At 38.3% G+C, this 140,000-nt stretch overlaps 1 protein-coding gene across 2 annotated transcripts; it reads left to right on the top strand.

Annotated features, from left to right (window-relative positions):
- Window positions 1-62,044: 62,044 nt before the first annotated feature.
- On the top strand, window positions 62,045-131,604 carry NCBP3 (nuclear cap binding subunit 3; the record flags this gene model as incomplete). Of its 2 annotated transcripts, none has more annotated exon segments than XM_053706304.1 (10): window positions 62,045-62,326; window positions 64,426-64,491; window positions 66,252-66,357; window positions 68,008-68,133; window positions 72,173-72,298; window positions 76,057-76,160; window positions 97,007-97,115; window positions 100,163-100,211; window positions 100,512-100,615; window positions 131,334-131,604. In XM_053706304.1, coding segments are annotated over 10 exon segments (1,193 nt in total), but the record flags the coding sequence as incomplete, so codon positions are not given.
- Between the last annotated feature and the right edge of the window lie 8,396 nt (window positions 131,605-140,000).

Below are 140,000 nucleotides of genomic sequence, written 5' to 3'. Positions count from 1 at the left end.
CCTTTTTTTTTTTTACCCAATGAACAATAATTATGTAGATGGTAGAATAACAAAGATCAGAGTCCAAAATTACATTTCTCTATTAAATAAATGGCTTAATAGATTTTACTTCTGGATTTACAGAATTAATAAAACTAGACCATGCTAAAGAGACAAATCTCTACATTGAGGAAAGACCTGGACTTTGTAGTTTGATACGAGTTGGCTGGTTTAGAGCGTTTGTTAAATTACTGATGCAAGAAGTTCAGTAATGGAGTGCATCCATGACAGTCTCAAAAGTAGTGCAGTATGTAACTAGTTTGTTTAAGGGAATCTAGGAGAGACCCCCCCAAAAGGTGGCGCACCTCCTATATAGTGACAAAAATATGTGTATGTATATCTCGCAGAAATAGTATTCAACTGCTGTGGCACCAAAGTGTCCAGCCTTAGGGGGCGCTATATATACAAAAATATAGTGTGTGGATTGATGTATCTCAACCAAACTGTACTGTGTTGTGATTAATAAAAGTATTTTGTGCAAGAAATCTTAAAATGGACTTATATATAGAAATATAATAGGTGGAGTACATTCGGACAGTTGTGTACACAAATAGATACAATGTACAATTATAATTAACAGTTCTGTACAATTATAATCACCAGTTATATGGTAGACCTTGGCTGTATCTTTAGAATAACTCTTTAAAGACCAAGTCCAAGTTAACAGGATTGTCCTGATGTATTGGTCAATGATTATGTTCCTGTGGATGTGAGTAGCTCCTCTTGTGGATAATCGACAAAGAACCATGATCTGTGAAAGGATCACAAAGAAAGAGGTCGCCTCCTAGTGCAACACTGATATGGTGGATAAAGAAGTTTCAATCTGAAATAATACTCACGTCATTAAGCACATTGGGTGCTGCTCCTTTTGTGAGTATTATTTCAGATTGAATCTGCTTTATCCATCATTATATCAGTGTTGCACTAGGAGGCGACCTCTTTCTTTGTGATCCTTTCACAGATCTTGGTTCTATATCTCGCAGAATAAGTCTACCAAAGAGTGTTGGAAAACACAAATTGTTCAAAATATTATGCACAAAAATAGCAAAAACAATTGGTGCTACTGAAGTGCACAATAAAGTGTTTGAATACACAAAATGGGTAAAAATATACAATAGTGCTACTAAAGTGCACTAGTGAGTTACATGTACAGCACAATTCAGTCCATAATAATTGTGCCAGCAGTGGATATAGAGATTTCAAAGTTGTGCTGTCTTTAAGGTAGCTCCACTTTGGTAAAACGATGTAGATTCACCTCTGTAAAATCAATAGAAAGACAAGGGGCGCCTCATAGTGAACTTCATGTATGTTAAGGAGAAAGAGTAATAGTAAATAGAGTGCAAACGGGCAGGCTGACGCTCACAGTTGTCAGCTCACTGGGTACTCTGCAGTATCTGCATTTTCAGGAACAGCTGCTTCCAAGTTGTTTGGATAAGCAGTAGTCAGCTCAGCCCTGAAAATGGATCGCCCAAATGGCAAACAGGGTTTCCAGGGGCCCATGACCAGGCAGTGATAACGGTCAAAACCCGGAGAAAGGTACAGACACCTCTGTGGAGATAGTATGACTAAAAAAGGGCTTTATTGTTGCAACGCATTTCTCAAACTAAACTGGTCGTTTCTTCAGGCTAAACAAATGTATTTAGCCTGAAGAAACGACCACTGTTTAGGTCGAGAAACGCGTTTCAACAAAGCCATTTTTTATTCATACTATCTCCACGGAGGTATCTGTACCTTTCTCTGTTTTTTTACCGTTATCACTGCCTTTAGTGGTTAAATACATCTAGCGTGCAGGAGAGCTGCATAGTGCCCCGCCAAAGACAATCAGAAATACTTTAGAGAACATCCTGGAGTCATTTGATGATCATCAAACTACTTTAGAAGTCATTTGCACATCGTCAGACGACATCAGGCTTGAAAAAGTCATCAGCTAAGGTAAACAATTATTGATGATCACTTCAGAATGATTAGCAGATTACCTTACTGATTACTTCACAAGCATGAACAGCCAATTAATGACTCTAGAGTCATCTTATTTAAATATTTAGGCCATTCTGATGACTAGTTTGGATTATCCTATTTGACTAGGGCAGGCCGCACGAATAGGAGGCTTAGCACGGAAGAGTCTAGAGCCTACATTAAAAGAGAGTATTTTAACAGGCCCTGGGATCGCCACGCTAAGCCTCATATTAGCACGCCGGCCTCAGAGCTCTGAAGAAGGGTTGGTATTAGCGCAGCTCACCAGCGAGCTATAGAGGTAAGTATAATGCTACAGGTTAACTTTACCTGTAGCAAAGGAACATTTAACAAAAACAAATGTAAATGTTCCATGAATATTCAGTATTCATTTTAAAACAAGCCAAATAGTGCAACAGATGAATATTTGTTTCCTAAGATTTGGACAAACCACAGTTTTTTGCTGTTATTTTTTTGCTGCTTTCACGATTTAGAGAGCGCATGCAATTTTAAACAATTTCCCAATCTGCTACTATTTAACTTTGTGTAACACTGAAATAAACATTGTTGCAAACTCTGCTGCTGCGTGCTCACTTCTGAGATCCTATGAGCCTGCCTAGGCTTACTCTCCAACAAAGGATACAAAGAGAACAAAGCAAACTTGATAATAGAAGTTTAATTTTACTTTATTGTCCCTTTAATCTCCCACTGCCAAGCAGAACGTGCCTGGTGATTTGTTGTTTTATGTGCACATGCTGTTCCATATTATCTTGTGCATGGAGTAAACACAATATTTATGCAATAATAAAATGCTATTATGCCCCTCTGAAGAAAACCAAGTTAAATTTGGCCAGTTTCCTGTTTTTTTGTTTTGTTCTTTTCGGTAAAAAAAAGAGTGCATGTGTAGTTTGACTACCACTGATTTTTCTCTATGGGCCTAATGACATAAATCTCTCCGCTCAGATGAGATGATCTAAAACGTTTCTAAAAAGGCAGATTTTGCTATACTTCTCCAAAGGGTGTTCTCTGCATTTCTGTAGGTGAGGAGATGTGTGCCAAATGCGATCAAATAAAAAAAATTGTTCACTTTTTCTCAATTTTTTTCACAAACTTTAGGTTTCTCACTACAATTATTTACAAACAACTTGTGCAATTATGGCACAAATGGTTGTAAATGCTTCTCTGGGATCCCCTTTGTTCAGAAATAGCAGACATATATGGCTTTGGCTTTGCTTTTTGTTAATTAGAAGGCTGCTAAATGCCACTGCGCACCACACGTGTATTATGCCCAGCAGTGAAGGGGTTAATTAGGGAGCTTCTAGGGTTAATTTTAGCTTTAGTGTTGTAGACAACCCCAAGTATTGATCTAGGCCCATTTTGGTATATTTCATGCCACCATTTCACCGCCAAATGCGATCAAATAAAAAAAAAGTTAAATTTTTCACAATTTTAGGTTTCTCACTGAAATTATTTACAAACAGCTTGTCCAATTATTACACAAATGGTTGCAAATGCTTCTCTGGGATCCCCTTACTTCAGAAATAGCAGACATATATGGCATTGGCGTTGCTTTTTGGTAATTGGAAGGCCGCTAAATGCCGCTGCGCACCACACGTGTATTATGCCCAGCAGTGAAGGGGTTAATTAGAGAGCTTGTAGGGTGTTTGTAGGGTTAATTTTAGCTTTAGTGTAGTGTAGTAGACAACCCCAAAGTATTGATCTAGGCTCATTTTGGTATATTTCATGCCACCATTTCACTGCCAAATGCGATCAAATAAAAAAAATTGTTCACTTTTTCACAAACCTTTTCACAAACTAGGTTTCTCACTGAAATTATTTACAAACAGCTTGTGCAATTATGGCACAAATGGTTGTAAATGCTTCTCTGGGATCCCCTTTGTTCAGAAATAGCAGACATATATGATTTTGGCATTGCTTTTTGGTAATTACAAGGCCGCTAAATGCCGCTGCGCATCACACATGTATTATGTCTAGCAGTGAAGGAGTTAATTAGGTAGCTTGTAGGGTTAATTTTAGCTTTAGTGTAGAGATCAGCCTCCCACCTGACACATCACACCCCCTGATCCCTCCCAAACAGCTCCCTTCCCTTCCCCACCCCACAATTGTCCCAGACATCTTAAGTACTGGCAGAAAGTCTGCCAGTACTAAAATAAAAGGTATCTTTGATTTTTTTTTAATTATTTGTAGGATCCCCCTTAGCCCCCAACCTCCCTGATCCCCCCTCAACAGCTCTCTAGCCCTTCCCCTCTGCCTTATTGGGGGCCATCCACGATCCCGCTCCCCTCCACATCACTGGGCCCATCGATGGCCGCCACCTGGCTCCCACCCACCAACGATACCAGCGATCGATGTCCGGTGCAGAGAGGGCCACAGAGTGGCTCTCACTGTATCGGATGGCCAAGGACTGTTATTGCAGGATACACTGCAATAACCGGAAAGCGTCTGGAAGCGATCATGATCGCTTCCACCGCTTTCCCAGACTGATGACGTGCAGGGTACGTCCTCGGTCGTTAACTGTATTTTTTTTGAGGACGTACCCTGCATGTCGTCGGCCATTAAGGGTTTAAACATAAATAAAAATAATAAAACATAAAAACCATAAAACAGCTTACACATATTTCTTAGCTTTAAAGTGTAATTAGTCATGACAAAGCCTAAAAGACTATATAGGACAAAATTACTAGGGCCAACCCTGCAACATAAGATTTTAGCAGTATTCATATGTAATTTGTACAATCTGACATTTAATTGTATATATATTTTTATATATATATATATATATATATATATATATATATATATATATATATATATATATATATACATACACACACACACACACACATACACTGTGTAAATGTGTGCGTGTGTATATATATATATATATATATATATATATATACACACACACACACACACACACACACAAACACTCTGTGTAAATGTGTGCATATATATATATATATATATATATATATATATATATAGCAGGCTCAGAAGGCACTCTGCGTTTTTCAATTATAACTTTTTGTTAAGATAACGTTTTCGGGATCACCCCCATCTTCAGACTGACATACAACAAACCATTACCTTGTATATATACTCTCCCCTGATCCCGCACCATAGCGGTATCACGGCGGCGTCCTAGCTCAACCGCATGCGCAAAGGTCCGTATGGTATCATTGACCGACCAAAAAAAAAAAAAACCACAATGTGCAAACTAAAAAGGCTCAGCAACTTGCACCAATCACAGCTAAGGGATATTCACTGACTATTTGCTAGCGCTATAATAAATATCAGCACACAAGCGGTATTGAGCCTGCACACAGAACAAAATTTGGAGGGAACATTGCTCAAGAACCACTGCCAAATGTGCATTGGTGCAGTGCGTTGTGCTGTAGGTTTGGCTAACTGTTTGCAACATTAAAGGGACAGCAAAGTTAAAATTAAACTTTCATGGTTCAGGGAGCATGAAAGTTTGATAATTTCTATTATCAAATGTACTTCATTCTTTGGTAGCCATTGTTTGAGAGCATACCTAGGTATTCTTAGGAGTAACGGTGTGCTACTGGCAGCTCTCTGGTGATTGGTAGAAACACGTGTCTCGTCATTGGCTTACCAGATGTGTTCAGCTAGCTCCTAGCAGTGCATTGCTGCTCCTGAGCCTACCTAGGTTTATTTTCAACAAAGGATTCCAAGAGAATAAAGGAAATTTGATAATAGAAGTGAACTGCCATAACTGAATAACGACAGTTTTATATTGACTTTTTATCAACTTTAAAAACTCAGGAAATGTACTTTAAAGTTGTCAGCATTTCCAGTAACTAAGGATGCCTGCACAACAGGTTTCAAATAATCTCATCTAAAGTTACAAGCAACTGAAGAGTGAAGAACAGAGTTTGATGGAATGTTCTAATATTAGACTTACAGTTGTACTGTACATATGTAACACAAATATATAGGTAAAGTTAGGTGACTCAGCTTCCTTTATTTTAGGATTTACCACCACGAATATAGCTAGGTAAGGGAATAAGACATTTACACAAGCATTGAAGCCAGGTTTTATGTAACTAGAGAAGAATTTTCAGATTGTAAACAAGATTACAAGAACATAGGCTTATATTTTTCTTTAATTTTCGTTTAAGTGCTTTGATTACCAATTTAACCCCTTAAGGATTGGGAATTTGACTGAAAAACTTGCCCAAAAGACCAGATATTTTTTTGCTATCACTCCACTTAAAGTATTGTTTTTTGTTTTTTTTAAAGGGACAGTTTACTCAAAAAATATCTCCCCTTTAATTTGTGCCCAATGATCCACTTTACCTGCTAGAGTGTATTAAATTATTTACAAATATTTCCATTAACCTTATATTGGCATTTGAATTAGTTTATTTAGCCTCTGGTATCCCCACCCATCCTGAAAGTTTTTGGCCACAAGGCCAAGCTGTATTAACACAGCCAGTAGAAGAAATTGCACTCCCAGTGGGATATAGAAGAGAAAAGGTAATAAAATGTTAATTTTCCATTGTTCTCTCCAAGTATTGGTGATTGGTTTATGGACAGATATAAGATAAAGAAGCAGGTATATGTACACAATGGGATAAAGTAATGAGAACTGATTATACCTACAAGCTCAACCCATTTTATTAGGTTGTGGCTTCAAAACACAAAATCAGCTAATTCATATACACAAATAAGCCTTAAAAAAGCAAATCTCATACATTTTATACTCTGCAGCTGGTAAAAAAAAAGTAATTGGAAACACATTAATGGAAAAACTATTTTATAGTATACTGTCCCTTTAAGTACCTATCAAAACAATATTTTTTTTTTTAGCATGCAATACAAGGTATTGATCTAGGCCAATTTTGTTATATTTCATGCCACTGTTTCGCCGACAAATGCGATCATATTCATTTTTTTTCAAACTTTGGGTATCTCACTGAAATTATTTACACACAACTACTGCAGTCATAAGACAAATGGTTGTAAAAGTTTCTCTGTGATTCCTTTTGTTCAGAAATACCAGACATGCATGATTTGCCATTGTTTTTTTGTAATTAGAAGGCTGCTAATTGCAGCTGCGCAACACACTTCTGAATTCCCGGGCAGTGAAGGGGATAGTAAGGTAGCTTGTAAGGTTAATTTTAGCTGTAATGTAGAGATTACACTCCAACCTGACACCTTCCAACCCTTATTTCTTCCAAACAGCTTTCTAACCTTCCCTCACCTCTGCCAGTAAGCAGTGTAGGGATTATAGATTTTTTTTATTTTTATTTCTGGATTGTAACTAACCCTACTCACCTGCCACCTACTTGATCCCACCACTCCACCAGCTCTCTAACCCTCCCCCTCACTAGATGCCACCAGCTTAAGTACTGTCAGCTGTCTGCCAGTACCTAGTTTTTAATTTATTTTTTATATTTTTTTTTTTTAAATTCTGTAGTGTAGTGGTCTTCCCCCCCCCCCACCCAATTGTCACTAAGACCCCTTTTCTATAGTGCAGAGTCCCATCACTCCCATTTCTTTTCTGTAGCGTAGGGCCCCTCCCATTCTCTCCCACTTGCGCTGCTGGGCTGCCCACGCGCGTCCCACCTCTCCTCTTACACCGACCGCAGGCCACAACCGACATTGTTACAGACTGTGTCACTGTCTGTAAAGATCTGACAATCTACCTTCATATGGCAACGGGAGCACGGTTATCGCTCCCTTACCATATGAAGGTAGATTCCTTGTTGTTTATTTCTTTTTTGAGACATAAGTAGCTCTTGCATTTTAATTCAGTTTCTTTGCAATCTATGTATTATATTAATATTCAACGGTTTTATTTATTTTGCAGTATTTGCATTTTCATTTTGCCATTTATTCATTCTGCTATTGTTTAATTGTACTATTTTCTTCTTTATTCCCTTACATGTTGTTTAATTTATTTTAGTAATTGTTTTAATTTTCCCCATTTAATATAGTTTCTTTCTCCTTGACCCACATAAAACTGCGTTGTTAATATGATTTATGCTCTTTAATTTTATATTATGGTTTTTTTTTGTCTGATCAATTGAGCTAATCTATTCTGGTTTAACTTTTATTGTTAGAAATCTTTTGTTAGGCAATTCCTGTAAACCTTATTTTATCTGTTGACAAAAATGCCGGGTTCAATCAGGTATCTGGTAATATGTTAGTTTTGTTATGGTTTGGCAAAATTATTAGCTTACCTGGTTCTTGTCAGCTACACTGAGAATTTAAAAGAACTAACGTTTCTGTTTCTCTCTTAAGCATACAAGCTATTGCAAATAAAACAATTTAATGAATGTTTTTATTATTTCTAAGTTGATGATCATTAAATCATTGTAATAATAAATGTTTATTGTTTTGCTTTATTCAAATATTGTATATTATTTCCAATTGATAATCTTTTAATAAACTATTTCTGTTTATTGATCTGGTTTCAGTTTAATTGATAGGCATATCAGAACTAAAAGGATTTAGAATAATATTTGAGTTGCTTATACAGCCCTGTCACAAAGTTGGTAACCTCTGTTTCAAGTATTATATTGCATATACAGAATTATACAGTGATTTCACAATATTTGTGTCCTCCTACTACATAATACACGTTGTGGGTACCCTACTGAAATACTAAAGGATACTATTCATAACAATCTTTTAATTTACTCGTTAATGTATAAATTATACATAATAGGCCGAAGGGAGAAGAAGAAAAAAAGTAACAAAAATGATGAGAATGTGAAAAAACGTATTCATAAAATATATGTGAAAGTATTCACCAATGTGTGTGAAATATTACTCACATGTCGAAAAGAAAAATAAATAAATAAAATTGACAAATATGAGAACATGAAAAATGTATTTATGCAATATATGAAAAGTGTTACTAATATGAGTGAAATATTACAAATAATACTCATAGGTGGAGAAAAAAATAAAGTGTCAAATATAATGAGAATGATGAAAATTCATAGAATGTGTAAAAATATTAATCTTGCAGAAAAAACAATTCTGCAAAAAATGTGGAAAAAAGGATTACAAAATTGTGAGAAAATGTTAATCACACATAATTAAATATATATATATATATATATATACAGTGTGTGTATATATATATATACATACAGTACTATATATATTATTTTAATTATCCAAAAAAATTAATAAAATGTCTAAAAGAGGGAGGTTTCCTTGACATCCATCTCTGTCATATTCTTTCTACCTATCAGTACAGCTGTTCATATAAATCTTTCAATTGACCTGTATTCTTCTGTACACTCGAGAAATACTTGAGACAATCCCTATAATTTTAGATATCCAATGCATGATCTTGCACCAAAAAGCTTTTACTTTTGGACAATGTTCTCTTGAAGACCATTTGGCAATCAAATAAGGAGTTTATTGATTATCTTCTTTTGTTAATCTCTTCCATTCATAGACAATGAGACTTTCCATACCCTTTTAACACTCTTGTATATTATTTTAATATCAGGAACTCTTACCAAATGTCTACTTCAAAAATTCAATAGATTACCAGAGTCCTGCCTGATTTAATCTATTACTAGGCATTTATAATCTGAATTGTTGAAGGCTCCTATATTGAGTCATTATCAAGTATTAGTTGCTGTAAATAATGTCCCACTTATAAGTATGCATAAAAATATTTATTATGTAGATTGGCAAAACATAGTATATGCCTAGATATTGGATCTACAAAAAGAATACAGGTCAATAATGCCAGCTTGTTCCCATTCAAAGAATGGATGATATTTGAAACTTGCTGGGAAGTGGTGGTTGCCTATTAAAGGAAGGAAAAATGTATCTTATATTGCAAAATATTAGCGATTACCCTTCATGCATACAATATATCTTTATATAATACATTTTGCAATAAACTATGTGGGATCTTCTTAATTGAGGCATGATGGAGGGCTGCTAAAGTAAAAGGTTTAACTAGGTATTTTCCTAAATTTACAGGGAAGAAGTGTTCAGTACGCAGAAACCAGTTATATATATATATAACATTTATTTTTTTTGCTTAATATTGTGTAGTTATATATTTCTATATTAGGAAGTTGTAATCCACCTTTCAAATTAGGGAGACAGTTTTGTTTGCTTTATTCTAGCTTTAATAATAAATAATAAATAAATCATCTGCATAGGCAACTTCTCTACCTTGCCCAATAATGAGCCCTTTATTCACTTGTCTTAGAGCAATTACAAAAAAGGCTCTAAAGCTAAATTAAAAAGTATTGGGAATATCAGACAGCCTTGTCTTGTTCTTCTTTATAATTGGAATGATAGTGATAATTGACGGATAATCATTTTTTCCCTAGGCTTAGAGTACATTATATTAAGTACATTTATAAAATTCCCTAAAAAATCCAAAGAGAGCAAAGTCAAACTGTGATCCTTTTCCACTCCTTCAAAGGCCTTTTTAGCATCTGAGACTAGTAAAAAAGCCTTTAGCAGAGAGGATATGTTTTTCTCATTTGTCTATTTCATAGTAAAAACAAAATGTATTCTTACCTGATTCATTATTTTCTTTTGGAATGATGATGGTCTACAGTCCTCCATAACATATGGGTTATATTTCCCGCCACTAGGAGGAGGTCAAGAAACCATATCAGAGCTTAAAATCCCTCCCATCTCTCTGTTAGTTTAACGTATAGCCGAGTAGAGAATAGGAAACATTTAGGTAGGAAAGAAAGCAGGGTCTGTAGAAGTATCATTAGAACTGTTTCCCATCATCATTCCAAAAGAAAATAATTTATCAGGTAAGCATAAATGTTGTTTTCTTTCATAAAATGATGATGGTCCATAGTCCTCCATAACATATGGGATTAATACCCAAGCAGATGTTACGGAAAGGGTGGGACAATTTTTCTGGCAGTTTTTATTTAGCCGACACTGCAGCCTGAAGGGCTTTCCTGCCAAAAGCTGTTTGCGAAAGAGCAAAAACATCAAAGTGATAAGATCTGAAAAAAATATGCATAGAAGAACATGTTGCAGCTTTGCAAAACTGCTCCAAAGATGTATCATTTTTTTAAAAACCCACAATGTTGCAACTGCTCTTGTAGAAAGAGCTGTAATAAGCTTAGGAGGCAACTTGCCCACCAACAAGACAGCCTTGAGAATCACATGTTTGAGCCAAGAGGCCAATGCTACCTTAGTAGCTTTCTGAATCTTACAAGTCCCAGAGTAGTGAACAAATAAACTAGAAGTTTGTATGAAATCTTTAGTAGCTTGGAGATAGAAAAACTTTCTGGTCTTGTAATCCAGACAGTTTAACTGAGACAAATCTGAGTAATCTCACTTCCACTGATGTAGTATAGAAAGTTTAAAAGGATGCAAGTAAAACCTTGCAAAATGGATGGTGTCTGAAGCTGCAATGATCAGGCCTATAACTTCCATGTTCATAGCGCTGCGGAATCTGTTGGCTCTCTACAAATAACCGATAATAATAATAATAATAATAATAATGTTCTGAGCCTGGAGGAAAACCTGGAGATCTGTACATGCTTTTTTTTTTTTCTTTTTTTTTTTTTTATATATAGTAACTTTTTATTTGGTTTTACAAACATAAGTAACAATTGGGGACACGCAGGTCCCTTGCTCTAATAGGTACAAACAAGGTATTTGGACACGCAGGTCCGAAATAGATGAGCACACATACTGAAAGGGTACAATTAATAGGGCCTATGAGTACCCCGGAAAGGGAAAACATGAGATAAATGTTCCCATAAGCACATATATGAATAGTATTATATGGAACCATAATTCCCCATCCATGGAACACACAAGTTAGGTCCAGTCAATGAGGAAGCTTATACTTCCGTGATATCAAAGGGTTTATGGCGAAAATAGTTCGCCTAATTTGAGCCCTGGAGTGGGCTCTGTATGTAGGGGGGGGGGAGGTGAACGTACACATAATATCTATTGTAAGTAAACATAGAGGCGATTAGCCATTACACAATATAATAAATAAAATGAAGTGTTGCGTGGTCTGGGCTTAATATAAATCTCATAACTTTCTTTATGGTATAATATGATGTAATATAACGGGCCCTAGACTCCTATGGGTTACATGAAACTAGTCACCTGCAGGACTGAAAACCCACCTATCATGCTATGTGGTCTTGTTGCACAACCTCACCAGATTGAGTAGGTAAAGCTTGCATATATCCTGTGGGAGTAAGTTATCTCACAGACAATACATCAAAACAGGATACCTGTGTTAGTGAAATGCAATTCCCCTCATAACACTTTATCTCGCTATATAAGAAGAATTTATATCAATTGATCTTAGGTTGTCACCTTCAAGGTTTAAGCTTCCTTTATGTGTACTCCCTCAAGGCCCTGGCCACTGGTCCAGAAGGAGAAACACAAATTATGAAAGGATAGTCTTGAACAATAATGAGATAATAATGATACACATAAGCACAGTAGTAAATTGTAATTGTCCTTGTCAGGGGCCCCCTCTAACCCCCAGACAGGACAGACACGAAAAATGGCTTGTCATTATCATTAGAGGCCTCATATCAGTGACCCAAGATCAATACAATTGTAAGGTAGCTGCTAGGGCATCTGTTTCCCGGACACTTATGTAGATGTCTCTCCTGAGGCTCCCCACTAACACACAGGTGAGGTATAAAGTCAAGATGTCCGCAGCCACTATTATATTAACACTCAGCAAGCTATATGGTAAAAGCAAACAGTAGGCTAAATTAACGTTGAAGTCCCACAGCATAAATATCATACATTAAGGTAATGGGATGTCCCAGGCTATAGAGTTAAGTATGAGATAAACCTAGTGTTAGACCCTTGGTATAAGAGAGCCATAACATGCAACATATATTATTAGTGTGTATACATTGTGAAATAGAGCCAAAATAAAACACTCAGGCCTAGATTTGGAGTTTGGCGTTAGCCGTGAAAACCAGCGTTAGAGGCTCCTAACGCTGGTTTTAGGCTACCTCCGGTATTTGGAGTCACTCAAAATAGGGTCTAACGCTCACTTTTCAGCTGCGACTTTTCCATACCGCAGATCCCCTTACGTAAATTGCGTATCCTATCTTTTCAATGGGATTTTTCTAACTCCGGTATTTAGAGTCGTGTCTGAAGTGAGCGTTAGACATCTAACGACAAAACTCCAGCCACAGGAAAAAAGTCAGTAGTTAAGAGCTTTCTGGGCTAACGCCGGTTTATAAAGCTCTTAACTACTGTACTCTAAAGTACACTAACACTCATAAACTACCTATGTACCCCTAAACCGAGGTCCCCCCACATCGCCGACACTCTATTAAATATTTTTAACCCCTAATCTGCCGACCGCCACCTACGTTATCCTTATGTACCCCTAATCTGCTGCCCCTAACACCGCCGACCCCTATATTATATTTATTAACCACTAATCTGCCCCCCACAACGTCGCCGCCAGCTACCTACACTTATTAACCCCTAATCTGCCGACCGCAAAGCGCCGCCACCTACGTTATCCTTATGTACCCCTAATCTGCTGCCCCTAACACCGCCGACCCCTATATTATATTTATTAACCCCTAATCTGCCCCCCTCAACGTCGCCTCCACCTGCCTACACTTATTAACCCCTAATCTGCCGACCGGACCTGAGCGCTACTATAATAAAGTTATTAACCCCTAATCCGCCTCACTAACCCTATAATAAATAGTATTAACCCCTAATCTGCCCTCCCTAACATCGCCGACACCTAACTTCAATTATTAACCCCTAATCTGCCGACTGGAGCTCACAGCTATTCTAATAAATGTATTAACCCCTAAAGCTAAGTCTAACCCTAACACTAACACCCCCCTAAGTTAAATATAATTTACATCTAACGAAATTAATTATCTCTTATTAAATAAATTATTCCTATTTAAAGCTAAATACTTACCTGTAAAATAAATCCTAATATAGCTACAATATAAATTATAATTATATTATAGCTATTTTAGGATTAATATTTATTTTACAGGCAACTTTGTAATTATTTTAACCAGGTACAATAGCTATTAAATAGTTAAGAACTATTTAATAGTTACCTAGTTAAAATAATTACAAAATTACCTGTAAAATAAATCCTAACCTAAGTTACAATTAACACTATACTATCATTAAATTAATTAAATAAAATACCTACAATTACCTACAATTAAACCTAACACTACACTATCAATAAATAAATTAAATACAATTCCTACAAATAACTACAATGAAATAAACTAACTAAAGTACAAAAAATAAAAAAGAACTAAGTTACAAAAAATAAAAAAATATTTACAAACATAAGAAAAATATTACAACAATTTTAAACTAATTACACATACTCTAAGCCCCCTAATAAAATAACAAAGACCCCCAAAATAAAAAATGCCCTACCCTATTCTAAATTACTAAAGTTCAAAGCTCTTTTACCTTACCAGCCCTGAACAGGGCCCTTTGCGGGGCATGCCCCAAGAAGTTCAGCTCTTTTGCCTGTAAAAAAAAACATACAATACCCCCCCCCAACATTACAACCCACCACCCACATACCCCTAATCTAACCCAAACCCCCCTTAAATAAACCTAACACTAAGCCCCTGAAGATCATCCTACCTTGTCTTCACCTCACCAGGTATCACCGATCCGTCCTGGCTCCAAAATCTTCATCCAACCCAAGCGGGGGCTGGCGATCAATCATCCGGTGGCTGAAGAGGTCCAGAAGAGTCTTCATCCTATCCGGGAAGAAGAGGCGATCCGGACCGGCAACCATCTTGATCCAAGCGGCATCTTCTATCTTCATCCGATGACGACCGGCTCCATCCTGAAGACCTCCACCGCGGACCCATCTTCTTCCGGCGATGTCCAACTGAAGAATGACGGTTCCTTTAAGGGACGTCATCCAAGATGGCGTCCCTCGAATTCCGATTGGCTGATAGGATTCTATCAGCCAATCGGAATTAAGGTAGGAATATTCTGATTGGCTGATGGAATCAGCCAATCAGAATCAAGTTCAATCCGATTGGCTGATCCAATCAGCCAATCAGATTGAGCTCGCATTCTATTGGCTGATCGGAACAGCCAATAGAATGCGAGCTCAATCTGATTGGCTGATTGGATCAACCAATCGGATTGAACTTGATTCTGATTGGCTGATTCCATCAGCCAATCAGAATATTCCTACCTTAATTCCGATTGGCTGATAGAATCCTATCAGCCAATCGGAATTCGAGGGACGCCATCTTGGATGACGTCATTTAAAGGAACCGTCATTCGTCGTTCAGTCGTCGGCCAGGATGGATGTTCCGCGTTGGAGGTCTTCAGGATCCTGCCGCTCCGCTCCGGATGGATGACCATAGAAGATCCCGCTTGGATGAAGACTTCAATCGGATGGAAGACCTCTTCTGCCCCGCTTGGATGAAGATTTCAGCCGGATCATGGACCTCTTCAGCCCCCCGCTTGGGCTTGGATCAGGACATCGGAGGAGCTCTTCTGGATCGATCGGTGAACCTGGTATGGTGAAGACAAGGTAGGAAGATCTTCAGGGGCTTAGTGTTAGGTTTATTTAAGGGGGGTTTGGGTTAGATTAGGGGTATGTGGGTGGTGGGTTGTAATGTTGGGGGGGGGGTATTGTATGTTTTTTTTTACAGGCAAATGAGCTGAACTTCTTGGGGCATGCCCCGCAAAGGGCCCTGTTCAGGGCTGGTAAGGTAAAAGAGCTTTGAACTTTAGTAATTTAGAATAGGGTAGGGCATTTTTTTATTTTGGGGGGCTTTGTTATTTTATTAGGGGGCTTAGAGTAGGTGTAATTAGTTTAAAATTGTTGTAATATTTTTCTTATGTTTGTAAATATTTTTTTATTTTTTGTAACTTAGTTCTTTTTTATTTTTTGTACTTTAGATAGTTTATTTCATTGTAGTTATTTGTAGCTATTGTATTTAATTTATTTATTGATAGTGTAGTGTTAGGTTTAATTGTAGATAATTATAGGTATTTTATTTAATTAATTTATTGCTAGTGTAGTGTTCGGTTTAATTGTAACTTAGGTTAGGATTTATTTTACAGGTAATTTTGTAATTATTTTAACTATTTTAGCTATTAAATAGTTCTTAACTATTTAATAGCTATTGTATCTGGTTAAAATAAATACAAAGTTACCTGTAAAATAAATATTAATCCTAAAATAGCTATAATATAATTATAATTTATATTGTAGCTATATTAGGATTTATTTTACAGGTAAGTATTTAGCTTTAAATAGGAATCATTTATTTAATAAGAGTTAATTAATTTCGTTAGATTAAAATTATATTTAATTTAGGGGGGTGTTAGTGTTAGGGTTAGACTTAGCTTTAGGGGTTAATACATTTATTAGAATAGCGGTGAGCTCCAGTCGGCAGATTAGGGGTTAATAATTGAAGTTAGGTGTCGGCGATGTTAGGGAGGGCAGATTAGGGGTTAATACTGTTTATTATAGGGTTAGTGAGGCGGATTAGGGGTTAATAACTTTATTATAGTAGCGCTCAGGTCCGGTCGGCAGATTAGGGGTTAATAAGTGTAGGCAGGTGGAGGCGACGTTGTGGGGGGCAGATTAGGGGTTAATAAATATAATATAGGGGTCGGCGATGTTAGGGCAGCAGATTAGGGGTACATAGGGATAATGTAAGTAGCGGCGGTTTACAGAGCGGCAGATTAGGGGTTAATAATAATATGCAGGGGGCAGCGATAGCGGGGGCGGCCGATTAGGGGTTAATAAGTGTAAGGTTAGGGGTCTTTAGACTCGGGGTACATGTTAGAGTGTTAGGTGCAGACGTAGGAAGTGTTTCCGCATAGCAAACAATGGGGCTGCGTTAGGAGCTGAACGCGGCTTTTTTGCAGGTGTTAGGTTTTTTTTCAGCTCAAACAGCTCCATTGTTTCCTATGGGGGAATCGTGCACGAGCACGTTTTTGAGGCTGGCCGCTTGCGTAAGCAACTCTGGTATCGAGAGTTGAAGCTGCGTTAAAAATGCTCTACGCTCCTTTTTTGGAGCCTAACGCAGCCTTTATGTGGACTCTCAATACCAGAGTTATTTTTATGGTGTGGCCAGAAAAAAGCCAGCGTTAGCTACGCGGGTCGTTACCGACAAAACTCCAAATCTAGGCCTCACTGTGGATATAGGATTTTTCTGACCCATCCTCTAACATACAATTGCAATGTAAATGCCAGCAGACTCATCTCTAACTGTGTCTGTAAGCAGAGCATAATATAATCAGGAATATAATACAAGTAGAAATGCGAGTGAATGCTGTCAATAAAATAAGGGGTTCTGTGTTACACATAAAGCAGTCCAGTATCAGGCTCTCAGAGCAATAGCTATTAGTATAAAGAAGCGTCTCAGATTATAATCATGAGTTCTATTTACCACCAAGTCAATGTCCAAGACCGTTTCCTGAATCAGGCAGGTTAGCAAAGGCAGCAAACATCGAGTCAGTGTTTATCCAATTCCTAGCCTGTCTACTGCCGGCCAAAATTCTCTTTGTCGCACCGGAAGATCTACAGTTCCGACATCATCCCCTTGTATAAGGGCCTTTGCAGAGCAACAGACCATCAGAGTGAAACTGCCCAGGATCGTAGCGGAGTCAGGACATCCCGCGCCTTTCAGCGATGACATAGGAGCTAAGTTCCCAATCTGTCGGTCTATATGGCAGGCCGGACAAGACACGGGCCTGGTAGGCAAGACTTCATCCACCTCCTGAGTGGCCAAGGTGCGGCTCTTTCGACTAGCCCGTATGTCGACCCTTCGGTCCCAGGATCCCCACTCTCAGGGGTCAAAGGCTGCAATGCGATGTGGCTCAGGTTAGGAGGCGACATATCGGGCTCTGTCTCGGTCGTCTGTTCCACAGGAGGTTGGTTAGTGATTGGGCTCTTGGAGTGTGCCGCACACTTCGCTGACAAAATGGGTGGATGAGCTGTGATTGCAAACAGCACAGCTCTGATATCATTATGGAGTTGTTCAAAATGCTGCGACACAGCGAGTTGTATTGTGCGCTCCCACTTCGTAATGGCCTCCATGTTGTATCTCTTTGGCCTGGAAGTTTGTATTCTAGATCGTCTCAAACTGCTTTCCCTTTTACTCAGAATAAAGCCCAATGAGGTTAGGTATAGTTAGGGACTAGTTAGGGATCCAAATATTAGGTCATTATTCCCCAAAAGGATGATTTAAATCTCTCTCTTAACGGAGCTCACAGAATACACGTCTTTCCTCACTGGATCTGTAGCTTATCCTGTACATGCTTTTTGTAGCATCCCTCTGTGGTTCTCGGTAAGGGAAAGGTGCATAGATACCAAGTATATTACCACTCCCAGGAACTTCACTATTGTGTTTGGGGACAGAGAGCTCTTTGGAAGGTTGATGTTCCATCTGTGAATCTTAAAAAGCTGAATCACTGCTTTTGTATGCCGAGAAGCCAGGAGAAAAGGAGCCTGAATGAATATGTCATCAAGCAAGGAGCTTCTGAGATCCCTCTTGTTATATAGTTGAGAACAGAGTTTCCAAAACCTTGGTGCAGATTCTTGGTGCTGTCACTAGACCAAAAGGAAGAGCTACAAACTGATGATGTTTTTCCCAAAATGCAAACTTGAGAGATTTGTGATGTTGTCTGTGAATGGGCATATGCAGATAAGCATCTTTCAGACTTATTGTGGTCATATATTGACCTATCTTTCTTTGGAAATTGCACAATTACTCCTATGTGTTCCAGGTCGTGAACACACTGAAGAAACATTGACGTTTGCACTGGATGTTTGGAAACATGGGACAGAAGTAACCTTCTTCGAGGTAGCTCAATTCGAAAGCCTAGTCTGTATCCTTCTGAGATTATGTTTAATACCCAGGGGACTTGAACTTGAACCAGGCCTGCTGAAACAGGCTTAACATGCTCCCAAACCTAAATGACTCTGGAATAGGGGTGCACCTTCATGTGGACTTGGACCAAGTTGATAAAGATTTCTTGGACTGTTTCTGTTCCAAAAACCTTCTGACTTCCAGAATGACTTGGTGAATTTTTTGAGACAAAGACGAGGACTTCTGTGAGCTAGTATAGATAGAGCCACATTCTTGCATTTAAATTGACAATATTCATAAATGCCTTGCAAATTAAAGAATTTCCAGCTTTAATCACCATCAATCCTGTACTACACCACAAAGTAATCGCTCAGGAAATGCTAACAGCTGGCTAGAAGAGAAAACCCACTTGTAAACACACCTTCCTGAGATAGGACTCCAGCTTCCTATCCATGGGATCCTTAAGAGGTACTGTCTTCTAAACTAATCTTGGTTCTTTTTGCCAGAGTAGATATGGCATTGTCTACCTTCGGAATAGTTTCCCAGACCTCTGAATGAGCAGTAGGAACAGGAGGAATTTTGGAGATGGGACAAACGGAATACCTGTTTTTTCCCACTCCTTAGAAATAACCTGAAAAATGGCTTCAAGAACTGGAAAAACATCCACCAGTCAGCCAACTCCAATTCGTTAGTAAGTTGCAGAACTCTTCTTCATGGAAGAAACCATACTTCCCAGAGTGATACACTTGCGCTTACTTGAGACGTCATCACCCTCAACACCACCTTATTTTGAGAATGAAGATTGTGCTTAATATCAGGAGAAAAATCCAAACTTCCTCCATGAGATGTATATACTGAGAGGGGAAGCATGTACTACAGGTTGAGAGTTGGTAATTCCCTCTGCATAACTCTGCTATAATTGTACTGGAGAACAAACTTGAACAATGTTGTTGATGCCTGCTCTAGGAGGAAGGACTAATATCTGTAGATCCTTCCTCTGAAGGAATAGACTGATTAAGCGGAGTAGGGACAGTTCTGGATTGCTCTATATTATATGCCTAGGAGACGTAGTCATTTAAAGTAAGTAGGCACTAATCTTTTATAAAATGTCTGTTCAAGAATTTATCTTGACAAAATATGTAAATATATGCAGATACTCAATATATTGGCACAGAAATAGCAGATATATACGTTATGGTTTAACTAAAACACACAATAGCAGGTATTAGTTATGAAACAATTTAGACACACTGCCTTAACTATATGGCCAACATTACTGAAATCTATGTAGTTATACACATTAACACTGCATTAAATATATGCCCAACATTATTTAAATATGTCAGTATATAGCAGGGTTATAATATAATTTATTTAATAATTATTCTTTAAAATAACCTCCAATTAAAATGCATATATGAAACAATTACAATCAATTTTTATTCCTAAATTCTTTAGATTAGTTAAAATTTATAAACACATTGAATTATATTTATAGAAACCAGCTTATGAATCAAATGATACACACTTATGCTGTTACAATATTCTATACAAAGAAATACCAGAGTATGGATTGTTAACTTTCAGACAAATATAATTAAGCTACTTAGCTCACAAATGATTCTATATAACTCCAATTAAAAACATCAGAAATTGTATATATTATTAATACAAACAGCCAACTTCTATGCCAATTTATCTGAGCTGAAATAAACTCTGTTTTAGCTATAATTAAGGCAAATTCTAAGATATATAGCTGAAAATACTTAATGCAAACCAGAGAGATTTACTTACAATAATACGCCTGACTTAGAAATATGAAATACAAAGGACCTTTATCTAGCAAATAAATTATTTAGCAATAATGACTAGTTAAACTACACAGAACTATGAAGCTTAAAATACCAATTGTGCTCTTTACGTTTACCAGCTTCAATTAGACTGTAGCAACAATGAATGTATTTGCTTTAAAATATTAAGTTATAGTCACTGCCATACGTTACCACATAATGTGATATTTGTCTTGAATCCTTATAAATAACAAGTGTCACCACGTAACAACTTTATTTACTTGGAAACACCAAGGTAGAACATAGGAAACAGTACACTGTTATTACCACTTTTTACTGCTTGTCAATTTTTGTACTTCCATCCAGAAATGGAATGGATATTGAAATAAACATTGTTAAGTAATCTATTTTAGCTAAGACCCTGCCTCTTTTAGTTGGCACTTGGATATATAATTTTAAAATTGAGACGTTACCACATAACCAATTGAGTGTCTCAGCTTTCTCTAATAAGTCACATTTCACCTCATAAATTAAAAGAGGTATTTTTGCAAGATGGATGAAAGTTAGGCCCAGATTTGCTTTATAGAGACTGGATTCCAAGGCAACAGTTTGTCAGTCAAAAATTCAGCAGCCAAAGACTCTTTCTTTTCTCTTGTATGAGGCTATATCACGTGATATACCCCACACATTTTTATTCTAATCATCTGTGAAATTGGGGTGCGCACTTACTGAAACTTGTCTGATAGGCCCTTACCAATGCTTGTCCCTGAGCAACCATTAATGGAGCTGAGCATTGATTGGTTATTTTGATTTGCATATGTTCTAATAGTCAATTAGTTTGGCTGTCATACCATTTCTGAACTATTGGTGGCAGCAGATAACCAGAAATGCATTCTCACTATCAATACTGCTACAGTTTAATATAGATTCATATATATTTTTAAAATGTATATTTAGTGTATTCACTATTTCTTGCCTCAGCATACAATTATGTCCAATTTGTATAGGATTACTTAATATTATTTAATCTGGGCATTTCATCAATATTAAACATGATACACTTCCCACAATACAAAGTAATTCTTATACATTTAAAATATATGGGTATTTAAAAGGATTTAAATACTTTTAGCATGGATCTAATTAATATCTCAGTTATCACCTTAATATCACATACATACCTTGAGATCAGCAGATGTCATTTCACATAATTATATTTATATTGGACTACTTTCCCATATCAATATAAATATTGCATATCTGTATATCTCTTGCTGAGTGTATAAAAACATTTGATGTTATTTATCGTATTCATTTAGCAGACATTCACATTTAATATTATACAAACAGACAATTTCATATCCATTTATTCATACCTATTATTTAATAGTCTGAGGTACATATTTAATGTTTGAAAACTATATATATGATTTGTCTTAAATCCTTAAGACTTCTATGTTTTCAAAAATACATAGGTTAAGACATGTTGAAATCTTGATTCTTAGGTTTTCAACTTCCCATATTACCCTTCTTAGACATAGACAATCTCCCAGATTCATGTGTTCATATTTAATATGTTGTCTGAATATATATATATATATATATATATTCATTTGAGTATCTTAAACTACATGAAAATTAGTGTTATGTTAGGTGCAAGTATTTGATATCCTTAACTGCAGGACCACTCAGTCTCACACCAAACCTTTAGGTTCATTAGATGTAATCAAGAACCTAGTTTTTGCTCATAGATCTGAGGGTCACTGCTGCATGGATGCAGAGTGAAAGAAATGAGATTTAAAGGTATATTATCCCGATTGCAATAGCAGTTTGCAATATGCAGATAATTATAGAGAGAGGAGGAAATGAGATTTAAAGGTATATTATCCCGATTGCAATAGCAGTTTGCAATATGCAGATAATTATAGAGATAGTAGATAAAGAAAGGTAAATATAGATTAAGTGTTAGTAGGTGAATGTCAGCCTCAAATAACACAGGTTGCAACCAGGAGGTGTTTCTATATAAATTAAGCAGGAGAGCTCTATAACAGGTTATATTGTTTTTAGTTTACAGGCAGTCCTTAGATAGTCTATAACGTTGTTAGTAATCATGTAAACAGCAGGCAGTCCTTCACAACCAACAGTATGATATTTGATAAGGCACATAGAATATTAAGCACAGTTCGTCAAGCTGAATCGATAGATATTACAAGCAATCAGATTGTTAAAGGTAGCTGTATTTGCATAAGCGTCACACTGTAAAACATGCAGGAAAGTCCTTTAAAGTAGTAAGTGAATTAAGGTATAATACGTTACCACCTTCAGAGAGTAAGAAATAGTAACGGTTACCGCAGCTTCAAGGTGAGTTGCTATTAAGCACAGGAGTTGGTTGTTTGCAGCCAGAGTGAGAGAGAGCTCCAGAGACTTACGGTGACGTCAGACGCCGATACACGGCTTCAATGTATAAGCCGGGAGAAACAGATTTAACAAGTAAAGATACTTTGAGGATTCCGGTCAAAACAAGGAAACCTGAAATATGACGATCCAAAGTTGAAAAGCACACAGCAATTGTAGTTACTAATAGTAAATTCCTTGGTTAGGAATATCAGCAAGGTGTCTTCGTTGTTGCTCAGCTTATAGCTAAGTGAATACAAATTACCAAGCATAGGTAGACTGGAGGAGGGGCCTTATATAGGAATGTGAATACCTGAACATCCTGATTTAAAGGGACAGGAACATAACAGGACGCCCCCCTAAAAAGAGCCGCTCCGCGGATCAAGGCTTGGGTCGGTCGGGATGTCTTCGATGGAAAATTGAAAGAAGACGGGGTGCCGACAAATTAGAGTATGGTTCCCAGGAGTCCTCATCAGCCCCAAAACCTTTCCATCGTACCAGGTACTGGAGTTGATTGCGGTATAAACGAGAGTCCAAAATAGAATCCACTTCATACTCAACATCATCCACAACTGGAGGGTTAGTCAAAGAAGGATGAGGGGGATCCCTTGTCGGAGAGAAAGGTTTCAGGAGGGACACATGGAATGTAGGATGTATCCTGAGAGAGGGAGGCAGCTGAAGAGTCACAGCATTTGGATTAACAACCTTAACTATGTCATAGGGACCTATGAAGAGACTTCCAAGCTTTTTACTTGGAATACAGAGTTTCAGGTGTTTTGTACTTAGCCAAACCTTATCCCCAGGTTTATAAGGAGGGGGTTTTGAGCGTCTTAAATCATAATGATGTTTCTGTGAAGCTTGAGCTTCTTGTAAGGTTGTTTTGAGAACAGAAAAACCCTCAGCAATCGTATTAACTGTCTGATCAACCGTAGGTAGCAAGGAATCGGTTCTGTGGAAAAGATGATATGAAGGGTGGAAACCATAATTAATATAGAATGGCGAAGTTTTTGTGGATGCGTTGGTCATGTTATTATGTGCAAATTCTGCAGTAGGCAGCAGAGCGAACCAGTTATCCTGTTGGTTGGTACAATAGCATCTCAGATACTGTTCAAGAGACTGGTTAGTCCTTTCGCACTGACCATTAGTCTGGGGATGATAAGCAGTACTTAATCTCCTAGTAATCTTGAGAATAGAACATAACTGAGTCCAGAACTTAGAGGTGAATTGAGATCCTCTATCAGACGTGATGGAGTCGGGTAGTCCATGTAACTTTACAACATGATTCAAGAACAGTATGGCTGTTTCGGATGCGGTTGGTAAACCCATATGTGGGATGAAGTGTGCCATTTTAGAAAACAGATCAACAATGACTAGAATTGTGTTATGGTTAGAGGATGGGGGTAGCTCCACTATATAGTCCATTGCTATGTCCTTCCAGGGTCTTTCAGGAACTGGTAATGAAAGTAGAAGTCCATAAGGACGAGTTCTAGTATGTTTGCAAGTAGCGCAGACAGAACAGGATCGAATGTAAGAAGAGACAGAACTTTTCATATTGGGCCACCAATAGTCTCTTTGAAGTATGCGTAGTGTTTTATGAAGTCCAGGATGTCCTGAAAGGAGAGAATCATGTGCAGAATGCATCAATTCATTACGTAGAGGTTCTGGAATGTATATCTGGTTTCCATGGTAATACAGATTACTACTGTGTTTTTGTAGATCTGCTAATGGGAGTTTTGGATCTGCTCTCTGATACTCTTTTATAGAGGTTTCAGTGATTGAAGTCAATCCAATGAACTTATTTTGTGGAATGATAGAATCTGGAGGTATATAATGTTGAGGTTTTGGATCCTTCCTTGAAAGCGCATCTGCTTTTGTATTTTTGGAACCTGGGCGGTAAGTGATGGTAAAATCAAATCTTGAAAAGAAGAGGCTCCATCTAACTTGTCTAGATGTTAACGTTTTGCTGGTTTTTAAATATTCAAGGTTTCTATGATCCGTAAATATAAGAATAGTATGTTTAGTACCCTCAAGGAGGTGTCTCCAAAACTCTAGTGCTGATTTTATAGCGAGAAGCTCTTTTTCACCAATAGCATAATTTAGTTCGGCTGAGCTCATTACCCTAGAGTAATATGATATTGGATGTAGTGCTTCCTTGGGTGAAACTCTTTGTGAGAGTACAGCTCCAAGAGCGTACTCAGAAGCATCAACCTCAAGCGTGTACTGTAAACTGGGATCTGGGAATTTGAGTATCGGTGCTGTTACAAACCTCTCCTTTAATATTTTAAATGCGTTCTCAGCATGTATATTCCAAGAGAAACCAGGTTTTTTCTGAGTTAATTTAGTCAAGGGTCTAGCAATCTCAGAAAAGCCCTTGATAAACTTCCTATAGAAGTTTGCAAACCCAAGAAATCTCTGAACATCTTTTTTTGTACGGGGGGTGCTCCAGTTAGTAATAGCTTCCACTTTGTTTGCTTCCATGGCGATACCAGAAGGGGAAACCTGGTATTCCTAAGAAGGAGATAGTAGTGGTATTAAAAATGCATTTCTCTAACTTGGCATAGAGATGGTGTGTACGAAGTCTGGACAAAACAAGCTTGACATGGGTGTGATGGTTTGTTATATTGTCAGAATAGATTAAAATGTCATCTAAATAAATGACCATACAGACATCAAGTAAGTCATGAAATACGTCATTTATAAAACACTGGAACGTTGCAGGAGCGTTGCACAGCCCAAAAGGCATTACTGTATATTCATACAGTCCATAGCGTGTGCGGAAAGCTGTTAGCCACTCATCGCCTTTCCTCATTCTTATCAAGTTATAAGCTCCTCTAAGATCTAATTTTGTGTAAATTTTAGCTCCTTGCAACCGTTCTATAAGTTCAGGGATAAGTGGGAGTGGGTACCTGTTTTTCTTGGTACATTTGTTAAGTTGTCTGTAGTCGATAATAGGACGAAGTGATCCGTCCTTATTTTTAACAAAAAACATTGCAGCACCCGCTGGAGAGGTGGAAGGTCTTATAAAACCTTTCTTAAGGTTATCCTCTAAGTACTGTTTCAAATGAACCAATTCAGGTTCTGACATAGGGTATATATGACCAAAGGGAATGGAACTGCCCGGTAGTAAGTCTATAGGACAGTCATATGACCTATGGGGGGGTAAGTTCTGAGCTTCTACTTTGTCAAACACATCAGAATATTCTTTATAACATTCAGGTAAAACATGATCAGTCATACAACACACAGAAGCTTTGGGAAAACAGACTTCCTTACAGTAAGTGGAATTAAAATTCACAACACCTTGCTTCCAAGAAATATCAGGATCATGCTTTATCAACCAATTGATACCAAAAATTAACGGGTATAAACTAGAGGGCAAAATGTCAAATGTACATGTCTCAGTATGGCCCTTCTGTGTGATAACTTGTAAGGGTGTAGTGTGATGGGTGATAGGCCCCGTATTCATAAGAAAACCATCAACCAATCTTATGGCTTGTGCACTATCTTTTTTTTATTGTGGGTATTTTATGTTTTGTTACAAATGCTTGGTCAATGAAATTCCCAGATGCACCAGAGTCAATAACGGCCTGGGTTTTTGTCTTCTGTAGACGCCACTGCAAAAGAACAGAAATTGGTAAATGAGTGGTAAGCGCAGACAATTTATTAAGGCAATTTTGGTGTTGAAGATTCTTACCCCTCTTCTGTCTGATAAGCACAGGACAGTCTCTAACAGCATGGTCCTTTGCTGCGCAATATAAACACAAGTTATGTAGCTTCCTTCTGGCTTTTTCCTCTGGTTTTAGAGGACCCCTCATTACAGCAACTTCCATAGGTTCATCATTTGATTTAGATGGTGCAGTGACCACAGGATGGTATGCCGGGATTTTCTTGACAACAGGATCAGATAGTGCCCTTTCAGATCTACGTTCTCTTATCCTTCTATCAACAGTGATACATAAGGTCATAAGATTCTCTAAATCCACAGGAACTGCACCACGGGCTAATTCATCTTTTAATGTTTCAGAAAGACCTGTTCTGAACTGATTTCTCAGAGCAGGTTCATTCCATTGGGTGTCTGGTGCCCATCTTTTAAAGTCCGTGATATATTCTTCTACTGCTCTTTTACCTTGTCGTAGGTTCCTAAGAGCAGTCTCAGCAGTATTCTGCTTATGATGGTCTTCATATAATAGGGACATGGCAGAGAAGAAGGCATCTAAGGAGTCCAATATGGGGTCATTGTTCTCATAGAAGGCGTTAGCCCATGATTTAGCCTCTCCTCTGAGATATGAGATGACCGTTAGAACTTTGACTCGATCAGATGCATAGGTTCGGGGTTTTAAAGAAAAGTACAAAGTACAGGAGTTTTTAAATTCTCTAAACTGAGTCCTGTCACCAAAGAATTTTTCAGGTGGAGATACAATTGGTTCAGGTGTTAAATCAATAGGAGCAGGTTTATCAGATAAATGCACATTAATAAACTTCCTAATGTGATCATTTTCAATTTTAATTTCTCTGAGGCCTTGTAGCATATGGTCCATGCTTTGTGCAAGGGAACCAACACGGTTTGTAAGTTCACTAATATCCATGCTGTAGGATATATGTTAGGCTTGGTAATATGTTATGTTAGGTGCAAGTATTTGATATCCTTAACTGCAGGACCACTCAGTCTCACACCAAACCTTTAGGTTCATTAGATGTAATCAAGAACCTAGTTTTTGCTCATAGATCTGCATGGATGCAGAGTGAAAGAAATGAGATTTAAAGGTATATTATCCCGATTGCAATAGCAGTTTGCAATATGCAGATAATTATAGAGAGAGGAGGAAATGAGATTTAAAGGTATATTATCCCGATTGCAATAGCAGTTTGCAATATGCAGATAATTATAGAGATAGTAGATAAAGAAAGGTAAATATAGATTAAGTGTTAGTAGGTGAATGTCAGCCTCAAATAACACAGGTTGCAACCAGGAGGTGTTTCTATATAAATTAAGCAGGAGAGCTCTATAACAGGTTATATTGTTTTTAGTTTACAGGCAGTCCTTAGATAGTCTATAACGTTGTTAGTAATCATGTAAACAGCAGGCAGTCCTTCACAACCAACAGTATGATATTTGATAAGGCACATAGAATATTAAGCACAGTTCGTCAAGCTGAATCGATAGATATTACAAGCAATCAGATTGTTAAAGGTAGCTGTATTTGCATAAGTGTCACACTGTAAAACATGCAGGAAAGTCCTTTAAAGTAGTAAGTGAATTAAGGTATAATACGTTACCACCTTCAGAGAGTAAGAAATAGTAACGGTTACCGCAGCTTCAAGGTGAGTTGCTATTAAGCACAGGAGTTGGTTGTTTGCAGCCAGAGTGAGAGAGAGCTCCAGAGACTTACGGTGACGTCAGACGCCGATACACGGCTTCAATGTATAAGCCGGGAGAAACAGATTTAACAAGTAAAGATACTTTGAGGATTCCGGTCAAAACAAGGAAACCTGAAATATGACGATCCAAAGTTGAAAAGCACACAGCAATTGTAGTTACTAATAGTAAATTCCTTGGTTAGGAATATCAGCAAGGTGTCTTCGTTGTTGCTCAGCTTATAGCTAAGTGAATACAAATTACCAAGCATAGGTAGACTGGAGGAGGGGCCTTATATAGGAATGTGAATACCTGAACATCCTGATTTAAAGGGACAGGAACATAACAATTAGGCACAATTTCTTTATCTGAGATCTAGTTTCCCATGTCATACAGAGACTTGAAACGTCAGCTCATCTGGAAAATGTATATTGGGGGCTTAGAATGGGACAATTTATCACCTATATGCTAAGGGCTATTTCCTCTGAGTATGTTTGCACATTCCACTATTTTTACAGAAGGAGCGACTGTTTTTTCAGATAGGGAAAAAATCTTTACACAGGCCTCCTTTGAAATGAATAATTGGGACATTCTGGCTTGTAATGTGTATTCTAGTCACAGCAGGTGGTCTGTATCATCCTGAGATTTTACAGATGTGAGTTCCTTTGTTCTCAGATGTTCTGTTAATCAGGAAAAAGTGGGATTGGGGGCATAAAGAGACATTCATATCAAATTAGATTTTTGCTAAAATGAAATATTAGATTCTATGATGAATCTGTAGTATATTTAAGGTTACTTCACAGATACCCTGACATAATTCCCCTTTCCAATTTTAAATAGATGTGGGACACATGTATTTAAATTGGCTTAAAGTCAGTGGTACTTGATGAGTGTATTGACAGTATACATCATAGACAGTCTTCTATGAAGAGAGTCTGTTATTTTTGAGCCCTTGTGCTCATTAAACTACAATATTTCTTTAGTGCATTTAGGGATATGAAACTTCATTCTCCCTTTATGACTTGTAGTTGGGACCTAGGGTGGAACGCTCGCAACTGATTAATATGGACCCATTTATCCATAAAAGTATCATTTTTAGGTATCCTAATTTTATAGGCAACTGGAGATATTTTGTCAGTAACGACATAAGGACCCTTCCATGATGGAAGACATTTCTTCTCCTTAACCTGATCTCTTCCAAAATTATAAAGATAAACTTTATCATTAATTGCATATTCCTTTTGGACGTTTTGAGATCATAATAGGTTTTAGTGGCAGTTGCAGCCTTCTCTAAGTTCCTTTGAGCAAATGCAAATGCATATTGCAGGTGCTTCCTTAAAGGGACACTGTACCCACATTTTTTCTTTTGTAATTCAGAAAGAGCATGCAATTTTAAGCAACTTTCTAATTTACTCCTATTATCAATTTCATGGCATTACCATCCCCCTTTTCTGCAATGGCTCTCTATGCATTGGCGCGGTGGGTTGGAACTGTGGAGAGATTAAACAACCTTGACAGAAGGTTTGAACATCCTTCAACATGTGCGGCCAAAATGTGTAGTCATGTAATATTTCATACGTTAATTTGGCACCACGATGATCAGATGTGGGAGCATCATGGGCATGTTGAAGCATGAGACCTCTGAACTTTATAGGTACCACCCATTGCTGGATGCCAGTTTTGGAGGTTCTAATTAACAAACCATCCTGTAACTTGAATTGCGATTTAGATTTCATTAAGATTCTAAGATCTTCCTTGCCAATACCGTCTTCTTTTGAGATGGGGTTGTTTTCAGGATCTTCAATGTGTTTATAGAAGATGCCTATAATGAGGTCTTCTTTTTGACTAGTGATCAGGTCCTCGCTAGGAGAATCCTGACTCCATTGTACCAGGTTAGGCTCACTTAGTTGTTTAGCCTGGTTTCTGGTAATGGCTTCTACCTGAATTGCACCCATTAAGTGGTCGATATTAAAGAGTTCCCCAGTTATGGCTCCTTGTTTGGCTAATGAATCCGCAAGATCATTGCCTTCCTTATCAGGACCTAGAATCCCGGAATGACCCTTGGTCTTTTTCCAGTGTATGGTTAAATCATTGGATACCACCATATTATCAATCTTGCAGAACAACTTACCATGGTTGACTGGTTAGTTGTTAGTTTTCTGCATGCCATTTCTTTTCCAAGTTGGCAGGTATTCAACAAAACGGTCACGCACGTAATTTGAGTCAATAATGTTCACAAATTCATGAATACCGTGTTCAACAGCCATCTCAATGGTTTTTAGAACAGCAGTTTGTTCTGCGACTTGACTGGATCTTGGTCCAATTTTGAAACCTACATAAATATATGTGAATCCATTTGCCCAAGTTATACCAATGCCGGCGACTAATCTGTGCTCATCTTCAATAGTGGCATGGTAAGAACAACCATCAACATATACCCAAGGTAATGTTTGACACTGGTCCTCATTGTATATTTTATATGGGTAAAGCAATTGTTCCTCCAGGAAATCTTCCCCATGATCCTTAGCAGTACAGTCGTGGAGCTCAGCAAGCCCCTGTGTGACTGGATTCTTTTTATTTTACTTATAGCGAATTTCTAAAGGCCAGCCTTGTAAGGAAAGAGTCCAAGCTGTTTTGTGGCTATTAGACAATATTCCATCTCTTATTCTCTCACTTTGCAGATATAGCAAAGGCTGGTGGGACGTTTCTACAATAAATTTCTCGCCCTGTATATAGCTGCGGAAATTTTGTAGAGCCCATACAGTAGATAAGAGGGCTTTTTCACAATTGCTAAATTTTATTTCTACTGGGGATAGAGTTTTGCTCGCATAAGCAATGACTTTGCTTAAATTATCATGCTTTTGGTATAAAACAGCACTCATGCTTATATTGGTGTAACCTGTCTCTAAGTAGAAAGGTTTACCCCCTTCAGGGTACGCTAAGCAAGGTGCTTGAGTGAGTTTCCTCTTTAACTCTTTGATGGCTGTCTTTTGAACCTCACTCCAGTGCCATTTCACATCCTTCTTTAGAAGAAGTAGCAGCGGTTGAGCTAATTCTGCATAATTATCAATACATTTGCGAGAATAATTCATCATACCCAGGAATGATCTTAATTCCTTTAAGTTAGTTGGGTTCTTAGAATTTATTATAGCTTCCAAGAAGTTTACACGAGAGCGGCACCATTGAGCTTTTTGTAAGGATAATTTGAAAACTGCCCTTTTAAGTTGGCTGAGGACGTGTTTAAGCTCTGTGATGTGTTTTTCAAAGTCTGTGCTTTTGATTAAAACATCATCAACATAAGATAAGGTCCCCCTTTCCAGTGCATCAGGCATAGCCTTATGCATGAACACATCAAATTCATGTCCAGAATTTATGTATCCAAACGGGAGTCTTTGGAATGCATACTGGACCTTTTGGAACAAGAATGCAAGCTTATACTGGTCCTCTTCATGTACCTTTATGGTCCAATATCCCTGTGCACAATCAATGGCAGTGAATATTTTGGATCCCTGCATCTGTGCTAGGCACTGGTCAATATATGGCACAGGCCAGCCAGACATGTACACTTGTTTGTTTAGCGGTCTTAAGTCAGCACACAAATGCCATTGTCCATTGGACTTAAGAACACCTAGAATAGGATTGTTGTAAGAGCTATGCACCTTTCTGATAATACCTCTTTCTTCCAAGTTCCTTATGATTTCTGCAAGAGAATCATATGAGGCTAAAGAGAGTATGTATTGTTTAACAAAGACATGTGGTGCATTGGGATCTGTTTGGATTCTTGCAATGTGGAAGTCTGTAGTCCCACAGTCATAAGAATCCCTAGCAAAAAAATCCTTGTACTCCATCAGGGGTTCTCGTAGCTGTCGGCGTTCATCATCACTGGAATAGCCATAAGCTAAAGAGATTTGCTCTTTGACTATTTGCTGAAATCCTGGAAAGATTTCAGGCTGTCCTATCTCATATGCTTCTTCCAACATAGTGGTGAGATATCCCCTTGATTATAATTTACATTGACCCATGACTCAGGTTATTAGGGTATTCATGATCTTTGATCGGCTGATCTAATACTAGAAAGGCTTCTTCAATTTACAGATGCCTTCCTCTGAGCTGAAGGGCTAAATAGACTGAATTGTAAATAGTCCCTTTGGCATAGATGCAAATGATTGTTCTATTAATTGTTCTTCAGTTAAGTATCCTTCAGGTATTAGCCCAATTACATTATTCTGGAATCCAAAAGTGTAATAACTTGATTCCAGCGCATATCCTATGGTAGTTCCCTTGGATAAGGTGATATCCTGTGGGGTCATGTTATGTACAATAACATGTATTGGAATAGTTCCAATATTTACCATAGGAGCATGGGTCATTGCTATACCCAGATTTTGCATTCTATGGGAGAGGCAAATTAGTGTTTCAGAAGTTTTTAATTTCTGACCTCTTTTAACCTGTAATGGTAAGAGGAATTTATCAGCCCCAGCAGGGATTACAACATCGTTAGACACCTGCATATTCACAGCATATGGCAATTGCTGGTTTGATATCAGGGCCGCATTTTCATCCTGAATTACTTCAGGGTCCCCCTTTAATCTTCTACAGAGGCAAAAGTTAATTAAATCTATTTGTATGGCATATCTATGTAAGAGATCATTGCCAATATATATTTGATTTTGAGGAGTATTTAAAACTAAAAACAGGTGCTTTGCTGATTTATTACCTATATGGATAAATAATAAATATTTAGCTGTGACATTATAGCTTTTAGACCTGTCATCCAGGCCATGGACACAGTGGTCTTGGGGGAAAAGTTATTTAATCACTTTAGGTTCAGCAATCTGTGCTAATAAACCTTTGCTTATATAGCTAGCTTCCTGTTTTAAGTTTAATTTAGCATACTTGTGGCTAGATTACGAGTTGTGCGTTAAGGTAAAAAAGCAGCGTTAACAGGTACTAACGCTGCTTTTTTACGCCCGCTGCTATTACGAGTCTTGCAGGTATAGGTGTACCACACACTTTTTTGGCCTTACTACAAATCAATTTACGTAAATTTCGTAAAAGCTATTTTCTATGGGACTTCCATTGCGCCGGTATAACGGTTTTCCTGGGAAGCCAAAAAGTGAGCGGTACAGCCTCTACCGCCTAATTATTTTAAAGTCAGTAGTTATGAGTTTTACACTACAAAGCTGTAGCATAAAACTCATAACTAAAGTGCTAAAAAGTACATTAACACCCATAAACTACCTATTAACCCCTAAACCAAGGCCCTCCCGCATCGCAAACACTAAAAGAAAATTATTAACCCCTAATCTGCTGCTCCGGACATCACCGCCACTAGAATAAACATATTAACCTCTAAACCGCTCCACTCCTGCCTCGCAAACACTAGTTAAATATTATTAACCCCTAATCTGCTGCCCCCAACATTGCCGCCACATTATACTTATTAACCCCTAATCTTCTGCTCCAGACATCGCCGCCACCTACATTATACCTATTAACCCCTAATCTGCTGCCCCAACATCGCCGACACCTACCTAAATTTATTAACCCCTAATCTGCCGTCCCCAACATCGCCGCCACTATTCTAAATTTATTAACCCTTTAAACCAAGTCTAACCCTAACCCTAACACTCCCTAACTTAAATATAATTTAAATAAATCTAAATACAAATTACTATCATTACCTACATTATTCCTATTTAAAACTAAATACTTACCTATAAAATAAACCCTAAGCTAGCTACAATATAACTAATAGTTACATTGTAGCTAGCTTAGGGTTTATTTTTATTTTACAGGCAAGTTTGTATTTATTTTAACTAGGTAGAATAGTTACTAAATACTTATTAACTATTTAATAACTACCTAGCTAAAATAAATTATTATTTATAAAATATTTTACTAGGAAAGATACATTGAGATTTATCTCGTTTTCAAGTATGTCCTGGGAACACAAAACATTGCATTGATACAATGGGTACAATAAAATACAAAAACAATACACAACACAATATGTGCACATAAATATAATATAGAACAGGTAGGAAATATATAATCAACCATGACAGGTGCATTCTGTTTTGAGATATGTAGAGAGGGATCTCTTAAAGGATATTAGGCATGGGGAAGGTTTGAAAGTGTGCGGGAGGTCGTTCCATAATTGTGGTGCTCTGTAGGATAAGGAGGATCGAGCTGCTTTCTTTTTGTAATGAGGCAAGCTAAATAATGTGCTGGTACTGGATCGGAGGTTATAGGAGGTGGGAATAACCGGTGAGAGCATTCTGCTAGGGTAGGGTGGGAGCTTCCCAGAAAGGCTTTTAAACACAAGGCAGGAAAGATGGAAGGTGCGTCTGGATTCCAGCGACAGCCAGTTTAGTTCTTTTAGCATGTCACAATGGTGGGTCCTGTAGTTACATTGTAGCACAAAGCGGCAGAACGAGTTATACAATGTTAAGGTGAGTTTGCGGTGCAGTTGCATATACTACATCCCCATAATCTACGATTGGCATCAGCATTTGCTGTACAATCTTTTCCTTTACAGTAGGGCTGAGGCAGGATTTGTTTCTGTACAGGGCACCTATTTTTGGATAAAGTTTAGATGCCAGTTTTTCTATATGGAGGCCAAAAGATAGATTGGGGTCTAACAACATACCCAAGTATTTAAAAGAGTGGACTGCGGTCAGTGTGCAATTTTTATTTTGTTTTGATGCATAGATGGGAATTTTGTAGTTTGTGTAGTTTAGGTCCCGTTCCAAAGATCATTGTGAGAGTTGTGTCAGTGTTTAGGAAGAGTTTGTTTTTTGAGATCCATTTTTCTACCTCTGTGAACTGGTCTTGGAGCACTGCTTCAAGCTGTGGCAGATCGGAATTGTTTGCATAGATTACCGTGTCATCTGTATACATGTGTACAGTTGAGGATTTGCAGACATTAGGCAGATCATTTATAAATAATGTGAATAGCAGGGGGCCGAGAATGGAACCTTGCCAGCCACTTCAAAAACAAAATTGACTCCATCAGAAGTGAAATCAGCTCTCAACATACTTCCAATCTCCCACCCCCTCAAAAGCTCACGATCACCCAAAACCCAAATATCCAAAAATGCAGCTCTTTTGCCCCTGTTAATGAGGATGAAGTTTCTGACCTTATACTGTCCTCCCACCTCACTACCTGTCCCCTCGACCCCATCCCCTCACAGCTACTCCCCTCCCTCTCTTCTACCCTCATCCCCATACTCACACACATTTTCAACCTCTCCCTCGGCACTGGTATATTTCCCTCATCTCTAAAACATGCACTGGTCACACCTATCCTCAAAAAACCTTCCATTGGTCCAACCTCCCCTTCCAATTACCGCCCTATTTCCCTACTCCCTCTTGCCTCAAAGCTCCTCGAAAAGCTAGTTTACGCACGTCTATCCCATTTCCTTACACTAAACTCTCTTCTTGACCCACTGCAATCTGGATTTCGTTCCCATCACTCTACAGAGACAGCAATTGTCAAGGTTACCAATGACCTACTTACAGCAAAATCCAAAGGCCACTTCTCTCTGCTTATCCTCCTTGACCTGTCTGCAGCCTTTGACACTGTTGACCACCCTCTTCTGCTCCAAACCCTCCAATCCTTCGGCATCTGTGACACAGCTCTCTTGTGGTTCTCTTCCTATCTGACTAACCGTACATTTAGTGTAGCCTTCTCCAGAACATCCTCTGCCCCATTACCACTTTCTGTTGGGGTACCTCAAGGCTCCGTCCTTGGTCCCCTTCTCTTTTCAATCTACACATCATCACTAGGTTCCTTAATAAAGTCCCATGGGTTTCAATACCATTCGTATGCCGATGACACCCAAATCTACCTCTCTGCACCAGACCTACCTCCTTCCTTACTAACCTGTGTCACTGTCTTTCTCACATCTCATCTTGGATGTCCTCTCACTACCTTAAGCTAAATTTCTCCAAAACTGAACTCCTTATTTTTCCCCCTTCTTCCAATGTCTCCACCCCCAAAATTTCTATAACTGTTGATAATTCCATCATTACCCCTACCCCGCACGCCCGATGTCTTGGGGTCACACTTGACTCAGATCTTTCCTTCACTCCTCACATTCAGTCCTTGGCTAAAGCCTGCCGCTTCCACCTTAAAAACATTGCTAAAATTAGACATTTCCTTACAGAAGATACAACCAAGATTTTAATCTACTCTCTCATCCTTTCCCGCCTCGACTACTGCAATTCCGTCCTCTCTGGTCTACCTAGCTTCCGCATGGCTCCTTTACAATCCATTATGAATGCCTCTGCTAGGCTCATCTTCCTTACTCTTCGCTCTTCATCTGCTGCACCTCTCTGCCAATCCCTTCACTGGCTTCCTCTTGCCTCTAGGATTAAACATAAAATCCTCACCCTGACATATAAAGCTCTCAACTGCACTGCTCCCCCCTACATCTCAGAACTTGTCTCTAGATACTCTCCCTCCCTTCGATCAGCTCAGGATCTCCTCCTCTCCTCCTCTCTTGTTACTTCCTCACATTCACGTTTACAGGACTTCTCCAGACTGGCCCCCATCTTGTGGAATTCCCTGCCTCGCTCCATAAGACTCTCCCCTAGTTTTAACAGCTTCAAGCACTCCCTAAAAACTCTACTATTCAGGGATGCATACAACCAACACTAACCTTTCCTAACGCCATTGCTTTCCCCTTGAACCCCTTAGATTGTAAGCCTATGGGCCCAGCTGTTTACAGATCGCTTCATAAGAGCCGACTACAACAGTGAAACTCTTGGCAGGGCCCTCTACCCACTTGACCCCTACAAAGCTATCCTGTACACCGACTATGTTTACAGCACTGTGGAATCTGTTGGCGCTCTACAAATACCTGATAATAATAATTATATCACCTCTAAGGACCGCTTTGGCCGTTTCCCAAAAAACAGCTGGTGTGTTTATGTGTGATCTGTTATTCGCCACAAAGTCATCCCACTGTCTTGTTAGATACATATGAAAGTCAGGAGATTTTATGAGGTGATTTGGGAAGCGAAATACCCGCTTGTTAGTTGGTTGAGGAGATTGTAAAAGAGTCAAAGAGATAGGGGCATGGTCTGAGATGGTAATATTAGTAATCTTAGCATCTGTAATCAGTAGCTCCAGGGAGCTAGAAGGAAAAGATCAATTCGAGATAGCGTGTTGTGTGCCCGAGAGGCACAAGTATAATCCCTTCCTGTGGGGTTACGTCTCCGCCATATATCTTGCACTCCCAGTGAGTTGTAAGGGGTGCCAAACACCTTAAGGGGGAATACCGTCATGCCTCTATTAGATTTGACAGGGGCAAAGCTAGTCGGATCTCTGAATCTATCTAAAGCTGGATTGAAGTCCCCAGCAATAACAAGTTCGGTGTCTAAAAATTTAGCCAGAGAGGCAGTAAGTGTGCACCAAAATGTGGGCGCTCTTTGATTAGGGCCATAAACATTACACAAAGTGTACCAATCACCCTGCCATTTTAGCTTAACAATAATAAATCTTCCTTCGGGGTCCACTATTTGTTCATCTATTTGGTATTCTAGGTCTTTACGGATAAGGATAACCACCCCTCTACTGGAGTTGTTATAGGGAGCACTAAGAACCTCTGAGATCCATCTAACTTTTAGTTTGTCATGTTCAAGGGCATTAAGGTGAGTCTCCTGTAGGAGCATGATATGGGCTTGGGATTTCCTTAGGTGCGTCAGGATAGTTTTCCTTTTAATGGGAGAATTAATCCCCCTCACATTCCAGGACAAGATCTTTACCACCATCTAAGGTTTTGTGGGAGTGGATTCAGATAATAAGATAAATAGCATTTATGTGCCATCATAGAAGGGAGTGCAGAGAGACTTCTGCTCCGATGCCTTTCACTGATGTTGAAATTACAGCCCATAACCAATCACAGCATTAAATACAATAACCAGAACAAAAAAAATCACAAAAACAGTAAACAGTGCATAATCATCACAACACAGTATTATACAATACCAGGCCATATTGCAATCTTCTTGTATCCACATTTAAAGTTCTTTGTTTGAGGATCTATGTCCTGACCAATGGTCAGAAAAGATCAGTCATCTGGCGAGTTCAGCCAGGGGAGTCCCTCTGGGGTGGAGAAGAGTAAGCAGGTGGGTCAGTTTCCTGATCCAGAAAATCTTGAGCATCTCTGGGCGAATCAAAGAACTTAAATCCCTGTGAGGTGCGGAGTTTTAGGCGAGCCAGGAACAACAGGATAGCTTGGCATTTTTCTTTATGCAGTGAGCTACACAGAGGGGCAGAGATGGTGAGTGTGCGGCACCTTAGCACTGTGGTAAGTGACAGGTGACTCCTGTCTCTGTCGCAGCCGCGACTCTCTTTGGATACTTCCAACGCTGATGCTTATCGGTGGGGGAGCCGATGTCTCTGGCTCCTTGCTTGTAGATGTCTGGACAGGACAGTGACCCCTCCTGTCAAGGAATTATAGCTTTTTAGGCAAAATTAGGAGCAGTTTTGGGGTTTTGAAGCCACAAGGACGGAGCTCCCTTTCCCTGCGACTGCTCTCTGTGCCCGCCCACCAGAAGTCCTTGAAAAAGACACTTTTAATGACGTATGAATGAGTCAATGGACTTACCAGAACCCTGCAAAGGCAGGTCTGTGTCAGTGCTGGATCCCTCCGAGTCTGTCACAATAACTAGATCTATTAATGATATAAATAAATATTATTTATATTATTTATTTATTTATTTATAGGTACAACAGATTTAAATATACATATCTGGTATTCAAAAATAACATTATTCTAAACTATTTAAAAAAATATCTTTGGAAATGTGAAGATTAGACCACTAATATGAAAGATAATTTTATTATTTCATCAAGGTCATCAATGGAATTCGATCTCTGAATCGTGATTCTTCTTTTTAAATACAATTGAAATAGAATTAGGGGATACATGTTAATATAGATCAATGTGAATGGATTAGGCAATGTTATGTCCAAATTTGTAAGACAAAAGTAAAGTATAATGAGACATACCAGAATGGGACAAACCCGGGCTAGAGATTTCAGCACCAACATCCATCTCTGTAAAATATTAAATCAGGATTGGATATCATTAATACAAATCAGAACTTTGACACAATTAATCATACATTGTTTTTCAAATTGACATAGTTAAACATTTTAATTCTTCACGTGAGTTCATGGTTTTCAAAAATGTATTTATAAATAAAGAGATCATGTATATTTAGTTTCAAGTTTTTATGTTGTTGACTGTCCCTTTAAGTCATTTTATGTCTTCTATGATACCAACAGGTATCAGAGAACTGACAAAAATGGCTACGTGTAATGGTCTTTTATATGGGGAAGTAAACATGAGATGCACCATGGGACATGTTATCTGTACATCTGATTGGATAAAATACTATTATTTTGTAAGCATGTCTGTGAGGCCATACTGACTCAAGTTATGTTTGTGTGATGATCTCTGATATGCCATTACTTAATGGTTCATGGATTCATATCTTTGTAACTTCCATACACATACCTCCTGGGGGTGCTGTTACTACATTTGGCATGTAGAATAATTTTGAATTTATGAGAATGGTATGCATATACAGTATTTGTGACACATATATAATATATGGAATCCATTAAATCTTAATATATTTTGTTGACATTTGAACTAGATTGTATTTTTAATCTCGATAGTAAATATAATCCAGTCACATTAGTAAATGTTTATGACAAATTTCAAAGTTTTATATTGATCAAGTTCTTTAATAAAAGTTTACAAATATTTTAGATTCTAAAAAGTAAACATTGTATGTATTCATTGTTTATTAAATAAATATTGTGACTCTTTGTGAAGTATTGACAGTGCTCTATTAAATGTATTTACAATCCCAACAATGCACATTGATTGTGTGCTAGTGGGTGAAATTAGATTTGACTTTACATAGATGCGAATCTCATGTTGAAAGATAAGTTTACCAAGCTATATTTCCAAAATGGTGAAATGCGTCATTTGTATTTCTAATGGACGTTACTTTGAGAAAAATAAAGGGAATTTTTGTTATGGAAATTCAAGGTTTCTGTTCCTTAATTATAAAAATCAAATAGAGCATGTATTTGTCTGAAATGCTTCAATATAATTTTTTTTCACAGTGTCTTTATTGTTAAGGAGCAGATATGCAATAGTGTGAAGTATCTAAAGACATCTGGCTAACCATTGCAACTATGCATTGTTGTACACCCACAAAAAAGTAGATATCTCTCAGTCATGCTTTGCTGCTCATAAGCCTATGCATATACGGCTAGATTTAGAGTTTTGTCGGTAACGACCCGAAAAGCTAACGCCGGCTTTTTTCTGGCCGCACCATAAAAATAACTCTGGTATTGAGAGTCCACATAAAGGCTGCGTTAGGCTCCAAAAAAGGAGCGTAGAGCATATTTAACGCAGCTTCAACTCTCGATACCAGAGTTGCTTACGGACGCGGCCAGCCTAAAAAACGTGCTCGTGCACGATTCCCCCATAGGAAACAATGGTGCTGTTTGAGCTGAAAAAAACACCTGCAAAAAAGCAGCGCAAAAAAGCCAATCGGATTGAACTTGATTCTGATTGGCTGATTCCATCAGCCAATCAGAATATTCCTACCTTAATTCCGATTGGCTGATAGAATCCTATCAGCCAATCGGAATTCGAGGGACGCCATCTTGGATGACATCATTTAAAGGAACCGTCATTCGTCGTTCAGTCGTCGGCCAGGATGGATGTTCCGCGTCGGAGGTCTTCAGGATCCTGCCGCTCTGCTCCGGATGGATGACCATAGAAGATCCCGCTTGGATGAAGACTTCAATCGGATGGAAGACCTCTTCTGCCCCGCTTGGATGAAGACTTCAGCCGGATCATGGACCTCTTCAGCCCCCCGCTTGGGCTTGGATCAGGACATCGGAGGAGCTCTTCTGGATCGATAGGTGAACCTGGTATGGTGAAGATAAGGTAGGAAGATCTTCAGGGGCTTAGTGTTAGGTTTATTTAAGGGGGTTTGGGTTAGATTAGGGGTATGTGGGTGGTGGGTTGTAATGTTGGGGGGGTATTGTATGTTTTTTTTTACAGGCAAAAGAGCTGAACTTCTTGGGGTATGCCCCGCAAAGGGCCCTGTTCAGGGCTGGTAAGGTAAAAGAGCTTTGAACTTTAGTAATTTAGAATAGGGTAGGGCATTTTTTTTATTTTGGGGGGCTTTGTTATTTTATTAGGGGGCTTAGAGTAGGTGTAATTAGTTTAAAATTGTTGTAATATTTTTCTTATGTTTGTAAATATTTTTTTATTTTTTGTAACTTAGTTCTTTTTTATTTTTTGTACTTTAGATAGTTTATTTCATTGTAGTTATTTGTAGGTATTGTATTTAATTTATTTATTGATAGTGTAGTGTTAGGTTTAATTGTAGATAATTATAGGTATTTTATTTAATTAATTTATTGATAGTGTAGTGTTAGGTTTAATTGTAACTTAGGTTAGGATTTATTTTACAGGTAATTTTGTAATTAGTTTAACTATTTTAGCTATTAAATAGTTCTTAACTATTTAATAGCTATTGTACCTGGTTAAAATAAATACAAAGTTACCTGTAAAATAAATATTAATCCTAAAATAGCTATAATATAATTATAATTTATATTGTAGCTATATTAGGATTTATTTTACAGGTAAGTATTTAGCTTTAAATAGGAATAATTTATTTAATAAGTTAATTAATTTCGTTAGATTAAAATTATATTTAATTTATGGGGGTGTTAGTGTTAGGGTTAGACTAAGCTTTAGGGGTTAATACATTTATTAGAATAGCGGTGAGCTCCAGTCGGCAGATTAGGGGTTAATAATTGAAGTTAGGTGTCGGCGATGTTAGGGAGGGCAGATTAGGGGTTAATACTATTTATTATAGGGTTAGTGAGGCGGATTAGGGGTTAATAACTTTATAATAATAGCGGTGCGGTCCGCTCGGCAGATTAGGGGTTAATAAGTGTAGGCAGGTGGAGGCGACGTTGAGGGGGGCAGATTAGGGGTTAATAAATATAATATAGGGGTCGGCGGTGTTAGGGGCAGCAGATTAGGGGTACATAAGTATAACGTAGGTGGCGGCGCTTTGCGGTCGGCAGATTAGGGGTTAATTATTGTAGGTAGCTGGCTGCGACGTTGTGGGGGGCAGGTTAGGGGTTAATAAATATAATATAGGGGTCGGCGGTGTTAGGGGCAGCAGATTAGGGGTACATAAGTATAACGTAGGTGGCGGTCGGCAGATTAGGGGTTAAAAAAATTTAATCGAGTGGCGGCGATGTGGGGGGACCTCGGTTTAGGGGTACATAGGTAGTTTATGGGTGTTAGTGTACTTTAGAGTACAGTAGTTAAGAGCTTTATGAACCGGCGTTAGCCCAGAAAGCTCTTAACTACTGACTTTTTTCCTGCGGCTGGAGTTTTGTCGTTAGATGTCTAACGCTCACTTCAGACACGACTCTAAATACCGGAGTTAGAAAAATCCCATTGAAAAGATAGGATACGCAATTTACGTAAGGGGATCTGCGGTATGGAAAAGTCGCGGCTGAAAAGTGAGCGTTAGACCCTTTTTTTAATGACTCCAAATACCGGAGGTAGCCTAAAACCAGCGTTAGGAGCCTCTAACGCTGGTTTTCACGGCTACCGCCCAACTTTAAATCTAGGCCATAGTTTGTGCAAACTTAGGATAACATGAGAATGAACCATATGTGCTTATTAAAGTCCATTGTATTTTAGATTCAAATCTGCTCTGTCTGAATCATGGAAGATTAACTTATTGTTGCATTTCCCTTTCACTACAAATGAAATAGCCATCACAAGCTTTTAACTAAAACTAAATAGTTCACATAATAGCCAATATTCTAATAGTAAATATGCAATGTCAAATTTTCAAAATAAATATACAGTCATGTCTAAATATGATAATATATTTAAATCGATGACTGTATACCCCGTGAAAGGTTATATACATTTAAAGGGACAGTAAACCATAAATATATTTTTTTTTAAAGGGACATGAAACACAATATTTCTCTTTCATGATTCTGATAGAGAAAACAATTTTAAACAACTTTCCAATTTACTTATATAATTTAATTTGCTTCCTTCTCTTGTTATGCTTTGATGAAAGGTTTATCTAAGCAAACTCAGGAGCAACAGAGAACCAAGGTTCTAGCTGTTGATTGGTGGTTACATATATATTGATTGTGATTGACTCACCCATGTGTTCATTTAGAAACCATTAGGACATTGCTGATCCTTCAACAAATGATAACAAGAGAATGAAACAGATTAGATGCAAGTAAATTAGAAAGTTGTTTAAAATGGTATCCTCTATCTGAATCATGATTGAAAATATTTTGGTTTCATGTCCCTTTAATACCCATTCCACCTTTTGTCATACTCGATCTTGTTATATGAATATACATTTGACCTGTGTGAGGACGTTGTATGTAAAGTGTCCACTTATCTCCCTCCTTTGATGAAGCTTTTTAATGATTCAGTGCAGACTCTTAAAGGGACAGTATACTTTAATATTTGGATCACTTAATGTGTTTACAATTCCTTATTATTTCCTTATTATTTTACTAGCAGCAGAGTATAATGTATAATATTAAATATTTCCTGTTTGTTTATGAATTATTATTTTGAAGCCACAACAAAATATATTTTTCTTAGCTTGGATAGATAATCTGATCTCTTAACTTTATCCCATTGTTTACATATACATACTTCTTATATCTGCAAAACAATCAACCTAAAACATTTTTTCTTTCTATTACCTTATATATTGTCTGCCCCACTGGGAGTGAAATATCTTATAATGTCTGTGTTTAATAGGTGGAGATACCATAGGAGAAATAAACTATTTGAAAATAAAAATGAAGGGTAACAGAAATACTTGTACACTATTGTATACACTTCAGCAGGAAAAAAGGATAACTGTGAGAAATTATATGTTGAAATATCTATGAGTTAACTGTCCCTTCAAATGGCTCCACTAGAGTGAAAAGTCATCAATATGGCATGCAATAACTAGCTCTGACTAAATGTGAAAGTAAACTTAGGTATCATGTTTTCTTTAAAGATCATTTAATCTACCTAGGTTACCTTGCAAATAATGATAACATAACTAAGCTATATTTATTGTTAGAATATGTTAAACTTTATAAAAATATAATATTAGAATGTGACTATATAAATTAAACTACACTGTCACTTTAATCTAACAAGTTCACCCTACACATTTCTTAAAAGTGACATGACCAAGGTTGTTATGTAGACTTTATACTGCATAGCCTCGTCATTAATATTTTATGATTTGTACATCTCTAAATCACACAACCAAAAATTAGATGGCTGTATCTAACTCCACCTTCACTTTTGTAAGATACAAGAGTTTAACACTTATTATCTGCTTGAGCTGTGTTGATAATTAAATAAAAGTGCATCTGTATTATATTTAATATCAGGCATGTGCTTGTAAAATAGAAACTTTAACAAACAGTAATGGGACTAATAATTTGTTTACATGTCCTAATATTCGAAGGAAGTATTTCTTATTATCTTACTTTGATAGACAATATGAATATATATATATATATATATATATATATATATATATATATATATATATATATATATATATATATATATATATATATAAAAGATGTATTTAAATAAATAAAATAATATACAGCGAGATTACGAGTTTTGCGTTACGAGCTGTGCTGTGCTAACGAGCAGTTTTTTCTCACCGTTCACTTACATGCATTGCTGGTATTACAGGTTTTTACAAACCCAGCATTAAAAGGCAAGAAGTGAGCGTAGAGCAAAATTGAGCTCCATACCGCACTCCAATACCAGCGCTGCTTAAGTCAGCGGTGAGCTGGTCGTACGTGCTTGTTTACAATTCCCCATAGACATAAATGGGGAGGGCCGGCTGAGAAAAAGTCTAACACCTGCCAAAAAGCAGCGTAAATCTCAGTAAAGCAGCCCCATTGATTCCTTTGGGGAAACTAAAGTTATGTTTACAACTAACACCCTAACATGAACCCCGAGTCTAAACACCCCTAATCTTACACTTATTAACCCCTAATCTGCTGCCCCCGACATCGCCGACACCTACATTATTCTTATTAACCCCTAATCTGCCGCCCCCAATGTTGCCGTAACCTACCTACACTTATTATCCCCTAATCTGCCGCCCCCAATGTCGCCGCCACTATATTAAATTTATTAACCCCTAAACCTAAGTCTAACCCTAACCCTAACACCCCCTAATTGAAATATAATTTAAATAAATCTAAATAAAATTACTATCATTAACTACATTATTCCTATTTAAAACTAAATACTTACCTATAAAATAAACCCTAAGCTAGATACAATATAACTAATAGTTACATTGTAGCTAGCTTAGGGTTTATTTTTATTTTACATGCAAGTTTGTATTTATTTTAACTAGGTAGAATAGTTATTAAATAGTTATTAACTATTTAATAACTACCTAGCTAAAATAAATACCAATTTACCTGTAAAATAAAACCTAACCTAAGTTACACTAACACCTAACACTACACTATAATTAAATAAATTACCTACATTAAATACAATTAAATAAATTAAATTAGCTAAATTACCCAAAAAAACAAACACTAAATTACAGAAAATAAAAACAAATTACAGATCTTTAAACTAATTACACCTAATCTAATAACCCTATGAAAATAAAAAAATCCCCCCCAAAATAAAAAAAAACCCTAGCCTAAACTAAACTACCAATAGCCCTTAAAAAGGGCCTTTTGCAGGGCATTGCCCCAAAGTAATCAGCTCTTTTTCCTGTAAAAAAAAATACAAACATCCCCCCAACAGTAAAATCCACCACCCACACAACCAACCCCCCAAATAAAATATTAACTAAAAAAACCTAAGCTCCCCATTGCCCTGAAAAGGGCATTTGGATGGGCATTGCCCTTAAAAGGGCATTTAGCTCTTTTGCAGGCCCAAAGCCCTAACCTAAAAAATAAACCCACCCAATACACCCTTAAAAAAATCCTAACACTAACCCCCGAAGATTCACTTACCGGGAGAAGTCTTCATCCAAGCGGCAAGATATCCTCAACGAAGCCGGCAGAAGTGGTCCTCCAGACGGGCAGAAGTCTTCATCCAGATGGCATCTTCTATCTTCATCCTTCCGGCACGGAGCGGGTCCATCTTCAAGACATCCGACGCGGAGCATCCTCTTCGGTTTCTTCGTAATGTTAATATATATATATAATGTATAATATATGTATAATGTTAATATATATATAATATATATATATATATATAATGTAGGTGGCAGCGATGTTAGGGGCGGCAGATTAGGGGTTAATAATATTTGACTAGTGTTTGCGAGGCGGGAGTGTGACAGTTTAGGGGTTAATATGTTTATTATAGTGGCGGCGATGTCCGGAGCAGCAGATTAGGGGTTAATAATTTTATTTCAGTGTTTGCGATGCAGGAGGGCCTCGGTTTAGGGGTTAATAGGTAGTTTATGGGTGTTAGTGTACTTTTTAGCACTTTAGTTATGAGTTTTATGCTACAGCGTTGTGTAACCCTGCTTTTTTACCGCAAAACTCATAATCAAGCCAATAGTATGTAAAGATATTTATTTTAGAAGAAAAAATCGAACAATAAATCTAAATTCATTTTGGAATGCATCAAAAATGAAAATCTGTAAGAGAAAAAAATATATATTAGAATCTGAAATATTCGTTAAATCTAATAATTGTAAATGTATCTTCTGTCTATGCTCTAACATGTATTGTTTGTTTTGAGATTAAAGCCAGGTTCAGACTGGAGATCTAGATCTATATCTATCTATACATAATTTAAAATTAATCACATTAAATTGTCTAATCAAGAGTTGACTTACATATTAACATTTAAAATTAAACAACATATTGCCTAATATCAGATTTTGTTCAAAAATTCTTAATTATTCAATTGTATGAGGTACATAATTGAATGCAATATTTCCTGTCCCATCAAAAACTAATATACCTAAATGTCAACTAGGAAATGTATCCCTTTATCTGTCTGATTGATCACAATCTGAGTCCTCTCTAGCACGAAGTAGGGGGAATGTATATTAAATAAACGTCTAAAAAAAATAGGACATGGTGAAAATTGTCAGACACATTCAATATATTATGAACTATTTTCACATTATTCCTCCTATGATTCTTAATAGCATGCATTGTGCAAACTAACCTGGATGTATGGTCTTTAAAAGTTGACTCTATTCAAATTATCAGTTTATCTTCATTATGTGTCATATTCATCACTTTCCAAATAGAAGATTGTGAAATAACATCTAAAAGAAAAGATGTATTCTACACCCCCAGTCTTGTTCTAGAGAATTGTGTACACTTACCATGTGAACGTGTCTTTGTATGTTTTTTGAAGTCAGCACAGTTGAACGACAATGCCACAGACAGGATCACATAGGTATTCTTCACCGTCAGTCTGGTATTCTTAAGTTTCAGTATGTAGATGAAGTCAACCTCCCTAATGGAAAATAAAGTGTAAATCAAATCTCTAATAAAATGGTACATAGTTCTGCATCCCTCCCCTATCTACCTATTTCCTAAAATGTTTATAGCAATAGCTTTCTAAGCGTATGTAGCCTCTTGTGTTCTGTTCTAACAATACATTGTGAAGCTGACTCACATACATTGTCCATATTTAAACTCTGATGTATGACGTTGTCAATTCTAATGTGCTTCAGAGTATCCCTTTATCTGCGGCATTTATCCCTTTCAGAATATCTAAAATCTAATAATGTCTAAACTAAATACTAAATGTAAACTAATTGTATGAAAACAATTGTATGCCATATGATGGATCATTGGGCAAAATCCCCCCCACAGTCTCGATCCATACATTGTGTCTACTTACCATCTGATGTTGTCTTTAAAAATCAGGTGGCAAAGTAATTACAGGAGCCAATGCCAGAATCAAATGATGTACAAATTACCTATGATGATAAAATATATTTTATATTTTTCTATAATCATTTCTTGAACAATCCTAACATGTTCGCATGATTCTACTTTCATTTTACTCAAAGTCTCACATATATTCGCAATGCTCCTATATAACATATAGTATGAAGTGGGGGTTGATGATGTTGGCTCTGACATTGACCACCTCGTCCTGGAATAGCCCCTCTAGAACTGGGTCTTCCTCTTCATCTTGGAGGAGGCCTTGAGGCGCCTGGACGGCCTGTAGCATCCCAGCCTGCTGAGCAATGTTATGAAAGACGCTGCAAGCTATAAAGATCTTCACCACCTTACCAGGGCTGTATTGGAGGGCTCCTCCAGACCTGTCCACGCATCGTAACCGCATTTTGAGGAGCCCAAACATCCGCTCCACTACAGCCCTGGTCCGCTTGTGCGCCCGATTATAGCGCACCTGGGCGTCGTCTGTTGGGTTACGCAACGGAGTAATGAGCCAAGGCCAGCTCATGTAACCTGAATCACCTATAAATAATGAACATTACAAAATGTAAATATTACCAATATCTTACAAATTATGATATGAAAATACATTTAAATAAAATTATACAATGCATTTGTGTATACTAAAATCGCCTAAACTAGACATTTGCAGAAATTGACAAATAAATGGTTAAAGCGCATCCATACTTGAAAACGAGAGAAATCTCCATGTATCCTTCCTGGTAAAATATTTTATAAATAAATAAATCCTATAACTGCCCATTTAAGCTGTGACCTGCTACGTATCTGTTTTTCGCTAAAACTAGACATTTGCTGAAAGAGAGAAATACATGGGTAAAGCGCATCCTATATCTGCCCATTTAAGCTATAACCTGCTACATATCTGTTTTTAGCTAAAACTAGACTTTTGCTGAAAGAGAGAAATACATGGTTAAAGCGCATCCTATATCTTCACATTTAAGCTATGACCTGCTACATATCTGTTTTTCGCTAAAACTAGACATTTGCTGAAGAGAGAAATACATGGTTAAAGTGCATCTTATATATGCACATTTAAGCTATGACCTGCTACATATCTGTTTTTTCGCTAAAACTAGACATTTGCTGAAAGAGAGAAATACATGGTTAAAGCACATCCTATATCTGCACATTTAAGCTATGACCTGCTACAAATCTGTTTTTCGCTAAAACTAGACATTTTCTGAGAGAAACATAAATGGTTAAAGCGCATCCCATAGCTGCACATTTTGCATATTACACAAACACAACTGGTTTTGAACATTACAGTGGCAATTGTCTACTAATTAACCATGCTGTGCACAAGTACTCACCAACGAGCTACCCATAGGGAAACTGTCTGTCCTCAAACTGCTGCCACAGTGACGACTGCCTGAGAATGCGGGCATCATGACAAGCCCCCCCGGAATTCGCACACACCTGCATTATCCTCATCCGTGCATCGCAAACAAACTGCACGTTCAGACTATGAAAGTGTTTACGATTTTGGTAGGGGATCTCTTCTGCTGGAGCACGCAGCGCAATGTGGGTGCAATCTATTGCTCCCAAAACATTGGGCATTTGAGCTATTGCATAGAATTCACTCTTGTCTCCTCCAATCGTCCTCATTTTGAAGGAATTCTATGTAAAGCTTACAAACTCGTATCATGGCATCCAGAAACTTGTAAAAAACCACAGAGAAGGTGCCCTGAGACAACCCATGCATCTACCCCTCTGAGAATTGAAAATTTCCGGAGGCCAGGACATGTATGCAGCATAGCATCTTGGTCATGCCAGGGATTGCAGTCTGCATACGTTTACATGGCTCCAGATGAAGTTTAAGTACTTCATAAAGGCCCATGAGTTGCTCTCGATTGAGCCTATACTTGTCATAAACCTCGAAGTCGCTCATGTTCTCAAAGGTGGGCCTCACCCTTTCAAGACGAGGACCTCTTATCAGACGTTCCCCACGCCTCTCTTGGAGATGCCCAGCTCGCCTGATTCTATTGTACAAAACTTTTCCAACAGCACCTACACAAGCTAACTGTGGATCATCCATATTTGCCAAGCCAAGCAGCACAAAGCCAAACAGCAGAGAAAATGCACAAGGAGTAACAAGGTATGCAAAAACACAAAAGCGATTTGATACAATGTTGATCACCAGGGACGCTTTGGCCATGTTGTTTGGGGGATTTATAGTGAAAATGTCCAATAGTAGCGTGTTCGTAATGATTGCTGATTGTATCCACTTGATTGTACCTGAGCGTCATGAATGCTTTCAAAGTGGGCGTTTTTTAGGTGTTTGCTGAAATTTTGTTTCCCCCCAATAAATCGTAGAGTGCAAGTGCTAAAGCGTAAAATATAACATATACAGTGCATCTTCGTAATGTTAATTCATATGCGTAACAAATACTTAGTAAACGCGATGTTATAGTAAAAACCACACGTCCACGCTAACATGATTGAAAGTGCATACTTGTGTATAATGTGTGCATTGGCATGGCATAGAATCAGATCGATCAACGTTGCTTCAATTTTGTTGCAAAACGATAAAGTAACGGCTGGCATCTATAATATTCTATATATACAGTAAGTGATTGGCGAGATCTCAATATTTTACATGTCCCATTGAAATCGCAATAATAATGAATATCTTCCAACCTCTCGTCTACGTATATGTAATATTGTAATATTGAGTGAGAAACTGATGAAAGGGGCGGTACAGTCCTAATGCTGTAATTTGTATGGTTAAAGCTTAGAATGATCTCATCATATTAGCAACATGCTTGTCTAGTTTGCAAATCTTTATTGTGTTGTATTTTGCAACATTCTTATTGTGTGATGATAAAAAAGATAAATGTGTGCTTTGTTGTTGTGTGATATGTGTTATGTTCATGTATAATAATAACTAGTATTTATATAGCGCCTTTCTCCCAGTGGGACTCAAAGCGCTTTTTCAGCGCTCGCTCTCGGAATTAACCAAATCGGCAGCTGAATAGTAATAGTTGTTATTATTATATGTATGTATTGTGATTCTCTCCCACATCTGTTAATTTATATAAAGCAGTATAGCATTATTGTCCCTTCAGAAATAGCAACAACTCTAATATTTTCTAATGATATCTTATTATTATACAGAATTCCTAATGTTATATTATGTTTAAATTGTGATGTTAAAGGGACACTAAAGCCATAATTTCTCTTTCCTGATTGAGAAAGAGAATCCAATGTTAACCAACCTTCCAATGTACTTGTATGATGTAAATGTGTTCATTGTTTCTATATCGTTTGTTGAGTAAGGCAATTGTGAGGCAATGACAAAAGGCATGTATGTGCAGCCATCAATCATCATCTGGTGAGCCTATCTAGATATGCTGTTCATCCAAGCATATGACTTGAATACATGAAATGCTATAATAGATGTAAATGAGAGAAGTTTAAAATGGCCTACTGTTTGTGAATAATGAAATCTTAAAAAGTCTTTTTTCTGTCCATTTAAATATGATTTAAAGTGATGGTAAAGTTGCGCAGCGGTCAAACCGGCATTTGCTAGCTTTAGGGAAAAAAATATTACTTTAATTCATATTTTTTTTATTTTATCAATGACATTAAAGTACTTACAGTTTTAACATTTGATTCATAGTGTCCCGTATTCCACCCGGCTCTGTGTCAGTTTTTCCTTCTGTGACGTTTTCTTTTTCCTCCAGTTGAAATCCTGGCTGTTAGGCGACCAGGACTTTAGCTAATCCTCCCACTTTATCTATAGCGCATGCGCAAGCAATTTTTCTGCCTTGCAAAGTAAAAGCGTGCTCCTGTGTAACGCATGCGCGTCGATCATACTAGGGAATCTCATCTAATACTTTATTTTGAATGCTCATTTGGTCAAGGGGATCACGATCGTAGCGCAACAATATGCAACACAGGTCTCTAGCACAATAGTAAACAATGAATAGCGTGCTTCATTGTTTACATTGTAACGGACAGATTAGACTTGCGCATGCGCACAGCTTACTGTCTTGGGAGCGAGCCTAGATGCTGATGTAGAGAGCGGGTGGGACCGCTCTCTACATTATACATATATTAGAGCAGGAAGTACAACGGGGGAGGAGCAAGTTACAGTAACACAGATTTTTTAGATTAGTCATTTATTATTTAGAAATTATACAAAAAACAAAACAAACTTAGCGACTTTGTTCATAAACATATAGGCTACCGAGATACAGTGGGGCAAAAAAGTATTTAGTCAGCCACCAATTGTGCAATTTCTCCCACTTAAGAAGATGAGAGAGGCCTGTAATTTTCATTATAGGTATACCTCAACTATGAGAGACAAAATTTGGAAACAAATCCAGACAATCACATTGTCTGATTTGGAAAGAATTTATTTTCAAATTATGGTGGAAAATAAGTATTTGGTCAATATCAAAAGTTAATCTCAATACTTTGTTATATATCCTTTGTTGGCAATGACAGAGGTCAAACGTTTTCTGTAAGTTTTCACAAGGTTGTCACACACTGTATGTTGGCCCATTCCTGCATGCAGATCTAGAGTCTTGATAAAGGCCAGGAGATTAAGGCCGAAATGCGTCGACAGATTTGAGTAAGCACATTACCTATATATGAACATATTAGTTGATGTTTTTTATAGTATTGTTTGTTTCCTTTTTTCACAGGTTTTATAGATGTTTTTTATGAACTCTGATTTCAGCACTTCATGTCACTATAGAAGAAAATTGGGGATATATGATTATCACTATCTTTTGATTTTTTTGGGATATTTTTGAGGAATTGCTGTATTTTTTCACATACTTTTTTTTGTTTCATATTTTTTGGTCCACATTTTTCACGAGTACACGTTTTTATTATTTTTTATAATTTTTTCAACATTTTTTCAACATTTTTCACAACATTTTTTCGACATTTTTTCAACAATTTTATAACATTTTTCAACACATTTATACATCACGTCTTGTCACATCCCACAGCTCTTTTTTATGTTTTTCACCACTGACTTTGGATATTAACTCAGCATCAACTGGATGGACACTATCTGATCTGTCTAGAATTTGAAACCTATTTCTTTCATGTAATTAGCAAGAGTCCATGAGCTAGTGACGTATTGGATATACATTCATACCAGTAGGGGCAAAGTTTCCTAAACCTCAAAATGCCTATAAATACACCCCTCACCACACCCACAATTCAGTTTTACAAACTTTGCCTCCGATGGAGGTGGTGAAGTAAGTTTGTGCTAGATTCTACGTTGATATGCGCTCCGCAGCAAGTTGGAGCCCGGTTTTCCTCTCAGCGTGCAGTGAATGTCAGAGGGATGTGAGGAGAGTATTGCCTATTTGAATGCAGTGATCTCCTTCTACGGGGTCTATTTCATAGGTTCTCTGTTATCGGTCGTAGAGATTCATCTCTTACCTCCCTTTTCAGATCGACGATATACTCTTATATATACAATTACCTCTGCTGATTCTCGTTTCAGTACTGGTTTGGCTTTCTACAAACATGTAGATGAGTGTCCTGGGGTAAGTAAATCTTATTTTCTGTGACACTCTAAGCTATGGTTGGGCACTTTGTTTATAAAGTTCTAAATATATGTATTCAAACATTTATTTGCCTTGACTCAGAATGTTCAACTTTCCTTATTTTTCAGACAGTCAGTTTCATATTTGGGATTATGCATTTGAATTATTCATTTTTTCTTACCTTCAAAAATTTGACTCTTTTTTCCCTGTGGGCTGTTAGGCTCGCGGGGGCTGAAAATGCTTCATTTTATTGCGTCATTCTTGGCGCGGACTTTTTTGGCGCAAAAATTCTTTTCCGTTTCCGGCGTCATACGTGTCGCCGGAAGTTGCGTCATTTTTTGACGTTATTTTGCGCCAAAAATGTCGGCGTTCCGGATGTGGCGTCATTTTTGGCGCCAAAAGCATTTAGGCGCCAAATAATATGGGCGTCGCTTTTGTCTCCACATTATTTAAGTCTCATTTTTCATTGCTTATGGTTGCTAGAAGCTTGTTCTTTGGCATTTTTTCCAATTCCTGAAACTGTCATTTAAGGAATTTGTTCAATTTTGCTTTATATGTTGTTTTTTCTCTTACATATTGCAAGATGTCTCACGTTGCATCTGAGTCAGAAGATACTATAGGAAAATCGCTGTCTAGTGCTGGATCTACCAAAGCTAAGTGTATCTGCTGTAAACTTTTGGTAGCTATTCCTCCGGCTGTTGTTTGTATTAATTGTCATGACAAACTTGTTAATGCAGATAATATTTCCTTTAGTAAAGTACCATTGTCTGTTGCAGTTCCTTCAACATCTAAGGTGCAGAATGTTCCTGATAACATAAGAGATTTTGTTTATGAATCCATCAAGAAGGCTATGTCTGTTATTTCTCCTTCTAGTAAACGTAAAAAATCTTTTAAAACTTCTCTCCCTACAGATGAATTTTTAAATGAACATCATCATTCTGATTCTGATGACTCTTCTGGTTCAGAGGATTTTGTTTCAGAGATTGATGCTGATAAATCTTCATATTTATTTAAAATGGAATTTATTCGTTCTTTACTTAAAGAAGTATTAATTGCTTTAGAAATAGAGGATTCTGGTCCTCTTGATACTAATTCTAAACGTTTAGATAAGGTATTTAAATCTCCTGTGGTTATTCCAGAAGTTTTTCCTGTTCCTAATGCTATTTCTGCAGTAATTTCCAAAGAATGGGATAAATTGGGTAATTCATTTACTCCTTCTAAACGTTTTAAGCAATTATATCCTGTACCGTCTGACAGGTTAGAATTTTGGGACAAAATCCCTAAAGTTGATGGGGCTATTTCTACCCTTGCTAAACGTACTACCATTCCTACGTCAGATGGTACTTCGTTTAAAGATCCTTTAGATAGGAAAATTGAATCCTTTCTAAGAAAAGCTTATCTGTGTTCAGGTAATCTTCTTAGACCTGCTATATCATTGGCTGATGTTGCTGCAGCTTCAACTTTTTGGTTGGAAACTTTAGCGCAACAAGTAACAAATCATGATTCTCATGATATTATTATTCTTCTTCAGCATGCTAATAATTTTATCTGTGATGCCATTTTTGATATTATCAGAGTTGATGTCAGGTTTATGTCTCTAGCTATTTTAGCTAGAAGAGCTTTATGGCTTAAGACTTGGAATGCTGATATGGCTTCTAAATCAACTCTACTTTCTATTTCTTTCCAGGGTAACAAATTATTTGGTTCTCAGTTGGATTCTATTATCTCAACTGTTACTGGTGGGAAAGGAACTTTTTTACCACAGGATTAAAAAATCTAAAGGTAAAAACAGGGCTAATAATCGTTTTCGTTCCTTTCGTTTCAACAAAGAACAAAAGCCTGATCCTTCATCCTCAGGAGCAGTTTCAGTTTGGAAACCATCTCCAGTCTGGAATAAATCCAAGCCTGCTAGAAAGGCAAAGCCTGCTTCTAAGTCCACATGAAGGTGCGGCCCTCATTCCAGCTCAGCTGGTAGGGGGCAGGTTACGTTTTTTCAAAGAAATTTGGATCAATTCTGTTCACAATCTTTGGATTCAGAACATTGTTTCAGAAGGGTACAGAATTGGTTTCAAGATGAGACCTCCTGCAAAGAGATTTTTTCTTTCCCGTGTCCCAGTAAATCCAGTGAAAGCTCAAGCATTTCTGAATTGTGTTTCAGATCTAGAGTTGGCTGGAGTAATTATGCCAGTTCCAGTTCCGGAACAGGGGATGGGGTTTTATTCAAATCTCTTCATTGTACCAAAGAAGGAGAATTCCTTCAGACCAGTTCTGGATCTAAAAATATTGAATCGTTATGTAAGGATACCATCGTTCAAGATGGTAACTGTAAGGACTATCTTGCCTTTTGTTCAGCAAGGGAATTATATGTCCACAATAGATTTACAGGATGCATATCTGCATATTCCGATTCATCCAGATCATTATCAGTTCCTGAGATTCTCTTTTCTGGACAAGCATTACCAGTTTGTGGCTCTACCGTTTGGCCTAGCTACAGCTCCAAGAATTTTTTCAAAGGTTCTCGGTGCCCTTCTGTCTGAACAGGGTATTGTGGTATTTCCTTATTTGGACGATATCTTGGTACTTGCTCAGTCTTTACATTTAGCAGAATCTCATACGAATCGACTTGTGTTGTTTCTTCAAGATCATGGTTGGAGGATCAATTTACCAAAAAGATCTTTGATTCCTCAGACAAGGGTAACCTTTCTGGGTTTCCAGATAGATTCAGTGTCCATGACTCTGTCTTTAACAGACAAGAGACGTCTAAAATTGATTGCAGCTTGTCGAAACCTTCAGTCACAATCATTCCCTTCGGTAGCCTTATGCATGGAAATTCTAGGTCTTATGACTGCTGCATCGGACGCGATCCCCTTTGCTCGTTTTCACATGCGACCTCTTCAGCTCTGTATGCTGAATCAATGGTGCAAGGATTACACAAAGATATCTCAATTAATATCTTTAAAACCGTTTGTTCGACACTCTCTAACGTGGTGGACAGATCACCATCGTTTAATTCAGGGGGCTTCTTTTGTGCTTCCGACCTGGACTGTAATTTCAACAGATGCAAGTCTCACAGGTTGGGGAGCTGTGTGGGGATCTCTGACGGCACAAGGAGTTTGGGAATCTCAGGAGGTGAGATTACCGATCAATATTTTGGAACTCCGTGCAATTTTCAGAGCTCTTCAGTTTTGGCCTCTTCTGAAGAGAGAATCGTTCATTTGTTTTCAGACAGACAATGTCACAACTGTGGCATACATCAATCATCAAGGAGGGACTCACAGTCCTCTGGCTATGAAAGAAGTATCTCGAATTTTGGTTTGGGCTGAATCCAGCTCCTGTCTAATCTCTGCGGTTCATATCCCAGGTATAGACAATTGGGAAGCGGATTATCTCAGTCGCCAAACATTGCATCCGGGCGAATGGTCTCTTCACCCAGAGGTATTTCTTCAGATTGTTCAAATGTGGGAACTTCCAGAAATAGATCTGATGGCGTCTCATCTAAACAAGAAACTTCCCAGGTATCTGTCCAGATCCCGGGATACTCAGGCGGAGGCAGTGGATGCATTATCACTTCCTTGGAAGTATCATCCTGCCTATATCTTTCCGCCTCTAGTTCTTCTTCCAAGAGTAATCTCCAAGATTCTGAAGGAATGCTCGTTTGTTCTGCTGGTAGCTCCGGCATGGCCTCACAGGTTTTGGTATGCGGATCTTGTCCGGATGGCCTCTTGCCAACCGTGGACTCTTCCGTTAAGACCAGACCTTCTGTCTCAAGGTCCTTTTTTCCATCAGGATCTGAAATCCTTAAATTTAAAGGTATGGAGATTGAACGCTTGATTCTTGGTCAAAGAGGTTTCTCTGACTCTGTGATTAATACTATGTTACAGGCTCGTAAATCTGTATCTAGAGAGATATATTATAGAGTCTGGAAGACTTATATTTCTTGGTGTCTTTCTCATCATTTTTCTTGGCATTCTTTTAGAATACCGAGAATATTACAGTTTCTTCAGGATGGTTTAGATAAGGGTTTGTCCGCAAGTTCCTTGAAAGGACAAATCTCTGCTCTTTCTGTTCTTTTTCACAGAAAGATTGCTATTCTTCCTGATATTCATTGTTTTGTACAAGCTTTGGTTCGTATAAAGCCTGTCATTAAGTCAATTTCTCCTCCTTGGAGTTTGAATTTGGTTCTGGGGGCTCTTCAAGCTCCTCCATTTGAACCTATGCATTCATTGGACATTAAATTACTTTCTTGGAAAGTTTTGTTCCTTTTGGCCATCTCTTCTGCCAGAAGAGTTTCTGAATTATCTGCTCTTTCTTGTGAGTCTCCTTTTCTGATTTTTCATCAGGATAAGGCGGTGTTGCGAACTTCTTTTGAATTTTTACCTAAAGTTGTGAATTCCAACAACATTAGTAGAGAAATTGTGGTTCCTTCATTATGTCCTAATCCTAAGAATTCTAAGGAGAAATCGTTGCATTCTTTGGATGTTGTTAGAGCTTTGAAATATTATATTGAAGCTACTAAATCTTTCCGAAAGACTTCTAGTCTATTTGTTATCTTTTCCGGTTCTAGAAAAGGCCAGAAAGCTTCTGCCATTTCTTTGGCATCTTGGTTGAAATCTTTAATTCATCTTGCCTATGTTGAGTCGGGTAAAACTCCGCCTCAGAGGATTACAGCTCATTCTACTAGGTCAGTTTCTACTTCCTGGGCGTTTAGGAATGAAGCTTCGGTTGATCAGATTTGCAAAGCAGCAACTTGGTCCTCTTTGCATACTTTTACTAAATTCTACCATTTTGATGTATTTTCTTCTTCTGAAGCAGTTTTTGGTAGAAAAGTACTTCAGGCAGCGGTTTCAGTTTGAATCTTCTGCTTATGTTTTTCATTAAACTTTATTTTGGGTGTGGATTATTTTCAGCAGGAATTGGCTGTCTTTATTTTATCCCTCCCTCTCTAGTGACTCTTGTGTGGAAAGATCCACATCTTGGGTAATCATTATCCCATACGTCACTAGCTCATGGACTCTTGCTAATTACATGAAAGAAAACATAATTTATGTAAGAACTTACCTGAAAAATTCATTTCTTTCATATTAGCAAGAGTCCATGAGGCCCGCCCTTTTTTTGTGGTGGTTATGATTTTGTATAAAGCACAATTATTCCAATTCCTTATTTTATATGCTTTCGCACTTTTTTATCACCCCACTTCTTGGCTATTCGTTAAACTGAATTGTGGGTGTGGTGAGGGGTGTATTTATAGGCATTTTGAGGTTTGGGAAACTTTGTCCCTCCTGGTAGGAATGTATATCCCATACGTCACTAGCTCATGGACTCTTGCTAATATGAAAGAAATGAATTTATCAGGTAAGTTCTTACATAAATTATGTTTTTGGACCCTTTTGGGCCTCAGGCCATTCTCATTTATTCACTGTAGCCCTACAGTGTTGTACTTTGTTTTTATGCATTGTTATCTATTTTATATCTCTGTATTCATTTTGTATATATTTTAAGTTTGTTACATGGATCCATGATATTGAATTTATGTATTTTGCCATTGTTTCTTGCATCTTGTATTTTGAATATATGTATTTTGCCATTTTTTCTTGTATATTGTATTAAAATAGATACATATATCGTATTCTATTTTATCATCCTTTATTCATTTTATCAATTTTATATAGCTGATTATAATTGTTTTTAGCAAACGACTACAACTTTTTCACCTATACCTCAGCCTATATTGGCGCTCCCCTCTATTTTCTCGTATACTTGTTATTTATTTAGGGGCTCACTAGGGAACCCTTTGAGGTGAACTAGAGGTACACTGTCTTAGAGTGTTTGCGCAGGGTATACTACATCTTAATGTGAAATTGTTTTTTTGTGCCTTTTTTTCTAACACCCGAGATCTCGTATCTTTTACCTGTTATATATTTTTTTCTAAATACATTCTTAAAAAATATAAAAATTGTCGAGTGTTTGTATGAGTGTAAGTGTACTTTGTCTAATATTTTTGAAGTGATTTGTGAATGTTTTTAGTAACAATCTATCAATAACTACTGATCTGGGAGAGCGTTCTGGATTTGAGTGTACATGGTGATTTTTGTGAAGCTACAAAAACTTGTAATAGCAGCGTTAGGGAAAATGAGGCGTTATGGCCCTTAACTATGCTATTTGAGTCATAACGCAAAACTCGTAATCTAGCTGAATGTGTATAAAGTGTATAGATAAGATCTCACCCAGAAACCAAGGATGTGATGTTTCACTTTGTGCAGATATATACGGGCCCAAGCCTGTGTCCTCCGGTAACTTCAGGGAGGAATAGATCTAGATGAAAGCTTGCTAGGGCAGATCAGGTCTCCTTTACTCTGAGATGCTAATTAGGTTTCATGCCCGAGATACGTGAGGCAGTCGGTCTCCAACACAGTAGGAGAAAACAAGATGGCGAGCGTTCGCTCCACTCCGCCTACAGCAGGCTCACACAGAACCCTCAGATGGATTGTAAGTAGAGTTTGTGTGGGTACACAAAATAATCAGCTGCCAATTCGCCACTGAGCCTCAGCGATCTAAAGGAGGGCTCAGTATTGTTGCAGCTGACAGTCAGAGCGGTTTGGGCTGTGTGGAGTCGCCAGTGACGCACTTGCAGGAAAGCTTCTTCGTGCTCCATACACAGCACTCACCACGGCAGCAGTAGCAGTTGCTCTGGAGCGGAGCCCCGACCCTCTGAAGCTGCTGTCAGGTAGTTGCGTAGAAAAGCTTAGGTGCGAGGCTGAAAATACAATATAGGCTTCGATTATCCTCCCTGTAGGTTGGATCCGAGGCGGTGTCCATAAATGAGAAAACTCCAAAAAAAATGATATTTAGGGCAATCAAGTTATGCAAATGTTATCTCAAGAGTCCAAGATAGTAAAACTTGACAAAAAAGTTAGGATTTTAGGTCTCTTAACTGAATTTTCTATTTATATTAATAGTATGATTACGGAGCTCTCCTCTAAGGCATCCTCTCAGGCAGTTAACTACGCTCCCTCTCTGATGCAGATTTTAGGGTATGGCCAGGTAGGGGCCAATTACACTATTATCGTTAAAAGTTGTTTTAAAGGGATATGTAACCCAATTTTTTTCTTTCATGATTCAGATAGAGCATGCAATTTTACACAACTTTTTAATTTACTCCTATTATAAATTTGTCTCTGTTCTCTTGGTATCTTTATTAAAAAAGGCAGGAATGTAAGCTTAGGAGCCAGACCATTTTTGGTTCAGAACCTGGGTAGCACTTGCTGATTACTAGTTAAAGGTAGCCAACAATTAGCAATCGCTACTCAGGTCCTGAACCAAAAATGGGCCGGCTACTAAGCTTAAATTCCTGCTTTTATAAATAAAGATACCCAGAGATAGAAGAAAAATAATAATAATATGAGTAAAATAAAAAGTTGCTTAAAGGGACACTGAACCCAAATTATTTATTTTGTAATTCAGAAAGAGCATGCAATTTTAAGCAACTTTCTAATTTACTCCTATTATCAAATTTTCTTCATTCTCTTGCTATCTTTATTTGAAAAAGAAGGCATCTAAGCTTTTTTTGGGTTCAGTACTCTGGACAGCACTTTTTTATTGGTGGATTAATTTATCCACCAATCAGCAAGGACAACCCAGGTTGTTCACCAAAAATGGGCCGACATCTAAACTTACATACTTGCATTTCAAATAAAGATACCAAGAGAATGAAGAAAATTTTATAATAGGAGTAAATTAGAAAGTTGCTTAAAATTTCATGCTCAATCTGAATCACAAAATACAAATTTTGGTTACATTGTCCCTTTAAAAATGCATGTTCCATCTGAATCAAGGGTTTCATATCCCTTTAAATAGCGTTAAACAAGAGAAGAAACCAAAAGATAATTGCGCAGTGTACGATATTGTATGATATTTAATTCACAATACTATTAAAACTTGACAGAACGGTTAATCATCTCCCTTTACGGATATACAATTATTAGTTTATTTGTTTTTTTACAAAATGGGCGTTATTGTATAACAAGCATGCCCAGCACGTCACGTGATTCTCCACGCACTTACGATTTGATTCAGTTCCTCAACCAAGATGGCTGCTACCCTTTCACCTATAGGTCATGTGCTCTGGCCCGTCTAGCCCACTTGGCCTCATACTCTATGACCTAAGAGTGAGAGACTCAGCGCTTGCTTGCTACCTTTGCTAGTCGTCGGCCCGGTGGGGTGGTTTAGATTGGATGGCTGCTGTGGAGAGCCTAAGAGTTTCCGTAAAATCGGGGGGAGGTGGTACGGACCCGGAGCCCATGGAAGTGGAGGAAGGCGAGCTGGAGGCCGCACCGGCGACGAGGTCATCACGGGAGGTCGTGCCGGTACGTTTGATGGCGGGTACCGAGGGTGGGATTTAGTACCCAGCTTCATATATATGGCACTGCCCCGAGTGCCTCCCAAGCGGCAGAAATAATGGCACATGGAGCTGTCACCGGCCTACAATACATGACATGGTGCAGCGTAAAGCTCATTCCTCCATTAATTAAGTTCTGTCAGTACAGTTGTGTTTGTGGATAGACACCCATAGTGGGGTGGGGGAAAGCAAACAGACGGGAGCACTCAAGGATAGCCACAATTGACATAATATACCCTGCATTATAAATACACACGATTGATACCTTTAGTGTGTTCTGTTATGTTTTGTTTTTCCCTATGATCTGACCAGTCACTCATTACACATCTAATATTTAATCATGTAATCAGTAAAGGTGAGTAATGCACACATTAAAACGGTAATGTGTTTTACAATGGCTAAACATATGCAAAAGAGGGAGTGGGGTAATAGGTGGGATTTTAGAAGCAGCAATTAACATTTTGGCATGGCTAGTATCGTAGGACTAGACATTTTGAACCCTGGCACTGTATAACCACTGTTTTGTATTACAACAATGAAACAGACTGTTTTATATCCATTTAAGGGTGATAGCAGAGCACTGTCAGATGCTTTTCGCAAGACACGTTATCATTGATATACACACAACCCTTCAAACCTCCCTTTAATAGAACCACCACTCCATCTATCTCAATTAACCCTTGCCGTGCTGCAAGGTTTCATTATTAATCTAATAAGAAAAGTGGTGCACATTTGTTTTATTAAATCCCTTAGGCTGGCTGGTACATGACGCTTTGCCTGCAGAGGCTGACATTAGAGTTGCTCTTTTACATCTAGCTACACTCATCCATCGTTGAGTAGAAGAAAAGTGGAAGCTGCCTCCACCGTGGCCAAATCCGGGCAGGGGGTTAATACAGATCTAGCCCACATCTCGCTATTACATGGGTTTGCCGTACCATACATTAGTCAAGGAGTACATCAGGAGATGTATGACCCTAGCAACCCATTTTAAAGTAATTCATCTTTATAGAAATGAGGCTGTTATTCCAGATTAATTTTTGAGAGTGAAAAAAAGTGCCTTAGTATGATTTTTTTTTTTTAATTTAAAAAAAAAAAAAAAAAAACTTTTTAGCATGCTTATTTTACTCCTAGATTTGAGCCTACAAAGAAGCTGCATTTTTCAATATGAAACCCAAATTTTTTTCTTTCATGGTTTAGAAAGAGCATGCATATAGCCACCAGTCGGCAAGCACTAGCCAGGGTACTGAACCAAAAATGGTCCGTCTCCTAAGCTTACATTCCTGCTTTTTCAAATAAAGATACTAAGTGAACGAATAAAAAATTGATAATGGGACTAAATTAGAAAGTTGCTTAAAATTGAATTGTGAAAGGAAAACATTTGGGTTTCGTATCCCTTTTAACTGGATCATTTATTCTTATTACAGAGGAGTCCATCCTACCCACCACAAGCTGAAACAGACATTTTGCTAGTGTGTGAGAATTGCAAAATGCTTTTATTCAAATAGTCTAACAATTGTATTATTTTTGTGATAGCACTACTGTGCATGCAACATGTTCTTAAACACTGCAGCTGATCAGAGAGCATACATTGCATTGACAATGCCTGTTTGCTGATGAATACATGGCAGCTGTCTTTTTTTAAATGAGGGTGCACCGGCCATATATACATATGCTATGCGCCCAGTAAAACCTTTCATTGAAGCAATCATATAGTTTACTACACTGTCTATGTATTTTTGCTAATACATGTGCATTAGGAAAATGTCATTAAAAACTGTAATGCATTCATATGCACTTTAATCATGAGTTTTCATGATGTCTATATATAAATTAACCAATTCCGAAGGTTCTGAATTAAGTTACTCTAGGTTCAGGATTTGCTAACCCATGATTTATGTATCCTCCAATTTGTGGAGAAGGTTTTCATGTTGCAGATTACTTAGATTTTCTATCAGGATGTGGTAAAACATTGCTCTTGGTCATGTCACATCCTGTGATCTCTATACTTGTGACTGCACGGTCATATGTCTCTAGGCAGTGATGCTTTATATGATTTTGTTTGCCTAGGAAACCACCAGACGATATGAGAATAAGGCAGGAACATTTATAACTGGGATTGATGTCACTACCAAGGTATGTTGTCATAGGAAATGTTTCTTCAGTTATGCCATCTAATAGTGAGAACACTAGAGCCTATCATCCCTTGGCATTAACATTATTAATCTTGCCTTATTATACATTACATCTTGGCTTTTTATTGCTCTTGTATACTCAGCTGACAAAGATTAACCCCCAGGATGCAATGCGTTGATGCCTTCTCTGATAGCTAAGGTGGTTAAAGGGACACTGAACCCAATTTTTTTTTCTTTTGTGATTCAGATAGAGAATGACATTTTAAGCAACTTTCTAATTTACTCCTATTATCAAATATTCTTCATTCTCTTGGTATCTTTATTTGAAATGCAAGAATGTAAGTTTAGATGCCGGCCCATTTTTTTTGTGAACACAACCTGGTTTGTCTTTGCTGATTGGTGGATAAATTCATCCACCAATAAAAAAAGTGCTGTCCAGAGTGCTGAACCAAAAAAAGCTTAGATGCCTTTTTCAAATAAAGATATCGAGAACGAAGACAATAGATAATAGGAGTAAATTAGAAAGTTGTTTAAAATTGCATGCTGTATCTGAATCACGAAAGAAAAAAAAATTGGGTTTAGTGTCCCTTTAAAATTACACGTGATTATTTACTTACAACAGAATTTAAAGCGAAAGGTAAATATTGAAATGTGCATGGGGGGAGGATTTCATTTTAAAATAGAAGAATTTTTGCAATATACTTCCATTAGCAAAAATACTTCTAGTAAAAGTAATTACGGTTTTTCTGTGGCATATGCACATATTCTGTGAGGGCCCTGCACCAGTATTCAAACACTACACCTTCTCAGAGTCAGTGGTGGCTTGTATGACACATGGTGCACAGGCCTTCACAGGATATGTGTGTATGCCTCAGAAAAGCAGTAATAACTTTTACTAGAAGCAAAATTTGCTAATGGAACTTTATTGCAAAACTATTTCAAATTGAAATGCATTTAGGCTCCTTTCAATTTTGACCTTTCTATCCCATTAAGAGGTGTAGAATTTACACCACTATGTAAACTTAATATGCAGCTGCCTGAAAGCTTTATCAGCTTTTCTAGGAATTTAAAAAAAAAAAGGGATAAAATTTAGCACATTGTGATTGCACTGTCACATGCTGCTTGATGTCTTTCAGAGTTTAATTCTTCCTTTTGTAATCGTATTTCAGAATAATCTTTGAAATGCGTTGCTATCATATTAAAGCATCTCCGTTGCCTTATAAAATCTCAACATTCTTTTGTATCATCTGTTTTTTTTTTTTTTTTTCTTCCCTCTGTTGTCACTATGTCCTGCTGCTTTTTCCTAACAGTGGAATAGAAAAGTTGAGAGATGTAAATGTTTTTACCAGCAACCTAGAGGATTGTGGTTACGTGTGCTTTACAAAATTGTTCATTTATTTTATATTTTGTTTTTTCTATCTTTTAGTTATACTGCATGTTTTTAAACTGTGTGTTTGTAGTAAGAAACCCCCCAGCTTCTTCATGTTTGTAAAACTGTTGCTTATTACCAATAAAGCTGTTGGTCGCTCTTTATCAAAAAAAAAAAAGCAGAAGCCCTCCAAACTTTAAGTTATTTATTATGCTTTGTAAACCAGACAGCAACGTTTCGGCCTAGATGCCCTTAATCATGCAGTTGTTCTTATCAGCAAGTGAGCAATTGCTACTTATAATGAAATATCTGCAATCAAATTGATGCAATATTACATTTCTATTGTAGTTGTAATTACATGTTTGACAACATTGTATATGTCTTGATCTTAGGAAGCAATTGAGAAAAAGGAACAGAGAGCAAAGCGTTTCCATTTCCGTGCAGAAGTTGATGACCATCAGAGGAATGTTGTATTGGACCGAGAAATTGTGAGAAAAGGTGTGCAACATTCTTTTTATTTGACTCTAACATGGAAGTTATTTTTCTCTGAGGGCCAGCAAGTTTTAGAAATGCTAATAATGTAAATATAATTAGTTAAAAAAGATGGACTAAAATGTGCTTTAAATTATTTTCCACTGTTGTATGTCTGAAGAATTGCTGTGATTTACCTGTGTTATTGTGTAGAGCAGATGGACATTGGTTCTCTCACAATTTTTATTCTAAAACATCTCCATCAGTACATATTTGTTTGAAGAAATTCCTCCTTTTTCTTTGTATACATACAATATTATGAGGGCCAAATAAAATGCACAACAGGGCTGCTTTTTTATTTATGGGCCTGTGTTTTGGATGAGACCTGTATATTTATCTATCTATCCTATCTATCTCCTACACTTGTAGTTCTTTACTGTTGCACTTTGGTCTATACAATTCTTTAATTTTAGAGTAATGAAATATTGCCATCTACTTTGTTTGCTATACCAGTGTTCTCCCCAGCGCCTTTTTTAGTGGGTACACCACCTGACTGATTTTACTGAACTAAAATGAGAATGATAGAAAGAGGCGCCTCATGTGCAGATCAGATGGTCTTCTCTTGGCTGTTTCATTGCTTTTACTAGTGGAGATGTGGGCTCCACCGGGATATACTACTTGGTTTTAAATTGCTTTTAATAAATTTATAAAAGAGTAGTAATTGTTTGCCTGTTCAATACAGCATGCCAATATTGGTGTTCAATCCTGACATCTGATCCTGTTCCTGCAAGCGGGAGGTGGTTAGCTAATACACCGTAAGATATCAGCTTGCGACTATAAGCACAACTGGGTGCTTTCACCTATTGTGAGTACCCTGTGATACTTTTGGTGCATATGATCCAGAGATAAGACCATCTGATCTGCACATGAGGCGCCTCTTTCTATCATTCTCATTTTAGGACTACATCACATGTTTGTATGAAGAGTTGCTGCCCTGCTGCTTGATATCTTTGGCAGTTTGTCCGGCACATCCATCTTGGTGGCTATTATTGTCAATTTGATGGCCTGTGGCCTCACTCCCCTAGGACATTTACACTGGTTTGCTTTTATATATGATTATTTGTTCTATGAACATTCTCTATACTTTGTCTTAACTCCATGCTCATTAGATTTAATTGGTGCATAGCGTCCCCTACATGCCAGTTTTTGGCTCAACTATATGATTTTACTGAACACCTGGCTATAGCTAATATTTGTTAATATGACATTTTTAATGTTGCGTGGTTTAATATAAATTGGTTGAATGATAGTTTGAGAAATTAATTTGTGCCATGTATAGCTTGTATACATTTATAAATGACACAAAATTATATTATATTGCAAGGTGTTACACTGCCCCCATCCTGCTTTTTCATAATGCCACCTGACTGGCAAAATTTTCTGTGAAGAACCCTGCATATATTTACTGATATCAACTTACAGCGTATAGATATTTTTTAAAAAAAAGTTTTTTTTTTTTTAGGATTTGTTGCTAAGCAGGTGATCCTTATACTTTGAAGTGTCAAATTAAATAGGCTATAGTTGTACTAAATTACAGTTGTAAAAACAAAAAGCATGAGTGATCCCAGTGAGGCGGTGGCAATGTTACATTACTTAACATATAACCATGTCTTTCAGCAATCCCAAAAGTTCGTCTAGAAGCAATTTATATCACTGGTGTGGATGATATGAGCACCCAAGATATCTTTGGATTCTTTAAACAATACCCACCTGGTTTTATTGAATGGCTGGATGATTCGTCTTGTAAGTTATATTTTACACATGTGCTAGACCCATTTATTAAGGTTTTTCTTTAAAAAGTTCTATCTGCTGTGTATTTTTTTTTTCTGTGCTATTCAGTTATGTCATATCTTTAATGTTAAATGAAGTGTGAGAAAGGTGCACGCTGAAATGCCAATTCCTTTAATATAAAATATTAAAAACATCTTTAAATAGCAACGAAAAATCCAGTATTCATTTTTGTCTTCTGTATTAAGCTATCATTTGGCAAATCAGAATTTTAAGTAAACCTTGGGAATATTTGTTTGGTTAGATATTGTATACTTTGTGGGGTTTTTTTGTGTGCATAATTTAGATAGTGAATAGTGACAAATAATTTTCTCTGAATTTTAATTATACAATATAAGTATAAAATAATAAATTTTGCTCTTTTAGGAATTTGAACTGATTTTAAATGTGGGACAGTAAAATGTGTTTCTAAATATAAAAAAAAAAGACTCCCATGCTGCTATTTACTATGTACACCATAGAAAATACACACCATTTTAAAATATATTTATATAATGACTTTCTGAAAAAAAATGTAGGTTTTATTTGTGTTTGATATCTTGCAGTAAAAAATGACCAATAAAGTGCAAAAATAACATGCTAATTCTTTAGTGCATTGTTTTTAGCATTAGCAGTCCTGCTTAACTCCTGATAAGATACAGCCTCTAAAACCAATAGGCAGCAGCATTCGCCCAGTTAGGTCATGCCTTGGAAATTTTTGTCTCATTAAAGTGTCCCTTGGTCCTAAAAAAAAGAAAAAAAAAAGTTGAACATCAAATGATATAGAAACCTGGTTATTTGGTGCTCCTACCGCTAATTGGCAGCATTAAATAAAAAAAAAAAAAAGGCAGCTTGACGGTTTCCTGGTTTATTATTTATACTAGAACGTCATGTTAACACCTTGGGCCAGATGCATTTAGATCTACGTCCTGGTACATAGCCCATCGTACTGCATAGCTTACATCTACGTCTATACTGCTGGAAGCCCAAGCATTCGGTTTCCAGCATCTGCCTTCATATGATAACCGAGCACAATGGGTGCTCAGTTACCATTTGAAGGCAGATTGCCATATCATTAATTCCCAATGGAGAGAGTCGAGAACACGCCAGGTTAGCCGTAATAAGATGTAAAATTTGTCTTGAAGGCTCAAGGATAGAGCCGAAACATTGACAACAATTATTCATGTACTTTCTTTGTATTAAATAATTCAAGTATTCAAATCCTGTGAGTGCCCTCCTTCATGTACATAAAAATATATATGTGTATATGTATGTATGAACAGCCATGGAGGTTGTTCTATCTCAGGAGTGCTGCTGTTTTCTTTTTTTTCACATTTATGTAAATTATTCTTGGGTCTCCCTAAGAGTAATGGGTAAGCCATACGTGGAGCCCGTGCACACATGCCCTTAGAGAGATACAACTGCACCTCACTGACGAGGCCCACAGAGGGCCGAAACTATCGTCTGGGTTTGTTGCTTCCCTTGTTCAGAGAAGAATTGACTGGTATTTCGGCGCTGGGCAGGATCAGACTGATATGCTACAGGATATTTTTTCTCTGTGAAGGGGCATAGTGTGCAAAAAAACGTGCACCCTGAGTTTCAGTATAAATGAGCAGGCATGGAAGTTGTTCTAGCTTTTGTTCTATCTCAAGAGTGCCGTTTTCTCTATGTATGTATGTATGTATGTATGTATGTATGTACAAAAAGAGAGAAGGGGAAAAAGTGCAGGGCAGTCATATCCCTTGCACAATTACTCCAAAGGGCTACCCTTGTCTAGCACAATACTATAAATATGTAAAATAAAAGATCAGAAAAAAACACCTAGAAAATGCAGATATATATATATATATTAATAATTAAAGGCCACTATAGCGGTGTCATAAATAAGTGTTCACAGCAGAAAATATCAAATTCCTAATGTCCTCAAGGGTACCCTTTGAGATTCTAGTATTAAACTTCAGAGCTCACAGAGAGGATTCAGTTCTGTATCCATATAGGGTAAATTAAATCCCCAGCAGGAGTAGATTTCCCTATAATAATTGTTTCTTGACTCTTCAGTTAAACAAACAGCAATAATTCCACATATGCGTGTAGCAAGCAGCGGTCAATTATAAGCACTCGGAGCAGTCTCCCCCAGTATTAACAGGTCAGTCCATATTAAGCAGAAGCTAGTATAGGCGGGGTTAGTAAGTCAAGTATGTGTTTGCTCACCCTTTATCCGGTTCCTTTTGATAACATCACCGTGGTGAGTATAGATGGAGTCACTTACCTAACCCTCCTGACGATATCACAACTAGCTCAGATACCTGGGAGGCCGGTTGCCCATTCCAAAGTGCGCTATCCGCTGATTCCAATGCTGAGATACTGTATGTATCGACGGTTGCTGCAGAACCTTTCCGGTACCTTTTGTAGGCGCAAATCAAATAATTCCAAATTCTGACATGGAACACATGTGCGAGCCTTCTTGCCTGTCGCTACAACGTTTCACCCCTTACGGCATGGGGCTTCTTCCGGCTGTGTCTGATTACGTCACAATTAGGTGACGCTTTTTGTTAGACCATTGCTCCGCCTCCATTTACCGAGTGAATTGTAACTGATTCAAATGAAAAACTTTTTGTTTCACTTAAAGGCATAGTGCACCGCTAAGTGGTTAATAGTGGCTTAAGATTATAACAACACATTATTTGCAATTCTTATATATAAACATTGTTTATTTTACCAGTTAACACTAAACTGTTTGCTAATTTACTTCCATCTTTTGGATTTAAGGGACAGTTTTGCAAAGTGAATTAATAATGAACTAATTTTTATTTACATGAAAAGATAATGAGAATAAGATAAAGTAAAAGTTCACAAATGGAGCTTACACCAATTTTGTCTTTTATATGTTTAAATAAACCAAAAGGTCAAAGAGTTTACCAGTATTACTGAGATGGCTGTTAATGAATATTAACGTATAATTTTATAGAGACCATAGTAACTTCAATCTATTTTATTTACCTAAAATAAATATGTATGTATATACACACCCACCCCTCGGTCTGCACCGTTTCAGAATAACAACCTTTTTTTTTGGGACTGTCTCCTTGTGTTGCAGCAAATATATGCAAGCCAAGCACACAAGCAGGCTGAAATTAATCAGTGTAGCTAGCTAGACCTGAGCTATTGAGCAGCTTTCAAAGGAACAAGATCTTCCTGTCTATAAATCCGTCCAGATTGGAATGCATAGAAAGAACTGCAAAAAAATGCAAGTCTATGTTGTGTGATTTTTTTTATTTTTTTATTAGGTTTATAATGCTGTTTTAGCAAATGTTTTTGTTCATTTAACTTAGTTTAATTATATATTGTGTCTAATTCTGTTTAGCATTTAAAAGTCTTCATTTCAAAGCTTTAAAAATAATGTATTAGGTGTTACTTATGACAATTTTGAGAGGGGCCTGGAACCTAACTCCCTCACTTCCAATTGACTTACATTATAAACTGGGGTTACCTGTGTGTGTGTGTGTATGTATATGTGTGTGTATATGTATATGTATATATATATATATATATATATATATATATATATATATATATATATATATATATATATATATATATATATATATATATATATATATATATATATATATATATATATATATATAATATTATATTATATATACAGGGTTGCTATTGGTTAGTAAGGGTCCTTTTTGTTTTTAGAAATGTTTTTATTAGAAATTGGTGAAAATAAAAGGCAGTAAAAATACTCCTGAGAGCTGCATTATTTATTGCTTGATTTATTGCAAATGCGGTCTTATACAGCTTTACATTTGTGTGGCCTCATCACTCAGATTGACACATCTACTAAATGTTTGTTTTTCTTTTAAATTAGCCCAGTATTTAATAATGTACAAACTTCTTTTTTTTTTTTTTTTTTTTTTTTTTATGCAACCTGTTATACAATTTTTTTTTTTTTTAAACTGTTCCATTTCTAATTTTTTATATTATATACTTCCCATTTTCTTTCTAGGTAATGTAGTTTGGCTTGATGAAGTAAGTGCCACTCGTGCTCTATTAAACACAACCTCGATGTCCACTGACCTGAAGAGTAAAACTAGAAAGGTGAAGGAGAGCACCACTTCAAAATCTAAAATGGGTAACTTCTTTTTTTTTTTTTTGTGTGTGCATTTCTTTAGTTAAAGGGACAGGCTACTTAAAGGTATTATCTATATTTAACAATTTTTATTCCCCATTCCATAACCAACACTGTTATTTTGAAGTGAATGTAAAGTTTTATTAAGTGCCTGGTATCTAAAAATACTCATTTTAAAAACAGGGGCACTTTAATTCATTAAACTTTACATTGCAGCTTCTTTTTTAAAATACTTAGCTTTTCTTTATGGAAAGCAGACCGGCGATCTTCCACCCACAGCTCCTGCTGTAGTTAGCACAGCGATGACGAATCCGGGTTCCTCCAATCATTGTGTGTCCCCTTTGGCTTCCAGCTTGTGAGGCACGCAATGATTGGAGGAACCCGGATTCGTCATCTCTGTGCTAACTACAGCAGGAGCTGCGGGCAGAGGATCATCGGTCTTTAAGAAAATGAAAGTATTTTAAAAAAAGCTTCAATGTAAAGTTGAATGAAGTGCTGACTCCTAAACTCCATGGGAGTGAGCACTATATATGGCACACATGAACTAGCGCTGTGAAAAACTGTCAAAATGCACTGAGCTTAGAGGCGGCCTTCAGCGGCTTAGAAATCTGTTTATGAGCCTACCAATGTTTAGCTTTCAACAGAGAATACCAAGAGAACAAAATAAATTTGATTATAAAAATAAATTGGAAAGTTGTTTTATACTGCATGATCTATCTAAATCATGAGTTTATTTTTTTACTTGACTGCCCCTTTAAACGTTTAGTTTTTACTATTATGAACTGTGGCTGACTCTGAGAATACCGCCTACCTCTTACCCATGTTTAGATAGATATGTAATTTTATGCTGGGGTGTGACAAGTTCCTTCAAAATATAATTTAAGTGAGATATTGTTTGGACAGACACGTAATGCACATAATTTATTAGGGCTTAAGCGATACAGATAACATGGAGCTATCTTTAATTTGGGTGCAAATGGAATTATTTTACATTTAAAACTTAGTTTTCAGTCTTAAATTAGCATAGTCAGATACATCAAAAATGATTGCCTCCCTTTTTAGAAAGAGAAAAAAAAAGGTAATTTTCCCTTTGGTCTAAACCTCACTTCAGAAAAGCCAATCGGTAATAGCTTCCTGTTTCAGCTTGGGGCATGTCTATACATTCATAATACATCTTACAAGCAGCTGTCAATTGCACGCAATGCCAGATTCAACCCCTTTGAGGAAGCGTTATTGTGAAAGGCGCGTTGGGTGTTCAGAAGTGAAGCTCTTCTTTTTAACTGCCTACTTTACCTATAAAGATCTATAAATGTTTTAAAAAAATCCCGGATATATCTTATTTGTCTGCAGCTAGACTTGTATTGTAATGCTAATATTAAATATGACTCCCGGATTGTAGGAGCCTAGCTTATATATCAGTCTTGTAGGTCACTGCAGTATTAATAATAATATTGATATTTGTTATTCCCATTACAGAATACTAAAACACTGAGGGCTAGATTTATCAACGCTGAGGCGTACAGGGGCGCATATACGCGCCCCTGTACGCCTCAGCTCACCTATGGCGGGGCGAAATTACCCGCAGGTAATTAACATTGCACACGAGCGCAATTTTGCGCTCGCGTGCAATCCCGCCCGCGCACAGCCAATCACGCGCGGGCAGAAGCTGTCAATCTCCTCGGTCGGACTCAACCGAGGAGATTGAATTTCGCCACAATAGAGGTGGCGTAGATGTTAGGGAAGCAGCGGTCTGGTGACCACTGCTTGATAAATCCCGGCGAGCAAGTTCTTGAGAGAACTTGCTGCCGTAGGGGCTTAATAAATCTAGCCCTGAGTATTTATAGAGCTACGGTTTGTGTTTTTAATTGTGTAGCTGAAATGACTGTTTGTTCAATGAATAATTAGTGTCTATGGGGGAATGTACGTTTTTCAGCATTTATTTTTCATGTTACTTTTTCAAGGCAGTAATTTGTTCTCAAACAACTATCTATTTACAATTATTTAATAATTGCCATATTCATACCTTTCACCCTGCAGAAGCAGGATGTAATGCCAGTTGTGCAGTCATGAGTATCTCCTGAAAAGAAGTTTGCAGCTGAGTCAGCCAGTTACGCACACACTGCTTATTAAAATGATAAATATGTATGTGCGCATGTTTAACTTGCTCTGCAGGGCATTGAAAAATCTCTTCTCCAATTTCTGTAAATCTTGTTTCTTAGGAAATAGCTGAGTTATAAACTGAAAAGCTGGTTCTCAGCTATGTCCTAAGTAAGAAACCCGATTTACAGAAAGACTGTCTGCTGCTCTGTTACTTCCTGAAGCCAGTTTGGCTGAGAACAGTCTTTTCAGTTCACAGCACACTAACTGCTGCTGCTTTGTTGGGACCTGTTGCCTACATACTTCCTGCAAGCCTTTCTGGTTGCCTAGGAGACTCTTGAGCTGTGAACTGAAGAGAGTTCACAGCTCAGCTTAGATTGCCTGATTCTGCATGGTGATTACAAATGGCAGGTCTCAGTGGTGTGCATAAGCAGCTGTGTATCAGTCCACACTGGAATATGTGCGCACTACAAGGATCGTTGGTGCACAGATTGTCTTTGAAGGGGAGTGTAATTTGAGCATATAAAATGTATGGCAAAAAGGCTTAAGATGTTTGTTTTAAAAAGATTGCTTTACAAAATGATCTTTCCATCCAGGGTAGCAGTTCCTTACTTTTCATGGTGTGTGTGTGAATGTTTTTAAATTGTTCATTCTGTCTTCCCACACACACATTGGTGATTAAATATTTTGCTGCCATGAGACACAGCAGTAATTAACACCAAAGATGCCGATAACACACCATCAAACAAAACTGCTTACATTTTAAAATCACACACTGAACTTTAATAAACAATTGTTTGTGCAACAAATACTTATACAATATATATTCTCAGATATGACTTTAGTTTCTAAACACAGTTTCTTTTAATTTGGTATTAATCAGACTTTCTCTGCAATCAAGATAAGAACATTTGCAGCAGTGAATTAAAAGGACTTGTATTCCCCCCCCCTTTTTAATGTGTTTTGTCAACTTTTTTTTTTTTTTTTTTTTTTAGAGTGTATTGGTGTCTTAAAATAAAAGGAGATTTTTTTTTAATAGCGGCTGGCTCTTGAAACTGCCACCTTTACTGAAAATTTCAATTCTGCAATATTGGCTATATAAATATATTATGTAAACGGGAGGCAGCAGCAGAAATTGACCTACTTGTCGTGTGTGAGCGAGAGCCCAGCCTGTTTGAAAGAGTGTTTCTGTGGCATCTTAAAATACAATTAGCTCTTACCAGCTGCTTGCCTTAGTACATTTCCCCTTAGTAATTGACTGTCTTGAATAAACCGCATTGAGCTGGTCCTTGCCTTAGTATTTGTGTAAGATTTAAAATTCTGAAGGAAATTACTGCAGCAGTGCAGGAAGTGCACACTGAAGAGAGTTGCGCTTTGTCGACAGGGTATATTTTTTAGGTGGCCGTAGTTCTTGGATTAGTCAGGTCCTGCTATAGAAGCAGTAACTTCATTTATAATCTATATGTCTTAGATATTAAAGATATTTTGCAGCATTTTATCGGGGGTAATGTGAAAACCATGAATACTCTAACTCCTTGTGTATACCTTCTTGATAGAAGCACATATAATTTTGTGTACATGTTAAGCACTAACTAATATGAGAAAAGAGAATATCTTACTTGAAATAGCCTGTTGGTAAATGCTTTTTTCCTGCGTTTATCCAGACAGACATGCAGACAGCTCTGGTGATGAGACGGAAGAGGGAGAGGTGGAAGAAGATAATCCTAGTGACACAGAAGTGGAAACTGAAAAGAAACCAGTGCCATTGGTATGAGTTAGACTCCTTTTTTTTTTTTTCCTCCATTGAAAAATAGATTTTGACGGCAGATAAGAACCATAGGCCCAATATTTCCTAAAAGTATAAACGTGTCTAGTTTGTAGGATAGCCTCATGCTTATCTCAGGAAGTTTTTTTTTTTTTTTTTCCATGAATCAATCACCCTTTCTGTAAAAAAGTGGTTCCACAAATTACTGCTGAATCTTCTACTACCTTTCCGCTTGAGATCGTGATTCCTTGTTCTTGAACTTTTCTTTTTATGAACAATACTAACAGCATCAGCTTTACTAGGCCCCACAATATACATGAAAGTTACTCTCATATTACCTCTTTCCTTTCTCCTGGTAAGTTTTTTTTTTTTTTTTTTTTTTTTTTTTTTTTTTTTTAGATGCACGCCAAGATGTGAGCAGTGCTCCCTAAAGAGCTAGGAGTAAATGAATGAACAAATATAATTGTCAAAGCATATTAATTTAATATTAACTTTACTAAACGTGTAAATTCACAAGAATTTAAAGGTTGTGGGCATCAACCATAAATCATTTAATATTTGATGTCCCCAATGAGAGATCTTTAAACAAAAAAACAAGACTAAGAAATAAAATTCACATAGTACAAAAAAATCCTTTCATCCAGGAATATGTTGTGGAAAAATAGCATTTCTTAGAGTCTATGTTGTAACTTCTAATAGCGTTAATCCCAGATAACCAAACAGAGAGCACTGCCGTTTCTTACAGGACCTCCAATATGGCTAAAAGTTTGTCCCGTGGTTACTGGAATAGTCTGGTGTCTCTCCATATGCCAAATTAAAGATTTTACTCCGGCTTCTTCCACCTACTACGGCTTCTTCCACCTACATCGTATAACTCGTGATTGGTCTTAGCCAATCAGGCAATAGTATCTCATTGTAACCACTGGGTAGTTCTTAGTTCGTTTTAAACTCTGTGAACTTTCACTTTTTGTTTAATCCAAATTTTTATAGAAAGTCGTGTTCTGCTATGCGTTCTGATGTATAACTCCTTTATCAAGGTACTGGACTGCAGTCCACATAGGAAGATTTATAGTCTTCTTAATCCCACCTTTTTCTCTTTTCTTGTTTTACACTTATTGGGAAGAAAAAAAAATAAAATTGACGTATCATATCACAATAAAAAAAAAAACACGTATTCTTATAAAATTAGTAATATTGAATGTCTTATCAACTTACTAACTCCTGTATAAGTCTACATTCACCATGTAATTATGCTTTTTGTTCTATTTTTAAACAGTGTATGCTTTACCTCAATAAAAAGATTAAAAATAAAAACATCCTATTTTATAAAAAAGAACATATCTTAAAGGGACATTTCTGAAAGGTGCATGAAACATCGCATAAATTGTATTACATATGAGATACAAATTTATATTACATATGATGTATAAAAAAAACTTACTAATGATATTTAAAAGCCTATTAACATAAGTCAACCTCCAAATTTTTTGAATACTTAATTCCACCCCCCATAATTATTAAATAAGTGGATTAAAGGCAATTTTAAACACCTTTCTAATTTACTCCTATTTTTCTTCATTCTCTTATCTTTATTTGAAAAAGCAAGAATGTAAGCATCTGGACCATTTTTGGTTCAGCACCTGGGTAGCGCTTTCTGATTGGTGTCTAAATGTATCCGTCTCCTAAACTTACCTCAAAGTTTAATTTTGACTATTCCTTTAAGGTCCACTTCGGCATTCAAACCATTATAGGTTAAAGAATTGAACTTATAAATTAGTTCTGCCTCTCTTTTAAAAGGAGGCTTCTTTCAACCTCCTCCACCTCCTCTTTTTTTTTTTTTTTTTTCTTCTTCTTCTTAAAGGGACAGTTTACTCAAATGTTCTACCCTTTAATTTGTTCCCAATGATCCACTTTACCTGCTGGAGTGTATTAAATTGTTTACAAGTATTTCCAGTAACCTTTATATTGGCATTTGAAACAGTTTATTTAGCCTGTGATATCCCCATCTATCCTGAAAGTTTTTGGTCTCAAGGCCAGACGAAATTACACTCCCAGTGGGTTATAGAAGACATAAGGTAATACAATGTTAATTTTCCATTGTTTTCTCCAAGTATTGGTGATTGGTTTATGGACAGATATAAGATAAAGAAGCAGGTATATGTACACAATGTGATAAAGTAATGAGATCTAATTATACCTACAAGCTCAACCCATTTTATTCGGTTGTGGCTTCAAAACACACAATCGGCTAATTCATATACATAAATAAACCTTAAAAAGCAAATCTCATACATTTTATACTCTGGTAAAAAAAAGTGATTGGAAACACATTAAGGGAAAAACAATTTTATAGTATACTGTCCCTTTAAGTGCCCAGAATACTAGACCATCTGCATTTGGACCATGTGATCCTTAACATTTTTTGATAAACGGTGGTCACAATTACCGCATTTTATATTAAACAGGTGTTCCTGAATCCTGTCCCTTAGTCAGAGTGCAACTAATTTGGCATAAATATTGCCATTTACGTGGGCATTGTATCAAGTACACAACATTCTTGTTTGTACGTCTAATAACCTCTTTTATTGTATGTTTGTAATCAGACATAGTAGCCATAACTCCTTTAGTCTTTCTTCAAAATGTACAAGATTTGCAGCTATAACAAGGAAAGAACCTCTCTAATATCCATCTATATTGATCTACATCATAATGCCCTATTTTTATTTTTTTTTCCTAAATATCACATTTGGAGAATAATCAATCAAGTCAGATATAATTGTCTTTTCTAACCAGATGCCAATGATTAGATTATAATTTCTTTATTATTTTATGATCTGTAATATAATTGGTAATGGAAAAAAAACTTCCTAATTATTGCTCCACTTTTTACATTCTTAAAGGGACATTAAGTCTGAGAATAGCATGTAGATTTATTTTTAAAGTTTGATTAGCTGTTTAAACATTGACCAAATAAGTGTAACGTTTTAGTGTCTATAAAACCATGGGAGCTGCCATGTTGTAACTTAGGTTCCCTTCTCTGCTGTGGCCAATTAGGGACAGTTATAAATAGGTCACTAGAGTGTGCAGCCAATGGCTGTGTGGAATATAAGTGTTCTGCACTTCCATTTCTAACAGGAACGGAAAAGCTCACAATTTCAGAATGGAATTGCAGGAAAAGGGGACAAAATATTGCAGAGATCTTTTTATATATACAATTTATCATTGTATATTATCTCAGAGTGTTTAATGTCCCTTTTTTAAATTCACCAACCTCTCTGCCTAGAAGTTCTCCTTTTCACATTTGCTTCATAATCTTTAGGCTCTTTTACTTTAAAGGGACACTGAACCCAATTTTATTCTTTTTTGATTCAGATAGAGCATACAACTTTCTAATTTACTCCTATTAACATTTTTTCTTTGTTCTGTTGCTATCTTGATTTGAAAAAGAAGGCATCTAAGCTTTTTTGCTTCAGTACTCTGGACAGCACTTTTTTAAGTAAGAACAACCCAGGTTTTTCACTAAAAATGGGCCAACATCTAAACTTACATTCTTGCATTTCAAATAAAGATACCAAGAGAATGAAGAAAATTTGATAATAGGAGTAAATTAAAAAGTTGCTTAAAATGTCATTCTCCATCTGAATCACGAAAGAAAAAATTTGGATTCAATACCTCTTTAACCATATTATAACCTGTCTTCTTAAAACTTTTTTATAGAACTTCAGCTTGATCTGGATGGTATTTTATTTGGGAACCTTTTTTTTTTCTCACCCTCAGAAACTGCCCCTTGGGAATGTTATTAATCCATCATTCCAAATGCCAGGTCTTAGAGTGAATATAATTATTTGCATCAACTTGTTTTAAAAAGGTCTTTCTTGTAACCTTATTGTCAATATTGTTAGTAAGGTTTTTATATATCGTTTGTAATTTGATGTTTTATGCCCCTTTGAAATAATTCTAGGCTAGGAAGCATTTCTCAGTTTTTATTGTGATAAGACACTCAAGGAATTCATATTTTCAATAAGTGTAAAAAGTTTCCCGTGCAACTTATGCATATTTCTTAGATACTCCCCTTTTTAAAAAAAAAAATAAAGGTGGAGTTAAAGGGTCAGTTTACTCAAATGTATCCCTTTTTAATTTGTTCCCAATGATCCACTTTACCTGCTGGAGTGTATTAAATTGTTAACAAGTATTTCCATTACCCTTATATTGGCATTTGAAATAGCTTATTTAGCCTGTGGTATCACCACCCATCCTGAAAGTTTTTGGCCTCGAGGCCAAGCTGTGTTAACACAGCCAGTAGAATAAATTACACTCCCAGTAGGTTATAGAAGAGATACAGTAATAAAATGTTGGTTTTCCATTGTTCTCTCAAAGTATTGGTGATTGGTTTATGGACAGATATAAGATAAAGAAGCAAGTATATGTACACAATGTGATAAAGTAATCGGATTTTACCTACAAACTCAACTTATTTTATTTGTTTGTGGCTTCAAAACACATAATCAGCTAATTCATATACACAAATGAGCCTTAAAAAAAGCAAATCTCATTCATTTTATACTCTGCAGCTGGTAAAAATAAAAAGCAATTGGAAACACATTAAGGGAAAAACAATTTTATAGTATACTGTCCCTTTAAGACAACCTATAAATATTCCTATGTGGACTACAGTTAGTTACCTTGATGAAGGCGTTGTATGCCGAAAGTCGTAGTGGAACCTGACTTTCTCTATGCAGGATTTGATTAACAATAAGTGAACATTCAGAGTTTAAGCAAACTAATACCGGTTGCCTGATTTGGCTAGGACCAGTCAAGTGATCTGCAAACACAGATCAGTTACACAGTGTAGGTGGAAGATGTTGAAGTGAGTAGAATCTTTAATTTACGCAGACACTAGTGGATTCTGGTAACCGCGGACAAACTATTGGCCATATCAGAGGTCCGGTAACGAGCAGTAGTGCTCCCCGGGTGGTATTGATTTTGCACTTTTTGATGTTTGCATATATGGGATTATCACTATTGGACGTTACAGCAAAGACTCTGAAAACGCTATTATGGCTGACATATATTATTGACTGAAAGGATTCTTTGGACTGTGAACTTTATTTTTAATGTTTTTTTTTTTTTTTTTTTTTTTTTTTTGTCTTTTTTTTTTTTTATATTTAAGCTATTTAATTGGGTACATAAACATATTAATTGATTTATGGTTGATGGGACACAACCTTTCTCTTTTTGTGAATTTACACGTTTATTAAAGTTGATATTACATTTTTATGCTTAGGCAAATAATTCTTTGTGTATCCATTTACTCCCAGCACTTGTATTCTGTTTGTCATATTTTGGGAAGAACTATGATTCTAGTGAGCTAGCTATTTTTTTTTTTTTTGTGGTATTTTGAGTAATGAGGGAAGTGCTGTTTTGTTGGTGTGTTTTTTTTTTTTTTTTTGTACATAATACTCAAGATGAGGCCTAAATAGTGATCTGTAAAGTGGCATAAGAACCTTACTATTTCTGCTGCAAATAAATACCAATACAACCATTCTTCTGGCCTTGCTGCATTTTAAATAATATTTCCTAAGTCCTGTTCCTCATTTAGTAAATTGTCATTGAATCTGTAATAAGTGTTTGTATTTTTCTTTCCTAAATACATAATTTTGCAATTTTTTTTTTATGGAGCCTCTTAACAGTATTTTGATGCTTGAAGGATAGTGTTAAAGGGACAGTGAAGTCATAACTTTCATGATTTAGATAACATGCAGTTTAAAAAACTTTCCAATTTATTTCCATTCTCATGTTGTGCAGTCTTTTTATGTGTGCACTTTGTAAGCCATCATCACCAACTTAGCATGTGCAAGAGTTGCCAATATTTAAAATTCAGAGTAAGTGTTAATGCACGGTCTTTTTATATGTTAATTAGTTATGCAATTCTACTGTATTTAATAGCCCTATAATAATTTTTTTAGTCCTAAATATGTAGTGTAATGCTGCCCAATGAGGTACTATGATTTTATTTCTCTTACATGGTGTATCCAGTCCACGGATTCATCCTTACTTGTGGGATATTCTCATTCCCTACAGGAAGTAAGCAAAGAGAGCACACAGCAGAGCTGTCCATATAGCTCCCCCTCAGGCTGCGCCCCCACAGTCATTCTCTTTGCCGCTCTAACAAGTAGCATCTCCACGGGAGGGTAAAGTGAATGTGGTGTTAGATTTGTAGTTTTTTTTTCTTCAATCAAGAGTTTATTTTAAAATAGTGCCGGTTTGTACTATTTACTCTGAGGCAGAAAGTGATGAAGATTTCTGCTGAGAGGAAAAAGATTTTAGCATGTTGTAACTAAAATCCATTGCTGTTCCCACACAGGACTGTTGAGTACCGGAGAACTTCAGTTGGGGAACAGTTTGCAGGCTTAACTGCTTAAGGTATGCTCAGTCACTTTTTTTCTAACAAGACTTGGTAATGCTAGAGGACTGACAGAAATCCCCATGTGGGAAGGTAAGCCATTTTCTGAGACTCAGTATAGAAGGATGGCTTAGTTGAAGGGCTTAAATCACTGGTGGACACTGTAATGGGGAAATCGATTACTTTATTACTATAATCTGATATTTATACAAGTGTTTAATACGTTTGGAACACTTTTTGGGGTTTTATTACGCCTGGCATTTCTTTAGACGCCTATTTTGGCTTGGGAAGCCCCCACAACTCCGGAGTGATGAGGGAGGGGACCTAATTTTCGCGCCTCAGTTGCGCAGTTCCTTTGCAAGACAGCTTCATGCAGCTTCACGTGCAGAGCCCAGAGAGTGATAGAAGGGCTCCAGAGAGGCTTATTTTCATCCAAAACTAATCCCCAAGGAAGGTAGGGCCACAGCAGAGTCTGTGGCATGGTGCTGTAGCTTATTAAACCGGTGGTCTGCTTTAATTTGCTCCGGTTTGGGCAATAAGGGGTTAATTGTCTTGAAATTTACTGTGCAATCATTTCAAAGCATTAGGATCATATGGTGAAAATTTTATAAAGATTGGATTTTTTTTTGAGATTCAGTAAAAAAGTGTGCGCTTTTTATTTAAAGGCACAGTACCGTTTTTTCAAAAATTATATTTTATTGTATTTGAGTGCTGTCAGTCTGTTTAACATGTCTGAGCCTACAGATAGACCCTGTTCTATGTGTTTAATAGCCATGGCGGTACCCCCTTTACATTTGTGTTTAAAGTGTGCTAAGGTTTCTAGACATTTTAAAGACCATGCAGTGACATGACCTCCTTCCTCTCCCCATGTGTCGACACCAGTTACGCCCGCGCAAGCGTTGCCTAGTACCTCTAGCGCTTTGGGCCCTATTACATTACAACAATTAGCAGCAGTCATGGATAATTCCCTTGCAGCTTTTCTATCCAAATTGCCAGTTTTTCCTAAAAAGCGTGATAGCTCAGTTTTAAGAACAGAGGATGAGCAATCAGAAGCTTTGGATGATCTATCCGTTGTACCCTCACAACACTCAGAAGTGGCAGTGAGGGAGGGGCTGTCCGAGGGAGAAATTTCTGACACAGGAAAAGTTTCTCAGCGGGCAGAATCAGATGCCTTAGCGTTTAAATTTAAGCTGGAACACCTCCGCGTACTGCTTAAGGAGGTTTTAGCTACGCTAGATGATTGTGACCCCATGGTGGTCCCAGAAAAATTGTGTAAAATGGACAGGTTTCTAGAAGTCCCTGTATACACTGATGCTTTTCAGATACCGAAGAGGGTGGCGGATATTGTGACTAGGGAATGGGAGAGACCAGGCATACCCTTTGTTTCCCCCCCCCCCCTATTTCTCTTGTTAAGTGTATCCAGTCCACGGATCATCCATTACTTATGGGATATATTCTCCTTCCCAACAGGAAGCTGCAAGAGTCCACCCACAGCAAAGCTGCTATATAGCTCCTCCTCTAACTGCCATTACCAGTCATTCTCTTGCAAGTCTCAACATAGATAGGTCGTGAGAGTCTGTGGTTTTTTTATACTTAGTTTATTTCTTCAATCAAAAGTTTGTTATTTTTAAATGGCACCGGAGTGTACTGTTTATCTCAGGCAGTATTTGGAAGAAGAATCTGCCTGCGTTTTTTCTATGATCTTAGCAGACGTAACTAAGATCCAGTTGCTGTTCTCACACATTCTGAGGAGTAAGGTACTTCAGAGGGGGAATGGCGTGCAGGTTTTCCTGCAAATAAGGTATGTGCAGTAAAATATTTTTCTAAGGAATGGAATTGACTAAGAAAATACTGCTGATACCGAAGTAATGTAAGTACAGCCTTTAAATGCAGTGAAAGCGACTGGTACCAGGCTGATTGATAGAGATATATGCTAAGGTATGTGCAGTAATATATTTTTCTAAGGAATGGAATTGACTAAGAAAATACTGCTGATACCGAAGTAATGTAAGTAAAGCCTTAAATGCAGTGATAGCGACTGGATCAGGCTTATTAATAGACATACCTACTCTTATAAGAATGTGTTTTAAAAAGTTTGCTGGCATGTTTAATCGTTTTTTAACATATGTTTGGTGATAAAACTTATTGGGGCCTAATTTTTCCACATGGCTGGCTTAAATTTTGCATAGAAACAGTTATAGGGAAGGTAATCCACAGCTCAGCTGTGGCAGTTTTGTTGTGTCTGTTTAAAAAAAAATGTGTTTTTTTTTTTTTGTTTTTTTTGGATCTGTTTTTTGCATTAAGGGGTTAATCATCCATTTGCAAGTGGGTGCAATGCTCTGTTAACTTATTACATGTACTGTAAAAATTTCGTTTGATTTACTGCCTTTTTTCACTGTTTTTCAAATTTTGACAAAATTTGTTTCTCTTAAAGGCACAGTAACGTTTGTTATATTTGCTTGTTAACTTGATTTAAAGTGTTTTCCAAGCTTACTAGTCTCTTTATTAGTTCTAACATGTCTAACATAGAGGAGGCTCTGTGTTTATTATGTTTAAAGCCATGGTGGAACCCCATTTTAGAATGTGTACCAGATGTACTGATTTCATGTTAAACAATAAAGATCATTTTTTGTATTTAAAAACATTATCACCAGAGGATTCTGTCGAGGGGGAAGTTATGCCGACTAACTCTCCCCACGTGTCAGACCCTTTGACTCCCGCTCCAGGGACTCACGCTCAAATGGCGCCAAGTACATCAAGGGCACCCATAGCGTTTATTTTACCAGAGGATTCTGTCGAGGGGGAAGTTATGCCGACTAACTCTCCCCACGTGTCAGACCCTTTGACTCCCGCTCCAGGGACTCACGCTCAAATGGCGCCAAGTATATCAATGGCGCCCATAGCGTTTATTTTACAAGACATGGCAAAGGTTGTGTATAATACACTGGCAGCAGTATTAGTCAGACTACCTGAAATTAAAGGAAAGCAAAACAGCTCTGGGGGTAGATACAGAGCATACAGACGCTTTAAGAACCATGTCTGATACTACCTCACAATATGCTTAGTCTGTGGGTGATATTTGTGACTCAGGGAAGATGATTTAACCTGATTCTGATATTTCTACATTTAAAATTTATGCTTGAGAACCTCCACTTGTTGCTCAGGGAGGCTTTAGCTGCTCTGAATGAATGTGTACAATCGCAGTGCCAGAAAAATTGTGTAGACTGGATAAATAATATGCAGTGCCGGTGTGTACTTATGTTTTTCCAATACCTAAAGAGGTTTACTAAAATTTTTCATAAGGAATGGGATAGACCAGGTGTGCCGTTCTCTTCCCCTCCTATTTTTTAGAAGAATGTTTTCTAATAGTTGCCACCACACGGGACTTATGGCAGACAGTTCCTAAGGTGGAGAGAAGAGTTTCTACTCTAGCTAAGCGTACCCACTACCTCTGGCGAGGACTGTTGTGCTTTTTTAGATCCAATGGATAAAAAATGTTTATTCAACAAGGTTTTATCCTGCAGCCCCTTGCACGCATTGCTCCTGTCACTGCTGCTGCGGCGTTCTGGTTTGAGTCTCTTGATGAGGCTTTACAGGCTCCATTGGATGAATATATTTGACAAGCTTAGAGCACTTAAGCTAGCCAATTCCTTTGTTTTTTGATGCCTTTGTTCCTTTGACTAGACTAACGGCTAAGAATTCTGTTTTTTACTATACTGGCGCGCAGAGCGCTATGGCTTATATCATGGTCAGCTATCGTGACTTTAATAAATAAGCTACTTAACTTCCCTTCAAGGGGCAGACCCTATTCAGGCCTAGTTTGAAGGAGATTATTACTTATATCACTGGAGGAAAAGATCATGCCCTTCCTCAGGACAGGTCCAAATCAAGGGACAAAAAAGGCCTAATTTTCGTGCCTTTCGAAAATTCAAGGCAGGTGTGGCATCAACTTCCTCTAAGGCAAAATAAGAGGGAACTTTTGCTCAGTCCAAGGCGGTCTGGAGACAACCGGACCTGGAACAAAGATAAGCAGGTCAAGGAGCCTGCTGCTGCCTCTAAAACAGCATGAGGAACGGACCCCTATCTGGTAACGGATCCCATAGGGGGCAGACTTCATTCTTCGCCCAGGCGTGGGCAAGAGATGCCCAGGATCCCTGGGCATTGGAAATTATACCCCAGAGATATCTTCTGGATTTCAAAGCTTTCCCCCCCAAAAAAGGGGAGTTTTTGCCTTTCACATTTATCTGCAAACCAGATAAAGAAAGAGACATTCTTGCATTGTGTACGTGACCCATTCAGTTCCAATAGAGGAACAGGGACACAGTTTTCCTCAAATCGGTTTGTGGTTCCCAAGGAAAGGAAACCTTCAGACCTATTTTGGATCTAAAAGATCTTAAACAAATTCTTTAGAATTCTATCATTTAAGATGGAAACTATTCGTACCATCTTAACTATGATCCAGGAGAGTCAATAGAGGACTACAATGGATTTGAAGGATGCTTATCCTCACATTACGATGCATAAAGATCACCATCGGTTTTTCAGGTTTGCCTTTCTAGACAGGCATTACCAGTTTGTAGCTCTTTCCTTTGGGTTAACTACAGCCCCTAGAATCTTTATGGAGGTTCTGGGGTCACTTTGGCGATCCTTAGGCCGCGGGGCATAGAAGTGGCCCCTTATTTAGACGACATCCTGATACAGGCGTCAAACATCCAAGTTGCCAAGTCTCATACGGACCTAGTACTGGCATTTCTGAGATCGCATGGGTGGAAAGTGAACAAGGAAAGAGTTCTCTATCCCCAATATCAAGGGTTTCCCTCCTAGGGATTCTGATAGATTTTGTAGAAATTAAAATTTACCTGACGGAGTCCAGGTTGTCAAAGTTTCTAAATTTCTGCCGTGTTCTTCATTCCATCCGCGCCCTTTGGTGGCTCAGTACATGAATGTAATCGGCTTAATGGTAGCGGCAAGGGACATAGTACCGTTTGCACGCCTACATTTCAGACCACTGCAACTATGCATGCTCAGCCAGAGGAACGGGGATTACACAGATTTGTTCTCCTGTTAAATCCGGACCAAGAAACCAGAGATTCTCTTCTCTGGTGACTATCTCGGGTCCATCTGTCCAAGGGTATGACCTTCCGCAGGTCAGATGGGACAATTGTTACAACAGATGCCAGCCTTTTAGGTTGGGATACAGTCTGGAACTCCCTGAAGGCTCAGGGATAGTGGACTCAGGAGGAGACCCTCCTTCTAATGAATATTCTGGAACTGGGAGCGATATTCCATGCTTTTCAGACTTGGCCTCAGTTAGCAACTCTGAGGTACATCATATTTCAGTCGGACAATATCACGACTGTGGCTTACATCAACCATCAAGGGGGAACAGAAGTTCCCTAGCAATGTTAGAAGTCTAAAAATAATTCACTGGACAGAGACTCACTCTTGTCTAAAAGCTATCCCTATCCCAGGTGTTGAGAACTGGGAGGCAGATTTTCTAAGTCGTCAGACTTTTCATCCGGGGGAGTGGGAATTCCCTCCGGAGGGGTTTGCACAAGATCAAGCAGGAGAGTGCTTTGGTGCTTTTGACAGCGCCTGCGTGGCCACGCAGGACCTGGTATGCAGATCTGGTGGACATGTCATCCTTTCCACCACGGTCTCTGCTTCTAAGACAGGACCCTCTACCTCAGGGTCTTTTCAACCATCTAAATATAACTAATCTGAGATGGACTGCCTGGAGACAGAACGCTTGATGTTATCAAAGCATGGCTTCTCCGAGTCAGTAATTGATACCTTAATACAGGCATAAAAGCTTGTCTCTAGGAAAATTTAACATAAGATATGGTGTAAATATCTTATTGTTATGAATCCAAGGGTTACTCATGGAGTAAAGTCTGTATTCTCAGGATATTATCTTTTCTCCAAGATGATTTTGAGAAAAGGGTTGTCAGCTAGTTCTTTAAAAGGACAGATTTCTACTCTGTCTATTCTTTTGCACAAGCGTCTGGCAGGTATTCTAGACGTTCAGGCATTTGGTCAGGCTTTGGTTAGAACCAAGCCTGTGGTTAAAAATGTTGCTCCGCCATGGAGCTTAAAGCTGGTTCTTAAGGTTCTTCAAGGAGTTCCATTTGAACCTTTTCATTCCATAGATATCAAACTTCTATCTTGGAAAGTTCCTTTTTGGTAGCTATTTCCTCGGCTCATAGAGTCTCCGAGTTATCTGCGTTGCAATGTGATTCTCCTTATCTGGTTCTCCGTACGGATAAGGTAGTCCTGTGTACCAACCTGGGTTTTTACCTAAGGTGGTATCTAACAAGAATATCACTCAAGAGATTGTTGTTCCATTCTTGTATCCTAATCCTTCTTCAAAGAAGGAACGTCTATTACACAATTTGGACGTGGTTCGTGTTTTAAAGTTTTACTTACAAGCTACTACAGATTTTCATCAAACATTCACCTTGTTTGTTGTCTATTCTGGACAGAGGAGAGGTCAAAGGACTTCAGCAACCTCTCTGTCTTTTTGGTTAAAAAGCATAATTCATTTAGCTTATGAGACTGCTGGACAGCAGCCTCCTGAAGGGATTACAGCTCATTCTACTAGAGCTGTGGTTTTCACTTAGGCCTTTTTTAAATGTGGCTTCTGTTGAACAGATTTACAAGACGGAGTCTTGGTCTGCGTTTCATACTTTTTCAAATTTAACAAATTTGATACCTTGCTTCTTCGGAGGCTATTTTTGGGAGAAAGGGTTTTTTACAGGCAGTGGTAACTTCCGTTTAAGTACCTGCCTTGTCCCTCCCATCATCCGTGTACTTTAGCTTTGGTTTTGGTATCCCATAAGTAATGGATGATCCGTGGACTGGATACACTTAACAAGAGAAAACATAATTTATGCTTACCTGATAAATTTATTTCTCTTGTAGTGTATCCAGTCCACGGCCCGCCCTGTCACTTTAAGGCATGTAATTTTTCCATTAAACTACAGTCACCACTGCACCCTATGGTTTTCCTTTCTCTGCATGTTTTCGGTCGAATGACTGGTAATGTCAGTTAGGGGAGGAGCTATATAGCAGCTTTGCTGTGGGTGGACTCTTGCAGCTTCCTGTTGGGAAGGAGAATATATCCCATAAGTAATGGATGATCCGTGGACTGGATACACTACAAGAGAAATAAATTTATCAGGTAAGCATAAATTATGTTTTTTAAGAAAATGTTCCCCATAAATGACCCCAGGCGGGACGCGTGGCAGATGGGCAAGAGATGTTCCAGATCCCTGGGCATTAGAAATTGTTACTCAGGGGTATCTCCTAGAATTCAAGGACTCTCCTCCAAGGGGAAGGTTCCACGTGTCTCGTTTGTTTTCAGACCAGACAAAGCTACAGGCGTTCTTACGCTGTGTAGAAGATCTTCTAAAGATGGGAGTGATACACCCAGTTCCAGTTGCAGAACAAGGACTGGGCTTTTACTCAAACCTGTTTGTAGCTCCCAAAAAGGAAGGAACTTTCAGGCCAATCCTAGATCTGAAAATTCTAAACAAATTCCTCAGAGTTCCATCATTCAAGATGGAAACCATTCGGACAATCTTACCGATGTCAATATATGACTACCGTGGATCTAAAGGATGCATACCTACATATTCCTATCCACAAAGATCTTCATCAGTTCCTAAGGTTCGCCTTTCTGGACAAGCATTACCAGTTCGTGGCCCTTCCTTTCGGATTGGCCACCGCTCCCAGAATTTTCACAAAGGTGCTGGGGTCCCTTCTAGTGGTACTAAGGCCGCGGGGCATTGCAGTAGCACCTTACCTAGACGACATCTTAATACAGGCGTCGTCTTTTCACAGAGCCAAGGCTCATACGGACATTGTGCTGGCCTTTCTAAAGTCTCACGGGTGGAAGGTGAACGTAGAAAAAAGTTCTCTGTCCCCGCTCACAAGGGTTCCCTTCCTGGGAACACTAATAGACTCGGTAGAAATGAAAATATTTCTGACGGAGGTCAGGAAGTCAAAGCTTTTAACTACTTGCCGAGTTCTTCATTCCATTCCTCGGCCTTCTGTGGCTCAGTGCATGGAGGTAATCGGATTAATGGTTGCGGCAATGGACGTGGTCCCTTTTGCCCAAATTCATCTCAGACCACTGCAATTGTGCATGCTCAAACAGTGGAATGGGGATTATGCAGATTTGTCTCAAATACAAATGGACCAGAAAACCAGAGACTCAATTCTCTGGTGGTTGTCTCAGGATCACCTGTCTCAGGGAATGTGTTTCCGCAGACCAGAGTGGATCATTGTCACGACCGATGCCAGTCTGTTAGGCTGGGGCGCGGTCTGAGACTCCCTGAAAGCTCAGGGCCTATGGTCTCGGGAAGAATCTCTTCTCCCGATAAACATTTTGGAACTGAGAGCGATATTCAATACGCTCCAGGCATGGCCTCAACTAGCGGAGGTCAAATTCATCAGATTTCAGTCGGACAACATCACGACTGTAGCGTACATCAATCATCAGGGAGGAACAAAGAGTTCCCTAGCGATGAAGGAAGTAACCAAGATCATCAAATGGGCGGAGGATCACTCCTGCCATCTATCTGCAATTCACATCCCAGGAGTAGACAACTGGGAGGCGGATTTTCTGAGTCGTCAGACTTTTCACCCGGGGGAGTGGGAACTCCACCCGGAGGTTTTTGCTCAGCTGACTCAGCTATGGGGCATTCCGGAATTGGATCTGATGGCGTCCCGTCAGAACACCAAACTTCCTCTTTACGGATGCAGGTCCAGGAACCCCAAGGCGGCATTGATAGATGCTCTAGTAGCGCCTTGGTCCTTCAGTCTAGCTTTATGTTTTCCACCGTTTCCCCTTCTCCCTCGGCTAGTAGACAGAATCAAACAGGAGAAGGCTTTGGTAATTCTGATAGCGCCTGCGTGGCCATGCAGGACTTGGTATGCAGACCTAGTGGACATGTCATCTGTTCCACCATGGAAGCTGCCATTGAGGCAGGATCTTCTAATTACAGGGTCCATTCAAGCATCCAAATCTAGTTTCTCTGCAACTGATTGCTTGGAGATTGAACGCTTAATTCTAGCTAAGCATGGGTTCTCTGAATCAGTTATCGATACTCTGATCCAGGCCAGAAAGCCTGTCACCAGGAAAATTTACCATAAGATATGGCGGAAATATCTTTAATGGTGTGAATCCAAGGGTTACTCGTGGAGTAAAGTTAGGATTCCCAGGATATTGTCCTTTCTCCAAGAAGGATTGGAGAAAGGATTGTCAGCTAGTTCCTTAAAGGGACAGATATCGGCTCTGTCTATCCTGTTACACAAGCGTCTGGCAGCAGTACCAGATGATCAGGCGTTTGCACAGGCTTTAGTGAGAATCAAGCCTGTCTATAAACTAGGGATGCACCCAAATTTCGGCAACTGAAATTTTCGGCCGAAAATGGGCCTATCCTATTTCGGCCGAAAATGGGCCTATCCTATTTCGGCCTAAAGAGAGACAAGCTGGCCGAAAATTGCATGTTACATTTGTGCCACACTTACACTTGATGGCCGCCGCTAACCGCATCCATCCACACCTAAATTTAGACCCTTCCTATCTAGAGCGGTTTGTATCTGAAGAATCTGCAGTGCGTGCACTTCCTGAAAGGCTCCGGTATTTTGTTGATTTAGTGCTGCTGACCTTAGTGAGGAGGAAGAGTTGCTCCGGTGCAGGTTCAGCTCTGTTAGAGACAAGGAAGGTTTGATTTACAGCAGCCTAAAACGGAGCAACCCCCCCTCTATTTCCAGGCACTACAAAGCTGTTAATCAAACCTCCGTTGTCTCTAAGGGAGCTGAACTGCTGAACCGGAGCAAATCTTCCTCCACACTAACAGCAGGTTAACCCTCTTCCTCCTTACTAATATGGCAGGAGATGTTATTTAATACATATGAGCGGAACCCTGATCTGCAAAACATTTTTCGATGTACATTGCAGGTCATGTGAATGAGTCAGATAAGCAAAGCTGGCTTAATATAAGTGCGAGATCGCAAAGTATCATATTTATAATCTCTCATGTTCCATACATAAAAATACTCATGTGACTAGAAATTATAAATGAAACTACAGATCCCATGATGTCTTGTGGTGCGTGTTTGTAACTAGCGAGACTAGTGTTGGCTTTTGCGACTATTTTGAGACAGCATGGCTGCAGGAGGAGAGAAGAAAACTGCTCTGGAGATGGTATGATAGATAGTCCCTGCTATTTATTCATTTGTGCTTGAGCGCAGACAGAGCATATTTATTCCCTGTCTGTGTTTATGTGTAGATACTGGTAGTGTTTAGTACTTTTAGCGAAGCACTTGTACCATCTTTACATTTATTCTCCACTCGTTTTTTTTTCTCTCACTAACTATTTAGGAGTGATTGACAACTTTTAAATCCAATCCCTTTTTAGCAGCAGCAGTTAACCCTTAGGCAGCAAAAACAGCAATACTCTGTAGTCTTCAATTAAGTCCCATAGGCAGGATAATAACATACGTGGAACACCTTCCTGATTTAATTTTAGTCAGCTGATATGGGAACTGAAGTTAAAAGATATTACTACTAATGCTGCTTTTAAGGATCCACTATTTTTTATGTTTTGTTATAGAGCACAAGCATTTAGCAAATGCTAAATTATTAGAACTGTCATTTACATAAGTGCCTTAAACAGGGAGCTCTCATTCACATATGTGAATGACAACTCTCTGTATAAAGCACTTATGTTACTGTCTTCTCTCTATAAAACACTTCTGTAAATTACAGCTCTGTATAAGCCTCTTCTATGAATGACAGCTCTCTGTATAATGCACTGCTGCTTATTACAGCTCTCTTTTATATAGGGCACTCATGTGACTGACAGCTCTCTGAATAATGCACTTCTATTACTAATATCTCTCTGTATAATGATCTTACATTACTAAAAGCTCTTTGTATAAGGCACATCTGTTACTGACACCACTTTGTTGTATAAGGGTCTTCTGTTACTGTCTGCTCCCTGTATAATGAACTTCTGTTACTGGATTCTCTCTATATAAGGTACTTATTGGCTGCTTTCTGTATAAGGCACTTCTGTGAATCACATCTCTCTGTATAAAGCACTAAGGTACCCTATTAATAGAGAGAGCTGTAATAAGCACCAGTGCATTATACAGAGAGCTGTCATTCACAGAAGAGGATTATACAGAGAGTTGTAATTTACACATTTTTTTTTTACAGAGAGAAGACAGTAACATAAGTGCTTTAAACAGAGAGCAGCCAGTATCAGAAGAGCCTTATACAAAGTGCTGTCAGTAACAGATGTACCTTATACAGAGGGATGTCAGTAACAGAAGAGGTTTATACAGAGAGCTGTTAGTAACAAGAGCCTTATACAGAGAGATGTTGGTAACAGAAGAGGTTTATACAGAAAGGTGCTAGTAACAAGAGCCTTATAAAGAGAGATGTTTAGTAACAGGAGAGCTTTATACAGAGAGGTGCTAGCAACTGAAGAGCCTTATACATAGAACTGTCAGTAAAAGATGAGCTTCCAACAAACAAACATCAATAGCAAACTTAGTCTTATACAGAGATTTGTTTAAAGGGATAGGTAACCCAAAAATTTTCTTTCATAATTTAGATAGAGCATTTGTTTTTAAACAACTTTCTAATTTACTTCTATTAATTTGTTCTTGGTTCTCTTGGTATCTTTATTTTAAAAAGTTGGAATGTAAGCTTAGAAGCCAACCCATTTCTGGAGCACTATTTTAATATCAACAATTATTCTTCATTAAGTCCTATATAATGGAAACAGATTTAACAGATTTTTATTTATATTGGTTTATTTTCTGTCTAATTTTGGTGAGTTACTTTCAATAAAAGTGTGGTTATTTATTTTAATGGCTTGTAGTTTTTCATTTTAGAGTAATTAAATTCATTAAAAAGTCTAATATTATTAATACAATTATAGAAAAAAAAAAACTATTTTAAAATCATTTGGGAAAAAGGTCATTTTCGGCCAAGGGCATCCTGAATTTTCGGTTTCGGTCCAGAATTTTCATTTCGGTGCATCCCTACTATAAACCTGTGGCTCCTCCATGGAGTCTTAATTTAGTTCTTTCAGTTCTTCAAGGGGTTCCGTTTTAACCTTTACAATCCATAGATATTAAGTTATTATCTTGGAAAGTTTTGTTTTTGGTAGCTATTTCTTCTGCTCGAAGAGTTTCTGAATTGTCTGCTTTGCAGTGTAATTCACCCTATCTGGTGTTCCATGCAGATAAGGTTGTTTTGTGTACCAAACCTGGTTTTCTTCCGAAAGTTGTTTCTAATAAGAATATTAACCAGGAAATCATTGTTCCTTCTCTGTGTCCTAATCCAGTTTCTAAGAAGGAGCGATTATTACACAATCTTGATGTGGTTCGTGCTTTGAAATTCTATTTACAAGCAACTAAAGATTTCAGACAGACATATTCCTTGTTTGTTGTCTATTCTGGTAAGAGGAGAGGTCAGAAAGCAACTGCTACCTCTCTTTCCTTCTGGCTGAAAAGCATCATCCGATTGGCTTATGAGACTACTGGACAGCAGCCTCCTGAACGAATTACAGCTCATTCCACCAGGGCTGTGGCTTCCACATGGGCTTTCAAGAATGAGGCTTCTGTAGAACAGATTTGTAAGGCAGCGACTTGGTCTTCACTGCATACTTTTGCCAAATTTTACAAATTCTATACTTTTTGCTTCTTCAGAGGCTATTTTTGGGGGAGAGGTTTTACAAGCAGTGGTGCCTTCCGTTTAGTTTACCTGACTTGTTCCCTCCCTTTATCCGTGTCCTAAAGCTTTGGTATTGGTATCCCACAAGTAAGGATGAATCCGTGGACTGGATACACCATGTAATAGAAAACAGAATTTATGCTTACCTGATAAATTACTTTCTCTTACGGTGTATCCAGTCCACGGCCCGCCCTGGCAATTAAGTCAGGTTCAAATTTATTTTTGTAAAACTACAGTCACCACTGCACCCTATGGTTTCTCCTTTTTCTCAGTCGGTCGAATGACTGGGGGGCGGAGCCTGAGGGGGAGCTATATGGACAGCTCTGCTGTGTGCTCTCTTTGCCACTTCCTGTAGGGAATGAGAATATCCCATAAGTAAGGATGAATCCGTGGACTGGATACACCGTAAGAGAGAGTAATTTATCAGGTAAGCATAAATTCTGTTTTTATTGACCACTTCTTGTGTAACTGAACAGTAATTAAAGGGACATTAAACCCCCAAAAAAACTTTCATGATTCAGATAGAAAATACAATTTTAAACAACATTCCAATTTACTTCTATAATCTAATTTGCTTCATTGTTTGATATTTCTTTAACAAAGGATATCTAATGAGCCAATAACATGAGTCCTTTATGTGCAGCCACCAATCAGAAGCTACTGAGCCTATCTAGATATGCTTTTAGGAAAGGATATCAAGAGAATTAAGCAAATTAGATAATTTAAGTAAATTAAAAGGTTGTTTACAATGGTATTCTCTCTCAATCATGAAAGAAAAAAATTGGGTTTAATGTTGTATTAAGTTAAAGTGATGCTAAACGCTCCCCTTTTTAAAATCATATCTGGAATGTTAGTGATATTTTCGATAGTTTCATTCATCAGTTATGAAGATGCATGTAGCTTACTTTTTAATATAGATATAAAATTCGACTGTCCCGCTCTCAATTTTGTCTGAGCTAAAGGTTCGATTTAAACTCCATCTAAAATATCACTAACATTCCGAATCTGATTTTAAAAAGGCAGGAGTTTACCATCACTTTAAAGGGACAGTCAACACCAGAATTTTTGTTTTAAAAGATAGATAATCCCTTTATTACCAATTCCCCAGTTTGGCATAACCAACACAGTTATAATAATATACATTTTACCTCTGTAATTACCTTGTATCTAAGCCTCAGCAGACTGCCCCCTTATTTCAGTTCTTTTGATAGACTTGCATTTTAGCCAACCAGAGCGGTCTCCATGGTAAATTCACGTGCATGAGCTCAATGTTATCTATATGAAACATGTGAAGTAATGCCCTCTAGTGGTGAAAAACTATCAAAATGCATTTAGATTAAAGGCTGCCTTCAAGGTCTAAGAAATTAGCATATGAACCTCCTAGGTTTAGCTTTCAACTAAGAATACCAAGAGAACAAAGCAAAATTGGTCATAAAAGAAAATTGTAAAGTTGTTTAAAATTACATGCCCTATTTTTAAACATGAAAGTTTTTTTTTTTTTTTTTTTTTTTTTTTTTTTTGGACTTGACTGTCCCTTTAATATAATAGGTCATGCAAGCATTCAGATGAGCTCATGAGGTGTTTTGTGGAGCTGAGGGAGTATTTTTTTTTTATTTTTTTTTTCTCTCTTTTGGCTATACCTTTAATCTGTTTTTGGAAAGCTCAGTTTCTTATGTCTTCCATCTGTAGCTGGATAAACTTTCCCAAGCTGAGGAGGACTCCATACTCCAAAATGAGTTACGGCCTTCTTTGAAGTTAGTGAAAGGAAATCACCTGTACATGAGGTTTTCTACAGATGGTGAGTGCTAACTTAAAAAAACACTCCATTTAGTCATGGCAATGTTACTACCTTCCATCTTAGTCACCTACATAATTTTAATTCCAGCAATCATGATGTAATTCATCAGAGTAGGAGACTTTTTTTTTTTTTTTATATTTCATTTCTTTCCAGATATATAGATGAGATTCTCCATAAAATGTTCCGCTTCTTCTTAAAATAGAATATGCAAGTCCTGGATAATTTTAGAAATGCAATCCCACATAAGATGTGAGAAACCCAGGAGTCGGATACACTGGCTTCTAACATTTTGGGTTATTCGCCATATATCTATATACAAATACCACTGTATAGCTTCTAAATATTCTTACTGGCTCCTAAATTTTAAGATTTATTGACCCCTGGTGTACATTGTGGACCAAATTACAAGTGGACAGCTAATGATAGTGCGGAACACAATAAGCAATATTACTGGAATGCGCTATTTACCAGAGAAGGGTTAGCACAACCGGCATCGCTCTATGCAACCTATACTTTTATTGGAGATTGCAAACGTGCTAAATAGCTCTCCTATTACAAGCTGAAAGTCGAAAGTGTGACCTGTAATAAGGGTTAGTCACAAAAACGCATAAACTTATTAAAATAAAATTTTGTTTTAATAAAAACATTTTTTTTTTTTAACCCTTTCACTACCGGGACTTTGACAAAAACTTGCCCAAAATACCTGAATTTTTAGCATTTTTGCTATCACTCCATTTAAACAGAAATAGAGCCTTGTTTTTTTATTTACCTGCCAATATAAAATAAATAATAAAAAAAAATAAATTATATATATATATATATGTGCACTCGCCAGGACTTTTCAGAGTTTTATTCCAAATATGTGAACGTTTTCGGGGGTTTAGCCCCTTCCTCAGACAAACAAAATAGCAATGTGAATCAGCCCACACCAGACTACCTTATGTAAGGTAGGCCAACCAATCAATCGCTCTCCAGAGTAAGGTGCCACCCACATGGTGATGTCACCCCTCCAGCAACGAATGAGAGTGACCCAATAAAAATTTACAATGTGAAACAGCAGGATAATGGGCTATACACAAACTAAACAAAAAGTCAAAATAAATATATAAATTGACCAGAAAAATCAAAAGCAAAAAGGAATGTAGAAATTAAATATATAAGCAAAACAGCAAGAATACAAATAAGTACAAAAAATGTATGTTTGAAAAATCATAAACACATAGGTAAATTAGTTAAACACATATGTAAAGCAGGTCACCACCTCAAGAAATAGTAGACAAGGGCACAATACATATCATCCAAGGACATGCCTAAGCAGCAGTGACAATATATGTTTAATATACACCAAGGAGATAGGAGACCCAAGTCATTAGCATATTGAACTCAAAAAGGTCCGACATCCAACCCCAGCAGTCAATAAATACAATAGCAGCGTGTATGTGTGTATTATGCCTGCTATTTAGGTTCCGGGTACTGCTATTGTATTTGATTGCTGGGGTTGGATGTCGGACATTTTTGAGTTCAATATGCTAATGACTTGGGTCTCCTATCTCCTTGGTGTATATTAAACATATATTGTCACTGCTGCTTAGGGATGTCCTTGGATGATATGTATTGTGCCTTTGTCTACTATTTCTTGAGGTGGTGACCTGCTTTACATATGTGTTTAACTAATTTACCTATGTGTTTATGATTTTTCAAACATACATTTTTTTGTACTTATTTGTATTCTTTCTGTTTTGCTTATGTATTTAATTTCTACATTCCTTTTTGCTTTTGAGATTTCTGGTCAATTTATATATTATGTATTTTTGACTTTTTGTTTAGTTTGTGTATAGCCCATTATCCTGCTGTTTCACATTGTAATTTTTATTGGGCCACTCTGATTCGTTGCTGGAGGGGTGACATCACCATGCGGGTGGCACCTAACTCTGGAGAGCGATTGATTGGTTGGCCTACCTTACATAAGGGTGTCTGGTGTGGGTTGATTCACATTGTTATTTTGTATGTCTGAGGAAGGGGCTAAACCCCCGAAAACGTTCACATATTTGGAATAAAATTCTGAAAAGTCCTGGCGAGTGCACTCTTTCTTCTATTCTATTTGCCTATCTGTTGCACCCTGGGCATTTGTGACTTGAACTCTGGAGTGCTTGTCTACTTTGAACTTTTAGAGATAGAGAGAGATTTTTTTTTTTAAGTAGACAACTCAAGGTTTTGAGCTAGGCCAATTTTGGTACATTTCATGCCACCATTTCACCGCCAAATGCAATAAAAAAAAAAATTGGTACTTTTTTCCCACAAACTTTGGGTTTCTCACAGAAATTATTTAATACCGCTTGTGCAATCATGGCACAAATGTTTGTAAAGCTTTCTCTGGGAATCCCTTTTTTTCAGAAATAGCAGACCTATATGGCTTTGCCATTGTTTTGTTCGTAATTAGAGGGCCGCCACACTTCTACTATTCTTGGCAGTGAAGGGGTTGATGTACTTTTTTTTTTTTTTTTTTTTAAAAGGTTAATTTTAGCTTTAGTGTAGAGATTAGCCTGACACTACCCACCCCTGATCCCTCCCAAACAGCTCTCTTCCCTCCTCCACCCCCATCTGAGTTACTAGCAGACAGTCTACAAGTACGAAAATGTAAGGCATTTTTTATATTTCTTTTTATATTTTCTGCAGTGTAGGATCCCCCCTTTAACTGTTAGGCACCATTTTAGGTACTGGCAGCTGTCTGCCAGTATCTCTTAACTGGGGACACGGACGGCAATTAGTTGATTGCAGATGAGTCATCTGTCAATCAATTGCTGTATATGGGGGGTGGAGGATCGGCGCTTATCCGTATAGCGTTTCTAGTGAAATATCTCTGAAGATAAGTGTATATACTAAAGATTTCATGAATGAAAGTCTCATTAACTTCTATCGTTTCACTTTAGCTAATAGTGTTAACTTTACATTCACTTTAATGCATGGAGATGTCAATATACTTATTAACTGAACGATTTATAGAAGCAAACTGTATTTTCATTGTCTGCTTTTTCTGGATATTTTAGATGACAAGAAAGAACAGGGAGCAGCACGAAGAAGTCAGTACTATATGAAGTATGGGAATCCAAACTATGGGGGCATGAAGGGGATCCTGAGTAACTCCTGGTGAGAATGTTTGTGTGAATGCTTCATGTGTTTCGGTTGTCGTCCTTTACTGAACTGAGATTTGTTTGCTCTGTGAAGTAATTGTGAGGTTGAGAGTGCAGCACTTCTTGGGAGCTTTTTTAAAAATAAAATTTAAAAGGAGGCATTTTTACATATTTACCCGGAAATATACCTGGAACGGTCTGCAGTGCTTACCTGTGTTGCTTTTTCCCTCATTTGTCAATTGTAAGGGCTCTGAATTTATTACAGGAAGAAGAGATATCATTCACGTCGTATCCAGCGGGATGTAATTAAGAAGAGGACATTTATTGGAGATGATCGTTTAACTCCAGCATACAAGCACCTACATTCGGGTAAAGGCAGGCTTGTTCTTTTCAGAAAGAAATACGTCATGATTCAATTTTAAAAAACATAGGTGGAATAATATTTTTATGTGAAAATAGACATTTATGTCTTACAAATCAGAGAAAATGAACTAAGTAAGAACTGTATCTGGGTAGGATAATGTGCGTTAAAGGGACAGTGTACTGTAAACTCCACCCCCCCCCTTAAAGGGACACTGAACCCAAAATTGTTCTTTTGTGATTCATATAGAGCATGAAATTTTAAGCAACTTTCTAATTTACTCCTATTATCAATTTTTCTTCATTCTCTTGGTATCTTTATCTGAAATGCAAGAATGTAAGTTAAGATGCCGGCCCATTTTTGGTGAACAACCTGGGTTTTCCTTGCTGATTGGTGGATAAATTCATCCACCAATAAAAAAGACTGGCCAGAGTTCTGAACCAAAAAAAGCTTAGATGCCTTTATCAAATAAAGATAGCAAGAGAATGAAGAAAAATTGATAATGGGAGTTAATTAGAAAGTTGCTTAAAATTGCATTCTTTATCTGAATCACGAAAGAAAAAATTTGGGTTCAGTGTCACTTTAATGTATTAATTTGACTGCTGGAGTTTGTTGAATTGTTTACGAATAGCTTTTTTTTTTTTAGTCAATTGAAATAGCTACTTTTCATGTTGAAACCTCCACCTTTACTAAAAGTTTCAATAAATGGCTGTAGAAAAGCTATGTAAACAAAAGGCACCAGAAAACCGCTTTTAACACTTTAGCTTTTTTTTTTTTTTTTTTTTTTCTGCTACCTACATTTAAACCCTATTGTTAGTCACATTTCAATAAGATATATATAGATATAGATATATATAGATATAGATATATATAGATATATATAGATATATATATAGATATATATATAGATATATATAGATATATATAGATATATATATAGATATATATATAGATATATATAGATATATATATAGATATATATATAGATATATATAGATATATATAGATATATATAGATATATATAGATATATATAGATATATATAGATATATATAGATATATATAGATATATATAGATATATATAGATATATATAGATATATATAGATATAGATAGATATAGATAGATATAGATATAGATATATATAGATATATATAGATATATATAGATATATATAGATATATATAGATATATATAGATATATATAGATATATATAGATATATATATATATATATATATTCTACACACCCCTGTTAAAAGGTTTCTGTGATGTAAGAAAACGAGACAAAGATAAACCTTTAATGTGAAGCCATTACTTTGATTTGGTTGTATGCTTTGGGTCGTTGTCATGCTGAAAGATGAAGTTCCTCTTCATGTTCAGCTTTCTAATAGAAGCCTGAAGGTTTTGTGCCAATATTGACTGGTATTTGGAACTGTTCATTATTCCCTCTAGCTTAACTAAGGCCCCAGTTCCAGCTAAAGAAAAACAGCCCCAAAGCATGATACTGCCACCACCATGCTTCACTGTGGATATGGTGTTCTTTTGGTGATGTGCAGTTTTTTTTTTTTTTTTGGGCCAAACATATCTTTTGGAATTATGGCCAAAAAGTTCAACCTTTGTTTCATCAGACCATAATACCTTTTCCCACATGCTTTTGGGAGACTTCAGATGTGTTTTTGCAAAATGTAGCCTGGCTTGGATGTTTTTCTTCATAAGAAAAGGCTTTCGTCTTGCCACTCTACCCCATAGCCCAGACATATGAAGAATACGTGCGATTGTTGTCACATGTACCACACAGCCAGTACTTGCCAGATATTCCTGCAACTCCTTTAATGTTGCTGTAGGCCTCTTGGTAGCCTCCCAGACCAGTTTTCTTCTCGTCTTTTCATCAATTTTGGAGGAACGTCCAGTTCTTGGTAATGTCACTGTTGTACCATATTTTCTCCACTTGATGAGGACTGTCTTCACTGTGTTCCATGGTATATCTAATGCCTTTGAAATTCTTTTGTACCCTTCTCCTGACTGATACCTTTTAACAATGAGATACCTCTGATGCTTTGGAAGCTCTCTGTGGAACATGGCTTTTGCTGTGGGATGCGACTAAGAAAATTTCAGGAAAGTCCAACTAGAGCAGCTGAACTTTATTTGGGGTTAATCAGAGGCACTTTAAATGATGGCAGGTGTATGCTGACTCCTATTTAACATGATTTTGAATGTGATTGCTTAATTCTGAACACGGCTACATCAGCTACATCCCCAGTTATAAAAGGGTGTTCACACTTATGCAACCACATTATTTTAGCTATTTTTTGTTTTCTTCCCTCCACCTAAAAGATTTCAGTTTGTTTTTCAATTGAGTTGTACAGTTTATAGGTCACATTAAAAGGTGGAAAAAGTTCTGAAATTTTTTATCTTTCTCATTTTTTTACATCACAGAAACCTGACATTTTTAACAGGGGTGTGTAGACTTTTTATCCCCGCCATGCCCACTCTGCGCCCCCGCCACACGATGCCAGGTCAGTTGGAAGGCCAGGTGTGTTTGTACTTGTGAGAGATAGAGATAGATGGAAAGATTCACTCACACTCTTCGGTGGATTCTTTCACCATCTGCCGTTTTTGTAATCCACCGGGATGCAGCAAAATCAAACAGAGCATTCAAAAAAAAAAAATACGAAGTATTAAGGGGAAACCTCCTCAATAAAATTAACCCCTAAATCCGCCATCCACAACTTCGCAAAATACCTAATACATCTATTAACCCCTATTCCGCCAACCCCCCACAACGCATTAAACCTAATTTATCTATTAACTCCTAAACCGCCAACCTCCACAACGCAAAAAAGAATTTAATGACTAAGCTCCCTAACTTAACACCTCCTAAATTACCGAAAAAGGATCTAAGTGTCCTAAGCGAACGTGGCACAGCCTAAAGCCTGGTCCCACAACAGTACCCTAGCGGACTGGATAAAGATACACAATAAGAGAAGCGGGATTCGGCGCTAAAAAAGCTGAATAGGCAGACCGGCTATGTGAAATATAAATTAAAACAATTTAATAAACATCATGTGAAATATAAAATTTAACAATTTATAAAACAATATGGAACAAAAATAAAATTTAAAAGCAGTTCATGGATCCATGATGAAGTGTAATTGAGATGAATTAAAAATAGTAGTGCAAATGCTAAAAGACAATATTGGAACGCCTATCTAAATGTAAAAGTGTGGAGCTAAAAATACTCTGTCTAAAAAGACCAATGGCACTAAGATGTCAGAATAAAAGGGTCAATGACGCTACAGTATACAGGGGTGTGATGTGATGTGCAGCAAAGTACAAATCATACAATATAGATAATCATAACAGTGGTTCAAATAACAGTGTTCAAATAATACACAACAGTTTGTGGTTGTGGGAGTGAATGAAGAAGATGAACAAATGGTATGTCCAAAAATGGTAGTCCAAATCCCCAAATTGGGGGTACAGGAATGAGTCTCTAAATCCTTCAGTAATGTGATTCCTTCTATCCGGTGTAGTATAAATATATGTGCCAAAAGGATAAAAAAGCTCAATGTGAATGGTCCCAAAAAAAAAAGAAAAATAGTGAAATAAAAACAAAAGGCACAAATTAAAAAGTGAAGTGTATACACCAAATTCACAAAAATGCAAAATATCCAAATGAGTGTGGTGATGTGGATGATAGATAAATTGGCATGGAAAATAAAATCCACAAAAAATTACAACAAAAATAGTAGAAATACCTGTGAAAAGAAAAAAGAATAAAATAGTGCAAAACTGTTTGTACACAGTGTAGTAATGTTGAAAGTATGCTCACCAGTATGTCGTCAACGCGTTTTGGCCTTATTGGGCCTTTCTCAAGACTAGTCTGCCTATTCAGCTTTTTTTAGTGCCGAATCCCGCTTCTCTTATTGTGACCCCCTAAATTACCCCTTAGTTACACAAAAAAATACTACCTTACAATTGAAATAAAATTTAAAAAAATTTAAATTCAAATTAATCTAAAATTACAGAAAATAAAAAAGGCTAACATTACAAAATAAACGCTATCCAAAATAAAAGAATTAAACCTAATCCCTATGAAAATAAAAAAGCCCCCCAAATGAAAACACCCCCTAATCTAAGAATGAACTACAAATAGCCCTTGAAAGGGCTTTTTCTTTTTAATGACACGAGTCCACAGATAATCTAATTACTATTGGGAATATCACTCCTGCACAGCAGGAGGCGACAAAGAGCACCACAGCAAAGCTGTTAAATATCACCTCCCTTCCCTCCCAAACCAGTCATTCTCTTTGCCTATGTTAAGAGCAAGGAGGTGGTTATAGGTGTTAGAAAAGATTCTTCAATGAAGAGTTTATTTGTAAAGTAGTACAAGATTGTGCTGCTTTGTTCTGGGGTGTAGCCGTAGTCCATATCCGTCTCTTCAGTAGAGCAGTGGTGGCTTTAGAGCAATGGGAACTTGTGGGACATAATTCTCACTTCGCCTCCCATACTGATGCTGCCCTAACTCTGAAAAACTGAGGGATTTTACTCAGTCCTTTACTCTTTTGTCACAGGTCCATGGGAGGGAGAGGACCTGTCAAACCTGGGAGCTGTCTTGCTGTCAGGCAGAATATGAGGTTAGTGCTGACTTTAGTTTCTGGGGTTAACGGAACTCAAATAGTTGGGCACTTTATTTTATAGGATGGGACATATAAGGAAGCCTTTATTAAAACTGGGCACTTTATATTCTTAACGCATAAATTCTCCTTTATACACAGGAGACATTATGGGGACAGCCTAGACGCAGGCACTGGGGCAAGGAAATCATTTGGCGGTGGTTCACATCTCCCGGCAGCTTCATAACAAATATGCCGACTGGAAGATGACTATTGGCGATGCCCACGATGGGCGGTACAAAATGAGGCGGCAATTGAGTTGCGCACCTTTTTTTCCTTCACTTCCTGATAACCGGAAGGTGAAGTTTTTCTGCTGTTTCTTCTATTACGCATCTCTAACTTTATATGCGTGTTTAGACAGAGACTGACTTCTACAGCTGCTGCCTGTTCTGGATCTGACAGTGTGGGAACGGCTCCTGCTCAGAGGGTTCAACGGTCGGGTAGGCACCTCAGCAAAGTGTAGTGCCCTGCAGTGTTTAAACCTTCTGACCTCTCTAGACTTAATATATAAATAAAAGGAAAAAAGTTACCGTTTAAAATTTAAAGGCACAGTAACATTTTTTGTATGCTTGAATTTTATTAAAAGATTTCAACTTTTTTTTTATTTTTTTATTGTTTCATTGTGAGTAAGAATGGACCAAGAGGCCTTACAAAGTGTCACTTGTTTATGTTTTGATGCCAATGTGGAACCATCAATCCCTTTCTGTTCCTCATGCATTGTGAGAACTTTAAACTATAGGGATGATAGACTTTTTTTCTGAGCCAACATTTTCAAAAGAGGATGCTGTTCATGAATCCAATGACAATGTTCAATTTATGCCGAAGCTTTCTCCTCAAGCGTCCCAAATTTTACCGCCTTAACATGCAGTGTCCTGCGCTCCCTCTCTAGAGAAGCGGGATTCGGCGCTAAAAAAGCTGAATAGGCAGACCGGCTATGTGAAATATAAATTAAAACAATTTAATAAACATCATGTGAAATATAAAATTTAACAATTTATAAAACAATATGGAACAAAAATAAAATTTAAAAGCAGTTCATGGATCCATGATGAAGTGTAATTGAGATGAATTAAAAATAGTAGTGCAAATGCTAAAAGACAATATTGGAACGCCTATCTAAATGTAAAAGTGTGGAGCTAAAAATACTCTGTCTAAAAAGACCAATGGCACTAAGATGTCAGAATAAAAGGGTCAATGACGCTACAGTATACAGGGGTGTGATGTGATGTGCAGCAAAGTACAAATCATACAATATAGATAATCATAACAGTGGTTCAAATAACAGTGTTCAAATAATACACAACAGTTTGTGGTTGTGGGAGTGAATGAAGAAGATGAACAAATGGTATGTCCAAAAATGGTAGTCCAAATCCCCAAATTGGGGGTACAGGAATGAGTCTCTAAATCCTTCAGTAATGTGATTCCTTCTATCCGGTGTAGTATAAATATATGTGCCAAAAGGATAAAAAAGCTCAATGTGAATGGTCCCAAAAAAAAAAGAAAAATAGTGAAATAAAAACAAAAGGCACAAATTAAAAAGTGAAGTGTATACACCAAATTCACAAAAATGCAAAATATCCAAATGAGTGTGGTGATGTGGATGATAGATAAATTGGCATGGAAAATAAAATCCACAAAAAATTACAACAAAAATAGTAGAAATACCTGTGAAAAGAAAAAAGAATAAAATAGTGCAAAACTGTTTGTACACAGTGTAGTAATGTTGAAAGTATGCTCACCAGTATGTCGTCAACGCGTTTTGGCCTTATTGGGCCTTTCTCAAGACTAGTCTGCCTATTCAGCTTTTTTTAGTGCCGAATCCCGCTTCTCTTATTGTGACCCCCTAAATTACCCCTTAGTTACACAAAAAAATACTACCTTACAATTGAAATAAAATTTAAAAAAATTTAAATTCAAATTAATCTAAAATTACAGAAAATAAAAAAGGCTAACATTACAAAATAAACGCTATCCAAAATAAAAGAATTAAACCTAATCCCTATGAAAATAAAAAAGCCCCCCAAATGAAAACACCCCCTAATCTAAGAATGAACTACAAATAGCCCTTGAAAGGGCTTTTTCTTTTTAATGACACGAGTCCACAGATAATCTAATTACTATTGGGAATATCACTCCTGCACAGCAGGAGGCGACAAAGAGCACCACAGCAAAGCTGTTAAATATCACCTCCCTTCCCTCCCAAACCAGTCATTCTCTTTGCCTATGTTAAGAGCAAGGAGGTGGTTATAGGTGTTAGAAAAGATTCTTCAATGAAGAGTTTATTTGTAAAGTAGTACAAGATTGTGCTGCTTTGTTCTGGGGTGTAGCCGTAGTCCATATCCGTCTCTTCAGTAGAGCAGTGGTGGCTTTAGAGCAATGGGAACTTGTGGGACATAATTCTCACTTCGCCTCCCATACTGATGCTGCCCTAACTCTGAAAAACTGAGGGATTTTACTCAGTCCTTTACTCTTTTGTCACAGGTCCATGGGAGGGAGAGGACCTGTCAAACCTGGGAGCTGTCTTGCTGTCAGGCAGAATATGAGGTTAGTGCTGACTTTAGTTTCTGGGGTTAACGGAACTCAAATAGTTGGGCACTTTATTTTATAGGATGGGACATATAAGGAAGCCTTTATTAAAACTGGGCACTTTATATTCTTAACGCATAAATTCTCCTTTATACACAGGAGACATTATGGGGACAGCCTAGACGCAGGCACTGGGGCAAGGAAATCATTTGGCGGTGGTTCACATCTCCCGGCAGCTTCATAACAAATATGCCGACTGGAAGATGACTATTGGCGATGCCCACGATGGGCGGTACAAAATGAGGCGGCAATTGAGTTGCGCACCTTTTTTTCCTTCACTTCCTGATAACCGGAAGGTGAAGTTTTTCTGCTGTTTCTTCTATTACGCATCTCTAACTTTATATGCGTGTTTAGACAGAGACTGACTTCTACAGCTGCTGCCTGTTCTGGATCTGACAGTGTGGGAACGGCTCCTGCTCAGAGGGTTCAACGGTCGGGTAGGCACCTCAGCAAAGTGTAGTGCCCTGCAGTGTTTAAACCTTCTGACCTCTCTAGACTTAATATATAAATAAAAGGAAAAAAGTTACCGTTTAAAATTTAAAGGCACAGTAACATTTTTTGTATGCTTGAATTTTATTAAAAGATTTCAACTTTTTTTTTATTTTTTTATTGTTTCATTGTGAGTAAGAATGGACCAAGAGGCCTTACAAAGTGTCACTTGTTTATGTTTTGATGCCAATGTGGAACCATCAATCCCTTTCTGTTCCTCATGCATTGTGAGAACTTTAAACTATAGGGATGATAGACTTTTTTTCTGAGCCAACATTTTCAAAAGAGGATGCTGTTCATGAATCCAATGACAATGTTCAATTTATGCCGAAGCTTTCTCCTCAAGCGTCCCAAATTTTACCGCCTTAACATGCAGTGTCCTGCGCTCCCTCTCTAGCTCCTGCTGGAGTTTTTTTTTACAAGACATCGCTTCTCTCATGTCTTCTGCAGTTTCAGATGTGTTGTCTGCTTTTCCTATGTTACAGGGAAAGCGTAAGAGGAAAATCAGACATTCAGTAAGCGAGGTTTCTGACGCAGTTGTTGCTATTTCAAATGTCCCCTCCCAGAAGCCTGAGGAGGATACCGTAGTAGTATCTGAAGGTGAAATTTCAGATTCTGACAGTGTAATTCCTGTTGCTGATACTGAAGTGGTATATTTCAGGTTTAAGCTAGAACACCTCCGTCTGTTACTTAAGGAGGTTTTGGCTACATTGGACGACAGACTCCACGGTCGTTGTTAATCCTAAGAAATCCAGTAAGCTAAACAAATATTTTGAGGTACCTTCCTCAATAGAGGTTTTTCCGGTACCAGACCGAGCTTCAAAGATCATTGCTAAGGAGTAGGAGAGACCGGGCATCCCTTTTACTCTATCTCCTATGTATAAAAAGATGTTTCCAATAGCCGACTCTGTCAAGAAGGCTTGACAAACTGTTTCCCCAAGGTGGAAGGAGCTGTCTCCACCCTAGCTAAGAGAACTACTATACCAATAGAAGATAGTTGTGCTTTCAAAGATCCTATGGACAAAAAAAAATTAGAGGGGTTACTCAAAGATGTATGTACACCAGAGTTTACAATAGCAGCCTGCTGTGTGCATCGCTACCGTCACTAGTGCGACGACATATTGGATTGATGTGTTGTCTGATGCTATTAGGACAGACACTCCCCTTGATGAGATTCAGGATAGGATAAAAGCCCTTAAGTTGGCTAATTCCTTGATTACTGATGATTCCCTACAGGTTATCAAGTTGAACAAAGATTTCAGGCTTTGCCGTCTTAGCTTGCAGAGCCTTATGGTTAAAACCTTGGTCTGCGGATGTGTCATCTAAGTCTGAACTTCTAGCGATTCTTTACAAGGGGAAGACCTTATTTGGACCGGGCTTGACGGCAATAATCTCTATCACGGGAGGAAAGGGTCATCTTCTCCCTCAGGATAAGAAAAACAAGCAAAAGGGACGTTAGTTATTGTCGTTCCTTTCAAAATTTAAAAGGAAATTTTTCCGCTTCCGCCTCCAGGCAGGAACAGCCCAAACCCTCCTGGAGTCCCAATCAGTCTTGGAATAAAGAAAACAATCCAAGAAGCCTGCTATTGAATTAAAGACAGCATGAAGGGCAGGCCCCCGATTTGGGACCAGATTTTGTAGGGGGCAAACTTTCCTTTTTCGCTTGGGCTTTAGATGTTCAGGATCCCTGGGCAGTAGAAATAGTGTCCCATGGATACAAACTAGAGTTCAAAAGTTTTCCTCCCAGAGGCAGTTTCTGCTTTCAAGATTATCTGTAGACCAGACAAAAAGCAAGGCGCTCTTACAATGTGTACGGGACCTCTCCAACCTGGGTGTGATAGTTCCTGTTCCGATGCAGGAACGAGGTCTGGGATTTTATTCCAATCTGTGGTTCCCAAAAAAAGAGGGAACCTTCAGACCAATTTTAGATCTCAATAGTCTAAACAAATTCCTCAGAGTACCGTCCTTCAAGATGGAAAATATTTGTTCCATTCCTCCTTTAGTCCAAGAGGGTCAATTTATGACAACTGTGGATTTAAAGGATGCGTACCTACAATGTCCCCATTCACAGGGATCATCACAAGTTTCTAAGGTTTGCCTTTCTAGACAAACACTTCCAATTCGTAGCTCTTCCTTTCGGTCTTGCCACAGCTCCCAGAATTTTCTCAAAGATTCTGGGATCTCTGTTGGCGGTGTTTCGGTTACGGGGCATTGCAGTGGTGCCCTATCTGGACGCCATCCTTTCAACAAGCAAGGTCCCACACGGAAATGTTATCCTTCCTGCGATCTCATGGATGGAAGGTAAATTTGGAAAAGAGCTCCTTAGTACCAAGTACAAGGATAACCCTCTTGGAAACCATAATAGATTCCCTCTCAATGAAGATTTTTTCTGACAGAAGTCAGGAAATCAAAGATTTTCGATTCTTGCCTAGCTCTTCAGTCCACTCATTGGCCATCAGTGGCTCAGTGCATGGAGGTAGTCGGGCTGATGGTAGCTGCAATGGACATCATCCCATTCCCTCATTTTCATCTGCAGCTAGACATGCTCAGTCAATGGAACAGAGATTATGCAGCTTTGTCTCCTCGAATACTACTGAAGCAGAAGACAAGGGATTCTGTTCAATGGTGGTTGTCCCAGGATCATCTCTGCCAGGGAACCTGCTTTCGCAGACCCTCTTGGGTAATTGTGACAGACGCCAGCCTTCTGGGATGGGGAGCAGTCTCGGGCTCCCTAAAGACTCAGGGAGTTTGGTCAGAGTCTGTTCTACCAATCAACATTCTGGAACTAAGATCGATCTACAATTTCTCTTCTGGCCTGGCCCCAGTTTATCAGGTTCCAGTTGGACAACATAACTTCAGTGGTTTACATCAATCATCGGGGAGGAACGCGGAGTTCCTTAGCAATGTTTGGCAAATTCTGTGAAGAAACACAAGGAAGGGTGCCTCCTAGCATAATTCAGTTTTGCACCAAAGTACTCTTATAAAATGTTAGAATCGTACTCACAAAGGTAGCAGCACCCACTCGTGCTTAGTAACACCTACTGGGATCTTTCAGTGTCCCAGCTCACTGTTCCATGGTTCCTTCACACCTCTGCTCCAGGCGTCTCCTCAAGGGTGAAAATCAAAACTCAGGCTCTCAGAAAAGTTTATATATATGAATAAAAATACAATACTATAAAAACATAGGGTACAATGGTAACCTCTGTGATTTAAAAGTTGCAACGCGTTTCTCAGCTGGCACGCTGTTTTATCAGGCATATAATTCCTAACTGAGAGCACTGAGCTTTATACAAAACCACCTTCAATCAAATCTCATGCTTATTGAGCACTCCTCTTTACACAGGTGTTCCTCATCTTACGTTAATGCTTACATAGATTGTCAACCCATAAAAAAACAATACTGTTTTGTCAATACTTATACACTCAATACGAAAAATATATACAAATATCATTCATCTCACAAATTATTTTATTCTCCAATGTGTGTATCAAGTTACCCACAACATATTTTCTACTTCAATATGAGTTATCCCCATTGTTAAACCTAATTGTGCCAATACCAAAATCGATTATATATATATATATATATATATATATATATATATATATATATATATATATATATATATATATATATATATTGTATAATTTTCAGTATAACTGACCTTGTATATTATAAGTTGATCAATATCTCTGTTGAATCCATATAAAATATGTAACATCCTGTCTTAACATTGTTGCCATATCGGCATTCTGATATTTACTTCTGCATTAGACGTCAGACATCCCTAATCTATGGGATTTCCTCTTCTATATTGCAGGGGATTATCCGTAAAACTTAATATGATATAAAATGATATGGTCCCTATTCATGTCGTTTGGGAAAATTTATGTTTTATGTGAGAACTACGTGGTGGCAATGTTGACTCCATCATTATCCTAACCAATCTGTGTGACCAAATTTAGGTGGGGTGTTTACTATACCTTAATGTATAAATATAGACCAATAGGTAAATAATATATAAGAAATGTTTACCATTGTCATAAAATGGAATAAACTCCTCATATTATGATATATGACATAGTGTAATGTGAATTTGATAGATATATCTGATGGTCTATTGGTACATAGTGAATAATAAACTGCGAATAAAATAAAAATAAATGAAGTGCTAACTAATATAAATTTAATAATTGATACAAAAATTTGTGAACGTTAACTAAACTGTCGCAAGAGTTGTCTAAATGTATCTATCTTCAATGACTACAATGTGTGAACATAGGATTTTAACTTGATGTATAAAATCTAGTGCTTGTCTAATAAGAGACTACCTTATTAGACAAGCACTAGATTTTATACATCAATTTAAGTTAAAATCCTATGTTCACACATCGTAGTCGTTGATAGATACATTTAGACTCTTGTGACATCGTTTAGTTAATGTTCACAAATTTTTGTATCAATTATTAAATTTATATTAGTTAGCACTTCATTTATTATTTTTATTTTATTAGCAGTTTATTATTCACTATGTACCAATAGACCATCGAATTCACATTACTCTAGGTCATATATCATAGAAAATGAGCAGTATATTCCATTTTATGACAATGGTAAACATTTATTATTTATTATTCACCTATTGGTCTATGTTTATACATTAAGGTATAGCAAATACCCCACCTAAATTTGGTCACACAGATAGGTTATGATGATGGAGTCAACAGTGCCATTGCCACCACGTAGTTCTCGCATAAAACATCAATTTTCCCAAACGACATGAATAGGGACCATATACTTTTATATCATATTAAGTTTTACAGATAATCCCCTGCAATATAGAAGAGGAAATCCCACAGATTAGGCATGTCTGACGTCGAATGCGGAAGTAAATATCAGAATGCCGATATGGCAACAATGTTAAGACAGGATGTTACATATTTTATATGGATTCAACAGATATTGATCAACTTATAATATTCAAGGTCAGTTATAGTGGAAAAATAAAATAAAATAAAAAAAAAAATAAAAAGTATGTATGTATGTTCGTTTCCCAGTGGCAGAAAAAAATCCAAATTATAGTTCCCTAAACTTCTAAAACACTGAAGAATAATTGTTATAATCACAATGTTGCAATAAGAATTAAATACATATAAACTAAGCAGTTACTTTATTGCTACAGGAGAAAACACAATCGTATAATACAAAGTATGTACTGTGGGCCCACTTAAACTAATCGGTATACCGAAAAAAATCCCAGCATTGGTGGGAGAAAAAAGAGGGTATTAAAGTTCCGTAAGATTCGGATATTTGAGTCCCATGTTTTTATAGTAGTTAATTTATTCCACCTTGGCTTAACTTTGTAAAATCTTCAGTGGGAGATTATGGCAAGGTTTGTTTGAAACACTCACGGGTATTTAGAACTTACGGGTGTATATGTTTCAGCAGTCACAACTTTAAATTCAATCGTAGGTGTATGCAAATTGAGTTTATCTTGTATGCAAAATACGCCTCTCCAGGAAGGGTGCACAGGAATATGTAACCACCCTAGACATATTCAAAACACGGAAGGGAACTGCACTCTCATACCGGACCGGGTACACATCCCATGACCCTGCAACATGCTCTGCCCTGAGTGCAGTTCCCTTCCGTGTTTTGTATATGTCTAGGGTGGTTACATATTCCTGTGCACCCTTCCCTTGTTTTCAGTTTGTTTGGATTTGAAAGCTTGCATTGTGTGGCTGTTTTAGGGTCTCAGGTATTGGAAAGGACCTTGACGTGGTACCTGAGCTTGTCCCATTTGGCCAGATGCGGTGACTAACCTTTCCATTTTTGCTTTTAAATCTTAGCTGAGAGCTTGTAAGTGAGTGCTGGGTTTTCTCTGTGTGTTGTATTAATTTGTTTTGTAATTTTCCCTATGGTTCTTGCACCCAGACCTGTCTGGGGTTAACTGCTTGTGGCTCGGGGGACAGCACAGCTTCCTGTGAGTGCCAGTGGCACCCAGGGCTGAGCATGTTGCAGGGTCATGGGATGTGTACCCGGTCCGGTATGAGAGTGCAGTTCCCTTCCGTGTTTTATATATATATATAAATAATATTTCGATTTTAGTATTGGCACAATTAGGTTTAACAATGGGGATAACTTTCATTATATTGAAGTAGAAAATATGTTGTGGGTAACTTGATACACACACTGGAGAATAAAATAGTTTGTGAGATGAATGATATTTGTATATATTTTTCGTATTAGAAGTGTTGATAAAACAGTATTGTTTTTATATGGGTTTACAATCTATGTATGAGTTAACGTAAGATGAGGAACACCTGTGTAAAGAGAAGTGCTCAATAAGCATGAGATTTGATTAGAGGTGGTTTTGTATAAAGCTCAGTGCTCTCAGGAATTATATGCCTGATGAAACAGCGTGCCAGCTGAGAAACGCGTTGCAACTTTTAAATCACATAGAGGTTATCATTGTACCCTATGTTTATATAGTATTGCATATTATTAAAACTTATTCATATATATCAACTTTTCTGAGAGCCTGAGTTTTGATTTTTCACCCTTGGGGAGATGCCTGGAGCAGAGGTGTGCAGGAACCGAGGAACAGTGAGCTGGGACACTGAAAGATCCCAGTAGGTGTTACAAAGCACGAGTGGGTGCTGCTACCTTCGTGAGTACATCTCTGACCACATTGCACTGGCTTGGCCTTGCAGAATTTGGTATGCAGATCTGGTGGACATGTCATCTTGTCCACCTTGGAGACTTCCGTTGAGGAAGGACCTTCTACTTCGAGGGCCCTTCCTTCATACGAATCTAGTTTCTCTGAAGCTGACTGCTTGGAGATTGAACGCTTAATTTTATCCAAGCCGGACTTTTCAGAATCGGTCAGAGACCATGATTCAGGCTCGTAAACCTGTAACTAGGAAAATTTACTACAAGATATGGCATAAATATCTCTATTGGTGTGAATCCAAGGTCTACTCTTGGAGTAGAGTTAGGATTCCTAGAGTTTTTGTCTTTTCTCCAAGAGGGTTTGGAGAAAGGATTATCGGTTAGTTCCCTAAAGGGTCAAATATCTGCCTTATCTATTTTGTTACACAAGCGTCTGGTGGACGTACCAGACGTGCAATCTTTTTGCCAGGCCTTGGTCAGGATCAGGTCTGTGTTCAAACCAGTTACTCCTCCCTGGAGTCTTAATTTAGTTCTTAATGTTCTTCAAGGGGCTCCGTTTGAGCCCATGCATTCCTTAGATATTAAGTTGTTATCTTGGAAAGTTTTTTTTTTTTTTTGTTTTTTTGTTTCTTGTTGCTATTTCTTCTGCACGTAGAGTGTCAGAACTCTCGGCATTGCAGTATGAGTCTCCTTACTAAGGTAGTTTTACGTACAAAGTTAGGATTTCTTCAAGGTTTTTTTAAGGTTCTTCAAGCAGTGGTGCCTTCCTTTTAGGTCCCCGGTCTTGTCCCTCCAATATCATCTGTGTACTCTAGCTTGGGTATTGATTCCCAATAGTAATTAGATGATCCGTGGACTCGTGTCATTAAAAAGAAAATTTATGCTTACCTGATAAATGTATTTCTTTTTTAACACCATGAGTCCACAGCCTGTCGTGTTTTGATAGGCAGGTTGTTTGTTTATTATAAACTTCATACACCTCTGCACCTTGTTACTTCCTTTCTCTCCTTTACTTCGGTCGAATGACTGGGTTGGGACTCGGGAGGTGATATTTAACAGCTTTGCTGTGGTGCTCTTTGCCGCCTCCTGCTGGGCAGGAATGATATTCCCAATAATAATTAGATGATCCGTGGACTCATCGTGTCAAGAAAGAAATAGATTTAACAGGTAAGCATACATTTTCTTTAAAAATACAGTCCCCCCCTAACAGTAAGACCCCCCAAAATATAAAAAACCTAACACTAATAAACCTTAACTAATAACTACCCATTGCCCCTAAAAGGGGTATTTGTATGGGCATTGCCCTTAAAAGGGCATCCAGCTCTTTTTTACTACCCTTTGCAAATTGCCCAATAAACCATAATCTAAAAAACAAAGGACCCCCCCCCCCCAAAAAATAAAAACCCTAACACTAAAGCCCCAAATAGGTACTCACGGTTTTAGAAGTCCGGTGGAGAAGGTCTTCTTCCAGGCGGGTCCATCATCTTCATCCACAGCGAAGGCGGCGCTGAGGTCCGGAGTGGTCTTCCAGATGTGGTGATAGGCGGCAGTGGTCCTCGGGGAAGGCGTGAAGGTTCCTCTTCATGTGATTGTCCGCTGCACACTGAAGATTGAATTCAAGGTACCCCATATTTATTGGGGTACCTTTCATTCCTGTTGGCTGAAATTTTCAAAATTAGCCAATAGGATGAGAGCTACTGAAATGCCGCCACAGATGACCACTGCCTAGGATCGCCACATCTAGGAAGACCTCTCCGGACCTCCGTGCCACCTTCGCTGTGGATGAAGATGATGGAACTGTCTGAGTACCTATTTGGGGCTTTAGTGTTAGTTTTTTTTTTGTGTGTGTGTATTTAGATTAGGGTTTATTGGGCAATTTGCAAGAGAACTGAATGCCCTTTTAAGGGCAATGCCCATACAAATGAGTAGTTTAGGTTTATTAGTGTTAGTTGTTTTTTTGTTTTTGTTTTTTTTACTTTGGTGGGTGGGGGTTTTTACTTTGTTTATTTTTAATGTAAAAGAGCTGATTTCTTTTGGGCAATGCCCTACAAAAAGCCATTTTAAGGGCTATTGGTAGTTTAATGTTAGATTAGGGGGTGTTTTTTATATTGGGGGGGCTTTTTTTTATTTCCACAGGGATTAGGTTTAATTTTTTTATTTTGGATAGTGTTTATGGTGTTTATTTTTTTCTGTATTTTTTGTAGCTTGGGGGGTTACATTTATCACACACACTGCCCTCTGGGCAGGCTTATCAACTAATATATAATATTTTTTTTTTTTGTATGCAAAAATGATTGGGTGTTTGGATCAGCAATTTCATTTTGATCTATCAAATAACTGAAGGACACAGTAATATTTTGGTTTATTGGATTAACTGAAAATGTGCAATATGCATCAAACTGAAATTAGGTGCATAAATTTGGGCACCCCAACAGAAATGTTGCATCAATATTTAGTAGAGCCTCCTTTAGTAGCGCTGCGGAATCTGTTGGCGCTCTACAAATAACGGATAATAATAATAGCAGAAATAACAGCCTCTAGATGCTTCCTATAGCCTGTAATGAGTGTCTGGATGAAGGTATTTTGGACCATTCGTCCTTGCAAAACATCTTCAGTTCAGTTAGGTTTGATGGTTGCTGAGCATGGATAGCCCGCTTCAAATCACCCCACAGATTTTCAATGATATTCAGGTCTGGGGACTGGGATGGCCATTCCAGAACATTGTACTTGTTCATCTGCATAAATGCCAGAGTAGATTTTGAACAGTGTTTTGGGTTGTTGTCTTGTTGAAATATCCAGCCCCGATGTAACTTCAACTTTGTGACTGATTCCTCAACATTATTCTCAAGTATCTGCTGATATTGAGTGGAATCCATGCGACCCTCAACTTTAACAAGATTCCCAGAACCGGCACTGGCCACACAGCCCCACAGCATAATGGAACATCCACCAAATTTTACTGTGGGTAGCAAATGTTTGTCTTGGAACCCTGTGTTCTTTTGCCGCTATACATAACGCCCCTTTTTATGACCAAATAACTCAATCTTTGTTTCCTCAGTCCACAGTACCTTCTTCCAAAATGAAGCTGGCTTGTCCAAATGTGCGTTTGCATACCTCAAGCGACTGTTTGTGGCGTGTGTGCAGAAAAGGCTTCTTCAGTGTCACTCTCCCATACACCTCCGTGTGCAAAGTGCGCTGAACTGTTGAACGATGCACAGTAACACCATCTGCAGCAAAATTATGTTGTAGGTCTTTGGAGGTGGTCTATGGGCTATTTTTGACCGTTCTCAACATCCTTTGCTTTTGCCTTTATTTTACTTGGCCTGCCACTTCTGGCCTTAAGAAGAACTGTGCCTGTGGTCTTCCATTTCCTCACTATGTTTCTCACAGTGGACACTGACAGCTTAAATCTCTGCAAATAGCTTTTTGTAGCCTTCCCCTAAACCATAATGTTGAACAATCTTTGTTTTCAGGTCATTTGAGTTGTTTTGAGGCCCTCATGTTTACTCTCTTCAGAGAACAACTTGCAATTGGCCACCTTAAATACCTTTTCTCATGATTGTATTCACCTGTCTATGAAGTTCAAGGCTTAATGGGCTTACCAAACCAATTGTGTGTTCCAATTAATCAGTGCTAGGTAGTTACAGGTATTCAAAATGACAATGGTGCCCAAATTTATGCACCCATCTAAGTTCGTTTGATGCATATTGCACATTTTCTGTTAATCCAATAAACCTCATTTCTCTACTGAAATATTACTGTGTCCTTCAGTTACTTGATAGATCAAAATGAAATTGCTGATCCAAACACCCAATTATTTATAAATAAAAAAAATCATGAAAATTGTCAGGGTTGCCTAAACTTTTGCATACATGTATGTATGTATTTTTAAGCCGGCCCGGCAGATTCAAAATATACCATTATTTGTATTTAATGGCATATAAGACATCTGCAGCAAAAACTACATTTTAGTAATTATTAAAATTGGCCAAGCGACTACTGCTTTTACTGTGATCACCTTACTAAATTGTTATCACATGTAGTCATATGTGAAATAGGGGCCCATACAGGATTTTGGAGTTTATAATATAGATTAGAGAGGCCCCATTGTTCAATGCAGAAAAATAAAAGCACTTTTTTTTTTCTTCCAATATATATTTATTTCCTAAAATATGCTGAGTACATGACGTCCTCAATTACTAGTGGGAATATCACTCCTGGGCAGCAGGAGGAGGCAAAGAGCCCTACCGCAAAGCTGTTAAGTGTCACTCCCCTACCCATAAACCCCAGTCATTCTCTTTGCCTCTGTCAATGAAGGAGGTGAAGTTTTGGTGTCTGAAGAAAATTGGAATATATTCTGCTACAAGCAAGATGTTTGGGTCTAGCTGTATTCCACATTAGTCTCTTCAGTAGTGCAGTGGTGGCTTTAAAGCAGTTAGGAAAACGTAGTGAGGCCCACCTCACAAGTTCCTAACATGTTGCTGCCCTTGTATAGAAAGCCAGAGTAGGTTTACTCTGTTCTTTCTTTTTTCCACAGGTCTCTGTAAGGAGTGGCGTCCTTTAACACCATGTTGGCCGTCTGACTGCCGGACGGCTAGGTTGCAGATAAGTGCTTTTCTGTCTTCTGAGTAAGAGAATAGCACTTTAAGGATTCCCTGCAGCCTTAAGGGGACAAATAGATCCTTAGTAGAATTGGTTTATGGCAGAATGCGGACACTCTTTAGAGGAATTTAACACTCAAGAGGTTTAAAATTATCGCTTCAGTGTCTCCAATTTATATTTCTATGGGACTGTGTGTTCTGTCACTGTATCAGACTCCGTTTGGTATTGCCTGCTAGGTAACGCTTTTGGTCACCGGAGAGGGTATATTTATGACTCTTGTGTGTTTTTAACTAGTTTGCTGGTCCTCTCAGTATTACAGCAGCTGGAGGGCGGGCTTAGTCTGAGCTGGCTATGTTTTTCTTGCACGCTTTCTTTTCAAGCAGTACCTGTGTGTTGTGCAGCTATTCTGCTGGTCACATGACTTCTTTCTTTCCGCTTCTATCTATCGGAGCAGTGTCTGCAGATTTAGTGTGTCACCTTTCGTGGCTCTGAACAACTTGGAAGTCGGAAGGGGCAGGTAGGCACCTCAGTTTAGCTGAGGTGTAGTGGCTGACAGTGTGAGGTTTTCTTTTTGATAATCAGACGCTAGAGGTTACAGTTACCGCTCTGAGCAGGGTATAATTTAAAGTGACAATATATATTTAACAAACGTTTTTCTTAAAGTGACAGTAAAGATTTTATTTTTGAATTTCTTTAAACTGTTTTTTGCGGATCATGTCCGACACCGAGAAGGAGGCTGCTCTATTGTGTTCAGTTGTCCAGAGTGTCTCCCCTATGCAATTTTGTTCCTCATGTGTAAAGGGGACATTAAAATGTTAAGAAATTATTTTTTGCTGAGCCTAATGTCTATTAGGTTGATGCTGTTTAAGCAATGCCACAGCTTTCTCCTCAAACGTCCCTAGTCTTTATGGCGTCTCATACAGTGCCCTGCAGTTCCTCTCAACCTCCTGGAGGAGTTTATTTGCAAGTAGAAATTGCTGCTCGGGTATCTTCAGCGGTTCTGCGGCATTAGCTGCCTTTCCTATGTTAAAAAGAAACCGCAAGAGGAAAATTAGAGATTCAGATAGTAAGGTTTCTGTTACCCGAGTTGCTCTTCCTCATAAGCCTGATGAGGAAGATACTTCGGTAGCCTCTGAGGGTGAAATCTCCGATTCGGACAGTATAATTCCTTCATCTGACGCTGAAGTTGCAACCTTCAGATTTAAGCTTGAACACCTTTGTGTACTGTTAAAGGAGGTTTTGGCTACTTTGGCCAACTCCAATACTCCTGTCGTTGTCAACCCTAAGAAATCTAGTAAACTTAATAAATACTTTGATGTTCCTTCCTCTGTGGAGGTTTTCCTGTGCCAGACCGTGCTACAGAGATTATAGCACAGGAATTGGAAAAGCCAGGGGTACCCCTTTTCCCTGTCTCCTTAAGAAGATGTTTCCTGTTGCTGACTCCATTAGAGTCATGGCAAACGGTTCCTAAAGTAGAAGGGGCCCTTTTTACTCTGGCTAAGAGAACTACTATTCCTATTGAGGATAGCTGCTCCTTTAAGGATCCAACGGACAAAAAACTGGATGCTTATTTGAAGATGTGTGTTCAGGAAGGTCTCCAATGGCAACCTGCAGTGTGTATTGCCACTGAAGTGCGGCATTCTACTGGTTCAACGCCTTGTCTGATTCTCTTCAGGTAGAGTCTCCCTTAGAGAAGAACAAAGGCAGGATTAAGGCTCTTAAGCTAGCCAATTCCTTTATTACTAATGGTACCATGCAGGTTATTAGACTGGGAGCCAAGATATCTGATTTTGCTGTGCTAGCCCGCAGGGCATTGTGGCTGAAATCTTGGTTAGCCGATGTTTCTTCTAAGTCCAAGCTTCTGGCGATTCCTTACAAGGGTAAAACCTTGTTTGGTCCTGGTCTGGCAGAAATAATTTCTGATATTACGGGTGGAAAAGGGATTTTTTTTCTACCACAAGACAAGAATAGACCTAAAGGTCATCAGAGTAATTTTCGTTCCTCTAGAATTGTGATTTTTTTTTTTTTTATTAAAATTTAATTACACTTTGGCCCCATATGGCAGATATGGCACGGTAGGCGCTGCCTCCAATGAGTGCATGTCCCCGATTGAGAGAGATAAGGAAGCATATATATACATCAGCAGTATAAGCATGGAGCAGCAGCCCCTCCAAAATAAGCATATAGACCCCAGCAGTACAGTAGAGCAGGTTCCCAGGCAGACTGACACTGTGGGAACGTACATCCGCGAGGCTGTACATGAACCTGTCCTCATGCACACAGAGTAAGGGCAACAAACACAGCAACACTGGCTCCTTAGACACTGCAGAAAAATTTTCACAAAAAAAAATTCTCATTGCAGAAAATGAAGACAAGTTCTGCCTCTGGGCTTACCTGATAAATGTATTTCTTTCCGGTTGAACGAACTGGGGTTTATGGGTGGGGGAGTGACACTTAAAGGGATGCTAACCCCAAATTTTTCTTTCATGATTCAGATCCAGCACTACGGAATTTGGCGGCGCTATACAAATAAATGATAATAATAATAATAATATTAAACTTTCTAATTTACTCCTATTAATTTTTCTTCTCATGTCATCTTGATTTGAAAAAGCAGTAATGAAAGGTTAGGAGCGGGCCCATTTTTAGTTTAGCACCTGGGTAGCCCTTGCTGATTGGTTTGCTACATTTAGCCACAAATCAGCAAGTGCTACCCAGGTGCTGAACAAAAAATGGTCTGGCTCTAAAGCTTACAGTACTGCTTTTTCAAATCAAGATAGCATGAGAACAAAGAAAAATTGATGATAGGAGTAAATTAGAAAGGTGCTTCAAATCTCATGCTCTATCTGAATCATGAAAGAAAAAAATTGAGTTTAGTATCCCTTTAGCAGCGTTGCTGTGGTGCTCTTTGCCGCCTCCTGCTGGCCAAGAGTGATATTCCCAGTAGTAATTGAGGATGTCGTGGACTCACCATATCCGTAAAGAACAAAAATGTATGCTTATCTGATTATTTTTTTTAAGAAGAGAGGTACTTGTCTTTAATAACTTTTTAATTAGTGGTTTGTAAACACAATAGATTTTTGTTATTGGACTTATAAATATCCATTCCCAGCAAAAAACCCATATGTTCATTTTCCTTTATTACATGAGGGGTCTTGGAGGTCTGTGGCTAGTAAGTAGCTGAGTTCAAGGGGTTTAAACATCTACACCTTAACTGCGTGTCAGTGTGCTCCTGCCCCATCTGTGATGTCACCATGCACGTTCTGTAGCTCTGGGAGTGCCGCCCACTATACTATCAATGATCGGGCATGCAGTTAAAGGAAATCGCAGATACAGAGAAATTTCTCTAACTAGAACGTGTCATGCGCTTACAGGCAGCACTTTAGATGACTCGTTCTTGTCGTAAGCCTCAAAGCAGTTAGGGGCACATGAAACCCACCTTTTTTTTATTTTATGATTCAGATGGAACATGTCATTTTAAACTTTTTAAATTCTTGACCTCTGCACTCTGAGGTTTTAGATACCACCCTTCGTGACGGTAAACTATTTTCAGAGCCGATTTTATACTAAAATCTGGAATTGCACAGAGTTTAGTGTGTTGCGGTTTCACAAGTATAAATTTGGCTCCAAAAATAGCTGACTGGCATGAAGAGCCACTGCCTTCTGCATTTGTGTTAGCCGAAACCTCAGAATGTACAGTTCTACTTATTTCTTCTATAAGATACGAGTCCACTGATTAATCCTTTACTTGTGGGATATTATCCTCCTGCTAACAGGAAGTGGCAAAGAGCACCACAGCAGAGCTGTCTATATATAGCTCCTCCCTTGACTCCACCCCCCAGTCTTTCTCTTTGCCAACTCTAAGTACTAGGAAGGGTAAAGTGAAAGAGGTGATACAATGTTAGTTTTTATTTTCTTCAAGCAAGAGTTTTATTTTAAATGGTACCGGTGTGTACTATTTTCCCTCAGGCAGCAGATGGATGAAGACTTCTGCCTGGAGGCTGACGATCTTAGCATTTGTCACTAAGATCCAGAGCAGTTCACACAGAATGGCTGAGGAGTACTAAAACTTCAGTGTGAGGAACGTTTTTCATGCTATAAGCAGTGAGGTATGTTCAGTCAGAGACTGTTATTTCAGAATTGGCTGACAGTATCCCCATGATACTGGAGGGGTATTACTGAACTTGCTTATATGGGCTATATAAAAATGGTTGACACTGATGTTTGAATGTTTGTGGGCAAAAGTTTACATGTTTGGGAGTGCAGTTAACGTTTTTAAAGGAGAGACGTTTTTATGCTTTATTTAAGAAGGGCACACATGGCTTCATTTCTGGGTTTATGAACCCACATGGCTAGGTTTTTAGACCGCTCTGGTGCGGTTAATTTGGGCTGTGAGGCTTCGAGTGAGATGGGCGGGGCCTATTTTTGCACCTCAGTTGCGCAGTTGTTTTCCTCAAGCAAGCTCCAGATCCGGTGGGCCTTTGTGAGCTGTATTGGGCCAAAATGAAGGTTTAACCCGGTTTTACAGACCCCTGAGGGCAGGTAGGCGCCATAGCAGGGGGTGCTTTTTATTGAAATAAACGTTTTGTATTTTTCTGTTTTTTCCTGTAAGGGTTAAGTATTCCTTTCCTTGTGGGGCAAACTTAGCTGCAGAATTGGGATGCTTCTACCATAAAATTGGGACAATTTGATTGTTTTTAAGCAGTTGTGGGAAAATTGTATGCTTTTTTTTCTCTTAAAGGCGCAGTACCGTTTTTTAAGATTTTTTTATTTTTTCACTTAATAAAGTGTTTTCAAGCCTGTTTGTGGTCATTACTAGCCTGTTGAACATGTCTGACATTGCGGAAAGCCAATGTTCCATGTGTTTAGAAGCCATTGTGGAACACCTACTTAAGTGTCCCTCATGTACTGAAAGGGCCTTACATTGCAAAGAACATATTTTAGCTGATGAAAGTATGTCGCAGGATGATTCTCAGTCAGAAGAGAATCAGGTTTTGCCATCTACTTCTCCCCAAGTGTCACAACCTTTAACACCTGCACAAGCGACGCCAAGTACTTCTAGTGCTTCTAATTCTTTCACCCTGCAAGATATGGCCGCAGTTATGTCTACTACCCTCACAGAGGTATTATCTAAACTGCCTGGTTTGCAGAGGAAGCGCAGTAGGTCCGGTATGAGAGTAAATGCTGAGCCCTCTGACGCTTTATTAGCCATCTCCGATGTTCCCTCACAATGCTCTGAATTGGGGGTAGGGGAATTGCTCTCTGAGGGAGAGCTTTCTGATTCAGGAAAGATATTTCCTCAAACAGACTCAGATATGACTGCTTTTAAGTTTAAGCTGGAACACCTCCGCTTGTTACTCAGGGAGGTTTTAGCGACTCTGGATGACTGTGACCCTATTGTAATTCCTCCAGAGAAATTGTGTAAAATGGATAGATATCTAGAGGTTCCTTCTTACACTGTTTTTCCGGTCACTAAGAGGATTTCAGACATTGTTACTAAGGAATGGGATAGACCTGGCTTTCCGTTCTCTCCCCCTCCTACTTTTAAGAAAATGTTTCCCATATCTGACACCATTCGGGATTCGTGGCAGACGGTCCCTAAGGTGGAGGGATCTGTTTCTACCCTAGCTAAGTGTACAACTATAACTATTGAGGACAGTTGTGCTTTCAAAGATCCTATGGATAAAAAATTAGAGGGTCTTCATAAGAAAATTATTTATGCATCAGGGTTTTCTTCTGCAACCTATAGCATGCATTGTTCCTGTAACTACTGCAGCTGCTTTTTGGTTAGAGGCTCTTGAGGAGGCTCTTAAGGTTGAGACCCCATAGGATGAGATTTTAGATAGAATTAAGGCTCTCAAGCTAGCTAATTCTTTTATTACAGATGCTGCTTTTCAACTGGTTAAATTAGCTGCAAAGAATTCAGGTTTTGCCATTTTGGCACGTAGAGCAATTATGGCTTAAGTCCTGGTCTGCTGATGTGTCATCAAAATCTAAGCTATTAGCTATTCCTTTCAAGGGTATGACCCTATTCGGGCCTGAACTGAAGGAGATCATTTCCGACATCACTGGAGGAAATGACCATGCCCTTCCTCAGGATAAGACAAATATAATGAGAGCTAAACAGAATAATTTTCGTTCCTTTCGAAACTTCAAAGGTGGTCCCGCTACCTCCTCTCCTGCCACAAAGCAGGGGTGGAATTTTGCTCAATCCAAGCCTGTCTGGAGACCTAACCAGACCTGGAATAAAGGTAAACAGGCCAAGAAGTCAGCTGCTGCTACCAAGACAGCATGAAGGGGCAGCCCCCGATCCGGGACCGGATTTAGTGGGGGGCAGACTTTCTCTCTTCGCTCAGGCTTGGGCAAGAGACGTTCAGGATTCCTGGGCATTAGAAATTGTGGCCCAGGGGGTATCTTCTAGAATTCAAAGATTCTCCTCCAAGGGGGAGATTTCATCTTTCACGGTTGTCTGTAAACCAGACAAAAAGAGAGGCGTTCTTACGCTATGTAGAAGACCTATATACTATGGGTGTAATCTGCCCAGTTCCAAAAGTAGAACAGGGGCAGGGGTTTTACTCCAATCTGTTCGTGGTTCCCAAAAAAGAGGGAACCTTCAGACTGATTTTAGGTCTCAAGATCCTAAACAAATTTCTCAGAGTCCCATCTTTCAAGATGGAGACCATTTGGACTTTTTTACCAATGATCCAGGAGAATCAATATATGACCACCGTGGATTTGAAGGATGCGTATCTTCACATTCCTATCTACAAAGATCATCACCAGTTCCTCAGGTTTGCCTTCCTGGACAAGCATTACCAGTTTGTGGCTCTTCCCTTCGGGTTGGCCACAGCTCCCAGAATTTTCACAAAAGTGCTAGAGTCCCTTTTGGCAGTTCTAAGGCCGCGGGGCATAGCAGTGGCGCCTTATCTGGACGATATCTTAATTCAGGCATCAACTTACCAACTAGCCAAATCTCACACGGACATCATGTTGGCTTTTCTAAGATCTCACAGGTGGAAGGTGAACGTAAAGAAGAGTTCACTTATCCCTCTCACAAGAGTTCCATTCCTGGGAACTCCGATAGATTCGGTAAACATGAAAATTTTTCTGACGGAGGTCAGAAAATCAAAGATCTTAACCACCTGCCGAGCATTTCATTCCATTCCTCGGTCGTCAGTGGCTCAGTGTATGGAGGTAATTGGACTTGGAATGGTAGCGGCAATGGACATAGTTCCCTTTGCTCGCTTGAATCTCAGACCACTGCAACTATGCATGCTCAGACAGTGGAATGGGGATTATGCAAATTTATCTCCTCAGATAAATCTGGATCAAGAGACCAGAGACTCTCTCTCCTTTGGTGGTTGTCACAGGATCATCTGTGCCAGGGAATGTGTTTCCGCAGTCCAGCATGGGTCATAGTGACGACGGACGCCAGCCTATTGGGCTGGGGTGCAGTCTGGAATTCCATGAAAGCACAGGGTGTGTGGACTCAGGAGGAGGCTCTCCTTCCAATAAATATTCTAGAACTGAGAGCGATATTCAACGCGCTTCAGGCGTGGTCTCAGCTGGCTTCGGCCAGATTCATAAGATTCCAGTCGGACAATATCACGACTGTAGCATATATCAATCATCAGGGAGGAACAAAGAGTTCTCTAGCGATGATAGAGATTTCCAAAATAATTTGATGGGCAGAGACTCGCTCTTGCCATCTATCAGCAATCTATATCCCAGGAGTGGAGAACTGGGAAGCGGATTTTCTAAGTCGTCAGACTTTTCATCCGGGGGAGTGGGAGCTCCATCCGGAGGTGTTTGCACAATTGATTCTTCAATGGGGCACACCAGAATTGGATCTGATGGCATCTCATCAGAATGCCAAACTTCCTTGTTACGGGTCCAGATCAAGGGATCCCCAAGCAGTAGTTATAGATTATCTAGCAGTACCTTGGTCGTTCAACCTGGCTTATGTGTTTCCACCATTTCCTCTCCTTCCTCGTCTGATTGCCAGAATGAAACAGGAGAGGGCTTCAGTGATTTTGATAGCACCTGCGTGGCCACGCAGGACTTGGTATGCAGACCTGGTGGAAATGTCATCTCTACCACCGTGGACACTGCCACTGAGACAGGACCTTCTCATTCAAGGTCCGTTCCAGCATCCAAATCTAGTTTCTCTGCTGCTGACTGCCTGGAGATTGAACGCTTGATTTTATCTAAGCGGGGATTCTCTGAGTTGGTCATAGACACCTTGATTCAGGCTTGAAAGCCTGTCACTAGGAAAATTTACCATAAGATATGGCGTAAATATCTTTATTTATGCGAATCCAAAGGCTACTCATGGAGTAAGATCAGGATTCCTAGGATTTTGTCCTTTCTCCAAGAAGGATTGGAGAAGGGGTTATCAGCTAGTTCCCTAAAGGGACAGATATCTGCTTTATCAATTTTACTACACAAGCGTCTGGCAGATGTTCCAGACGTTCAGTCGTTTTGTCAGGCTTTAATTAGAATCAAGCCTGAGTTTAAACCTGTTGCTCCGCCATGGAGTTTGAATTTAGTTCTTAAAGTTCTTCAAGGGGTTCCGTTTGAACCTATGCATTCCATAGATATTAAGCTTCTATCTTGGAAAGTTCTGTTTTTAGTTGCTATCTCTTCGGCTCGAAGAGTTTCTGAACTATCTGCATTGCAATGCGACTCGCCTTATCTTGTTTTCCATTCCGATAAGGTGTTTTGTGTACTAAACCTGGATTCCTTCCTAAGGTTGTTACTAATAAGAATATTAATCAGGAAATTGTTGTTGTTCTTTTCCTGTGTCCTAACCCTTCTTCTAAGAAGGGAGCGTCTGTTACACAACTTGGACGTAGTTTGTGCTTTGAAGTTTTACTTGCAAGCGACCAAAGATTTCCGTCAAACATCTTCTCTGTTTGTTGTCTTTTCAGGAAAACGTAGAGGTCAAAAAGCTATGGCTACCTCTTTCTTTTTGGCTGAAAAGCATCATCCGGTTGGCATACAAGACTGCTGGACAGCAGCCTCCTGAACGGATTACAGCCCGCTCTACTAGAGCGGTGGCTTCCACATGAGCTTTTAAAAACGATGCTTCTGTTGAACAGATTTGTGAGGCTGCGACTTGGTCTTTCCTTCATACCTTTTCCAAATTTTCCAAATTTGATACTTTTGCTTCTTCAGAGGCTATTTTTGGGAGAAAAGTTCTTAAAGCAGTGGTGCCTTCTGTTTAACCATCTGTCTTGTCCCTCCCGTTCATCCGTGTCCTGTAGCTTTGGTATTGTATCCCACAAGTAAAGGATGAATCCGTGGACTCGTCGTATCTTATAGAGGAAAAGTAAATTAATGCTTACCTGATAAATTGATTTCTTCTATGATACGACGAGTCCACGGCCCGCCCTGTCATTTTAAGACAGATTATATTTTTTGATTTAAAACTTCAGTCACCTCTGCACCTTTTTAGTTTCTCCTTTTTCTTCCTATACCTTCGGTCGAATGACTGGGCAGTGGAGTCAAGGGAGGAGCTATATAGACAGCTCTGCTGTGGTGCTCTTTGCCACTTCCTGTTAGCAGGAGGATAATATCCCACAAGTAAAGGATGAATCCGTGGACTCGTCGTATCATAGAAGAAATCAATTTATCAGGTAAGCATAAATTTACTTTTTCTTTGTTCTCTTATGTTTTGTTGAAAAGTAGGGACATGAGTTTAGGAACGTGTGTATATCTGGAGCACCATATGGCAGCAGTTTTGCAAGCAGGTTACGTATTTGCAAGAGCACTAGATGGCAACACTATTTCCTGCAATTTAGTTGTAGGCTCTGTATCACAAAATATATTTTTTGGTGTTTCATAGAGTTCTTCTCCTTGCCGAGTACACTGTCCTTTTTAATAGTGCTGTGTCATACTCCCATAAATAAAAAATCCTACATGCACACAATCCGTGTGGGGTTAAACAAAGATCCTAGTAGTCTGTGTACAAAGATGGCTGTAACATGGTTACCAGATTTTAGACAAGTTTCATGCAAAATGCATGCAATTTTAAGGTGCTTACACTTATTCAGCATTGAAATGTGCGTTCTGGTCACTGGAAGCATTTTTAGCTCATGTAAATTATTTGTGCGAGCAGCTTGTGCATGATCAAATCTACCTAGAAATAAAACTTTTTAGCATAGCAGCTGTTTTTTTGTTTTTGTTTTTTTTTTACTGTTCTTCAGGTTCAGTTTACTTTTGAATGAAGGCAGTCAGTAATTGACATACTTGAAGGTATATGCAATTCTAGCTGCTAAGTTGACTTTTAAAGGGATACTAACCCCACATTTTTTTTCTTTCATAATTCAGAGCATGCAATTTTAAGCAACTTTCTAATTTACTCCTATTATCAATTTTTCTTTGTTCTCATGTTATCTTGATTTGAAAAGCAGTAAATAAAATTTAGGAGCTGGCCCATTTTTAGTTCAGCACCTGGGTAGCGCTTGCTGATTGGTTTGCTACATTTAGCCACAAATCAGCAAGTGCTACCCAGGTGCTGAACAAAAAATGGCCTGGCTCTAAAGCTTACAGTACTGCTTTTTCAAATCAAGATAGCATGAGAACAAAGAAAAATTGGTTATAGGAGTAAATTAGTAAGGTGCTTCAAATCTCATGCTCTATCTGAATCATGAAAGAAAAAAATTAGGTTTAGTATCCCTTTAATGGTGCATTTATAGGACTATATTATATGGTTGTCATAGTAACACCCATTTAGAATACAGACTAATTACTCATATTTATGTACTAGTCCTTGATATAAAAATAAATTGATCTTTATCAATAGAATACTTTTTTTTTTTTTTTTTTTTTTTTTTTTTTGACTACCCTTAAAGGGACATAATACTCGTATGCTAAATCACTTGAAACTGATGCATTATAACTGTAAAAAGCTGACAGGAAAATATCACCTGAGCATCTCTATGTAAAAAAGGAAGATATTTTACCTCACAATTTCCTTAGCTCAGCAGAGTAAGTTCTGTGTAAAAAGTTATACTCAGCTGCTCCCAGCTGCAGGTAAAAAAAAAAAAAAGACAAAATGAACAGGTGCCCATCAGCAGTGCTGAGGTCATGAACTCTTACTGTGATCTCATGAGATTTGACTTAACTCTCATGAGATTTCATAGTAAGCTTCCTTTACCTGATTGGTGAAATAATATGAGAGTGCACGAAGCTCATCCTTTCAGTTGTCCCGGGACAGACATACTAATATGCTGCTTAGAAATCCTTTACAATGGGAGGTGGCTACTGAGGAACTTTTGAGGTAAAATATCTTTCTTTTTTACATAGAGATGTTCAGGTGATATTTTCTAATCAGCTTTTTACAGCTATGCTGCATCACTTTCAAGTGTTTAAACATTTGGGTATTATGGCCCTTTAAGTTGTTTTGTTTCTTGTGTTTTTTTGTTTTGTTTTTTATAATTGGATTCCGGTTATCAAATTAAAACTGTAAAGGAACTTGCCTGCCACCCTTTTTTTTTTTTTGAGCAGTGGCTCAGGAGGATAGTTGTAAAATGGCAACTTTTTCTATTTTCTTTTGTACCTTTTTAAATTGTGTGATTAAAATAAATTATAGTATATTGCCATTATGACTAAAATTAAGATAATAGTTTCATTAAGCTGTATGTTATTTTCAAACTCATATTGCAGTTAAGTTGGATTTCTGCCTGACTTGTAGGTTTGGTAAATGTTCCAGAGGAACCTATTGAAGAGGAGGAGGAAGAAGAGGACATGGATGAAGATGATCGTGTAGTGGTTGAATATAGGGATGAGCTGCAGGCGTTTAAGCGTGAGCGGGAAGGAGCGCGGCGCTCAGCAGCCAGCACATCAGACTCTGATGAGATGGATTATGACTTGGAACTGAAGATGATATCCACCCCATCACCCAAAAAAAGCATGAAAATGACTATGTATGCAGACGAGGTGGAGTCTCAGCTGAAGACCATCAGGTAAGAATTTTGTTGTAAACATCATCCCCACCCTGAAACCATCACATTACTGCCATTGCATTAAGGTAGTTTTCTTCTGTTATGTGTGATCAGTCCACGGGTCATCATTACTTCTGGGATATAACTCCTCCCCAACAGGAAATGCAAGAGGATTCACCCAGCAGAGCTGCATATAGCTCCTCCCCTCTACGTCAGTCCCAGTCATTCTCTTGCACCCAACGACTAGATAGGATGTGTGAGAGGACTATGGTGATTATACTTAGTTTTTATGACTTCAATCAAAAGTTTGTTATTTTAAAATAGCACCGGAGCGTGTTATTACTTCTCTGGCAGAGTTTGAGGAAGAATCTGACAGAGATTTTTTACTATGATTTTAACCGGAGTCGTTAAGATCATATTGCTGTTCTCGACCATCTGAGGGAGGTAAAGGCTTCAGATCAGGGGACAGCGGGCAGATGAATCTGCATTGAGGTATGTGGCAGTTTTTATTTTCTGAATGGAATTGATGAGAAAAGCCTGCCATACCGTTAAAATGACATGTATGTATACACTTCAGTATTCTGGGGATGGTATTTCACCGGAACTACTGTGTTAAAGGTCACTAATCCTTTTAATAACTATTCTCATGTTAAACGTTTTTGCTGGAATGTAGAATCGTTTACATTGCTGAGGTACTGTGTGAATAAATATTTGGGCATTATTTTCCACTTGGCAGTTTTTTGCTTTAATTGTGACAGTTTCGTTTCTCTTCACTGCTGTGTGGGAGAGGGAGGGGCCGTTTTTGGCGCTCTTTGCTACGCATCAAAAAATTCCAGTCAGCTACTTTTATATTTCCTGCATGATCCGGTTCATCTCTGACAGATCTCAGGGGTCTTCAAACTTCTTTGAAGGGAGGTAAATTCTCTCAGCAGAGCTGTGAGAATTCTTATAGTGACTGTGAATAAAAAACGTTGTTTTGTTTTCTTATGTACAAATTTAATTAGTGTTGTTTTTTACTAATGGGAACAAACCTTTGCTAAAAGTTGTGTTGTTTTAAAGTTTGATGCTATAACTGTTTTTCAGTTCATTATTTCAACTGTCATTTAATCGTTAGTACCTCTTTGAGGCACAGTGCGTTTTTTTGCTAAAAAAGATTATAACCAAGTTGTAAGTTTTTTTGCTAGTGTGTTAAACATGTCTGACTCAGAGGAAGATATCTGTGTCATTTGTTCCAATGCCAAGGTGGAGCCCAATAGAAATTTATGTACTAACTGTATTGATGCTACTTTAAATAAAAGTCAATCTGTACAATGTGAACAAATTTCACCAAACAGCGAGGGGAGAGTTATGCCGACTAACTCGCCTCACGCGACAGTACCTGCATCTCCCGCCCGGGAGGTGCGTGATATTTTGGCGCCTAGTACATCTGGGCGGCCATTACAGATAACATTACAAGATATGGCTACTGTTATGACTGAAGTTTTGTCTAAATTACCAGAACTAAGAGGCAAGCGTGATCACTCTGGGGTGAGAACAGAGTGCGCTGACAATGCTAGGGCCATGTCTGATACTGCGTCACAGCTCGCAGAGCATGAGGACGGAGAGCTTCATTCTGTGGGTGACGGTTCTGATCCAAACAGATTGGACTCAGATATTTCAAATTTTAAATTTAAATTGGAGAACCTCCGTGTACTACTAGGGGAGGTCTTAGCAGCTCTCAACGATTGTAACACCGTTGCAATACCAGAGAAACTGTGTAGGTTGGATAAATACTTTGCGGTACCGGCGAGTACTGACGTTTTTCCTATACCTAAGAGACTAACTGAAATTGTTACTAAGGAGTGGGATAGACCCGGTGTGCCGTTCTCACCCCCTCCAATATTTAGAAAGATGTTTCCAATAGACGCCACCACTCGGGACTTATGGCAAACGGTCCCCAAGGTGGAGGGAGCAGTTTCTACTTTAGCTAAGCGTACCACTATCCCGGTGGAGGATAGCTGTGCTTTCTCAGATCCAATGGATAAAAAATTAGAGGGTTACCTTAAGAAAATGTTTGTTCAACAAGGTTTTATATTACAACCCCTTGCATGTATCGCGCCGATTACGGCTGCGGCAGCATTTTGGATTGAGTCGCTTGAAGAGAACCTTAGTTCCTCTACGCTAGACGACATTACGGACAGGCTTAGAGTCCTTAAACTAGCTAATTCTTTCATTTCGGAGGCCGTAGTACATTTAACCAAACTTACGGCTAAGAACTCAGGATTCGCCATACAGGCACGCAGGGCACTGTGGCTAAAATCCTGGTCAGCTGATGTTACTTCTAAGTCCAAATTACTTAATATACCTTTCAAGGGGCAGTCCTTATTCGGGCCCGGTTTGAAAGAAATTATCGCTGACATTACGGGAGGTAAGGGCCACGCCCTACCTCAAGACAAGGCCAAAGCTAAGGCTAGACAGTCTAATTTTCGTCCCTTTCGGAATTTCAAGACAGGAGCAGCATCAACCTCCACTGCACCAAAACAGGAAGGAGCTGTTGCTCGTTACAGGCAAGGCTGGAAGCCTAACCAGTCCTGGAACAAAAACAAGCAGGCCAGGAAACCTGCTGCTGCCCCAAAGACAGCATGAACCGAGAGCCCCCGATCCGGGACCGGATCTAGTAGGGGGCAGACTCTCTCTCTTCGCCCAGGCCTGGGCAAGAGATGTTCAGGATCCCTGGGCACTAGAGATCATATCTCAGGGATACCTTCTAGACTTCAAATTATCTCCCCCAAGAGGGAGATTTCATCTGTCAAGGTTGTCAACAAACCAGATAAAGAAAGAAGCGTTTCTACGCTGCGTACAAGATCTGTTAACAATGGGAGTGATCCATCCGGTTCCGTGGTCGGAACAAGGACAAGGGTTCTACTCAAACCTGTTTGTGGTTCCCAAAAAAGAGGGAACTTTCAGGCCAATCTTAGATTTAAAGACTCTAAACAAATTCCTAAGAGTTCCATCGTTCAAAATGGAAACTATTCGGACAATCTTACCCATGATCCAAGAGGGTCAGTACATGACCACAGTGGATTTAAAGGATGCTTACCTTCACATACCGATCCACAAAGATCATCACCGGTATCTAAGGTTTGCCTTCTTAGACAGGCACTACCAGTTTGTAGCTCTTCCATTCGGATTGGCTACGGCTCCAAGAATCTTCACAAAGGTTCTGGGTGCCCTTCTAGCGGTACTAAGACCGCGAGGGATTTCGGTAGCTCCGTACCTAGACGACATTCTAATTCAAGCTTCAAGCTTTCAAACTGCCAAGTCTCATACAGAGTTAGTTCTGGCATTTCTAAGGTCGCATGGATGGAAAGTGAACGAAAAGAAGAGTTCTCTCTTTCCTCTCACAAGAGTTCCATTCTTGGGGACTCTTATAGATTCTGTAGAAATGAAGATTTACCTGACAGAAGACAGGTTAACAAAACTTCAAAATGCATGCCGCGTCCTTCATTCCATTCAACACCCGTCAGTAGCTCAATGCATGGAGGTGATCGGCTTAATGGTAGCGGCAATGGACATAGTACCTTTTGCACGCCTACACCTCAGACCGCTGCAATTATGCATGCTAAGTCAGTGGAATGGGGATTACTCAGATTTGTCCCCTACTCTGAATCTGAATCAAGAGACCAGAAATTCTCTTCTATGGTGGTTTTATCGGCCACACCTGTCCAGGGGGATGCCATCCAGCAGGCCAGACTGGACAATTGTAACAACAGACGCCAGCCTACTAGGTTGGGGCGCTGTCTGGAATTCTCTGAAAGCTCAGGGACTATGGAATCAGGAGGAGAGTCTCCTACCAATAAACATTCTGGAATTGAGAGCAGTTCTCAATGCCCTTCTGGCTTGGCCCCAGTTAACAACTCGGGGGTTCATCAGGTTTCAGTCGGACAACATCACGACTGTAGCTTACATCAACCATCAGGGAGGGACAAGAAGCTCCCTAGCAATGATGGAAGTATCAAAGATAATTCGCTGGGCAGAGTCTCACTCTTGCCACCTGTCAGCAATCCACATCCCGGGAGTGGAGAACTGGGAGGCGGATTTCTTGAGTCGCCAGACTTTTCATCCGGGGGAGTGGGAACTTCATCCGGAGGTCTTTGCCCAAATACTTCGACGTTGGGGCAAACCAGAGATAGATCTCATGGCGTCTCGCCAGAACGCCAAACTTCCTCGCTACGGGTCCAGATCCAGGGATCCAGGAGCAGTTCTGATAGATGCTTTGACAGCACCTTGGAACTTCAGGATGGCTTATGTGTTTCCACCCTTCCCGCTGCTTCCTCGATTGATTGCCAAAATCAAACAGGAGAGAGCATCAGTAATTCTAATAGCACCTGCTTGGCCACGCAGGACTTGGTATGCAGATCTAGTGGACATGTCATCCTGTCCGCCTTGGTCTCTACCTCTAAGACAGGACCTTCTGATACAGGGTCCATTCAAACATCAAAATCTAACTTCTCTGAAGCTGACTGCTTGGAAATTGAACGCTTGATTTTATCAAAACGTGGTTTTTCTGAGTCGGTTATTGATACCTTGATTCAGGCTAGGAAGCCTGTTACCAGAAGGATTTACCATAAAATATGGCGGAAATACCTATACTGGTGCGAATCCAAAGGTTACTCCTGGAGTAAGGTTAGGATCGCTAGGATATTGTCTTTTCTACAAGAAGGTTTAGAAAAGGGTTTATCAGCTAGTTCATTAAAGGGACAGATTTCAGCTCTGTCCATCTTGTTACTCAGACGTCTGTCAGAAAATCCAGACGTCCAGTCCTTTTGTCAGGCTTTAGCTAGAATCAAGCCTGTGTTTAAAGCTGTTGCTCCACCATGGAGTTTAAACTTAGTTCTTAACGTTTTACAGGGTGTTCCGTTTGAACCCCTTCATTCCATTGATATAAAAATGTTATCTTGGAAAGTTCTGTTTTTAATGGCTATTTCCTCGGCTCGAAGAGTCTCTGAGTTATCAGCCTTACATTGTGATTCCCCTTATCTGATTTTTCACTCAGACAAGGTAGTTCTGCGTACTAAACCTGGGTTCTTACCTAAGGTAGTCACTAACAGGAACATCAATCAAGAGATTGTTGTCCCATCCTTGTGTCCAAATCCTTCTTCAAAGAAGGAACGTCTTTTACACAATCTGGATGTAGTTCGTGCCCTCAAATTCTACTTGCAGGCAACTAAAGATTTTCGCCAAACTTCTTCCTTGTTTGTCGTTTACTCTGGACAGAGGAGAGGTCAAAAAGCTTCTGCTACCTCTCTCTCTTTTTGGCTTCGTAGCATAATACGTTTAGCCTATGAGACTGCTGGACAGCAGCCTCCTGAAAGAATTACAGCTCACTCCACTAGAGCTGTGGCTTCCACTTGGGCCTTTAAGAATGAGGCCTCTGTTGAACAGATTTGCAAGGCTGCAACTTGGTCTTCGCTTCATACTTTTTCCAAATTTTACAAATTTGACACTTTTGCTTCTTCGGAGGCTATTTTTGGGAGAAAGGTTCTTCAGGCAGTGGTTCCTTCTGTATAATGAGCCTGCCTATCCCTCCCGTCATCCGTGTACTTTTGCTTTGGTATTGGTATCCCAGAAGTAATGATGACCCGTGGACTGATCACACATAACAGAAGAAAACATAATTTATGCTTACCTGATAAATTCCTTTCTTCTGTTGTGTGATCAGTCCACGGCCCGCCCTGTTTTAAGGCAGGTAAATATCTTTTAAATTATACTCCAGTCACCACTTCACCCTTGGTTACTCCTTTCTCGTTGATTCTTGGTCGAATGACTGGGACTGACGTAGAGGGGAGGAGCTATATGCAGCTCTGCTGGGTGAATCCTCTTGCATTTCCTGTTGGGGAGGAGTTATATCCCAGAAGTAATGATGACCCGTGGACTGATCACACAACAGAAGAAAGGAATTTATCAGGTAAGCATAAATTATGTTTTCTAGGCCATAAGTAATTTAGTCAGTAACCCTATTACACGAGGAAAAATTACACGACTCCAAGATTTGTCAAGGAATTAATAACCCCTTGCTAGGATACTACCACATTTAAGTCCCTCTCACTTCCTTCTAGTACAATAGCAATAATAAATACTGCTCTTAGTGATCGTAGACATAAATGCTTTCCACAAAGAAGCATTTCTTTAGTTTCGGACATTGCTCAGATTTGTTATTTGCAATCGCTGCAAATCATTTATTAAGTTTAATATCCCCAGCACACTTGCTACAGACACACAGGAGCAAAGGCTCATGGGTATGTCATTCATTCCCTTTATTTCTCCTGTTAAGTGTAGTCAGTCCACGGGTCATCCATTACTTATGGGATTATAACTCCTCCCTAACAGGAAGTGCAAGAGGATCACCCAAGCAGAGCTGCTATATAGCTCCTCCCCTCTACGTCATATCCAGTCATTCTCTTGCACCTAACTAAAGATAGGACGTGTTAGAGGACTGTGGTGTGTTAAACTTAGTTTTTATTTCTTCAATCAAAAGTTTGTTATTTTAAACGGCACCGGAGTGTGTTGTTTGTTCTCAGGCAGCATTAGAAGAAGAATCTGCCTGAGTTTTCTATGATCTTAGCGGTCGTAACTAAGATCCACTTGCTGTTCTCGGCCATTCTGAGGAGTGAGGTAACTTCAGAACAGGGGATAGCATGCAGGGCCCACCTGCAAGGAGGTATGTGCAGTAAATTATTTTCTAAGGAATGGAATTGACTGAGAAAATACTGCTAATACCGATGTAATGTAAGTGCAGCCTTAAATGCAGTAGTAGCGACTGGTATCAGGATGATATGTATGTATGTATACTCTGAGGTATTTCTGGGGAATGGAATTTCACTAAGAAAATACTGTCAATATTAAAGTAATATTTGAGCCTGCACTGCAGTGAAAGCGACTAGCAGCAGGCTTATTAATAACACTTCATAATTTTCAATTTTAAAACATTTACTGGCATGTTAATCGTCTTTTCTGAGGTACTTGGTGATAAAACTTTATGGGCATGATTTTTACCACATGGCTGTCGTTTGTTTATGAATAAAAACAGTTTACTGAGCTTCCCCACTGTTGTAATATGAGTGGGAGGGGCCTATTTCTCCAACATAGGTGTGTCCGGTCCACGGCGTCATCCTTACTTGTGGGATATTCTCTTCCCCAACAGGAAATGGCAAAGAGCCCAGCAAAGCTGGTCACATGATCCCTCCTAGGCTCCGCCTACCCCAGTCATTCTCTTTGCCGTTGTACAGGCAACATCTCCACGGAGATGGCTTAGAGTTTTTTAGTGTTTAACTGTAGTTTTTATTATTCAATCAAGAGTTTGTTATTTTAAAATAGTGCTGGTATGTACTATTTACTCAGAAACAGAAAAGAGATGAAGATTTCTGTTTGTATGAGGAAAATGATTTTAGCAACCGTTACTAAAATCCATGGCTGTTCCACACAGGACTGTTGAGAGGAATTAACTTCAGTTGGGGGAACAGTGAGCAGTCTCTTGCTGCTTGAGGTATGACACATTCTAACAAGACGATGTAATGCTGGAAGCTGTCATTTTCCCTATGGGATCCGGTAAGCCATGTTTATTAAGATTGTAAATAAGGGCTTCACAAGGGCTTATTAAGACTGTAGACTTTTTCTGGGCTAAATCGATTCATTATTAACACATATTTAGCCTTGAGGAATCATTTAATCTGGGTATTTTGATAAGTTTATATCGGCAGGCACTTTTTTAGACACCTTTCTCTTTAGGGGCTTTCCCAAATCATAGGCAGAGCCTCATTTTCGCGCCGGTGTTGCGCACTTGTTTTTGAGAGGCATGACATGCAGTCGCATGTGTGAGGAGCTCTGATACATAGAAAAGACTTTCTGAAGGCGTCATTTGGTATCGTATTCCCCTTTGGGCTTGGTTGGGTCTCAGCAAAGCAGACACCAGGGACTGTAAAGGGGTTAAAGTTAAAAACGGCTCCGGTTCCGTTATTTTAAGGGTTAAAGCTTCCAAATTTGGGGTGCAATACTTTTAAGGCTTTAAGACACTGTGGTGAAATGTTGGTGAATTTTGAACAATTCCTTCATATTTTTTCGCAATTGCAGTAATAAAGTGTGTTCAGTTTAAAATTTAAAGTGACAGTAACGGTTTTATTTTAAAACGTTTTTTGTACTTTGTTATCAAGTTTATGCCTGTTTAACATGTCTGAACTACCAGATAGACTGTGTTCTGAATGTGGGGAAGCCAGAGTTCCTTCTCATTTAAATAAATGTGATTTATGTGACAATGACAATGATGCCCAAGATGATTCCTCAAGTGAGGGGAGTAAGCATGGTACTGCATCATTCCCTCCTTCGTCTACACGAGTCTTGCCCACTCAGGAGGCCCCTAGTACATCTAGCGCGCCAACTCC

Source organism: Bombina bombina, chromosome 3 (assembly GCF_027579735.1).
Source record: "Bombina bombina isolate aBomBom1 chromosome 3, aBomBom1.pri, whole genome shotgun sequence".
Classification (NCBI taxonomy): domain Eukaryota; kingdom Metazoa; phylum Chordata; class Amphibia; order Anura; family Bombinatoridae; genus Bombina; species Bombina bombina.
Note: the sequence above shows the minus strand (reverse complement) of the source record. Positions and strands in the feature narration are given on the sequence as shown.